Below are 127,718 nucleotides of genomic sequence, written 5' to 3'. Positions count from 1 at the left end.
CTTGCACATTTCACGCAAAGAATTTATTTGGCTCTTTACTTCATCTACAATGGCTTTAGTTTTCTTGGAAGTCTCTTTGCAGAATTCTATGCATATAGGTCGACAAAAACGAACATATGAAGGTGCCGTATTTTGCCAAACAACTGCGCCAGTTACTATATCAATTAGTTTGATAGACACCAAAGAACTAGTAAACAAATTTGCATCAGAAATAAGTTCAGATTCCTCTGGAAGTTTCTACTTGTATTGGATTTGGCCAGAGGAACTATCACAGCCCCATTTACTATATGAAAGTAAATGCTTGAATTCAATACTGTACACGGAATCTATGGTCAAATTTCTAGCTACAGTGTGATCCAATAAATCTTGCAGTTCCAGAATTTTCGGATGTGTGTTCGTAATTTCTATTGCAGAAGATGGTGGATAGCAGGTCTGTTTAATTTCTTGAATTTTACAATATGGTGGAAATATGGAACAGTTTTGTTCATTTGTCACCTTCCTCATGTACAAATATTGTGCTTTTGTTAAATCTAAATCAATAAACAGGCTGAGTGCTTCTTCATATTTTTCTGGCTTGCGTTTTCCATAAAACTCGATATTAAGTTATTTTGTCTTTATCAGCAATCCTTAATGATTCCACAAGTTTTGCTTCTGCTTCTTCTCCTATTGAACACAACGCCTGAAGATATGTATTAAAGATGTGATCAAATCCATATTGCTTAAGTAACATGGTATTTTTTCTTTTTTTGCTGGATTCTAATGAATCTCCATAAGACAAGCACGGTCTTCCGCGTTTTTCAAAAGAAGTAGATGGTGTGGAGTCGGTAATTGCCTCTTCTGAGTTAGGTAAAGATAGCTTTCTTTTTCTGTGACGCCAGTATCCATCGTTTATTAAAAGACGGAATAATGTGCCTTTAAATATCACTAATGATGAAACACAAGTTGTCCTCAGAAAGGTGATAATTTTCCTTTAAAATTGTTGACAGTGCCTCGACTGTCTTTCCTCCATCAATATAGGAAAGCAATAATTTACATTTCAAACACTTAAAAGTTGTCATTTTAACAAGTCACAAAAGTAACTTAAGTAATATTCAATACTCAAACGAGTCGATTTAATTTCCACTGTGAATTTGTTATACTGATATAAATGTTTCAACTCTTTATATATTGGCAGTGTACATTCACCACAAAAGGAGTGCAAAAATAAAAGAATGCCATGGTATCAATAAAAAATTGATAATAAGTTAAAAAACATATACCAAGCTATTGTTATAAATGAACAAAATTTGAAACCACGATAAAAAGCGGTTTTCTGTTTTTTTACTTTTATCACTCTTTTCTCGATAATTTCGGAAACCGCACGTTTCTGCAACTCATTCTTATACATGTTTTTACTAAACACCTAGGCTACAATACTACATTAAATGTAAAGCGTCTGGAAGCGTGGGTAACTACCAAAAGTCTCAGTGAACTTGAAGAATATTATTTTTTTTCATTTATTTTATTGTTCAAATAATTAATCCTAAACTGAACCATATAAGTAAAAATGTATAATTTTCTTAAAATCTCCATAACATGAGCTTTTCAAAAATGTATAATACTTTATATTTATTCCTAGAAAGTTTTATAGAAAATTAACTTTTAAAGTGATGAAGCGAACAGGTTTGAAATGAACATCCGCAAAAGTAATAAACAATAGGGCTTCATATCTTTTATTTTTACATAAAATTATCTGAAATTCCTGCATTAAAGTGATGATTGACTATTAAACTATTAAATAAAATTGAAATATAATGACAGTAACGACATTAGTAAAAAAAAATTATGATATGCTGTTGCTCTGCAATTTTCCACTGTGCACTGGTCTAAAACATAACTGAATAGCGTTTACGGCAATTTTTTTGAAGCAAGTTTTGGACTCTCAAGATGGCGACGGAATCAGCGAACGCTTATGTGAAAATTATAAAACTAATAATAATAAAGTTTTACATCTTGAGTTCAAATATTGATAAATATATAAGTTTCAAATAAATAATTCAACTACAAAGGATGATGTATATTCACAGGAGCATTAAGAAAAAATGGTCCAACCAAAGATACATCCAAAAGTGACATCCAAAAAGCCGTTATTCACTCTTTGGCAGGATCATAACAATGGCAGAAAACAAAGAACCATAAAAAAGTCTGCTGAGATAAATAGCTTTAAACATTGTTAAATACCAATGGTTGGTAGTATGGTTGCTATAATTGCAAACTGGCATAAATTATATACACAAATTGATTTTACATTTTAGTTCTAAATGTTTCATAAAGGGATTTTGATGATGACACAAATAATTTATCAATGATAATAAAAAAAATTGTAAAATAGGTAACCCCTTATAAAACATTTCTAAAGAAACTTAAATGTATATAACTCACATCTTTTTGATATTTTTATAATAATTTATATTATATATTATAATGTCATATTTTATATCATATATATTATCAATAATTTACTTTATATATAATGTAATAAATAAGTCAAAAATCGTTTATTTTTGTTAACGAATTCTTCTTTATAAGATTTATAAATAGAATTTTTTTGTTGAATTTGGTTTTATATTGATGAAACAATTTACATTCATTTTGTTTTAAATTTACAAATCGAAAAGAGTGATTTAACTTAATGGTATTTTCTCTATTCCATTACTAAGGAACATTTAAATGGCAGGCTTTAATAATTTAACTAAAATAAATTAGTAATCTAAAACTTTGTTTTCTCATTTGAGGGCCTGTTTATATGGACAAGGGCTAGCCCAATTGCCGAGCTAGCCCGGAAAACGAGCCAGTTTTAAAATTGTGTTTATATGAATTTTTCGCCAAAAAAATAAAAAATGATATCGAGGTCAGCCTGGCTTTTTCTAGCAGGGCTGGCCTCTTTATCGGTAAAATAATAACTTTAAAGATGGCAGCTAGCGACAAAAAAACACATTGCATTTTAACCAGAGTTGATAACGCTTCCCGGCGGCAAAGTAACTTTCTGCCGAAAGGCCGACTTTTTTTGGAGGCGGAAGCCACTGGCGGCGGCCGTCAGAAGATTTTTCGGAGGCAAGTTGGTTTAGAGACCGCCTCCAGTGGCTTCTGCCTCCCGATTGGCGGCAGCAGCCAGAACTTATTTTTGGAGGCAGAATGTTTTGAAGGCCGCCGCCAATCGGGAGGCGAAAGCCACTGGGGGCCGCCGTCAGAAGATATTTTGGAGGCAAGTTGATTTGGAGACCGCCTTCAGTGGCTTTCGCCTCCCGATTGGCAGCAGCAGCGAGAACTTATTTTTGGAGGCAGAATGTTTTGGATGCCGCCGCCAATCGGAAGGCGAAAGCCACTGGGGGCCGCCGTCAGAAGATATTTCGGAAGCAAGTTGGTTTAGAGACCGCCTCCAGTGGCTTCTGCCTCCCAACTAGCGGCGAAAGCCATACTGAAGTTGTTATTTTAGTCTCCCGCCGTCAGAAGAAATGAAAACAAAGGGTGTTGCCATGTTTGTCAATAAAGGAAAAGGAGCAGGAGTTTTTGATTGCTCGTAATTTTGCTCATTATTGATTGCTCTCGATTTTTAAAAGTGATAAAGAATTTGTTAAAACAATCGATAGCAAGGGAAAAAACAGCTTGGTTGTCGTTTGAGGCTGTCGTAAAAAACTCTCTTGGAAATAAAAAAGAAGAAAACTCTGCTGTTTAATTGTTAGAAAGTTGAAAGCCTTTTGTGCTCTTCGATGCGAAATAAGTATAAAACTTCGTTTTATAAATAGGCATCTTAAACAGTTTTTTGGTCAAGATAATTATTTAAAGGAGAGCGGTCCCACCAATATCTTAAGAAAATGGATGATCGTTATCAAGGACGTTTGGAAAAACACATGATGGCAGACCACTGTCCAACAGTACTGTTCAACTTTCTTTTGTCAACTTGCTTGATGCAAGTTGACAAAAGAAAAGAGCTACAAGCAAAAGTTTCTTCCCGATTAAATATTTATGAGAAAACGATTTGTTCGAAATCCTTTTCAAAATTAAAATTTACTTTTTTATAAATTTATAAAAGGTTTGACTTTGATAGGATGATGTTTATGCTATAAATTGTTTATTTTAAACGTGTTATTGACTTTTTTTTCATCTTTTAATTTTATAAAAAATAAAATCTTTCAAAATATACCCTGGAATTTCCAAATAAGTTTCAATTCAGAAATACTTCGGAAAAAAATGTGCTTACTACCTAAAATTTGCAAAAATTAAAAAATTCTATGCAAAAAATCTGATGTGACATTAAATGGAATCCTTTTTTTTATTGCTTGTATTATAATATAATTCAAGCTTATTGGAAGACTAATATTATTTTGTCAATTGAAAACTTAAGATAGTAAATAAAAACTTTTTTTCGATACTCTCCAGTTAGATACTTTAGACTTGATAAGTTTTTCCACCATCCTGACGATATTATACAATATTTAAAAACGATAAAAAATGACGTTCTTCAAGAAAAAAAAAAGTATAAAAGTATTTTTTAATGACGTCAAACACCACAACACTGTGATTGTTTTCATTGTGGTTTTTTTAATCATAACTTGTTAAGGACTAAATGTTTTTTTTTATTAATCAAGGACTTGCCTTGTCATTATTTTCTAATGTTTCAGTTAGCAATGTTAATGCAAGTTGAATATAGTTATTTAGCTATCAGCAGAGTTTATAAAAGACGGAAAAATTCTCAACTACACTTTTCTTTCGCAGCCATTGGCGTCCGCCTCCCCAAAATACGGAAATCTTGAAAATCGTTTTATAACATTGCCAAATTTTGAGTATTTTAACAAAATTATGACTTTGTCAGAGATTGGCTTTTATTAAAAGTTATCGAATAAAATATTTTGGTACTTTTTTCTATTACATAAACTTAAATAAAAACTGATTTAATCATCGAAACAAAAGTCAATTTTACTGAGTGTTCAAAGACAAGAATTAAAGTTTGGGTTATGTTTTATATTCCATTTTAAAACAAGTAACATAAAATAGAATCTTTTTATATATATGATTAACGTAATAAAGAGAATTTAACTTTGTCAAGCAAATCCAAATTTTGTCTAACTACTAAAATCGCGTTTAATGTTTCATCCGAAAGCCGAGTTCTCAAATGGGTGTAGACCATTGCAAAGCTACTAAAATCTCGTTCAACTTTGACCTGAGAAAATGCAGCACCAAAAACAACTTGAGAAATATTGTAAAGTTCCTTCCATTTAGGATCATCACGTTTTAAGTGCCAATATTCAAGAATATTAAAATTCTCATTCACATCAATACGTGGCTCACTATATACAATATTTGTTATTTGCTGATGAATTCTTGTGTTTTGTATAAAATCTATGCTTTGACGTTGACCTCCTCCTGAAAGAAGAGATACCAATTATTTGTTTATCAAACAACAAGTATTGTCTAATCGAACTGATTATCGAATCATTAAAAGTTTCAAAGTTTTTCAAACACTTAAAAGATAAAAACTTTTATTTAAAATTTGACTTTTTGACCTTAAATCAATAAAAGGTTAAACTACTTTTGTTTGGTTTGTGAAGAAAAAAAAAAAAAAAAAAAAAATGGAGGAAACGAATAATACTCTACGATGACGAAAATCATTAATATCAAGTTATTGAGTAGTATTGAACTTTTATTGACACACAGTGTGGAAATTCTTGATTTTTTAATGTAATTGAATAAAATTTGTTTAATGAACCGCTTGATATCAAATACTGGTTAAATATCAATTACTAAATGATAGTAAAATCTCTACCTGAAAGTTGAGTCAAACGTTCTTCATCTTCATCTCGTAAGTTTTCAGGCTGTCGAGCAATTTCAGCAAGTTGTCTTTGTGAGTTTGCAAAGTGATGAATCTTCAGTAAATGATCTACTCCACGGCTTCTCAATAAGTCGTTGAAAACTTCATGACTAGCACTATTCCATGCAAAACGAGGATCCAGTAAGAGAGCAGCGATGAAAGCATCACATTCAAAAAACCTTTGTGAACGTAAATTTAAAGCTTCTAGAAGTTTAGATGTTAAATTATTTTGTCCATCGGCAATCTTTTCTAAATTCATCACCATTCTCATCCATCGTAAAAAGAAGTCCGACATGGTATAGTCTGATCTTTGAAAATCCTTCATTGCATAAAATATCGGCTCGAATGTTCTTGCTTATTCCTCAATAAATTTCCAGGTTTCATCATTTAATCTCAGCTCGCGGTTATTTCGATTAGTCCCGATTTGTTCATATATCGCGAGTTTTTCAAACATGTCTGATACCATGATGTAAGTACTACTCCATCTCGGAGCATTATCTTTGCGTGGTCTCTTGAGATCAGCAAAAATTGCATCATATTTAGGCGCTTGTGTATTTCTTATAAATTTTCTTATTTCAGCAAGAGTGGCTTCAAACGGCTCTGTTACGTCTTTTGCAGCTAATTGGCAAACATGCGCTCCACAAAACATTTTGGTACAGATTGCACCAATATTATTTTCTAACACATTTACTTTTCTCTCTTGTTCTTGAGTATGTGATAGCCTTTCGATCCCATCGTCTGTATCTTCAGAATTTCCTACAAGTTCTTCTTCAAAATTGACTCGGTCAAGCAGATCGAAATCTTCAAAATCAAACTGTTGTGCTTCCTCAACAAATTCATTACAAACGATCATTTGATTTTGCATTTCTCTGATAGCATCAGAAGCTTTGATCATGTTTTTACCTTGATCCGAACAAGTTGAGTAAATATCATCTGCCCCTTTCCCTACTTTCGCAATCAGAGTAATTAGCTGATCAGCTAAAACCGCTCCAAGTTGCCGTCCGTGCTGAGTGAGCAGTCCGTGCCAAAATTCGATCGTGCAATTTTCCATCTTTTGTATACCGAATACTTGCAGAAAAAACGTTTGTATTGAAACGAGACGCTGAGTCAAACATTAATGACGGATATACATTTTCTATATCCTTTGCAATAATTTCATAAATTTGGTCAGCAGCTTTAAGAATAAATTCTTTTGCTTTTTGACGATTCCATCTCACACCAAAAGCTTGAAGAGCCTTTCTAATCATCTCATTCTTCCCCATGTCATCAGCGACTGTCATAGGCAAATTTCTCATCAGAATCGATTTTATAAAGTCTCTTACTGTATCGTTGATATCGAAGTCAAATTTAACTTTTTTACGCGAAACGAAAATAGCATTTTCTTCACCGCTACCCTCATAATGATTACTATTTCGAACTCTCCTCCTTTCCGAAATTCCTAATTCTATAGCAATATCCTTGTGTTTTGAATGCAAATGGTTTTTGAGATGAGAAACATTTCCGGCAAGAATTGCTGGCTTTTGTTCTGCGCACACTTTGCATTTCCATCTGTTATTTTCAGTCAAAAAATATTCTTTTACTCGTGTGTTTTGCATTCTTATCTTAATCAATCTCTCAGAAAAAAAGGTTAACTAAAAAAAAATAATAAATACTATTGCTTACTACTCGAACCTTAATGAATAAGAAATTCGAACAATTAAAATTCCATCGTTTAGAGACGCTTTTCAAAAAAACTTTATCGTACCGGTAAAGTGCGAGATTTTGACTCCCACTTTTTTTTTACTTAGTAAAAATCTCATACTAAATTTTTACTGTATTTTTATGTACAAATTTATTTTGCAACCACGTATTTTGCCAATACTTTTAAACGTTGCAACGTGTGGGGAAACCTACAGGGTAAATAATTAGTAAGAAAGCGACAAGGTAAACAGTTTATATATTTATAGTTGTTTAAAATAATTGCATTGAGTTTTCAATTGTGTTTTGTAGTGGTGCGATACTAGCTTAGTTTGGATGTACTTTTGTATGGTGCAGTTTTCAACTAAAAAAAAATTCAAAATTTTTAAAGAATCTTTTTTTAAATTTTTGTTTAGAGGAAAGTTATTTGGTGTAAAGAAGAGCAACACCACATAATTAAGTTTTTGAATGATGCATATGATATTTCCAACGAGGCAAATGCATTATCTGGCCGCATAGGCATTAATTCAACCACAGAAAATATTCAAAAATTTTTTGGTAAAGAATGGTAAAGTACAATGCCACTTTTGTTTCAAGATGTAATAACTTTCAAAAAGCTGAAAAAAAGAACCTTCAAGTGAAACCATTGTTACAAATCGTTTCAGTTTAAAAAGTTAACATAAAAAAAGTTATGATTGATTTGACTCGATTGCCATAAGTAATATGTATTTTCAAAAATTTTGAATTTTTTTAAGTTAAAAACTGCACCACACAACAAAAGTGCAAGCCAAATTAAGCTAGTATCACACAATTGGTAACATAAAATGAATATAAGTAGTATAAACAACTGTAAATATATAAACTGTTTACCTTATCGCCAGATTTACCTAGATGACACAACTCATTATTATCAACTATGAATAACTTTGTTTTTCTTCGAAAATTCTATTTATCAACACCATTTACTAATAGCTTTCTTTGGATTATTTTGTCTTTTAAAAAAATACAAACGTCAACTAATTCAGTATGCGGCGTTTAATTTTTAATAATAAAATGCATTTAAAAATCTAAAAGAGAAAATTTTAATTTTATTCGTACGAAATGGAATCGCTTCTTTATTGCTTTTCAAGAAACCACAATCTTTAAAGCGATTAAAAGTAATGACAAAATACAACGCGGTCGCAAATTACATGTTGCCGCAAAATACATGTTGCCGCTAAATGCACGTTAGCCACAAAATACGTGTTTGCCGCAAAATATTCTAACTAGGGGATAAATACCTGATGATGACCGTAAGTTTTATGAGATTTTTACTACTTACTATTTTACTAAAACGTAGTAGTAAAAGTTTTATTGCAAACTGGAAATTTCAACAAGTAAAAAAAATCTCCTTAATATAATATTTGATTCGACGATTGCGCATTTTCCATTTTCAAAAAAAAAAAAAAAAAAAAAATCAATCTTCATAAAAATTTTGATTATTGGAAAAAATTCAATTAAAACCGATATTAATTTCTAAAATTTTTAATGACCATTTAAGAATATTGGGTTTGTCAAGAATTTTTAACAATATCTAATGAGTAAAATTAAGAATTTAATGTTATGGTTGAAAAATGACAGTTTTAATTCAACCGATGAACGACTTGTTCGAAAGTTCAAACTTTGATCCCATCAAAAAACTAACAATTTACTTTCTATTAAGTTTCGTCGAAAAGATTTTTTAGCCTATGGCATGGATTTAATATTTCCAACTTTAAACTCTTGTTTTAAATATAAAACTTCAAATTTTGTTAATAGCTATAAAAAAACAAAAAACCACTCTGACAAAATCATAATTTTTTAATAGTCAAAGTTTGGCAATAAATTTCATATAAAACACAATTTTGATGTCAATTTTACAATATTTGAATCCAATTAATCTTTAAATTGGTTGTTAATTTAAAAACAAACGTTTTTAAATTAACAAGCAAAAGATTTAACTTTTTAGAGATTTAATTTTTTTTAATGAAAATTTTGTCCCTTTGTTTTCAACTTCAGGCGGCGGGAGGCAAAAATTTCGCTTCCAGTTTAGCGGCTGCAGCCAACTGGGAGGTCGAAGCCACTGGAGGCGGTCTCCAAATCATCTTACTTTCAAAAAATCTTCTTACGGCTGCCGCCAGTGGCATCCGCCTCCCGATTGGCGGCGGCCTCCAAAACATTCTGCCTCTATAAAAAAATTCTAGCGGCAGCAGTTAATTGGGAGGCCGAAGCCACAGGAGGCGGCCACCAAATCAACTTACTTCCGAAATATCTTCTGACGGCGGCCGCCAGTGGCTTCCGTCTCCCGATTGGCGGCGGCCTTCAAAACATTCTGTCTCCAAAAATAAGTTTTGGCTGCTGCTGCCAATCGGGAGGCGAAAGCCACTGAAGGCGATCTCCAAATCAACTTGCCTCCAAAATATCTTTTGACGGCGGACCCCAGTGGCTTTCGCCTCCCGATTGGCGGCGGCATCCAAAACATTCTGCCTCCAAAAATATGTTCTGGCTGCTGCCGCCAATTGGGAGGCAAAAGCCACTGAAGGCGGTCTCCAAATCAACTTGCCTCCAAAATATCTTCTGACGGCGGTCCCCAGTGGCTTTCGCCTCCCGATTGGCGGTGGCATCCAAAAAATTCTGCCTCCAAAACAAAGTTCTAACGGCGGCCTCCATTGGGAGGCGGAAGCATCTGGAGGTGGAAGCCAGAACATTCTGCAGGCAAAAAAAGCTTTGGGAAGCGGCCGCCAATAGCTGCGGAAGAAACGCGGAGGCGAGAAGATTTTTGCCGTTTATCATCTCTGATTTTAACAATATGTTTAACTGGTATTATAACACAAATAATGCTTCTTAAAAGCCTAATTGTATTATATAAGCTTCACAAATTTAAATTTTTTAAATGTTATTCTTTTACGAAAACGGTCACAATCACTTCAAAAGTTGAAACAAGCAAGAGAGGCGCCTTAAAAGAAAAAATTGTAGTTGCTGGTTTAAAACTGGCAGAACTGATTTATGGTGGCATAATATTATAACTGGTGTAGCTCCCATTGATGTATGGAAAACAAATTTTTGGCCTTCACGGTTTCTTTTCATGAATCTGGTTTCAGAGTTAAGCCCTTATTTATCTCCTGACCCTTTTTCGCCTAACTCTAGAGCTCTATCAGCAGATAAAAAAGTAGCTATTACTTCATATTACTTAAAAGATACTGGATCTTTGGTAAATTATAAAAGAAAAACAACTAAAACTTTAAGTACACGGAAGTTGCCAGTTTTATTATTAAATTTATTATTTTACGCGGAAGCTTTCAAATTTAAAAAATGTAAGAGTTTGTACGCATGCGTACAAATTTATATAAGAAATTAACCAGCCCGTTTGCCGAGATCTCGGCAAAAAAACATTGAGATCTCGTTATCGGGCTAGCTCGTTTATTCATATAAACCATGGCCTACTATAGTGACAGGCCGAGTAAACGTACGGCTTTTAAAAAAACTGTAGGCGAGTTTTTCTTTTAATAATTTGTAATATGGCGCGATCAAGGAAAAAGACGTGTTCTTTCAATTTGATATTCAATTAATTTCAATTATATTGTATGTGTATTAAATTTGCATTCTTTTTAGATCTAAATAACTAGATTCATAAAATATGGTTTTTAAGTGTTGTGTCTCAGGATGCAGAGGTAACTACGATGTTACAAAGTCTGTGAAAGTTTTTCGCCTTCCAAATAAAAAAAATCTGGATGAACGAAAAAGATGGATAAGTGCTATACCTCGAGATAACATTCCAGATGGCCCAAATACTTTTATTTGTGAAGATCATTGGCCTAAAAACTATGAAAAAGTTTTAGTTTACGGAAAGTTAAGACCAAAATATCCACCATCTGTATTTTCTTCTGTAAACTCAAGTCAAATTCCAACTCCACAGGCACCACCAAGACCAACAAGTAAAGCATTACCATCTTTTAGAAGTATTGTGCCTGATGAAATTGAGGATTTTGTAAAAGCTGACAATATTTCATCCTTTGATGATTTGTGTGAAAAAATAATGTCTAAATCTATATCTTTTTCTTTTTCAATAATATCAAATATCTATGAAAACTGTTTACATCTTCAATCTGCTGATATATTAGACAACTTGGGTGTTCCAAAGTTTATTTTAAAGATAAAAAATGATTTATCCTTTGATAGCTACCACTGTGGTATTAAGTGACCATAAAACCTCTTTCTTACAACCATATAAATACTATTAACTGTATTAGTTGTCTCCATGCTGCAATACACTATCTGAATTCATTACCAATTGATCACAAAAAAAGTATTATTATTGAACAGATGTTAAGTATGAACTCCTTAGTGTTTATTGGTGAAAAAAAATATTCTCCTGATATGGTTGCCAGGGCATTTGAGTATTTTTCACTGTCAAGAACACTTTATTCTCGATTACGTGATGACTATGAACTACCAAGTATATCACTGATGACAAAATTGACATCAAAAGTTAGAAATGTTGGAGATGATGATTTTTTAAAGTTGTATTTTGACAAATGGTCTATTTCTCAAAGACTGGTCATTCTACTAATTGATGAAATTTATGTTAAACTACAGTTAACATATCAAGGAGGGAACATTTTTGGTAAATCTGTTAACTCCCCAAATGAATTGGCAAAAACAGTTTTGGGTTTAATGATTTGTTCTTTGTTTGGTGGAAAACAGTTTTTGTATAAAGCATTACCAGTAACAGGTTTAGATGCTAAATTTCAGTATGATCAAACAATGCAAACGATTGAAACAATAAAAAATTGTGGTGGCTCTGTTGTTGCTATTCTTTGCGACAATAATAAAGTAAATAAAAAGTTTTTTGGAATGTTTAATCTCCGTAATACTTGGTGTACTAATGATAATATTTTTCTTCTTTATGATTTCGTTCATTTAATAAAATCTATTCGTAATAATTGGCTCACAGAAAAATGCCAAGAACTATGTTTTACTTATGAAGGTTTTTCAAGAACTGCAAAATGGTCAGATCTTAAAAAACTTTTTTCAACATGAAAAAGATGCTATTGTAAAACTGTCTAAACTAAATGAAACTGCAATTTTTCCTAAACCAATCGAATGTCAAAATGTGTCAACTTGTTTAAGAGTATTTTGTGATGAGACTGTAGCTGCTTTAAAAACTCATTCATCCATAAAAAATGTTGATGACACTACAGTTTTTTTATCTATTTTTATTAAATTTTTTAAAATTGTTAACGTTAAAGGACTTTATGAAAACATTTGTACTAGAGATGAAAATTGTGCTGTTTTTTCATCAAACAATGATGAACGATTGAACTTTCTTTTAAATTTGGCTGATATGGTCGAAAAAATGGCACCTGAAATACACGGTCAAAGAATAAAAACTTTAACCAAAGATACTTCTCGTGCTTTTTCCCATACGTGTTGTGGAATGGTTGAACTAGTGAAACATTTACTAATTACAAGTCATAAGTATGTTTGTCTTGGACATTTTACTAGTGACCCTATTGAGAAAGCATTTGGAAAACTTCGACAAGGATCATGTGGTACCTATTTTATAAATGTTCAGCAAATATTGCAAAAAGTTGACATAAAAAAAACAAAACTTTGCTTAAATATTGGTATCATAGCTAATGATTTAGAAGTTTCATCAAGTCATTTGTGTGACAAATGTAATTATGTAATGCAAGATGATACTTTGTTGAATGTTTTTCATAATCTTCCTGTTATTGAAAGCAATTTGTCTAAAGAAATTAAAATGTCTTTGGTTTATATTGCCGGCTATGTCAGTAGAGAAGATCCTCCAGTTGAAGATACATTATTTTGTTTTGACCAATTTGGAGAATATATCAGAGAGATTAATCATGGTGGGTTAACTTTGCCTGGTGATAACATCTGCCATTGGATATTTTATTCGTACATTTTATTTCACCATCTTTACAAATGTGTCTGTCGTGTTAGCTTATCTAACAGCTTTTTGATAGTATCTGACTTTTATGGATTTACCAATGTTTCAAAAAAACATTGTAGAATCCTTGCCAATATATTTTTTAACAATTATTGCCACCTTTACTCCCCGCGATCTTCAAAGGAACCCAAAATGAAAATATTGAAACTATCTTAAACGTGATATATATAATATTGTTTTTTTTAACTAATTGTAGTTTTATTTTGAAAAGTTATGTTGTTTTTTTTCATAAAGATGTTTGAGGTTTTAGTACTATAAAAAGTGAGTCTTTACTATGTTATAATGAAATGCGGTTTGCATTTAATAAACGATTTTTTTCATTTAAGAGGTTTTATTTGTTACAAAAACCTTTATTTATGATAAATTAATTACTATCTAATGAACTAATGAATCTATTTATTAAATAACCTAAAAAACGAATGCTTCCGTAAAAAAAACAAACTCGCCTACAGTTTTTTTAAAAGCCGTACGTTTACTCGGCCTGTCACTATAGTAGGCCATGATATAAACGCAAAAAAAAATTAAGTTAAAATATTGATGATGTCGATATCTCGGCGAACGGGCTGGCTCGTTTGCCGAGACAGCCCGCTTTCCATATAAACAGGCCCTGAGTGATATGTACATATCACTCAAATGAGAAAAAAAATGTATAAAACTGATGAAAAGGAACGTTATAATAATAGAGATTTACTCTTTTTAGCCCGTCACTGATTCGGCTCCGGTGAATCTATGGGCTTGCATAGGACCTTTAAGCATTTGCCAGTGGTGGCCCGTTGAAACGCCAGAGCCTGCAATGGCTAGCCAGCCCTGGGCAATAATTAAGCCAATGTGCATGGCGGCACTGCGCCAGGTCTGACAAGACAGGACCGACCCTGTTCCGCTGCCAGGACTGGATCATTGTCGGGCCATGCATACGTTGCTACTTGGGAATGGCTCGTATCGGCTCCGGCATGCTATTCATAGAGCTTTAATCACTGATCTCTATAATAACTGGATAGCGCATCTCTAATATCAAAATTGACACCAAAATCGCCATATTGGAAAGCCCCAGAACGCTGAACGGAATTTGAAAATACAGAGATTGAAGATTTGTTTATGTTGTGTTTTCTATTTCGTTTATATCAACTCAACCAAAATACATATTTCAATGATATTATCATATTTTAAATGTTTTAAAGTTTAAAAAGCGGAGAACACACGAAAAACATTTGCGTTACAAAAAATTGCTTTGTAAAAGAAGTTAAATAGTAACTTTACAAGTGACTTTACACGAAAAAATGTTAAATCATTTATATATACAACCGAGAGTCATGTTCAAAATATATTGTTATCCAAAAATAATAGAAACTCTCAAATAACAATAATACAAAAAGTATAACAAAACATCATACAAAGATAATCGTCAAAACTATGATATATAAATTCAAATTGGTTGTTACTTTCATTGATTTTTGAACAAAACTAGTTTACTGAGAGTCTTTCTGACATTTATTCCTAAAACTTTTGCAGATTCTAATTTTCCGAGCTGATGCAATCTTATTTTGCAGTAGCACTTAGCAAGTAACTTAACAAGAGTAAAGATATGATTTTCATAAATTGGGGTATCAAACATATGGTTATCTAAATCTCGAAACACTGAAGATAAATTTATTGCTTCCAAAACAGAAATTGCAATAGCATCAACTATACTGCATTTTATTCTTGGCAAATTTCCAGAAAGTGTTGATAACATTCTAACAATATTTTGTTCAGTCATTTCACACACTTTGATTACACTTATTGAAGGTTTGAAAAGACCACCTCTATCTTTAAAAGAAAGAAAGGTAGATTCATGACAATACTCAATTGAACCAATAGCTTTACAGCATTGTATGCATACCAATTGCTTTTCAACCATTTTGGCAACATAACCAGCAATATATGATATAGCAGATTTTTTATACTCTGATAATATATTTACATTTGGTGCTTTTAAGTAATCGTGATCAGTAGTTTGTGGTGTTATAATATCTAAAAGATTATACTTCCTGATAATAGTTGCAATACTTAAAGTGCTTCTACTGTCTGCATTATCTAATACATGAAGTATACTAACTGGGTCTCTAGTTTCACAGTTGCCAGTGCCACCTGTGATGCTACTTCTGAGAAGTAGTCTTTTGTATGCTGCTGTAAATTGCTGACAAGTTGGATTGTTATTAAACCCACCAGATGAGCGGATTGCCCCAAAAAAAAGCTCTAAATGATCCTGACTAAGTTTGTATGTTAAAAGATATTTAAGAGGTGCTTGTTTTTTTTCAACCAAAGTATGAAAGATCTAAAGACATGTGTAGTTTAAAAAACGAACAGAAACTAGAAGTTATTATTAATTTAACTTACATTTATCAGTTTAATGCTGATATATAAAGTTCTTAATAATAAACATGGCAAATTATTGAAAACAAATGAGAAAATAACAGAAACACAGGTATATTTATTAATGCTTGTTATAAATTTCAATTTTTTAAAGAGCATATGGTTATGTAAAAGTATATTAGTAAATGAGAAAGATATATATATATATATATATATATATATATATATATATATATATATATATATATATATATATATATATATATATATATATATATATATATATATATTGCATGCATACCTGCTTTGTGCTTTCTATTGCTGCAAGAAATCCAATAAAAGCAGTCTTTCTTTTTGTTGTGTGCATTTCTGTACCCATTTCATTTTGAAGACCAGTTATGTACCTGGCAATTTTACAGAATATAAAGATAAGATATAAGGTAAGAATATAAAGAGAGAGAGAGAGAGAAATATAAAAGCATTTAAACAATTTAATTTGAATATTTATAAAATATACCTGTAAGCTTCATCAAAAAATGGATTCCAGATGTGTTTATTACTGATGCGAAGTGCTGCTTTATAACCCTTAGCAAATGGATTTCTTGAATTAAGATGGTCGAAAAGCTGATCAATCAATCGTATAAATTTTACTGTAGCTTCGCAACCCTTAAATTGTGGTAACTTAAGTTCTGTCCAACAGTATTCGATAGCATCAGCAACACTAGAACTGAACACTTGAGCTGCAAGGTTAACTTTCATTTTCTGTTGCCTCCAATCTATATGTTGAGATTTAAGTTTATTACCAAGTCTCAGACCCTCTGCATCTTGAAGGTTGTGTAAATCTTTAATGTATTTCCAGCATATTTGTTTTTTTTCTGAATCAAACAAAATGCCTTTTTCTGCTAATGTATTTCTCATCAGTTTTAGCATATGACATACATCAAGAAGAACAAAAATTTTTTCATTTGTTATGAGTGGATGTGAAAATGAAGGTACCATATTAGTAACTTTCAATGAAGCCCCAAGTTCTGCCAGCATACTAAAATGGCAAGATGGACCATCACAAGTAATTGATACAACTTTGACACCAACATCAGACAAACGCTGAATACAGACTCTAATGAGATTAGCTCTTTCACTTGCAGTGAGACCGTTAATAAAAAAATATCCACATGGAACTTTCCATGAGCTGTTAATACTTACAACCATAAAAACTAATGCATCCTTTGCTACAGGTGTTGAGTCATCATCTATATCACAGCCAAGATCAACGTAACCACTGTATTTTTCACCGTCCCATGATATATGTTTTTTAATGCTCATTTCATCTAACATAAGAGAGCAAACTACTGTTTTATCTTTACATTTTGCTTCTTTAACTTTTATCTTTATAGCTTCAAATGCAGGATTTGTAAAACCAGGATTCGCATCAATTTTTGCATACCATTTTCGAATGTGTGATTGGCAAGGCAAGGCAAAATCAAATGTTTTTCGCACAAACTCATATGCTTTTGTAGAATAAAATTGCAACATCAATGCAAATGCCTTAACTTCAGGAGGATATTTTTTCCCCTTTTTGGAATCCTTACCATTAACTATTTTTTGCATAAGTGCTCTTGGTACTCCAGAAAATGTCTTTAAAAGCATTTCTTGACAGTTTTGGGAAATCATTTTGTTTTTATTCAAGTTTTTAACCACAGACTTTATGGAAATTACTGTTTTTTTCATTCTGCTACACTTTTCCTGAACAATTTTTAGCTTCTTTTTTAAAATGCAAATTTTTTGTTGGCTTGTTTCAAGTTTTTTATTTAATTCCATACAGCTAGAGCTGCAATCATCCACTATAGTTGATTCTTTGCTTTCACTATCTACTTCAGTTTGCAATTTTATTGCCTAATATATATATAGGCGCTACTCGACTTTCTCCCCCCCCCCCCCCTAATTTTATGATTGATTCTGATAGAGAATTTTATGCTGATTAAGAATCGTATAAAAACATGGGTCTCAAAATCAATGGAAAGTGCTCTAATTCGAAGTCAAAGTTGTAAAAAATCCCACTAAAAACCCTAATATTCGCCATTTTTTTTCAAAACGCTTTCATTTTTAACGAAAATTAATTACCGTTACATTGCGCAATAAACAGACCTGGTTTCCATAAGCCTTAGCATTATTATTTTAAAGTATTGTAACGAAAGTGTTATAACGAAATGAAATTAATGGAAGATTTCAAATAAAGGTTGAACGTAGAATGTGAGAATGTAGAAAAATTGATGAATAATTATTATTGTATCCTACGCTGGTTTTTTTTATTAAAAAAACGGTTTGAAGGTTACATTTTCTAAATTTTACATGTGATAGAACAACTATGTACTAAGTTTCATAAGTTCTTCTTTTAGGAAACAAAACTGTTGAATTTTTTTTTTTAATTTATTACAAAAGTACATTACTTGCAATATAGTTTATTCTCTAATAAATCAAAAAACGGCTATTTTCATTGCCACAAAAAATTGCGCAAGATAAACATACTTTAACGAATTTTTTAACGTAAAAACCATGCTATTAATGTTTTGCTTTTGTCAGCTAAAAGATCATTAACTTAGTATTTTCAAAATGGCGAATATTAGGGTTTTTAGTGGGATTTTTTACAACTTTGACTTCGAATTAGAGCACTTTCCATTAATTTTGAGACCCATGTTTTTATACGATTCTTAATCAGCATAAAATTCTCTATCAGAATCAATCATAAAATTAAGGGGGGGGAGAAAGTCGAGTAGCGCCATATATATATATATATATATATATATATATATATATATATATATATATATATATATATATATATATATATATATATATATATATATATATTATTGTCATAGAATCTATGATAAAGATATATTGTAATATTAATCTAATTATAATACTATTGTTTTTATAATATCATTAAAGAAAGCAGTGGTCATTATATACAAATGAAAAGTTCTTTTTAATTTTCTTTTAACAGTAGATTCCTCATCGGAACTTCCTGAACTATCACTTCTTAAGCCCCCAGTTCTTTTCCTCTTTTTGCACCCATAAGCAGAACACTCTGAACCTCGAAGATCTTTTTTTAATCCGCTCATAATTGTATTTTCTTCTTAGCTGAAATCTGATACTGTGTATTTAAAGCGATTAGTCGAAAAACAAAACTTTAAGCTTACGGGATTTAAATTTTTGGGGCTTTCCAATATGGCGATTTTGGCGTCAAAAAATAAGAAGTTTTGCTCGGAGTTGCGCTATCCAGTTATTATAGAGATCAGTGGCTTTAATGGCCTGTAAATGGATCGCCAGAACTGGCGTTGCCGGTACTGACCCATACGAGCGCTGCTACTTGGGTAAGCTTTAAATAATTAGTTCTTTATTGGAAGCTGATGGCATATATCAAAAACTATTACGTTTTATTATGGCAAATATTAAGGAAAATTCTGGAAACATAACCAGTATATTTATCCAATAATGTCAAGGCTGGCCAGAGAAAACTTATGTACAGTGGCGAGCAAAATAATAGGTGTGAATAATAAATTTCACTTAAATTGACATTTTACAGTATATTTTATAAAGTGATATCTAGGAACTGATTGCTACACAAACTATGCTTATTTTATTATAACAGAGAGCAGTATATTTCCAATTTCTTACAAATTTATTAAGGGAATACCCTATTTATATATTTAACCTACAAATTTGGTGGAGCAAAATAATAGGTGTGTGTTTATTTTAACCTGTTTGCTGTAGGATTAAAAACATTTTATTATTTTTATTTGTTGTTGATATAAAGGTAAGTTCAATATTTATGCAACTTATATAAAATAATAACATATCATATTTGTATTGAATTAGAATTAGATATAAAATGGGATGAGGAAAACATTGCACAGCGATAGAAAGAAAACTTATTAGAAATTTAAGAAAACAAGGAAAAACTTACAAGGAAAATTTAGTTACGATGGGATGTTCTCAAAATAAAGTTACAAATGCCTTAAAACCAGAAAAATCACGTGAGAATAGAGGAAGAACACGCAAAACGTGTCAGCGTACGGATGATCACATAACAATTATTTCAAAAAAAGACCCATTCAAGCCAGCAACAAAAAATTTTAATGAAATTAATGAAAATATTAGTGTTTGGACAGTTAGAAGAAGGCTTTTAGAAAGTAAGTTGCCAGCTCGAACTCCGAGGAAAGTACCATTACTTGGTAGAAAGAACATTATGAAAAGAAAAATTTTTGCAAAGAATCATATTGCTTGGCGGGGACCAGGTATGACCAAAAAATGGCGTAATATTTTGTGGAGTGATGAAACTAAGATTAATTAATTTAATTCTGATGGAAAACAGTATGTAAGAGGTCCATCAAAGCGAGAATTTTCACCTCGCTTCACTGCGAAAAAAGTGAAACACGGCGGAGGAAATATAATGGTGTGGGGTTGCTTTTCCTGGTACGGTGTGGGGCCACTTTTTTGGATCAAAGTTATTATGACCCAATATACATACGAAGATTTACTAAATAATGTCATGTTGCCATTTGCCGAAGAAAATATGCCGATAATTTGGCATTTCCAACAGGACTGCGACCCAAAACATACATCCAAAGCTGCGAAAGAGTGGTTTACGACCAATAATGTAAAAGTTTTAGAATGGCCACCTCAGTCACCGGATCTAAATCCTATTGAAAATATATGGAAGCAGTTAAAACTTAAAATTTCTGGACAAAATCCAAAAAATAGAAATAAACTGTGGATGATGCTCCAGGAGGCTTGGTACAGCATTCCTGTAGAAGTTTGCAGAAAACTAGTGGATTCAATGCCGTCAAGATGCACGGAAGTATTAAAAAATAAAGGGTATGCAACAAAATGTTAATAGTTTGCAACCCTATTGACTTCCATCTTCATTTTTTATTTTACACCTATTATTTTGCTCGGTGTGGAATCTATTTTTTTAAAATTAAAATATCATATATATTTAATAATTTAATTTTTATTAATTTCTGTTTATTTATGTAATAAAATAAAAGTTCTAATAAAAATTCAAATTTTTATTTTATTTGTTTCAAAGATATCCTCGTATTTGTTAATTTTTTGGTTCGCACCTATTATTTTGCTCGCCACTGTATATCTGCTGCTTCATCAACATCTAAAAGAGTTTTCTCAACAATACAATATTTCCTGATCAAATTAAGTCAGTAAATAATTTGAACCGATCTGCAAAGATAGTTCTGTGCACATTCCGGCAATCCGATAAATATTGACGAATCGGCGGTCTCTAATTTTGCCACTACATATTTTGATTCAGCTTGTAATTTGGCATCATCTTAAGTATATATATTGATGAAGCACAGACTTTGACTTCAGAAGTTGTTATTGGATCATTAAATGTTTTAGTAACTTAATCTAGAACTATTTTGAAAACAAGTTTATCCATTATTTTGATTTAAAGTATTTGACTTTTATTTAATTATATTTGCACAACGGTCTTGAAAATGGAATTTCCAGGCTACAATGCTGTCTGCTTTATTTACCAAATAATCATTATTAGATATTGTTTGGTTACCTACAATTTGTTTATCTCTGTTATCTGGCATCATTTTTATGTGACAAATATATATTTTTTAAATGTAAAATATAATATATTTACACTTTTATTTTTAAAAAGCAAAATCTGATCATCCATAATTATAAATATATACCCAATAATCCTACCCACTCCACTCCTTTTCCTCCTGTAACCAAAATTCTTCACAATTTTATGTTATTAACATCTACTTGCATATTGAATTTTAGATTGACAGAACTCCCTGTGATGGTGAAGTTAAGCTAAATTTTTTTGATAACTTTCCTCCTCACATAAAACTATTTGTTAATAATTATTTTCCGCATAAAAATATAAATTTTTATTCGGAAAATAATCTTTTCAAAGTTGAAGTCTAATTGCCTCAGCTTATATCCCTCTTGTGGTCATAGATGGGTAAGTCAAGTGTAACATCGGGTTTAATATTGACCCAATTTATACTAAAAGTGACGAAAAATGTGACTGAAAGAAAGAATAAACTATTTATAGATTAAAGCAACATTTATATTCCTGAGATATACATGTTTGACATTTTCTTAGGATATCATTCCATCTATGTAGCTTTAACTTCTAAAAAAGACAATAATACAATCCATCAACCATAAAATACTTGATGTGAATTATGTCTGTAAAGGCTATGAAAATTAATGATTTATGGAGATTTAACAAAAAAAAAACCCTCTAAGACCATTTCAAAATTCATATAACACATGACTTAAAAGTAAGTACTTTTAGTTCGCGTTAAAATGTTTCCTCGCTTTATTTGTAATGGAGAACATTGAAAGGGAAATTGTTCTCGTCCTATGTCCAATTTCATCCCAATCTCAAATTTCAAAACAAGTTTATCACTTTCCTCACTGTACCATGGATATAAAAAAAAAATGGAGAAGCTATAAAAAATGCGAGAGTCAATAACCTTTTGTTTGTTTATTTTCAATAATTTTTTCTTTTACTTTGTTTTTTACATTATTTTGTTGGATGTTATATCCAACTTAGCCGCATATGTTTGTGAAGTTATTTTCTGAAAGTGCTTTTAAACCTTTTTATTGTTTTAACAGAAGACATTAAAAAATCGAATAATAGAAACCCTTAAAAAGTTGCATATAATTTTCAATGGCTGTTAAATTTATGGATACTTTTCGCCGAAATGTCGATAAAATTAGGACTAAATGTCAAGAAGCGGAAAATCTAGTTGAATAAAACCATCGGAAGTACATTCGAAAATGTAATGTGTAGTGCAAACAAAAAGAAATAGAGAAAATGAATAAGCGTTGTGAAAAACTTAAAGAGCAAATTTTTGAGAAAAAAAAAGGAAGTAAAAAAACTGAATATCAGATTTCAACCTTACGAAAGCAAGTAACAGAAAACGAAAGAACAGATAAAAGAATAAAATCTGATACAGATATCAAGAACCAACTACTTTCTAAAGCCATAGAAAACCTTGCTATTCAGAAAAGTAAATCTTTGCAAATGACCTCAGATTATGAGCCGATTAGATCGCGTAAACTTCTATTAGAGACTCAGATAGGGCGACAATCAAGTTTAGCTGATGATAAGGAAGTGTTATTTGAAAAGCTTTTGGAAGAACTGTCTCTACAAAGCGTTAGATTAAAACCTGTAAATATAGCTAAAGAAGAAAGCGATACAGAAAATAGTTTGAAAAAAACTATTCACAAAGAAAACAGTTTTAAAATTGCTCAAACACGATTACGTGAAACAAAACAACGGATTTATTATTTAGGGAATGAATGTGAAGCAAAAAGAGATACAATCAAGCAAATTTAAAGCCAAAGAAACAAAGCTCAAGAAGAAATGGAAGAAATATTTTTAAAAAATTTTTAATACTTAACTTTATTAATTATCTTTATTTTAAATATAAAATAGAAATTATCGTGTTATGAAACGATAGGCCAAAAAACAAAAAACAAACCAATATTCATACTCTAAAGATACTAGAAGGCCAAAGACACATTTAATATAGCAAAAGGTGAAATAATGGTTTCTTCTATTCAAATAAATGGCAGAAAAGAAATACCAGAACCTATATTTTTAATGTTCTTCTAAAAGTAACTTTAAATGATGGCAAAAGACAAACCAAGGTCAACTACAATATTTATTAAGTCCTTTAAAATACACCTTCTACTACTTCTCAAGAACAAGCTTTTCAGACTTAAGCCTTGACCTGCAGTGGGTCTTAGAAATGTTACGGTACTTCTGATTTGATTTAACTATCATCATCTTTCTCATTAAGACAAATGGTCCGGCTATAGACAAATCTATTCCCCATAGCCAAATATTCTAACATTTCGGTTTTACTAGTGTCCAGATTGTTTCTTTTTTCTGAAAAGATTAAAAAGTTCTATCACTATAAATTAAAAATTCAATTTTTTTTTAAACATCAACATTTTTGGTTATCTTGCCTGCACGAATCAATATCATCATTTTTTCCCATTGACAACCAATTTTTTTTAATAGTAGTAATAGAAAGAGGAGAGAGCCACTTGGTCCAGCTTTTGCATTAGCTAAATATTTTTTAGAAAATGCTGTTTGTTTAATTTCTCTAACAAAATATTTATTTATATTCTTAATCATCATAAAAGGTATTTCAAACATCATTAAAGTGGGTATTGATGTGAGAGGTAAATTTCTAAAAATATATTTGAATGAGGTACATCCCTTAAATTATTTATTCTAACAATAGTTACACAATAAATTTAAATTCAAATTGTTTAAATCTAACTCTGAATAATTCAGGCAGAAATAAACAAAAAGCTATATAGCTGTAAATTGTTCAACAAGTTTTATCAAAGAAGTAATGATAGGCATAGGCTTATAAGAAGCCACACAGTAAAATTTGGTAAAAGCATCATAAGTTTCACATACAAATATATGTGCAATTTATATTATATTATGTCTAGAAAAAGATACAGTTGCTTGTAATGTCTACATATGATAATTTTGGCATATTATATAATTTGTATCCAAATATTCATAAAAGAACATTAATGCGCAAAAATCCACGAGGTAAATTAGAACCAGCATCAACTGTAGACATAGCTTCAAACAGCAGTGATGTTTTAATCCATGCTGGGGTTGTGAATGGTGAAACAATCATAACTAGAAACATGTCTTCAATTTCGTGGTATGCAGCTATTGGACTAAAATGACCAATCTCACCTGTATACCCAAGTTTATTCATATCAAAATTTACAATTATTCCAGTTACTGGTCTTTTAATATAATCTCTTACAAGTTCACGAAATTTCAGTTCAGTTCCCACCAATGAAGTCTCCCATTGCTTTTCCTTTAAGAGAGATTTTAATTTGTAGTCATCATAATCACTCTCTTTTATTCTTGTTTCATTAAGTGCATAGAAGGAGTGAACACCAAATCCTAGTAACATTGCAACATGAGAAATGTTTGAAATGGTCATTTCAGTCTCATTGATTTCATTGGACATTAGTTGAAAAATATGTTTTACATTATTTTTTTCAGCATAAATAATATCATTTTCATTTAACATTTCTTCTGTAAACTTTACATGATGAATAGCATGTAATGCATTAATTACAAAAGCAAGCGAAGCTGGTCCAGAGTTTTTTAAACGAAATTGCTTCATTTCTTTTTGAATGATATTTTGATTGACAGTGGAAGATTCGTTTAGCATTTTCTGTCCATTTGGTGTGTGAAGACCAATCAAACCACGGGGAAGATTATCAGATAAATTCGTCATCTAATTTAAAAAGCAAAAGAAAGTAAAAAGACCTTAGTCATTTGATAAGTAGGCTATTAAAAATAGAAAATCACAAGTATACGTTAGCCATATATTTCAAAAGAAAGTACAGACATATATAAAGTATAATAAAAAATTCTATAATAAAGTATATAAGTAAAGACAAATAACTTAAAACTTGTGAAAAATATCCTATTTTAAAAAACAAGTTTATAACTAAAATATAGAATTCGTTAAAAAATTTGTCCAAATGGGAGTGTACCCAAGGTCTAAAACTCTCTCATTGAAGATGTTAAAAATCTTCAATGAGAAAGTTTTAGACCTTGGGTACACTCCCATCTGGACAAATCACTTACCGTTAGCGTTCTATCGGATGATTCAAAATAACATTTTGAATTTTTAAAAAAACGCAGACCTAGAATGTTTTTATATGCTCGTACGCATGCGTTTAAAATGAAAAACTACCACGCTGGATGAAACGAGTTTCGTTGACATAAATAATATATCTATATAGTATATATATATATATATATATATATATATATATATATATATATATATATATATATATATATATATATATATATATATATATATATATATATATATATATATATATATATATATATATATATATATATATATATATATATATATATATATTAGGGTGTCCCGTTTTTAGGGACACATTTTATTTTGACTGCTCCTATCATTTTTCTGCTGCATATATGTGAGAAAATGAGATCTGTAAAGTTTTAGAGCTCAAACTTTATTTTTGTGACTACACAAGCCAATTAAGTTTCAAAAATCATGATTTTTTGGGTGAAAAAAGCCTATTTTTACAGTGCTTGTGTAGTCACAGTTTGAAAGATACAGGCTAATCTTATGTTGAACCATGTACTATTAACTCTCATTAGTTAGAAAAATATTGGGAGCAGTTTGAATAAAACAGTTAGTTAGGTTTGAAGTGAGTTCAAAGATACACAGTTGACACAATTTACCCATTTTTATGTGGTTTGATGCGGTTGACAAAATCAAACAAAATACTGATCTAAAATCCTAAGATCAAAAATAACGCCCTTCTCTGCTGTGGATTCTCTCATGATTTCAAGTTCATTTGTGAGGAAAATTGTCAGTATTTGGTTAAAAAGGTCACTGCTATTTATGAAAAAGCTGGAATTCCAACATCCAGAGTGGACAAAGTACAGAAGAAAATGAGTGAATTACTGATTTCTCTTCAAAAAAGGCATAACACTAAAGAAGTAGAAAAGAGAATAATTTTCAAAGACAATATTTCGACTGCTCTTTTTCATGTTATGCCCAGTGATGTGATACAGATATTAGAGAAAGATAAGAAAAGATCTCAGGTAGACAAGGCAGAAGATATCATTTTCATAAATGATCAAAGAAGTTGCAGGAAAATGTACATTAGGAAGAAAGATAAAAGGTACATTTATTCTGCTCAAAGATCTCAACAGGCAAGAGTAAGAATGTCTGGAGCAGATCATGACCAGAGTTATCAGTCTGAGCTGCAGGTTTCATCTTCAAGTGAAACAGAAATATCTTCAGAGGAAACAGACACCTCTAATTCTACAGACTTGAGTAAAGATGAAATAGATCCACAACCATCTACATCTGCTGGCATAGTAGGAGATACTGTCCTTATTTAGAAGATTAAACATGTAAGCATCAGAGCTCAATCCGATATTTTAAAGCAGGTGGCTGATACAAGTGGACTTTCCAGTAAAGGTATGTCAAAATCCAATATAAACAGAATTGGTAGGAAGGTCATACAGGAAACAGCGGAGGAAGCCAGGGAAGCTTTAAAAGCAAAGGCTGGATCAAACATGATTCTTCATTATGATGGAAAGCTAGTCAAAGAGTATACTGATGGAAAGAAACACAAAAGAGAGCGCTTAGCATTGAGTGATGGAGAACATTTTTTGCTTGGAGTACCTCCTGTCACTGATTCTACTGGAGCTTGTCATACTGAGAAGATTATTGAGATTTTAGAAGAAAACTCACTAAGCTTTATTATCATAAAATTTAGAGGTTTAAATGAGTTTTATTTTTAAAATTTTTGATCTTTCTTTCACATTTAGCTTTAAAAGAAATGCAAATCAAGCAAGGTAATATTGTTAATCTGTTATTTATTTACCCTTTAAAATCTACTTCATTTTTTTTTTTTTTTGGTGGGGTGTGAGGCTCCTTGACTACAGTGAAGGCAGAAAAAAAACTATGATATAAAACCTTAATTTCAATTTTATTTAAGGTTAGGAGGAGTTTCACGTTAACCTTGGACAGTAATCTTTTTAGTGGTAGGATAACGTGATAAAATACTCCTTCTTTATCTGCAAAACAGGTAAATATCAAGAAGGGCTATCTGGTTGTAAATAAATGCTTTTACTCTTCTGTAAAATAATGCCATATCAATTATGATATGGCATTATGTAAGGCCATGCAAACCACACAAGTGGGAATACATGAATCTTTAAAAATTGGTTGGTTTCGAATTAATCAAGTATATTTTGGACCCACTTTTTTACTTCTATTTAAGCATATTCACAATAAGTTTTTGCAATTAGCTTGAATATTGCCAGTTGTTAAAATTATCTAGTTTAATATGTATTTTTTGTTTTTTGTTAAAATAACTTATTTAGTTTAAAATGTACTTTGTTTATAGTTCGAAAAAAAGGTGAGTTGGGTATGTAGTATGTATTGCAATTTTAGCTAATTTACTAATTTTGCTAAAAATATTGTACAAAATTGCATAAAAGCAATTTGTACAATATTTTTCTTTTCTTTTCAGCTAAAAGAAAAGCAATGCTGGGTAAAAATAATGTTTATCTGTTTATTTTATTAAATATCCTGAACGTTATTATGTTAATATTGAATGAGTTAGAGTTTGTTGACCTTATTATCCTCAAGAGCCCATCATTACCCTAAAAAAAAAAATAATAAGTTTGTTTGGTTTGCTAAATTTATTTTCTCGTTTTACTTTTTAAGTTATGAATCATTAGTTTAGTTATTCTAATGTATTTGAAATGTGTTTGCATTACTGGTATCTACAAATTAAAAACCTTTAGAAATCTGTATAAGCTAGATTAAAATAAGTAGTTTAAGTATAAAGAAAATTATAATATTCATAATAAAATTTGAATAGTTAGCAAATGTTTAAACAAAAAGTTTATTTAAGGACCACAAGAAAATATTTACACACCACAAGAGAAACGTGTGTCATTTTTTAACACATTTTACTTTTAGTTTTGTCATGTGATTAATTTCTTACTCTTTCGCATTTTTTACATTTTATAGGACTTACACGGGCTGATTTTCAAAGTTGGCAACAAGAGCACCACGGGCCGATTCTCGCTGTGCCTTCAAGGTTTGGAGGCGAAATGGCAGGGCAGATTTTCCAAATTTCCGCAACATGTCACGTCTTGGAGGTGGTCGAGGTGGGCGGGAAAGAGGTGTCGTGGTGAACCACTACTGCTAGGTTTAATATAGTAAAATAATGTTGATACTGAAAAAATTAGCAATTACATGTGAAAAAATTCTGTTTTAATATTGTTAACCTACTTTTGTGCTTTTATCTTAACTTTGAAAAATAGATCTGAGTCAGCAAAAAATAAGAATAATATACAGACACTTTAAAAACGTTGCAACTCTTCAAGGATACAGCCTCTAAACTTTAAAAATGCAGAATATCTTTGTTGCCAACACTGCAGCAGAATTTATATATATATAATGATCGTTATTAAATAATAAAAGAACGCGGGAACTCGTAGAAGACCATACGGCCTTGTCGTCAAGTACCGCTAAGAAATGATTGTGGTAAAATTTATACGATATTTGAGTTCTTTAAAGTTATTTAATTTAAATTTAAAATTAAAAAATGAATTCTTTAAGCTTTCGTTTAAAAGAAAAGTAATTACTTTGATGAACAAAATCCTCAGTAAAATTTTTCAAAACTATTTTATTCTATAAGAATGGTCCGCGATAATCAATACAAAATTTAAAAAGACTTGTTAGAAAAATGGGCTGCTTAATAAAGTTATCATTGCGTAAAATGTATTTATTTTTATCTTTTGATGAATACAAATATATATAGAATATATAGAAATATATAAAATATATAGAAAGAAAATGGGGATGAATTCGTTTTACATTTAAATCTACAAAAACTATAAAAAGTTTTTTTAACATAGTAAAAAGAAGCAAATATAAGGTATTTTTCTAATCAGCTTGATAAGCATAAACTCGACACAAAGAGGACTTGGGCTGTTAAAAATGGACTAACAGAAAAAGAAAAAAAGAAGCACACTTGCTTACCAGAAAAACTAATTTCCGATAAAAAAAAAAATTATAACAAGCGAACCAAATATATGTCAAGAATATAACGAATATTTTGTTAATGTTGGCCCCTCCCTTGCTTTTAACATTGTGCAACCAAATCAAACATTTGATAATTTTATTGGGAGAAAAACTAAAAACTCGTTTAATAAAAATCCAGCGTGGTAGTTTTTCATTTTAAACGCATGCGCACGAGCATATAAAAACATTCTAGGTCTGCGTTTTTTTAAAAGTTCAAAATGTTATTTTGAATCATCCGATAGAACACTAACCCTTTAGTTTAGTGGAAAAGTAAACATGGTTTCGGCATGGTTTTCTTACCCTAAAAGAAGTAATTATTCTGTTCAAGATCTAATTGAATACATGGGAGAAAGCGATAAATTATCTGATATTAGTTCTAATGATGTTTCTTCTAATGAAGGTTCAGTTAAATCTGTTACAGAAGAAGAAATAATTTGCTCATCATCAGCAGACGATGATAGTGAAACTGGCCTTGTTGACACTGATGTAATGCAATTGGAACAAGATAATACAAACGATGAACCGAATTGGGTTAAAATAGACGGTTATAAAGCAAATTTTTCTAAATTTGAGGGTAATCAAGGACCTCATCCAAGTTTTATAGTTAGTAGTAGTCCTCTTACTATATTTGAAGCATTTGTAACAGACGACCTCGTTGATCTTATTGTCGAGCAAAGTAACCTTTTCGCAGTACAATATCGTAAAAATAATATAATTAAAGATAGATCTCGAGTTCAAAAATGGATACCTTTAGTCAGAAACGACATCAGGCTCTATATAGCATTCATTTTATATCGTGGAATCTTATGGAAACCAACAAATGCTATGTATTTTTCAACAAACCCTCTGTTTGACACACCACTTATAAGAAAAGTATTGTCTTTTGATAGGTTTTGTCTTATTGAGAAGTTTCTTCATTTTGTTGATAACAGTAGTTTGCCAATAAATTTCTGTAAAGTAGCAAAAATTAAACCGATCTATGACTATCTAGTAAATAAATTCAAGACTCTGTATATACCAAATAAAAATATATCAATAGACGAATCACTGCTGCTTTGGAAAGGTCATTTAAGCTGGAAGCAATACATTCCAAGCAAGCGTTCCAGATTTGGAATGAAGTCCTTTGCATTATGTGAATCAGCTACTGGCTATATTTGGAATTGTTTTTTGTACACTGGTAAGGAAATGACTGACAGTTTTGCTCCAGACTTGAAAAAATACAAATATCAAGCTACTAAAATTGTTATTACTCTAATGGATAATTTAATTGGTAATGGCTATTGTTTACACATTGATAATTGGTATACATCTTATGAAGTTTGCAAAGTATTGCTGGATCATAATACTGATTGCATTGGTACTTTACGTAATAATCGCAAACAGTTATCGCAGGATACAAAGAATGCTAAAATTAAAATTGGTGATATTTTAGTTCGATATGATACTAAAACAAATATAATGTGTACCAAATGGAGAGACAAGAAAGATGTGCACATGCTGAGTACCTGTGTTCAAAATGATACAATCACTGTTAATAAAGCTGGCAGAGAAAAAAATATTCCTCTCGTGATACATGAATATAACAGAAACATGGGTGGTGTTAACCGATCTGATCAAATGTTGACAACATATGAGTCCGAAAGAAAAAGACAAAAAAAACGGTATAAAAAGATTTTTATGCATTTGATTGATTTTGTGCATTCAATGCAAATATTATAAACGATAAGTTATCACCTAATATAACATCCTTACAGTTTAGAGAGTCCATTATCAAAAAGAGCATTGTTAAATCCATGAATCAATCCTCAAAAAAAGAAGTCGAACTCGAGTATTACCTTCTCCTTTAAGATTAATAGAGCGTCATTTTGTTGATGCTATACCAGCAACAGAAAAAAATATGAAACCAAGTAGGTGCGTTGTCTGCTCTGAAAATAAGATAAGATCAGATACCCGATATATGTGTCAAGACTGTAATGTTGGTTTGTGTGTTATGCCTTGTTTTAAAATTTACCATACAAAAGAAAAATTTAAAGGTTTTTGTAAATAATTGAACTTTTGTTATTATATTTTAAATGTCTTACAAATCTTTGTTTTATTTTTTTGTTGCCTATAAAATTTAGTTCCTTGTTGATATTATCAAGAAATGTAAAATGCTATAAGGTTTTTTTTTTTTTTTGTTTTTTTTTTTTTTTTTGCAATTTTCGGCGTACTAAACGAAAATTAAACAGTTTAAAGAAATCGTTAACAAAAATATTTTGCCTTAAATAACAAAGCGATTTTTAAAATTACGCCACAGTTAAGGGGTTAACAATGGTGAAGAAAAAGAATTTGTTTGCTTGTACAGAAATCTCAAACTTCAAATAGTTAGCATTTGTTATATAATTTATGTACCTTTTAGTTCTTAACTACCCAATGCTGTGTGCTAGAAGGTTAGTAACACAACTGCATGGTAGGCAGCTAATTTTATTTTTAAGATAAAATATTTTTAGGCATTAGTTTTTCAGATAGACACTACAAAATTATAAACGCTGCATGAACTATTAGCTGAGCGCTATGATTACAAACAACTCAGAGGTTCCTTCTGGAGTTACTATATATATATATATATATATATATATATATATATATATATATATATATATATATATATATATATATATATATATATATATATATATATACATATATATATATATATATATATATATATATATATATATATATATATATATATATATATATATATATATATGTATGCATGTATAGGGGAGTTGGGGGCTCTTTGATCTGTGGGGCAGCATGATCTTTTAACGCTACATCATTTATTTATAATTATATCTGCGTGACGTCATAAGTTACTATCAGCATATACTTCCGGCTATTTATTTTCGTTTTTTTTTTCGTCAAAAAATCGATTTTACGAATTTTAAAAAATAAAAGATTTTCATGATAAAAAGTAAATTTGATAAACATGAGATGTATTCATATATTTTTATTACTATGTTAAATATTTGTAAAATATCAACTGCAGTCAATAGGTATTTTATCGACGTATATTTTATGGTATGATTTTGCCGTTGAATGCTATTTATTAGCGAGATACAGCCATTATTACATTATTTATACCTATAGGGGTTCCTTAATCTCTCTTACACGGGGCTGGTTGATCTGAGGATCAAGGTGCCCCATACTAAAATTATGATACATGTATAATTTGTTGTATTTAATTACATTAGAATAACTATTGAAATGCATTTATTGTACAAAGAAAAAGTATTTCCTTTTGCTAGATAAAAAAAATTGATGATAAAAAGTAAAAAGGTAAATTATTTTATCAAGATATAGTAATAATACTCGATTTAATTTTGTTGAATTTTTGATAGATATAAATATGTATCAGCTGCCGCTGGACTTGAAACTGTAAATACGAAAGGTCAAACCTTTAAATAAGATGATTGCGAACAAGAGTAATTTTTTGTCTTACGTTTTTCATTCTGTTGTCATTGAAGAAAAAGATCGGGCTATTGAGCAGTGGTGCACGCTTGGTGTCGGGGTTCGATACCCGTGCGTAGCAGACGCTTGGTCGATTTATTCTGAGCGTCTGTATTTGTAAATTGCTGCTAAATTTATGTCACTATTTCTCGTTCATTTAGTTTTACGTTGTTTTTCTTCATGTTTAGTTATTAATGCTGGCATTTGATTTTCGATTTTGATTTTGCAGTTTTTGCAAACATTTCTTAAAATTTCTGATGAAAAAACTTGTTCACTAAACTTTAAATGTCTTAAAGGAAAAAGGTGCCCCATATATGGGGCACCTTGATCCTTTGTAGGTAATGTTATAAAGTTGAGTTCTAGCTTACTAAATATTGTTTGGACCAAAATTAGCTTGTTGATTTGAATAAAGAAATAAATATTCTTTTAAAAATATTGAAACTAGTATTGTTGTCTGCAAGGGTTTTCAAGTAACCAACCATTAACCGTAAAAAGGATCAAGGTGCCCCCATTTCTCCTATGGCGCTACTCGACTTTCGCACCTCCCCTTTTTTTATGATTAATTATGATAGAAAGTTTTATGCAGATTAAGAATCGTATAAAAACATAGGTCTCAAAATCAATGGAAAGTGCTCTAAACTGAATTTGAAAGTGCAAAATCATATGGGAAATCCCTAATATTCGCCATCTTGAATAAACTACTAAGTAAAGATCTGCGTCTCGGAATCGTTTTCTCGAAATGAACCGGAACAAGCATAACGAGACGAGAAATGTCCCGGAAAAAATTGACGAATTAACTGTCCCGGGATAAAAGATATAAACCGGAACAATAAATTTTCTTTCGGAATTTAAAAATTGTGTCCCGGATATCATCGTCTCGTATCGTCTCGAATAAAAATAACGAGACGTAGATGCTTACTACTAAGCATCTGCGTCTCGTTATATTTTGAAACGATACGATACAATACGAGATTTGATTTTTGTATCGTTTGAAACGATACGTTACGACTTTTTTTATTTTTAACGATTTTTGAGATACGAATTTGTATCGTTGTTGGTATATATCTCGGTATATATCGCTAAAATACCGATACGATACGATATTTTACTAAATGTAACGAGATATAATAAGAAACATATATTTTAAGTAAATATTGTGCTTTTATTGACGCTAAATGTAATCAGACCAAATAAAATGTTTTAATAATTCAAATTTGCGAGTAAAAACAAAAGTTTTTGTCCATTTAAAGAACTGTAACCTCGTTATTGCCACGTCCCATCAATAGAAACTTTAATCAAAGCTTCTCCAGTAGTTGTTTTATTTCATATATAAATAAATGAAATAATTTAAAATTGTTCTGAAATAAAAATTTGAAATTGTCACTTTTATTTATATATATATATATATATATATATATATATATATATATATATATCACTTTTATTAGAGCTGTTTCTACTTCAAGATTTAAAAATAAACTGATTTAGTTGTTAAACACATTTAAATTGTTAATTTAAAAAGTTAATACAGCATAATCTCTCTAATTCGAATCTCTTTAAGTTCGAAAACCTCCATAATTCGATTAAATGTAAAGTCACCGTGAAATGAAAAAAGAAAACCGCTAAAGAAAAGTCATTTTTCTATAATTCGAAAATCTCTTTAATTCGAACTTTTATTTTTCCCCACAAAATTCGAATTAGAGAGATTGTACTGTATCGCCATATCTCGTTACGCATCGTTTTGTATCGGAATAATTAAAAAAGTAATATGAACATTTCGATACATCGCTAAAATATCGGTAATAGTTAAAAAGTTATAACGATACTTTTTACCGAGACTCCTTATTATACCGATACGATACGTATAAAATCTCGTCATTTTATTCCGATACAATTTTTGAGCGAGTATCGATACATAACAATACGAGATTTCTCGTATCGTGATGAGAATCTCGTTTGACTCCGATAAAAAAAATTAACGGTACGCAGACCCTTATAAACTACCGTTACGGTAGATTTTGTTCTCAAAAGTAAAACATTGCCGGCCTGGTTTTTATTATAGAAAATTTTTTTTTGGATTTTTTGTAGGCGCGAGAATTCTTTCGAGTGTACAAACGAGATATACAAACGAGCTGTAAAACATTTTAGTCTAGTGAAACATGTGATTCTTTCTTGAGAAATTTAATTTTATTAAAGAATTTGCGACTATTTCTTCAATAAAATTTTTTTTACGAAAAAATCAATTTTTTGAATATTTATAGTTTAACAATTAGTACAAGGAGCTTTTTTTGCATTTATAGCGAATCGGATAACAATTTTTATTTACATTTCAACTAGTATATATATATATATATATATATATATATATATATATATATATATATATATATATATATATATATATATATATATATATATATATATATATATATATATATATATATATATATATATATATATATATATAAGTATCGCACCCCCCTTTTTTTATTGCAGATTATGATAGAAAGTTTCATGCTGATTCAGAAAAGTATAAAAACATAGACTTGAAACTTAACGGAAAGGACTCTAATTCGAAGTCAAAGTTGTAAAAAATCCCACTAAAAATCCAATTGTTCGCCATTTTTTAAAAATCTTTTTCAAAACGCTTTCAGTTTTAACGAAAATTAATTACCGTTACATTACGCAATAAGCAGACCTGGTTTCAATTAGCCTTTGCATTATTATTTTAAAGTATAATAACGAAAGTGTAATAACGAAATGAAATTAATGGAAGATTTCAAATAAAGGTTGAACATAGAATGTAAGAATGTGGACAAATTGATGAATAATTATTATTGTATTGCTTTATCCCTATCCCTATCCCTATCCCTATCCCTATCCCTATCCCTATCCCTATCCCTATCCCTATCCCTATCCCTTTCCCTATCCCTAACCCTAACCCTAACCCTAACCCTAACCGATAGTTAAGGTTGAACTTACGCAAAAACTTACGAAAGTTTTTTTGAAGTGCAACTGCGCAAGTTTGGTGAATAACGACTTTCACAGTTTTGAACTTACGCCTAAGTTACGCCAAAGTTACGCAAAAAAAAAGCTTGGTGAATAAGCTCCCAGAATTGTGATAAAGCCAAAAACCAAACGGGTTCGGGTTTTCGGGTATAAAAAAAATCCAATATCTGAATAGGTACCTATAATTTATCGGTTTCAGTTCCTTAGCTGTCGGTGCTCGATAACTCGTTCGATCATTATTTCGGGTTATAGGGTTATCGGGCTAACGGGTCTATACTAAACGGGTTCGGACCCGAAATTTTTTTTGAAATTACCCGTTAGGCGGCCGAACGGGGCCGATGAAAATCCTTATTCAGAATTTTTTTTCCGACGAATAGACATTTCTCTAATTCGATTGCGCAACTAATTTCTCAGCTTGAAAAAGAGGTCAGTAAGGACAAAAATGTAAACAAATAGCGGCAAACTATTTTTTCTTTTTCAAAATTTTGGTAGCTAAAAATATTATTTTTTAGCTGGTCGTTTATTATTTATAAAGTTTTATATTCTTTAAGCAAGCTTCTGTAACTTTCATGACATACTTCTATTTATTTTTTCTATGATTGTTTTTTCGGATGATAAAAGTTTACAATTTTCACAATCTACGTTTTTGGTAGAATCGATTATTGTATGAGTTTCAGTATCAATATTAGTTGTAAACTCTGGATATTTCAACATTTTGCATGGAGATTTTCTAGGTAACTTATCTTGTGGTGTCTTGAATGAAAAAATGCTGGAACTTCATTCCCTGATTTTAAAGTTTTTTTTACCGCATCCTGAACTAACTTTTATTTCCTCAGGCCTAAAATGAAATTCACACACTTTCGTATGTTTCATTACTTCAAATTTATCAGCATCTCCTTTACGTTTATATTTAAATATTTCGCAACACCAAGCTCTGTAAACATCAAGTTTTTTTTCTTAATTGGGAAAGAAAATAGAGCAATGTTAGTCTTTTATATATTGTTATTATAAAACGAACTTTCGCACAGTGGAATACAGCAATACATCCCTCTTCCACCTTTTTTCAATTTAATGTTAAATAGGGTGAGAAAAAGACTCCGTTCGCTTATAATTATTGCACAGATATTCAGTCTTTAAACGTATTATCATAAGCATAATATGTACATTTAGTACATTTACACGCATACATGTTAAGCAAACACATTTTTAAATTTCCCTCGCATCGTGTCTTTTTTCTTTATTATGGAAAAAAATTTGTAACTTTAAAAATTCTCTCTTTTAAGTTTCTCGCTTACCCGAAATTTCACTTATAACTTTTTCTTTTTTCCGAGCTTCGTTTTAAAAAATTTCGCTCTAAAAAATTCCGCTCTAAAAAATTTCGCTTTAACGACACTGAACCGTTTATTTCGAAGTTTATTCCGTGTTTATTCCGAAGAATTAACGTAGTGAAATGCTTTAAAAACTAGCGCTAACAGTAAAAATCAATTGTTTATGAAGGCAGCGAAAAAAATAGAACGGATGCTATTTTGAATTATTTTTTAGAAATAAAATTTAATTTTTTAAAAATACAAGTTTAGTAAAATTTATTTGGAGATGGATTTTTTATTTAACTATTTTTGTTTTTACGATAAAATAGTTGTATAGGTAAAGAATTTTTTTTTTTGGTAATAGTCTTTTCATAAAGTGTTCATTGAATATAAATACGATTAATGAAAGTATGTGTTCGAAATTTTATTTAGATATTTAAAAATCGAAATTTTAGACGATTTAAAACTAGTTGCTAGTAGCCTTCTCTAAGATTATGCTTTTTCTTTTCATTTATTTCTACCAACCCTGTCGTTCCAGAAGGTATGAAAAAATATAATCAAGTGTCTATTTAATCTTAGTAAATTTATTTACTATAATTCTAAAATAAAGAGCTGCACTAATACATTACATAGATATATTGTACATGATAAATGTATCTCATATTATATATCATAAATGATACTTCTGATTTAAGGTTGTACATTGTATTCAGTGATTTCATTTTATTTTTTATTTTTACTATTGTTCTAGTTATAATAATAGTATTATTATTATTATTATTATTATATTATTATTATTATTATTATTATTATTATTATTATTATTGTTATTATTATTATTATTATTATTATTATTATTATTATTATTATTATTATTATTATTATTATTATTGTTACTATTATTATTATTATTATATTATTATTATTATTATTATTATTATTATTATTATTATTATTATTATTATTATTATTATTATTATTATTGTTATTATTATTATTATTATTATTATTATTATTATTATTATTATTATTATTATTATTATTATTATTATTATTATTATTATTATTGTTATTATTATTGTTATTATTATTGTTATTATTATTACTATTATTATTATTATTATTATTATTATTATATTATTGTTATTATTGTTATTATTATTATTATTATTATTATTATTATTATTATTATTATTATTATTATTATTATTATTATTATTATTATTATTGTTACTATTATTATTATTATTATTATATTATTATTATTATTATTATTATTATTATTATTATTATTGTTATTATTATTATTATTATTATTATTATTATTATTATTATATTATTGTTATTATTGTTATTATTATTATTATTATTATTATTATTATTATTATTATTATTATTATTATTATTATTATTATTATTATTATTATTATTACTATTATTATTATTATTATTATTTATTATTATTATTATTATTATTATTATTATTATTATTATTATTATTATTATTATTATTATTATTATTATTATTATTATTATTATTATTATTATTATTATTATTATTATTATTATTATTATGAACAGTTGATTTCCTAATAAATCTAGAACATTGCTCTCTTAGACATGCTTGTCTATAGTTCATTTTATTCAATTCTCTAAAATAATAAAAGTATGTAATCTAACTTGTTTAAACAAGAGTTGTATATGCTTTAAAAGGACCATGTTGAAGAAATTGATATTATGTATTAACAACAAATAGTGCTTCATCATTTTTTTACACCCTAACAGGGCAGACAGATTGCCTGTTTTGATTTTATCCCTTGATGACACATTCTAACTGTTGAATATTCCTAAGCTGACTCCATTTGGAGAACAGGCTGTTCAATAGCATATATTTTGAATACTAGACTTGGAAGGACTTGCTTTAGGTTGCAACCTACTTTAGATAGCTAGATGATATATGTTTTAGGTATTTTTTATCTAATGTATTTCTTTAATGTTTTATTCTTCATCAATCAAGATCTGATTACATGTATTTATACAATTATGATGATCTTACACAAATATGATAATCTAACACAAATATAGAATAAAAGTTATTATGCATTTGTTTACAGACTGATTATTTATGTTTTGCTTATTCTTATGTTTCAAAAGCATTAACATTACTCATTTGAAGCATAGCTTCTATGGATCCCAGTTTAATTTCAGTTAATTCAAAACATTTTTAATCAGCTGAAATCTTTTATTTTATGAAGCACAAAATTTTTTTAAGTTGATAGAATTTGATATTTGTGTTTTTATTTTAGCAGTACATGAATAAAATTCTTTTCTTTAACAAATTTTTAAAACATATTTGAATACAATTGTATGCATAATAATTTCAAGAAAGAAAAAAAGCGATGTGCTAAGATTTTTTGCTTACAGCTTATTCAAAATGTTATAAAGTAAGAAACAATATATTGTCTTAAATTTTTTATTACTTAAAAGTATGTCAAATTGTCATACATAAAAATATTATCATACTAAATCATTATAGAAAAAAATAGAAAAGTAAAGCAAAATAATTTTTTTTTTTTATAGTAGATACCGTGGTGTGACCTAACAAAGTCCTATGCTTTAAGAAAGTCCTAATTTAAAAAATGACAAATTTCGTACACATAAAATAAACATTTAGAGAAAAAAATTTAGTTGTTTTATTTAACTAGATATCTAGTTAAAACAACAAAGTTATTTTCCACAAATGTTTCTTTTATATATACAAAATTTGTCATTTCTTAAATTAGACCCTATGTGGTTACCTTTTTATGATGCTTTTTAAAATGAAAATTAAGAAAATCTTTAGTCCCATATTTTTTCTTTTTGAAACTGTGTGTATGCAGAAGAAAAAAGGAAATTATAAAACTGCAAATCTAATTTTAGTTCAGAGAACCAATGTCATATACAACAGTTGTAAACCCACTGGTTAGTAAAGAAGAAGTATGGAAAAAAGAACTTGGATTTTCTGGTAATATATTCTTTTTATTTCAGATAGTGTGAATAAAAGTTAAGAATGTAAAAAAATAAAAGTGTGTGTAATAGTTTGCATATATAAAATGGAATGTGTGTTTTAGATGCCAGTCAAGAGAATTTATTTGCAGCTAGTAATGAGGATTCTATTTCTGAATCTAATGAAAATGTTAAAGGTAATTATCTAAATAATTAAGCTCTAGTTAGATTGCCACAATGCATCTTTTCCAGAATAATTATTTTATATTCTTTTTTTCTTGAGTACTTTATTTTGTTATAACCATTTCACAAAATTTTTTTTATGTAAATAACCAAACCTTTTTGCAATATGCTGGACTTGAAAAACAAGCGTTCTTCAAAGGATGATTTTTTTTGGTCTAAATAAAAAATAATCAGTTCTCTTCTACCATTTACACAAGGATTTTACAAATAGTCATATTCTTACTTCTACCTACAGCCAAAACAATTTTTAGACTTATACAACCAACAGCTGCCTTATGCTACCAATAGCCAAACAACTGTTAAAAAACAGATACTATTGGATTGTTATTAAGAGTTACTTTGAAAATTTTAATTGCAAAACTTGTTTATTTTGTTATCTAATTTTAATAAATGTTTATTCAATTTAGTATATCCTCTTGAATATTTATCATGAAGCTAAATATTATTTCATTTTTTTTTTTGTTTTATTTAGAGTTCCATTCAGAAGTGGAGTTTCACATTTTAAAAAAAGAACTTGAAAAAAAAGATGCACAAAAGGAACAATTACTTAAAAAAATGAAGGTTGTCCTTACAGTCTTATAATTTTTACATTGTAAGGGTTTTTAATTTAAAAAAAAAAAAGGGATTCCTTAAAAGATTGTTATTTCTGCTAAGTAATAATCTTTTAAGTAAAACTCAAAAGGTAATGTTTTGTATGTTAAAATTATTACATTTTCTATATAGGTTTTAGAAGACAAAATTTCTTTATATGAAAACAACATAAAGAACATTGAAGAAATTAACAGAAGCAGAATTAAAATAGTTAAAAAAACTTATGAAACTCAGTTGGAAGATAAACAAAGATTAATTAGAGAACTTCAGCATATTATAAATGTTTTAGAAATAGATACAAAAGCAAAGCTCAATGAAAAGGGAGGTAAAGATGCTGAAGTACTCTGTAACTTTTTTGATACTGTACAAAGATTCTCTATGGAAATGAATGAGCTAAGCTTAATCAAAGCAAGACTGGTAACTAATGTATCTACATTAGAAAATAAGGTAGAAATGCAGAAGAAAGAACTTGATGAAATAAACAAGATTACTAAGAACGAGTATGTAGCCAAAGAAGATTATAATTTCCTTTTATCAGAAAAGTCTTTGCTTTTGAAAACATGTGAATCATATAAAGAGGTAAATTTACCATGCTCTATTTAACACAAATCCAATTTTGTCTTTTTTTTACTTTCTTTTTGATTGTTTCTATAAATTTACTACCTTTTTTCCAAAGGTTTTAACTGCTAATCAATTTCAAGTTGACAATTTAAATAAAAACATCAGAGAGTTAGAAGATCAGCTTACTAATAAAGAAAAGAATTATTCAGTTCAGTTGTTATCTTTGAAATCTGAAAACCGTTCAATGAAGAAAAAACTCAGAGAAATTGAAGGAAAGTATACATTAATGGCATTTACACCTCCAAAGGTTGATTTCAGAATATATGCCTCTTTTTTTTAAGTAGCGTTTTAAATTGAAGTTTTATGATAAATATTGAATAAATAATAAAAAAGTTTTATGTTACACTTTTACATGTATTAAGTATAAGGTTATGTACATTTCACCACAAGGTTCGAACAGTTGTTGATGAAGAAACTGAACAAAGGTTGATGAAAGTGAGAGAAGACAACTTAAGATTAAATGAAGAACTGCTTACTTTAAAAAGTTCACATAAAAGAGAAGTTTGTCATATGTTTTTCCAGTCATTTCTTTATTATTTTATTTCATGGTTCGTACAACGTATTCAATATATTTGAGTTTGCATCATGTAAGGGCTTTTTTTAATATATAGTTAATACATTTGGCAACTGAAATGGAAATGTTAAAAGCAAATAATCTTGAACAAAGGAAAAAGGTTTCCTTCAAATTTAGTATTTTTATCTTATTTTTTTAGTTAACTCACTTTACTTCACTATGTTAGACACACTCAGCTTATTAAATTTTTTTTTTTTTTTTTTGTTAGATCAGCAAATTTCAAATTATTTATTGATATATTTATTAAGTAAATATTTTCTTAAAAATCTTATGTTCAATAAATTTGAGTTTAGATAAACACTCAAGATGAAGAAATTGAGATACTATTAAAAGAGATGCAAGAACAAAAGGTCAATTTCAAATCAAATGCAGTTCTACAATTAAAAGAAAATACTATTTTTCAAGAAAACAAATTTAAAGGCTCCATTCAATTTTACAAAACACTTTTTAAAGCAGTGAGAGATGTATCAAAAGAGTTGTATACTGTTAAAAAAGAAAAAGAATCCATCACTTGTCAAATAAAATTCTTTATGACTTTTATACAAAAATCTCTATTGGATGTAAAACTTAAGGTAAAGTTAGGTCTTTGAATTTATATTCTACTATCTATTTTCAATTAAAAAAAAAATTATTATGCTCTAGGCAAAGTGTTTTAATTTCTAAAAGTTTATTTAAAACCATAATTGATATATATGATTTAAAAGGGTTCTTCAGTAATTTTTTCAAATAAATTCATTAAGAGAAATTTTTTAGCTCATAAATGAAGTTGCAGAAACAAATAAATCTTCTCAAATCCTTGCAAAGCGTTATGCTAAAGAGATTGAGCTTCGCAAACAACTTCATAATCAGCTCATTGAACTTAGAGGTAATATTATTGTGCTTTGTCGTGTTCGTCCTGTTATCAAGGAAGATGGAGAGGACTTTAAGAATGTTGTTAGTTTTGATCCTGAAGACAATACAATAATTAAAGTGGATCATAAATCACAGAAACGTTTATTTAAAATGGATAAAGTTTATGATGGATCTACATCTCAAGCTAAGGTATAAATCCTTGCAGCAAACTTAAGTCTCTTGTTATTCTTATGTTTAAACACTGAAATGTGTCATTACTAAAATATTTCAAAAGATGTAGCTTAACTTTTTACACATATTTTTATTGAAAGTAAAACAATTTACTTGCTTTATTGGCTTATATTATACTTGTTGTGTTATATTTTGATTTAAAATTTGATGTATGATATCTCTACTACACCATATATACCAGTGTAGTAAAAATATTGTGTATCAAACACAAAATCAAAACAGCAACAAGTTTTTTACTGGTAATTTAGGGAACCTTGGCTTTACACAGAATTGGCTTATTTAGTAAAGGCCTTTTTTTAAATAAACATTTTAAAATCAAGTTTAGTCATATAGGGTTACTTATAAACTTATTGACTTAAACACTGTAATATACAGTGTTAAAGTATGTTTAAAGTTAATTAAAAATAAATGCTTTTGAAATATTTGTACTTTATTCATATTTATTAACTTACTACTTATTGTTTGAATATAGATCAGTTTAATTGAAAAATATATGCATAGTGTTTTTGTGCTTGCATTTGTTGATTTACCTAGATTTTTAGTGATATTGAGAACCTAGTCATTTCATGTTTGGATGGGTACAATGTATGCATTTTTGCTTATGGCCAAACTGGCAGTGGAAAAACATATACAATGGAGGTAATGTTTTTGCTGTTTTTTTGTAAGTTGTTAATAAGCATGTTTTTTGTATAGTTGCACAATGCTCCTGGACAGGGCCGCCGAGAGCCTTCAAGCCGCCCGGGACAAAACCTTTTTTGGCGCCCTTATAGATTTCGCTTCATATATATACTTAGCATAGAAGCAAAAAAGTACATTATGCCTTTATAGCTACTTTAACTTTATTTCATTTTTTGCTAACTAACCGCAGCATAAACAATTCCTAACTTAAATAAAATTTTTGAGCTTTTTTCGAGGCAAAATTATAAATTACTTCATCATATCACAATGATTTCGCGAGATCATTTTCAATAGACAAGATCATAAGATTTGAAAGTCGCTCTTGTCCCATGGTGGCTCTGAAATAGTTTTTTATAATCTTAAGTTTACTAAAACATCTTTCACCCTCTGCAATGGATATTGGTATTGTGTGAAAAATGATTAATTTCGAAAATATTTGTAAATTGCTTTGAAAATAATATATATATATATATATATATATATATATATATATATATATATATATATATATATATATATATATATATATATATATATATATATAGACCTATATATTTCTACTAAATCACCTTCAAATCAGTATTTTGATTAGTAGCTTTGTAAAACCAACGTTATTCTTGGAGCATTTGTTTATTTTTTTCACATTCTTTTACCCTTTTGGAAGCCAATGCCCTATTTTGGGCACCAGAAAGTTTTTTACGATTCATTATTAACAGTTACTGTAAATAGCCATACGCATCAATAAAATAATAGCATTGTCAACTACACAAACTCATCAAAAAATTGTAAACTCAATCTCAAAAAGCTAATGTCATATATCAATATTTCAATAGTTAAATATAAATCTTAAACATGAATTACCATAAATAAGTTGATCGTAAAGAGTTGAAAAATATTTACTACTACTTTCTAAATTCTGGTTAGAATTATTTCTAAATTGTATTCACAGTTTGTTATTTTTTCGAGGCATTAAAAATAATGATATAACACAAGTAATATATACATTTCAATTATGGCATTTTAAGATTAAAAAAACTATTTTTATTTTACTTTGGCATCTGTCGCCCCATCGACATCTGCCGCCCGGGACAAACTGTCTCTTTGGCCCCCTTCCCCCCTCTCGGCGGCCCTGCTCCTGGAACTGAGAAAAACTTGTAATTCTGACTCTCAAAGAATTTTAAAAAATGCAAAGAATTATTTGTGTCTGTACATACAAACTATACACCAAAGTTTTGAGTTTCCAAATTTATTTGATTTTTTAATCAATTTGTTTTTTAAATTATGTTTATAATTTCAAATTAAAAGTTTGGTTGAGACAGTAGAGTGTGCCAATTTTTTTTTATTTCTCTTAATTATGTATGGCTAGCAAAAAAAACTACTTTTTTTAACATACACAACTTTAAATTGTGTTAATTTTCACATAATTGCTAAATAAGCTTACTCAAATAGATTCGATTTCAAATAGCTTACAAAAAAGTAATAACTTAATTTACAATATACATTTGTCAAAAATTCCTCAAATTTCAAGCATGTCCTCTGTAATCCAGGAGCCCTTTTTGTCCTAAACTGAGAGTTTGGGGGGCCCTAAAATGGCTATAAAGTCTCTGCTAGCTAACTAACCTTGAAAGTATGTTTCTCTTCTGACAGGTCAAAAGACATGACAAGCACTTTCAGATGGCATTTTCAAACATTTTTCAACAGATTGTGATGATAGGGCCATTTTGGTACTTTGGTACATAGGAGTGTTAATAAACTCTTTAACTGCATTAGTAGATAGATGACATGTTAGAGGGGGTTTAGAAATATTACTCCAGTCTATAAGTTTTGACAAACAGGTTACTTCCATGATGATGTTAGGAGTCTTTTAAATCCTAAAAGTATATCATTTCTGGCTCTTAATTTAACTATTTTATTAACAGCTTCTCTTTGTTGTTCTATCTGATTGCAAAGCATAGCTTGCAGAACAGACTCAGGGTGAGCATACCTTGCTGATCTTTTAAAAGTGGGTAAAACAGTATCAATTACCTCCTTAGGCTGAAGTTTTAGTAATTGCATCTGATTAAGTAAGTTGATTGGTCCCTCCACCCAATTAGACTTTACTGTAATGTTAAACCAGTTAGGAATAAACACACCTACTATGTACTCAACAATGAATCTCAGATAACCAGATTCTGCAAAACTTTAAGGCAGTAGTTAGCCATCTACTGTGGCTAACAGGACCAATTTCTAGTAGTACTAGTCTCTTAGACAGAACTCCAGTTTTAATAGGTGTTACTATCTGATATGTATAGCTCAGATCAGTACTCAGATCTTTAACAATATCAGGATTGAGATAGATAAGAGAAGGAGTGGCTTCACAAACCTTTACAAAGTCTGGATTAATTTCAAGATTCATTTTAGCATCAATAAGAGCAGCAGTTGGTATTTTTGCAGTCTATCTTAAAACTGTATAATGCATTAAGCTTGCTAAAGCTTTTCTTTTACTTCTTCTTTTTCTTCTTTTCTTTTACTTCTTCGCTTGTTTGATTAATACTCATTTTTCTTTCATCATTGAGATCTGAAGAGATCTCATTTGAGTTGCCTTGGCACAACATAAAATCTTTTTCTTGATTTATCATTTCCTTATTTTTGATTTCTTTATTTGGGTGGCCTGTTTTCTTATTATGTACCACTTTAATGCTGTTATTTTTTGTCTCTTAATTTCAATAATATCAGTGGCTGCTATTTGAAAAACACATTTGGTTCCCACTTTTTCCCTTTGATATCTGACAAATTTTAACTCATGACAAGGAATTTTCTTTTCTTTTTTACAGATTCATGTGATGTGAGCTTCTCTTTCATAATTTTGTTCACAAATATTCTCAGAACAAAACAGTATTTTACAACTGCATGTAAACAAGTCAAACAGTTTATCTAGTTTTTCCATAAATCTATTTCTCACTGATATGGTTACATTGGTATTGCTAACTTTTACAGCCAATGACCACAAGTCTTTGACTTTCCATTTAATTCCTCTTCCGGAAATAATAACTGGACTCAAAAATTTAGCATTGGCTTTTTTCCACTGTAACATAATTCCTGGATAATATTGTGAACTAGCTGATCAACAGTGTAGTTTCTGTGGTCTTTCTCGCTAGTCTCCCTTAAATATAAGCCATACTTGAGGATATCTCTAGAAGTTGGGAGTTCTAATGGAAGAAACTCTAGACCTTTTCAAATCAAGTTACTGATTTGACAAACTGATTTGCTTCATGTTTTTGGGGTATTTGACATCTTGACTATGTTGTCAGTCTTATTTACTTGAAAAAAAATTAAACAGACAAATAAAAAATAATAATAAAGCAGACATAACAAATAATCTTTATGAATAAGAGTGTTAATGTTTAAATCATGCTATTTTGCTACATGTTGTCTGCTATACTAAATTCTTAAATAAAACATTCTTATTAGAAATTTAATTTTAGTTTTACTTGACTGTATGATACTTAATCATGCTTTTCCATGAAGATTGCAGAATATTAACGTTTCAAGCACAAAAACTCTTAAGTCTAAAAAAAAAGTTTTAAGGGTAAAATAAAGTAGCTAAAATTTTTTTTTTTTTTTCAAATTTAAATTTATTTTCATGTTTTAGATACTAACTCACACCAAAAAAAAAAACAAGCCATTGTACAATTTCAAAAAAAGTTGAATTTTCACATAAAATTGACACACCCTATTGACACAGTGTAATTCAAGTAATATTTTCTGTATTATTTAAATATAATTTAAAAAGTTGGAAGCAGTGCATATAAGTAGCCAGACCTGTCAATTCTTTGGGAGCCACACCCAAGCTGTGAAAAATAATCTTAGCAACAAGCTTGCTGCAAACATTTTAGGAAAAAGTATTATTTGTTTATTTTTAAATTTTGATTTATTCTTTGCAGAACTATTTAAATCAGAAAGTTTAAACAAACCATATTCTTTGTAAAAATGTTTTTGTAAAAATATTTTTAAAGAAATTGGAATTTTTTCAGGGCACAAAGTCAGATCCAGGTATTAACCAGCAGGCATTGTGTTTGTTGTTTAAAGAGTGCAACGAAAGACTTGATTGGAAATACTCCATTTCTGTAAGCTATATGGAAATATACAATGAAATTTTAAGGGACTTGCTAAGTTCTGATCCTACCATTAAGTTAAACATCAAGCAAAATAAAGATGGTGTACATGTACCAGGTTTAACAAGCATACAGGTGAAAAATGTACACAATGTTAATGAGGTAAACATTTAGATCATGATAAAATTTTTAATGATTTTTAATCTGAAAGACTTAAATCAAAGTGTTTTCTTTTCTGTTAGCTGTATGAAAGTTTATAGTAGAATGTAATTATAAATTCTGTTATTCTTTTATTATATATGACATTTTTGTAAATTACTAGCCCTTGCACATTTCTCATAAATTGCATCAAAACATTTTAAGCTTTTTCAGCACATAAAACAAAACTACATTAAAAGACAAGCTGTAAACTAACCAATTCTTAACAGTGATAACAGTGGATTGAGACAAAAGTTATGTTTTTTTTTGCCACGCTTTAAAATCACATGAAGTTGTTTGTAATTATCTTAATTATGCATTAATGACTAAGGAATGTTATCTAAAACAAAGCCTGAAAATGTTCAAGTCACACAATCACACATTGTCACCTTGCTCAATCAGATGTTCATTATAAAACATTTGAAAAAACCTAAATACGTTGAAAGCTGGTTAATTATCTCTATGGGTTAGATAATATGATTGTTATGGATGATCAAAAGTATTTCACATTATTGTGATAGAATACCCATTAATGATGGAATTTATACAGATAATATAGATACATTTCCAGTTGAAGTAAGATACAAAGATTTAGAGAAATATCCGAAGCACGTGCTTGTATATCGATATCTGAAAGGGGGTCCAGCAATAAATCAGGACATATATCTTGAGTAATGATTGGTAAAAAGACTTACGCCTTCTATTGATGAGTATCACAGTGATGAAAAATATCTATTTAGGCCAGATTTGGCAAGCACACATTATTCTATGAAGTTTTTATGCTAGTTTGATGATAATGTCAGTTATGTACCCCATGAGATAAACCTACCAAATCTTTCTCAAGCAAGACCAATTGAAATCTTTTTAGGATGTATGGTTCAGAAAGTGCATGAGGGAGGATGGACAGCTCAGGCAGTTGATGTTGCACATTAAAACAAATGTAAAAGAACTTGATGGAAGTTTTTTACAAGGCATTATGAAAGAGATCAAGGTCTAGACAAATTAGAAACATTGAAAATTAAATAGCAGTTAATAAGTAATGATCATCTAAAATTTCAAATAAAGAGCTTTGATTGTTTAAAACTAAAATGGCTTTAAAGTTTATCTCAATCCACCTGTTATCATCCAAATAGTATTTTTTAAACTAAAATTATTGTAAAGTGATTATTTTGTATTAAAATACCATTTAGCAATAACATCTTGAATATAAACTATACACTAAAAACCTTTATACTAAGCCTATGCTATAACTAAGCTGCAAATTTTAGTTTTTATAATTAAGAGTTTGTCTATCTCTCTGTATAAAAAATCGGCCCCTAATTTCCTCCTCAAAAGTTGATACACAGCCATAACTTTAGTAGGCCATGGTAGAGCCTATGTAAGGTTGGCTAATTTCTATAATTCCCTGTTGATATTAGGTTGGTGACATGTTGGTTAAATCTGTGTCACATTTCAGTGCCAAATTTGCTGTGGGTAAAGTGGTAGGTCTGGAGAATCACTATTTTATGTTATTAAAGATGAAATAGATGGAGGTGTTCCCGATGCAGTTGAATCTCAAATATAAGTTTATAAATACAATTCTCAAAATTTACCCCTGATTCTGATATAGGACAAAAAACCTTTACTCAAGATGAGCTCAATAATTTGGCTAGAGACATCTTTGTCAAAAGAAAAAGCTAAACTTTTACCATCTAGACTTAAGTAGAAACACCTACTTGGAACAGGCATAAAGGTGTGGCATTATCAATAGTGTAATCTTGACTTAACTAAGTTTTTTGTTGTTGATGGCCCTTGGTGTTATTGCAATGACATCAATGCACATTCCATTCATTTAAGTAAAACACATAAAAACATGAGGATATTACTTGAAGCCAAAAAACCAATTGTTTTCTGTACCTGTAGGACAGCTGTGCTACTGCAGAACATTATGTGAAATGTGACTGGCATCAAAGGGATGAGTATAATCCAAGATGAAGTTGTGTCCAATATATTCCTTTGATCGAACCTCAGAAAATTCTCTAACCATCTCTTCATATTAAGTTCAGCTTAATGAAGAACTTTGTGAAAGCAATGGAAAAGACTAATTCTTTAGGATTTCAATACTTGGTAAATAAATTTCCAAAATCAGTGCAGCAAAACTGAAAAAAGGAATCTTTATCGGGCTGCAAATTTGTTAAGTATTTCAGGATGCAAACTTCATAGATTCTCTCAATATTGAAGAAAAAGATGATTGGAAGACTTTCACATGGATTTGTCAGAACTTTCTGGGCAATCGTAAATTTCCCACCTATAAAGCTGTCATTCAGAATTTGCTCAATGCCTTTCAGAAAATGGGTTGTTGCATGTCTTTGAAATTACATTTTTTATATTGCAGCTGTAAGTGATGAGTAAGGCGAATGATTTCACCAAGACATTCAACTAATTGAAAAGCACTACCGTGGATTTTGGAATGAAAGCATGATGTCTGACTACTGTTGGATGTTACATCACAATGAACCAGATAAATTGCCCAAAAGAAAATTGTATTCACAGCAATGTTAATGTTTCATTTTTGTTTATTTTTGTTCAATATATCTGTGCTAATTAAACTGATGTCAAATATTAATGGTCTATAAGCTAAACAACAATTAGATTAACTTTTGTACAGTTCTGTTTCCTAAAATATACATAAAAGCTATGAAATCAATACAATGTTAATATCTCATGAACAAAATGTGCAAAAAGAAAACTTGTAACATTTGGAATCAGCATAAAAAACTGATTTAGAAAAATGTGTTTTAGTTTATGATGAGATGAAAAAGTTCTTTTTTGTTGACCAGTGTTAGTAGTGCAAATTTTTTTTGTTATTTTTATTTTGTCCTTATAATAGTTGTGACAATTACAAAGTAAAAGTAAACTCTATCATAATCCATCAAAAATATATATTAGTCTGATACCTTTAAGCAGCTGTGTCCTTCATTTAAATTACTTTCAAACATAAGTCTTTATTTTTAAATAACCTTTTTTAAATAAATGTCATAAGAAAAGTGCTATTTCAATCATGTTAAAATATTTTAAATAACCTTTACTTTGCAGTGAGGATCACATACTAAATGCTAGAAGCTTAATTATGTTTATTAAATATTGACTGGTAATTATAATGGCTGAATTTCTCTGAAGTTACAGGTCAAAGTTATAAGAAATTTTGAACATAAATGCTTTAATATATTTATTTTTCAAAAATAACAATAGTTTTGTGCAAGTATAGAGCAAAAATTCAGCCACCCTTTATAGAACCATCCCACTGTGCTTTGGGATTAGTTGAAATTTTCTTACTCTAAAATTAATTTCCTACAACCTGTGAGTTAGATTTAATAATAAACATTTATTCTGTGTGAAGTTTGAGTTTTAACCTCTTCTTTAACTTTTTTTTTAAAACAAATGCTTTGTTATATTATTATTTTTTCTTAAAAAAAAAAAAAAAATCAGAAAAAAAGTCTGTTTTTAATATTTTTAAAATTTGTGGAATTTATTGCAACCCACAGATCCCGACTGACTGCATGTTTTTACTTTAAAGCCTATAGATCCTGACTGACTGCATGTGTTTACTTTAAGACCTATAGATTCTGACTGACTGCATCTGATTTCTTTAATGAAAATAAAGGAAAATTAGTTTGCTAAGTTAAAATCGAATGTAAACTCTTAAATGTAATGTGAATGTAAACTCTTAAACTCATTAAGTTCAAATTAAGTCTTCAGTAATCTTTCAAGAATTTAAACTAACTTGTATTTGCTTCTGATAACATTGGTAAAAGAAATAAAAACTGGATTTTATAATGTTAAACTATATTTGTTGCATATATAGTGTATATTATATTTGCTACATGTATATTTGTTACATATATAGTGTAAAAGGTGACGGAGAGTCACCTTTTACACTATATATGTAACAAATAAGAATCTTTTTTTTTAGATTTTTGGATTAGGCCAGAGAAATCGAATTACTGCAGCTACAGATATGAATGCACATTCAAGTCGAGCACACTCTGTTTTTGTAATTAGTGTTAATGGCACAAATATGAATACAAATACAAAGTTTTCAGGTTATTTGTAAAATTAATCTTTTAATAAATTTTAAAAAATAAAGCTTGCTTAAAAGTATTAAATATTTATTTTGTTTACAAAAGTTGCATATGAGGCAAATGGTTTTTCATTAGGTAAGCTTAACCTAGTTGATCTAGCTGGAAGTGAAAGATTATCCAAATCTGGTTCTGAAGGCATTAGAAAGAAAGAAACACAAAGTATAAATGCCTCTCTGTCTTCTCTAAGCAATGTCATGCACTCCCTAAAAAATAAAAGTTCTCATATTCCCTATAGAAATAGCAAGCTAACATATCTTCTTCAAGACTCATTAGGTAATTATGATTTTTTTTAAAATTTAAAATTCCCTTATTGATAACTTTTGTTGTTTGAAGTGTTATTTATTTGGTGCAAGTAATAGCAAATCACACTTAGCCTTAACTCAGTTTTTGTTAATGAAAAAAATTACTTATTAACATTATAGAATATAGGATATACTATAATTATTGCTTGTACTATTCTTTTTAAAAGACATGTGGCTTTTAAAATAGCCATTTTATTTATCAGATACAGAAGAAACTGACAAAACACTGAAGATAGAAACAAAAAATATTGGCAACCCTTTACATTTTTGATGCCAGATAAATTTGTGAAAATGCAATGATGATGTATGTTTAAACCATCTAAAAACATCTTGATATACATTTAAACCAAACTGAACCTGACATATATCATAAAACATACTATTTTTTTATCAGCCTGCACTATGCTAGTCACTGTAAAACAGATAATGGCTGTCTTGTACTGTAGCAAAGCTCCATTAAGCACCAACCTTCTTTCAACACATGGTTCAGTTAGAATTTCAGCTGCAGCAACAATAGTTGTTGGAGCATTTGGCCTCCTACAACCAATATGTTGCACTACCATCTCAGCTAGAATTTACCTACATTCCATGCTAATTTAGAGAAATTATATATAAATTATATATAATCACCCTAATATATATATATATATATATATATATATATATATATATATATGTATATATGTATATATATATATATATGTATATATATATATATATGTATATATATATATATATATGTATATATATATATATATATATATATATATATATATATATATATATATATATATATATATATATATATATATATATATATATATATATATATATATATATATATATATATAGGGTGATGACTTTTTGATTTTTTTTCTCAAATATTATTTCCTGTAGCATGAATGAATGAACTTTTGCCTATCAATGACTAAAATAACGTTTATTCCATTAGAATATTGAAACAGGTCACACACAAACCAAACTTTAAAATGTTATTTATGTAGGCGTTTTAGCATTTTATGTAATTGTATTTACTATATATATATATATATATATATACTGTATATAACATAAGTCATGAAATCGACCTGTGCATTAATTTATGTAGAAGAGAAATGTATAGAATTTTCCAGAACATCGTATAACGCTGTGTGCCGTCAGCCAGGACAGTGACGTCACGGTGACGTAATTGTTCGGGAAGCTTCTGTAGTTCTAAAATTTTCTTCAGCTGTTTTGCAGTCTGCTATAAACTGGTATATAAGCGAGATGTTCAAAGCGGGTAGTTGAGTTTTAATTATGTTTATTTGGTGTTAACATATTATTGCCTAATTTTAATTATTGCGTATTCTCTATAGTTTAAGTATAAAGAGATCCTTGTATTATTTGGTAAGTTACATTTAACTCTTTCGCAAATTATAATTGAGCATATAATATTTTATTAGTGTCTGCCTTTTTCATTTTCTATAATCGTTATTTGCTTCTTTTGAAATAAAATATATTAACATAACAGTTCAATTGAAAACTTAATAACAGTTTCTTTAATTTGTTACGTAATTAATATTGACACTAAGGTCTTTCCTATTTCAGTTCCTGAGTAAAAGAAGAGCTCTTCTAACACTTTCAAGAAGATTTCTTCTAACACTTTCAAGAAGAGTTCTTCTAACACGGAGAAGAACAAGGAAACCTGGACAAAAAACTTAGTCCACTTTCAAGCCCCATCAAGAAGAGGCAATGTGGCAATTTGTGCGAAACTAGCAAAACTTCTGAAAGACTAAGAGTGCTGCAGAAAAAAACAAAACTTTGATTGATTGAATGAACTGTTTGACATGACCAAGATGAAAGGAGAATGGTCGTGCAAAGAAGATAAGAACCTCTACAAACTGCAAATTGAGAGCAAAGGTCACATTGGTTATTCAACTGGCAAACCTGCTAGTGCCAATACCATCCACACATCCAAGCGAAAAAGGGCAATGGAAGTGACTGTGTCCACACTTACCAGCTTAGCGCTACCTGATTGTTCTGAAAGTAGCACAGACTCATCCAAGAACAGTACAGACAGTCCTTGGGAAGATGACAATGCAGCATCAATGAGCAAAAGGAAGCATAACCCAACAGGTATTGCAAGATGTCTTGATACATACTCAAAGCTGTTGTCCCACGGAGCAGCAGTGGTGTGCCGCCAGCTTTCTGGTGAGGGCATTGATATCCCAACCACATGTCAATCAGCAATCTGCAAGGCTATCTACAGGAGAGCTGCTCAGGTGAAGAAACACTTGGTGAGCACACTTCATCTGGAGAAGTGGAGCATACACTTTGACAGCAAACACATTGAGGGCTTTGAATATCAGGTCGTGATCCTCAAGAATAAATCTAAAGAAGTTAAGTTGACTGCGCTAAATTTGAAAGATTGGAAAACTCAAACAATCGCAGAAGGACTCCAGGATATGTTAGAGGAGTTCAACTTGTGGGGATCAGTTATGATGATTGTTGGTGGCACAACAAACATGAATGCCCGCAAGAAGACAGGCATTGTTGTTCGGCTGCAGCAAATGTTCAAAGAGAAAGGTTACCCCAAACCCAAGTTCATCAGTTGCCAGCACCTTGTGCTAGACCGCGTTCTTCACGTTGTCATGGATGATGAGCTCCATGGGTCAACTAAATCACCAAACATTGAGTATTTCTTTGTGCAGGATTTGATGAGCAATTACGATAAATTGAAAGCAGCCTTCAGCAACGGTAAAACTGAGATTAAAGAAACAGGTGGCTGGAGAGATGACATAAAGTTTCTCTACCACCTCACTTGTGTCTTCTGTCACTTAACTGAGAGGAATGAGATCCCCTTCGTGAAATTCAAACAGATCCCTAACATCAGCAATGCATGTTGGAATTCTTGTGGCATTCTAGCCCTACTTGTGTTTATTCTGATGCCAGAAACCTGGATCAGGCTGACCATTGGTTCAGCAGTCAATTGCTCTGCGTTAAAGATTTTGAAGAACTATCTGAAGCTCTGAATGACTACCCAAAAGCTCTCAATTGCTTGAAAACCTACTGGAAAATAGAGGACTCTCCAATCAACATTGCCCTAAGCAACCAGTGCTGTGAGCGTGTCATCAAAGTTATGCAAGAATTGCACAACTCCTGCCGCAAGAAGGACAACCTCTCACTGATTCATCCTCTCTAATGACATTATCATGAATATTTGACTTCCTTGTGCGTTTGTTGATCCTATATAATGTTGTATGCATGTGACTCTACAGCTTATGTTCAATTTTGTATCTGCCTACAGTGACTTCAAAAATTAGGCCAAAAAGCTAATAAATAAAATTCTTAAAATCATTTTGTGTGTGAGGTTTTTTTATCAAATTGCCTAGAATGTAATATTTTATTTAATCTTAAATGGACGTTCATCAAATTATGATACAGGGAAATGAGGTTGTATAAAAGTCATCACCCTTATATATATATATATATATATATATATATATATATATATATATATATATATATATATATATATATATATATATACACACACACACACACATGGGGTAGTTAAATTGATTAAAAGTTTAGAAATTTTTATAATATTTGATCAGTTGTGAATAAAAGAACAATTTTTATTTCTCAATAATTATAAAATTTTATGATTTCTAGAACTGATTAAACATAAATAAAGTTAACAAGTTCATTAGTTTAACAAACTATATTTTCTGGCATAATAAACATAAGTACATGTAATGTCATATACAATACTAAGTTTTGGTACAAAATTTGAACTGCAAGGTTAGTTACCAAAAGCTCTTTAGTCTAAATGTTTTTCTCTGCTTACTTTTTTTGCCAATGTTTTCTTTCCATTGTTTGGGTAGACTTGAAAATATTCTACCACAACTTGTAGCAGATATTGAATTTAAACAAACCTGATTTAAAATCAGGTTTGTTTAAGTTCAGGATTACCTTTCAGAAATCCATCTGGTAATTCTATCTTTGGAAATAGTATCATAGATTTGGCTGTTACAAAAGGTTCCAAGTCATTATTCATTAATACATCCATTGATTGCTATTACCTATTGGTGTGATCTTGTTTAACATCTTCATTCTGTAAGGCACATGTTATAAGTCCCCTGATGGTTGAAATGACCTGATCATCAAAAAATGCTAAACCAACAAGTTTACTGGAAAGATATCATAAATTTCTGGATGGATGATCAAGTATGTCAGCAAAAAGTGCATCAATATTTAATCACTGTATGTAGCACTTTTAGCTAGTAGGTCTGTCATTCCCATTTTTGTGTAGACATGAACTGCAAATTTACAAATGTCATGTAACCTTAGTGTTAATCTAAATTGGTCTCTGAAGATCCAGATTTTCAAACTGTAAATCATCTTAGAAATCCAACTCACATGAATTGCTCCAAAGCTCATTAATTGAACTGGAATGGCACCAAGAAAGGCAACGACAAGTTCCAAGAACTATAATCACTTCTAGATTTTTTTTGTTGAAAATTCTTTTAACAAAGTGTGATTGTACTTTCTCTGACACATGCAACTAAATCAATCACATCACCTTCCATTCTAGTTTCATATCTCTGGATGTCAATGAAACACCTTTTTTTTAAATCTTCTAAAGAGCAGAATATCTTGCACAAATGTTAATCCCATGCATATTTGGAATACAGCACCAATAATAATTCCATAATAAAGCATGATCCAGAAAAAATCCTGCCACTTTTGAAAGCAAAATTAAATATGAAAACTAAAGCTTTTTTACTTTACAGTATTACTTTATTATAGTACATTATTTCAAGATATACATAGACATTTAAATGCTAAGTTATTCTTGCTCTCGAAGAAATAGTCTATTTTTTTGTTTAATACCCGCCATTAATTTTTGCAAAACTTCTTTTTTGACTTGCCTTCCTACTCTATTCCAATTATCACGCATATCTGTGTCATTATTAAGAACTTTACCTTTCTTCTTTAAATATCTTTTGATTGTGGCCCAGTATTTCCCGATTGGATGAAATTGTTGACAATTTGGTGGGTTCATGTGTTTGGGAACGAATACGATGGGATTTTTATTATACCACTCAATTGTCTTTGTAGAGTAATATGAACTAGCTAAATCAGGCCATAATATAGTAGGATGTTTATTTTGTTTAATGAAAGGCAGCAAACGCTTCTTAAGACACTCTTCGATATATAACTTAATGTCTATTGTTAACTTTGTAACGAAAACTTTACTCTTTTGTCTGCAACTACAAATAAATTGCCATATCATCATCTTTTTACTAAATTTATCCACTGGAATATAGTTGTACTTTGGAGCAACCCTTCCACAATTAATTGCCGAGTAAAATTTTTGACTGGGTAATTGATTCAAATCACATTTTACGTAGGTTTCATCATCCATAATTATGCAGTCGCCATGTTTTGTAAGAATATTGTCAAACAATAATCTTGTATGTTTTCTCAATTAAACACTTTGTTTTTCTGACCGGTTAGGGATACTTAATGGGGCGATATGGAATGTGTAATGTGCATGATTTGGCTGTTATTTAAATATTAAAAAGCAGTTAAATAGTTAATTTTTTCATATTTATTTTTGCTATCAAAAGTGGCCGGATTTTTTCTGGACCATGCTTTATGATGTCAGCATGCAAAATGCAGAAGCTCCTTGTTAAGCTTTTGCTCCAGAAGAACACATGCATCAGAAATTGTTTCTGGAACTTATTGTATCAAAACACATCACTCGGATGCTATTAGTTATACTTTAATCTTTAATTGCCATAAAGACAACAAAAGCATGAGCTTCCCCAGTTCCAGATGGCAACTTGGCAGCAGTTAAAAGTTGAGAAATCCCTTTGCCAGAAACCAATGCTTGTAGACAGTCGGCTTTTTCTTTGTTAATCAAATCAGGAATTAACTTGTCACTCCAATAAACAGCCAGAGGAATTGTAACATAAGGCAGTACTTTTAAAGTTGCTGATTTGTTTCTTTAATGCTCTTATCTTTTTAACATTGAATTTCGGTTTAAGGTCAAGGTTGTTAATATTTTCACCCAAACATTTTGCTGTTTCAGCAAAAACAAACATGCAACTTTGCAGCCAGATAATTTTGTCTAGGGCAGCTGCCAGACCTGGTGTAACAACAGCTTTTATACCTCATCTTTCTTTTTCTTCAGGTACAAAATGTGAGGTCCCTTACTGCTCCAGTGGCACTCTCATCTTCAGTTTCTACATTTGAACTCACTTTCAGATGATGAGCTCTGTTCTGGTGCTGTCTATTATGCTGTATATCTTGATTTTCCATTTGTTGACGTCTGGAATCAATTTTCTTTTTTCTTTCCACTGCCCTTTTCTCTTTCCTTGTTAATGTCAGATCTAATACAGCTATTGATACTTGCTTTTTTTTCTCTGGCTGTGCAAACAAGAGATCTTTATCCTCTTGAATAGTAAACATGCTCGTAGCATTAACATGAGCTACATTAAATAAATCATTTAATCTGGAGGTAAATGCATCATCTTTTGCTTGCTGAGTTGCAGATTTTCTTCCTTTGTTTTTCTTTAGCAAACTTCACTCTAAAAATGATTGTTTCAATTTTTCTAACAGAACATCTCATACTAGTGTTGATAATCTCAAGCAAGTATTGAAACTAGAATGGGACAAAATATCCAGAGAATTCATTTTGAACTTTGACCTTGGACGTTGTGTGCAGGCTGTAATAGACAACAAAGGCGCCCGTATTGAATAAAATGTTTCTCAGTGGTATATATATATATATATATATATATATATATATATATATATATATATATATATATATATATATATACACACACAGTGGTGAAAAAAATAATGAATACACTATCTAAACATTTAGAAAAATGCTTTTTATTCACAGCAATTGATGTTAACTGATATTAATTTTTATGTTTTTATAAACTTTATTAAAAACAATATTTTTAAAAAAATTATGAACTGTTTTTCAATTTTTCTCATGTTACCAACAATTTTGTTTAAAGTAGGCGGAAATTTACTGGAAAAAATAATAAATACAGAAATGTTTAATTTGATCGTATATTTGAAAAAATCAAGAAAATTCTATGTTTATAAAACAAATATTTAACAAAAGTAATTAAAAACAATTAGGAACAAAAACAAACTTTTCTTTTTTTCTGAAAAAGGTTTATCAAACACTTAACATAATATTTACCAAAATTGTCTAATATTTTGTTGCATGTCCTTCATTTTTTTTAACTTCGATTAGACTTTTGGACATGCTGTTGACCAATTTATGGCATATTGATAGTGGAATAGCGTACCATGATGTTTTCACAGCTTCCCACAGATCCCTTTTGTTCCAAGGCTTTTGTTTTGCAACCTTATCCTTTACAATTTTCCATAAATTTTCTATTGGATTTAAATCTGGTGATTGTACTGGTCAATCCAATTGTCTTATACCATTATTTTGGAACAATCTCTTTGTGTATGTTTTGGATCATTAACTTGTTGAAATATCCAGAGCAGCGGCAGGTTATCCTCAGCATAAAGAAGCATTATTTCTTCAAGGATATTAGTATAAACATCAGCTGTCATAGTGTCTGTTATTAAATAGATAGGACCAATACCAGACGACGAGAAACATCCCCACACCATAATGCTTCCACCACCAAATTTAAGTGTTTTTTTAGTGTAATGTGGGTCAAACTCTTTATTTTGTGTTCTGCGGACAAGCTGGTTACCATCTGATCCAAAGATATTAAATTTAGATTTATCTGTCTAAAAAACTGTGCCCCAATTCTCCATGCAGAATATTTATGACATAACACTTTTCTAGCTTTTATATGTCGTTTTTTCAATAAAGGTACACTTCTACTAAACTAAACGTGCTCTAATTGTTTGTGCTGTTAAATTTAACTCTAAGTTTTTTTAAATGGTGTTGCTGGAGATAAATGGATCTTTTTTATCTTCACAAAAAATTAATTTATCTTCTCCCTAATTTGTTATTATTATAATAAAATAATTTATCATTATTCAGTAGCGTAGGAAGGTCATATCAGTTTGAGGGGAGTGACTAAAACAGCCAGGTTTGGCAATTTAAAGGGGAAGGGAAAGGGAAGTGACCCTCTTCTTAAATAAATACCTTCCTACGAGGTATTAATAATAACCGGAGTCAAACACATATTTGAAAAGTAGTAACAGTTGAAAATTAAAGAAAACAAAAAGATTAATCATTACTGTATTTAGTATTTTTTCCAGTAAATTTCCGCCTACTTTAAACAAAATTGTTAGTAACATGAGAAAAATTGAAAAACAATTTATAATTTTTCTAAAAATATCGTTTTTAACAATAAAGTTTATAAAAACATAAAAATTAATATCAGTTAACATCAATTGCTGTGAATAAAAAGCATTTTTCTAAATGTTTAGATAGTGTATTTAATATTTTTTCCACCACTGTATATATATATATATATATATATATATATATATATATATATATATATATATATATATATATATATATATATATATATATATATATATATATATATATATATATATATATATAAACACACCCACATACACAGAGTAGTAAATGGATATGCCACCAAATACTGTCTTATTGAAGCTGTGTTATTGAGAAAATGACAAGTTAATAATTTTTGAAATAAATTTTTATTAAAATTCAGTTGTTTCTAAACTTTTGCATGGAAGCCTTTTAATAAAAGTTAAGTTTCAATTAACCATTATAATTTATAACTTTCGTGGTTTGTATTTTTTTGTTTGAATTTTATAAATTTATATATATAAAAAAATACAAGAGCAAGATATAACTGTTAAATTGGTTTTACAAAAACTTACAATTAAATGTAAACGAATTGAGTTTCTCAAAAAAACTTTATAAAAAAGTGATAAATTAATAGTTAAAGTGGTCTCCTTTTACTTTTATACACAATTGGATGCGATGCGGCACGGACTCAATTTCATGCAATAATTCTTTGGCGATTTCACCAAATTCTTTGATAATTGAGACCCAGACCTTTGTGAGAAATACATCCCCATATTCCAGCCGAGCCTCCACCTCTTGTAACCTTGATATAACATATTAAGATGAATACTTCTTATGCTTGTATCTTTTAACATTCAGCTTTCCTTTGCAATTTAGTACCTCAAAATTAGCCTCATCACTAAAAATTACTGAGACCATTCAGAACAGTTGATTCTTTCTCTGCACCATCTCAATTATTTCAGGCGGTCAAAAGGAGTTTTTAATTGGCAATATATGATCCTATGCCTTTGTTGAGTGACACCTTTTTCACTGTTTCTTTACCAATTGTAACATTCTTTAAGGAAACATTGAACTCTCTGGTTATATTAAAAATGGTTACCCTAGGATTTGATCAAATCCTGCAAAAAGTAACATATTTGTCTCTTTTAGTTAAATTTGAAGGCCTACCAGACCTTGGAGAATCTTTGAAAGTCTCAGTTTCTTTAAACTTTTTTATTGTATTTCGAACGCAGCCCTCTGAATCACCGACTATTTTTGCTATGCCAAAATTAGATTGGTTTCCTTGTATATTTAAACCAACAATTTGTCTTTCTTGCCCATTTGGTAAAAATTTTACCAGATCAGATTTAGCATTGGTTATTTAAGAAATTATTTTATACTTCATGATGATGATGATGATGATGATGATGATGATGATGATGATGATGATGATGATGATGATGATGATGATGATGATGATGATGATGATGATGATGATGATGATGATGATGATGATGATGATGATGATGATGATGATGATGATGATGATGATGATGATGATGATGATGATGATGATGATGATGATGATGATGATGATGATGATGATGATGATGATGATGATGATGATGATGATGATGATGATGATGATGATGATGATGATGATGATGATGATGATGATGATGATGATGATGATGATGATGATGATGATGATGATGATGATGATGATGATGATGATGATGATGATGATGATGATGATGATGATGATGATGATGATGATGATGATGATGATGATGATGATGATGATGATGATGATGATGATGATGATGATGATGATGATGATGATGATGATGATGATGATGATGATGATGATGATGATGATGATGATGATGATGATGATGATGATGATGATGATGATGATGATGATGATGATGATGATGATGATGATGATGATGATGATGATGATGATGATGATGATGATGATGATGATGATGATGATGATGATGATGATGATGATGATGATGATGATGATGATGATGATGATGATGATGATGATGATGATGATGATGATGATGATGATGATAACTATTAACATTAGATTTATTTTAGGCGGGGATTCTAAAACACTTATGGTGGTACAAGTTTCTCCCGTGGAGAAAAATTCTGGGGAAACTGTATGCAGCTTGAGTTTTGCGGAAAGAATTCGTGAGGTCGAACTTGGACAAGCCAGTAGAAAGATTGAAAAAGTCGTGAATGACGAATTTTAAATTATGCTACAATTTAAGTTCAGTTTGTTTTATGTAAAGTTTTATGCTATTTTTATTAAGAAATTTAATAAGTTTTATTTAAGCAATGTAGATGAATTTTCTGTTATTTTTATGTCTTTTTTTATTTTTATTAGACTACTTTTCGCCAAAAAAAATTATCCTGGTCTGATTTTTTTTAGCAAAAAATAATACTATAATGTAATAATACTGATATTATTTTTTTAGCAAAAAAAATACCAGGATTATTTGTTAGTTTTGCTGCTTAACAGATATAATTCAAATTTTAGAATTATGTCTAATGCTACGTTTGGGTTTAATGTAAAATATTTTCATTAAAGAATGACTTTCTTATTAGTAATATTTATTGTTACAGATATATGATAACAGATCTCATATAAATACACTTATTTCGTTTAGATTTTTGTATTGATTAACTAAATGCTTTTTCGCTTTCAGTTTTTATTTAATACAAGATTAATGTAGTTTTTAATGAGCAGCAAGAATTTCTAGATCATTGACATTTTATAAAAATTCCCAGACGGAGATTTTCAGATGCGTAACTGAAATTTAGTTTCATAAATCTAAAAAAAGTTCACCGGAGTACTCTCCTTACCGATTTTCCTGAATGTGGTGTCTGATCTGCATGTACAAAAAAGGGCCTTTAAAGTGTTATTTCTGGCAATTGGTAGGGTCATTAGACGGTATTTATCGGCGTGTTCAAGGTGGGGTCCATTCGCATAACCCGCCATCCACAATATACTTGAACCTTGGATAAATTTATCGTGGCACGTTTTTCGAATCGCTACTCTGTTACTTTTGTTTCGAAGTTTTAGATTTAAACCAATTTCTGCGGTTCTCAATCATACTCTTGATGTTTACTTTAGTTTTAGTAACTTAGTAAGATTTTCTGATTTTTAGCACATCAATCTGCAGAGTTTTATGAAAAGTTGTTTTGTGGTTTTTCATCTATATAATTTTAAATTCTACCTTGCTATGTATACGAAGGTTGTGTAGTAGATTAGAAATATCTTAGTTTTTGTGGTTGTACGTGAAGACTTTAATAGTTATGTTTTAGTATTATAGTTGATAAATTCGTATAGAAAAGTTATTTTATATTTTATTGTATTTTGTTTGGTTTTATATACAACTAGCTGGAATACCAGGTGCAATGCGCCGGGTTTTTCAGCTGTTAATGGCTGGATGCGTTCTAAAAGTAGCAACTGTTTCTTCACAGAAAACATACAAGTACTATTTTACTCACTATTAATTTTGGATAAACTGATTTAACTGTAAGTTTAGAAAGTTAAAAAAGATTATTGCACTCAGTTTTACATAACATTTCCAAATCACTCCACTTAGCCAAAAAAAAGTGCTCTGCTGTGCATAAATTGTAGCTGACCAGTCTTTTCTGTTAAAGAACTGTTTTGTATAGATTTTAAAAGATGTACACTTCTCTGATAAAGAAGTGAAGCTTTTTTATACACTTCATCAATTAAAAGAATACAGGTTCTTTTGATTGGATCTGAATTCACAAGAATACTGTTTATGAAGTTTAAGTAAACAATTTAGGCTGTTTTTTGAGGTCAGTTCATAGATTTTGGATACTTGGCAACTTGTAGTCAATCTACAAACGCTCACTAAAAATTTTTTTCATACCAAAATCTTCATAAGGCCTTTATATTATATCTAGGGTATGTTAATATCAATATATTTTCGTGTTAATAAGGATGTCACAAAAAACACAGGTCATTCCAAATGGTAATTCACTAATGAAATGCAATGGATAAGATAAAGAAAAGACAAATGAAAAACATTAAAAATAAACTAAGCACACAATAAAAAGAGAACTTGACAAAATTTTGTAAGTAACACCCATAAAACGGACTTTTAAAAGAAATAAAGTATAAGTCAAATAACTAATATACACGTACATATTGTGAGGAGGGAAGATGAAGAAAATTGTAAACATTATCTTAAAGTTTTACCCGACTCAAACACGCTACATTCGAACGAGGAAAATAGTGAGTCAACCAAAAACACACTAGGTGGACACACATGTCTTATAACATGAAAAATGAAGTCACACCATGGCCTACTGTAATTACACGGCCTGATTTGTTGCATTTTCCGGAAAAAATTAAGAGGCCAGTTTTTTTACGGCTTATTTTAAATTTTAAACTATGTATGAAAGGTTTTATTAACAACAACAACAATAACAATATATTTACCAGTGAATATTATACAAAGGTGTTGAATAAAATATTGAATTATAATATTTTAACAATTACTATATAAATATTTGTTTGCATGCATCGGTTTATGCTTTTATAGTCATTTAATATGTAATGTATTCTGAACTGATTAATATGTGAATGTATTCTGACTGATTGCCTGTTTCATTATATTTCATTAGAGAGTGGAATAATGAAATAGACACACAGACAGTCTATTATTATTACTGTATATAGTCGAACTGCTTTTTTATGCGATGTTGTTTAAGTGGAAATAATTCCAATAATAAATGTAAGTGAACTTTATATTTAAAAATAACTGTTACGCTTTTTTGATTCGTTTTAGTAATAAAATGGTTAATAAATGTGTTGTTACAAACTGTAAAACTGGTTACTCTAATGGTCCAAAAAAGTCAACATTTCATTTTCCTGAAGAATCTGATTTGCGAAAACGATGGATATACTTTGTTAATAGAAAAGATTGGGTTCCATCAAAATATTCAGCTATTTGTGTTAATCATTTTGATGACAAATTTATTAATTATGGAAAAAGATGCACCTTAAAATGGAATCTTCTTCGAGTTCCAACTATTCAAACTGATGAAATAAGTGGATCATCAGCTCTAAGGGTTCCAAAGTTGCCCCGAAAAAAACCAACTTTGAGATATTTAGGAAAAGATGAGTTTGAAGATTTTCAAAGTGTTGATAAAATAATTAATCTTGATTCTTTGACAGAACAACATTCTCCACCAGGCTTTACATTTAAAAAAATGCATGATAGTGTTGTTTATTATAAACTATGTTTTGATGAAAAATCAGGCATACCAATTGTTTTTGAGTCAATAACTGTAAATAAAGATCTTTATGTTTCATTGTCATATAAAGGCTATCATATTTCTTTACCTGAATGGTTTCGTAGTGGTCATAATTGCAAATTAACAAACTGTAGTATGTTAGAAAATTTTCCTGTCTATATTAGAAATAAAGCCAATGATATGAATTCAATTTTGACAGAGTTAAATGAAATTAGATACTATTCTCCTCAAGGCAGACCTCCATATTCTGCATCCATTATACGCTATGCACTAATTTTACGTCACACTTCAGCACAGTCTTATAAGTTATTGTTAGAACAACTACCTTTACCATCTTTTAGTTTACTTAGAAAAATCCAAAGTGGTGATATAAATGTGTATAAAGCTATAACAGTTTTGTTACAAAAAGATTGTGTATCAAGTGATTGTGTGCTTCTTGTGGATGAAATGTATCTGCAGAAAGCAGCCCAATATCAAAGTGGGAAATATATTGGTGAAGATTCAGAAAGTAATCTTTATAAAGGTGTTGTTGTTTTTATGATTGTAGGGCTTTAAAAAGCTATTCCTTATGTTGTGAGATCATCACCTGAAGTTTGCACAACAGGACCATGGTTGAAATAAGAAATTGATGAGTGCATTACCTCATTGCACCAATCAGGTTTTAAAGTAAGAGCTATTGTTACAGATAATCATTCTACCAACGTTAATGCATTTTCAGAGTTACATAAATCTTATACTGGAGATGGAAAACTATTTATTTATCATCCAGCTTATAATGGAGTTTTAAAAACATATCTATTATATGATATAATCTATTTAATAAAAAATGTTAGGAATAACTTGTTGAATGGAAAAAAATTTGTTTTTCCTTCTTTTTCGTTTGATTTCTTCAGAGACAAAGTTGAAGTTCCAGCTGGTTTTATTACTTGGGATTTATTTCATAAAGTTTATGAAAAAGACCAATTATTAAATGGAAACTTGAAAAAAGCGAGGAAAATCAATTATCAGGTCACTCATCGTGGAAACAATAAACAAGATGTTAACCTTGCATTAGCGATTCTTGATGAAACAACTACAACTGCGATACTAAGTTATTTTCCTGAAAGAAATGATGCAGCACAATTTTTGTCATTGTTTCATAAGTTATTTATCACACTTAATTCAAAGCAGATGTTTAATACATCCAATCAGCTCGGCAATGCTGCTGTAAAAGGAGATAAAAAACCCACATTTTATAGAGAAATTGCAAATTGGATTGAAATTTGGTCAACATGTGAATATTTTACTTTAACCAAACAAACCTCTCATGCTCTTATCACAACATTACGTACATTACGTCGAATATCTGAAAATATTATCCAGAGGTGGACTTATATGTCCAAGTCAATCCTTGTCTGATTTTATTTGTCATCTTTTTAGTATTCTAGATATTATTTCTCCTATTCTAATCAAACATTGCAGTTATTCTTTATCAATTAAAAGTTTTGCAGAACAAATTTTTAAGATTTATTATAGCAGTGTTGATTTTACATGCGAGAAACACACAGAATGGGGAATTATTCTCGAATTGTCATTAATATTTTTTATAATAATTTACAAAAAGAAACTACAGATTCTGTAAGAAAAGATCAAGTAAAAGAGTTTAAAAAAAGACAAAGAACTGATAGCTAGTGCTAATAAGATTTTTTCTCAAATCCTTAATACATATAAAATTACAAACCTTTGTTTTTATTTCCTCATAAGAGTTGTAAGAAGTCTTTGCAAAATGTAAATTTAATTTAGTAGCATTTTGATACATAGCTATTTGAAAGCCTATTTCAGTATTTCATATGTTATCGGAATATACTGAAACAGGGAATCAGTTAGCGAAAAATATTGTATAGCATAATGTAATTACATGATGATAATCTTAAGTTTTCCTCGACCATTTTAATAAAATAAACATTAGCCGTAAAAAAACTGGCCTCTTAATTTTTTCCGGAAAATGCAACAAATCAGGCCGTATAATTACAGTAGGCCATGGTCACACCATAAATGATTAAAACTGTTTCGCAAACACGATTTGAAACACAATGATATGATTTTAATTAGTAAAGTTCTAGAAAGTTCTGTAGCCACTCTGATGTAAAGATTAATAAAAAGAAAACTAGTAAAACTTGTTTTAAAGAATACCATGACTCAGCAGTTGAAACTAAAGTACTGAACGAACTTGAAGAAAAAGAAATCTATTGTCTGGACGAGAATTCAAAATAACACCTGTGGACAGATAGAAAAGGAACGGTTGAGAAAATTTTTGAGATTTTTTTTACATTTTCTTTTGGGGGAGATTTTTTAGTAGATTTCTTTGGGCTCTCTCTTTAGAGAGATGTTTTCGGGAAAATTTTGATGAAGTGTTTTAAAAAGAGTTTTTGAAGATGTATTAAGAAAGAGTTATGAAAGATTATTAAAAAAAAGGATTTTAAAAGAGAAAGAAAAAGTTTTAAGAGATTATATGAGAAAAGAATTTAAAAGAATTTTAAGAGATTTTGAAAGAGGATTTTATGAGAAAAAGATTTTTGAAAATTTAAAGAGAATTTAATGAAAAGAATTTATGAACAATTTAAAGAGGAACTTATGAGAAGGATTTGGTAAGGAACCCAGTTAACCATCCCAACTGGGTCCCAGCTGGGATTGACTGGGATTGAGCCGGGATTACTGGGATTGGGTACCGGCTGGGATTTGTTCTGGGTGCCAGATGGGTCCCATACGGTGTGAAAATAACGCCGTAAATAAAATCTGGGTTTTTACTGGGACTGGCATGGGAGCTCGTAAATGATTTACGGCTGGTTTGAAGATAGGACGCGTGGTTTAATGGTAGCGTGTATTTTCTAATCAAAGCATATTTGTTGGCATCGTTTTTATTAAAAAGTTTTATTGAAATAAAACTGCAAAATTCTTTTAAAATGTAACGCGGCTTGATTTAGATTGAATATACACTTGCATTTGGAGTAAATATACACAGGAACTTCTTTTGGTTTTTTTATTGTATTTTTGTAAAAAATATTTACATATCAGTTTTAATTCTATATTAAAAGTGTGAATATGTTAAAATCAATATTTAGTCATCCATTTAAAAAATGATTTCACAAAAAAAAAAAAAAAAAAAAAAATGTGACATGCTCTCAAATTTCTTAGATGCCCTGCATATAAGAAATTTTAGATAAATTTTAGACTGAAATTCAGACTGAATTTCATAGCCATTAATAAGTTTGAGAGTATGTCAACGTTTACTTTTTTACAGACTTGTAAAATGTTTTATCAAACTGAGCTCATGTTTTTTATTTTTAATGCTATAGACAAATGTGGAAATTTTTTCAAATTAGTTTATATGGTTTGGTGTGCTTAGCTATGGCTTAGTCACTAAGTCATTACACATTAATTCACTAAGTTAGTGTGTTTTGTTTTAAGTTATCTTTTTCAAGCAAATCTCAATGTTACTGTACAAAATATCGTAAGGCTTTAAGTAAACTGCCATATCTAAACTTTAAATATTATCTATAAATACATAAATGTTTTACATTTTCTATAAGTTATATAATTGATAATATATTACTTATATTATAAATACTGTAACTGATATTATAAGTTATAATACAATACCATACAACCATATCTTTATATATACAGACTATGTTTTATATATACAATATATTTATATATACTATTTTTTATACTTTATATATATATATGACTATATGTTTATATATGCAGACGTGTCTATGTACACTTTGCATTTCTACTCAAAGAATTTATTAATTTCTTTAAATACTTTATAAAATATTTAGAATAAATATTATACAAGCTGATAAAAGCGATACAAGCGAAGTTGATTGCAGTGAAGAGTTTATTGAATAGTAATCGTTTGTATTAGTGATGTTATTGTTAATATTAATATATATATATATATATATCTTTTTTTTTTTTTATTAGGAACAAGAAAGTTATTCCAGTGCACAAAAAATTTAAACATGTAGAAAAATCTACTTTTTTACCTAAACTAGAATGTTCATCTCCAATTCATATTATACCAAAGCCAGCTCCTCCTTCATTATTATCAGTAAAACATTCTGATATTTTCAAGCAATCTGATTGGAATGAGTGTGATATTGAAATTACTCTTCATAATAGTGAGTTAATAAGTTTTACCATTTTTGCTTGTTTTTTAATTTATGTTTTGATTATGCTAGTTGCGCTTGATTTAGCAGCTGTTGTTGAAAATAAAACATATATGTCGACATCCAGTTCCTCTGCTAACAGTAAACTTTTATGTTTTTTTCTATATTTATTGTTAAGCCAATTTTTTAACGTAGCTAAAAAACATTTTTTTCCATGACTTGTATAATAATGGGAAAAAATTACCAGGAAAAAATTTATCTTTTATATCTTCCTTTTTATTTTAGTACAGGAAAAAAATTTAATAAGTTATTGAATTTGTTTGTTATTGATAAGTTATTAATAAGTTTCATAATTATCAAAATTATCTAAAAATTTATTTTTCAAAAATAATGTTTATTTGTTATTTTATAGCTGCAAGCACTAGTCAGACTAACACAATATTAACTGCACTTTTGACACAAATTGAAGACATAAAACAAACCCTAAAAGTCCATTCTGCTATTTTGCAAAGCCTAGGGCAACGAGAACAAGGCATAAATGCAAGTTTATGTCAGCTTCCAGAGGATATTAGATTACCTATTTTGATGCATGAATTTTTACTGATAATGGATCAGAAGTTCGTAGATCCTCTAGTGAAGAAATGTATGGTTAGTAAGATAAATTTTTTCAAATAATATTTTTTTTTTCATTAAGTATTTTTTTAACTAATTTTAGACTTTGTGTAGATTAAAGTGATAGCTGAAATTGGTGGAGTTGATCTTTGCAATTTTATAAAACGATCAATGAAATTTCTTCTTGGCAATGATCTCTCTAGAAAGTTAAATTTTACTGGACAAAATCAAAAGCAACCATTTAAAACATTGAATTTGTTTGAAGTTCTGTTTAGTGAGTCTATACTTATACATCTACATATACATATATATATACATATACATATACATATATATACATATACATATACATATATATACATACATACATACATACATACATACATACATACATACATACATACATACATACATACATACATACATACATACATACATACATACACTGAAATACATTGCCCACTTTTGTTTTGATTTTGACCCTGAAAAGGTCAAAATCAAAATAATTCCAATTTGTGAGCAAAAATCTTTAACTTTTTGGTGGGTTAGCATTGGTTTTTTTAAACAAACAGGTCATGACTTAATTATTTTTTTGTTATCTAAATTTATTTAATAATTAAACTTATATCTATTAAGTGTACTTCAAGCTATTATTGTCTAAAATTTAAAAAAAAAATTTTTTCTAGTGTGAAAGTCAATGTAACTACTCAAGATGCAAATAAAAAGCAAGTTGAGGCAGAACTTTCAAAGTGGTTTTCTAATTCACGGGACCGTGGCAGTGATTGTCGAAAAAAGGGAAATAATAGATTAAAAGATGTCACCGGATAGTTCTTTGCCGAATATTTTGGAAAATAAAATTTTTATTTAAAATTATTTTGATTTTTAAATTTGTTGTTTATTTTTAATTTATAAAATTAGTGTAAAAGTGGATGAAAGCACTAAAAAAGCGAAACGATAAACTTTATAGCAGAATTTTTGTCATGCGATTATGGTGGCGGTATGAGAGAACTACTGTGGCAGAATATTACTATAGTAGAACAGTTTTGCTTCAAATCATTGTATAATAACAGTTTTTTGTTGCATAAAAGTATCATGAAATTCAAATCTGTTTTTTCAATTGATTCGTAAAAATTAAGTTAGACCTAATACATTTTATTGCCCTGACAGCGAATTTAATATAAATAACCTTTATTTTTTAATTTTATATAAAAAATGCGTCGCTTTTTAATCAAAATATTGTCACATTTCGCAGATTCGAGATACAAAAAATCTGCGAAAAACAAACTATAAAAAAATGAGAAAACCCGCGGTAAATGAAAAAATGTCTGGGTTCAATATGGGATTTCCCGTCAAAAACCCAGACTAATCCCAGATGGGACCCAATTGGATCCCACTGACAGAATCAAGATGGGACCCATGTGGGATACCCAGATGGGTCCCAGCATTTTCCCCAGTTGGTTCCCATCTGGGACCTAGTTGGAATGGTTAACTGGGAAATGTATTTGAGTAACTTTCAATTTGCGTTGTTATAAGTATTAATATATTGTTATTTTTATGAGTTAATATTAAGAGAATATATACATATTGATGAGGAATAATTGAGAATAATTATTAAGAAAAATAAGTAAGAGAAGAAAAATCAATCGTAAGTATTTTTACTTTTGCTTTCATTTTAAGTGAGGCAATATTATTATTATTATTATAGATATTTTTATTATTGCTTTATTTGAGTAAACAATTTTTATTAAAAAGTTTGATGCTCCTACCGCGCGTCTAAATTATTCTGCTTCACTCCATCCGCATCACCATGGTCACATTAATCACATTTAACATAAAAACAAATATAAAAAAAAATTTAATAAAATCCGCCGTCCTCACAATATACACAAATAAAAATGTATAAGATGTACAATAAACACAAAGAAAAAAGTTACGGAGGCTAATAAAATTAAGCGTAATTATTTAGGTAGAAATGATGAAGAGGGTAAAATCTGCTTTTAGGGTGTTCCAAGAAAGGATATACTGGTATGTAGTGGAACTTATTCCATGTTTAGTTGTTTATTTTACTTGAATAGTTAAGTTGTTATAAGTGAATGATCTTAGGTTATACTTACACTTTGTTCTAGTATATAAAGTTGTTATGAAATATGGTAGGAAGGAGGCTGTATTGTTGATCCCAGACAAATGAACAATTTAGGAAAACTCACCTACATTAACCTTTTTCATGGTATCTAGATTAGTGATAATTTTCTTTAGCCTTTAAAAATCTAAATGCTTCAAATAAAGCAGATTTTATTTTTATTCAAGTTTCTCTCTTTGTAGTTATCATAAGTGGTGTCATAACTTTGTAGTTATCATAAGTGTGTGGTAAGCATCAAAAGAAAAATCATCAAAAACATCCAAAAGAAATAAAGAACGCCAAGTTTGGAAATATTTGACTCTGTAAGTAAACTTTTTAGCTAAAAAAGCAATACAGCAATCGCTATTAATTAACATAGATTGTCACCGAATACAAGTGTATCATCTTTAAGTTACATATTTTGAATGTCATCATGTGTATCATCTTTAAGTAAGATATTTACTCATCTGTTAAAATATTTCAAAATCCGCTTGCTGCCTTGTTTTTTCGAACTTCCTTTGGTGATGTTGGTAGATAATTTGGTGGTGTATTTTTAAAAGTAGTTAGCAAGTTTAATATTTGTTGTTTTCCATATTGAGTAACAAAAGATGCATCATCTGGGTAATACCCTAACAATGGCCAGGTCTTGTTAAGAGCCAAATTTAGGTCACTCGTCTGAATATGAACTAGCATATAATATTGATTTGGTAAACCTTGACAATAATATTGTTTCTTTATTTAACACATGCAGTTTACTACTTTCAACTTTTGTATCCAGAATAGTTATGGCATCTTAGATCGTTTGTATAAAGTATGTAAAGAATTCCAACTGAAAAAGAGTGATTTTCCTATTCCAATTCTAAACAAAACCATTGTTCAGTCAAATCCTATGCCAAATGAAATCACTGGCCAGCCTAGTTATTTGACCAATGAAACCTCCTCTCATTATAATCAGATGCCAAATGAAGCTATTGTTCAGCCAATTGTACAAAGGATTCGGCTAATTATAGTGACAATGATATTATCTAACGATGATATCATTGTCACTATAATTATTTGTCGTCATATTCTATCAAGTCAAAAAGAAAAATCGAAAAAAGATTCAAAAGTATTTTGTATTAACTGAACAAGAAGCGATGCAATCTAAATTGATGAGGAAAAGAAAAATAATAAATCACAGCAACTGAAAAAAAAAGATTAAAAAATAAAAAAAATCACAATAATAACAGAAGAAAGAGATACAAAAGTTATCTAAAAAAGCTAATTTAGTTCAAAAGAGAAGAGTCAATTCAATTCTAATGTTAAAAGTCAATATCTCTTCAGATAATAAAAAAATGTGTATTGCAATATCAGAAAATGCAATTCTTTCGTTTGATAATACTGTGAGGGCGGCGGATTTTATTTAAAAATTTTATTTTTATATTATATTAATTTATGTTAAGGATGATGATTATTAAATGTGACTGTGGTGGTTCTATGTAAGTGTAATGGTAGCGCAAATATAGAGAGTGATAGAATGTGAGGTAGGACTGTCAGTGTGTAACGCAGATGTGGTAAAAGCGCGATAGGAGCATCAGACTTTTTAAATAAAAATTGTTTACTTAAATAAAGCAACAATAAAAATATTTATAATGATAATATTGCCTTACTTAAAATGAAAGCAAAAGTAAAAATACTTACGACTGATTTTTCTTCTCTTACTTATTTTTCTTAATCAATATTCTCAATTATTTCTCATCAATATGTATATTCTCTTAATATTAATTCATACAAATAACAATACGTTAATACTTATAACAACGCAAATTGAAAGTTACTCAAATACATTTCCTTACCAAATCCTTCTCATAAGTTCCTCTTTAAATTGTTCATAAATTCTTTTCATTAAATTCTCTTTAAATCTTCAAAAATCCTTTTCTCATAAAATCCTCTTTCAAAATCTCCTAAAACTTTTTCTTTCTCTTAAAATTCTTTTTTTATAATCTTTCATAACTCTTTCTTAATACTTCTTCAAAAACTCTCATCAAAAACATTTCATCAAAATTTTCCGAAAACATCTCTCTAAAGAGAGGTCTCAAGAAAATCTCCTAAAAAATTCTCCCCCAAAAGAAAATGTAAAAATCTAAAAGATTTTCTCAACCGTTCCTTTTTCTATCTGTCCGCAGGTGTTATTTTGAATTCTCGTCCAGACAATAGATTTCTTTTTCTTCAAGTTCGTTCAGTACTTTAGTTTCAACTTCTGAGTCATGGTATTCTTTAAAACAAGTTTTACTAGTTTTCTTTTTATTAGTCTTTATATCAGAGTGGCTACAGAACTTTCTAGAACTTTACTAATTAAAATCATATCATTGTGTTTCAAGTCGTGTTTGCGAAACAGTTTTAATCATTTATGGTGTGACTTATTCATTTTTCATGTTATTAGACATGTGTGTCCACCTGGTGTTTTTTGGTTGACTTACTCTTTTCCTCGTTCGAATGTAGCGTGTTTGAGTCGGGTAAAACTTAAAGATAATGTTTACAATTTTCTTCATCTTCCCTCCTCACAATACTACTAGTGAACTCATATAAATAGATGTTCATTATCAATATATTGACAAAAATTCTAAATATATTATAACAATATTTATTAGCCGTATTTTGACAAATATATTATTTTATGAAAGTTCCAACCCTATAACAGCTATGTTAAAGCCAAAGCTACTTTTTGATTAAAAACTTGTTTTAGGCTCAAGACTATATAGTAGCAATTAAAAAATTTCTCAACTAATCATTTTGTTTTGATACACCAGCTAGATTTGAATAACAAATAGACACTCTGTTAAAGTACTACAATAAACCTAGAAAAAATTATTTTTTAGCAAAATTGAGTATATTTTAATATTTTCTTTTTGCTAAAAAAATATATTTTTCTTAGTATATAGTTCCTAGTTCATTATAAGGCTGTAATCGTGTGATAAAGTAATACTTTTTAACATATAAGCATTCTTATATATGACAGTTTTAGGTTATGTAAACGGCTCATAATAGGTACCGTTTCTCAATTTGTTGGCTACTATTGGTCTATCAGGCCATTAATTGGTACGAAATTGAAATCTCTGTTTAAATACTTATTTAAGCATATTTTAGTACTAACTTCGACCTTTTTTTAAGTGAAGCCGTTTGTCACTAATGTAACAGTGAAAAATTAATTGGGCACTCTGTCCTAAAGAAACTTAATATTAATTTGACAATCTTTATAAAGCGTCATCAACTATTAGTTATTACCAATGATATATATTAACTCGATGTCTAACTTCGCAAAAATTCTGTAAGAAAAAGTGAAGCAAGTTTTTAAAGTTTTTAAAGCCGGTAAACGCTTTTTTTTTAACTGACAATAATTTATTTTTGTTTAGCTTTGTTTCTTTCATTGCGTCATTTCTGGCTGGCAAAACAAATTTGGTTGGCAAAAAATTTTCTTCACTACGAAAGCGCGAGTTAGATATCCAATTAATTTATATTGAGTTAGATATCTAGTTAATAATAGGGATCGCCGGTTACAGTATACGGTATTTTAACTTTACAGTATACTTTACGGTTTACTTGGTATACTAAACGTTAGTATACAGATTAATATACCTGTTTACTTTTATTTGTGAAATATTTTTGGACTGGCTTGATAATTTAATGATTATATTTTCTTAATGAATTAAATTACTGGACCATGTCTGTTATTTGACTAATCGTGATTAAATTTTTGTTTCTTAGATTTACTTAATAAAAACTTTAATTTGTTAAGTTGTTATATTTTTATACCAGGCTGTTTGTGCTGCTCTTCACCGTTTTAAGATTTAAGATTGTTTATTCTACAGATTTCTCTGATCTGAAATAAATAGTAATAATAACAATCAAAAAAATCAATAAGTAAAAAATTTTAGTTTACGTTACACTTTAAAGTATGCTTTACGGTATACTATACGGTAAACTGTACAGTAAATTTTTAGTCTACCGTACACTGGCAATTCCTAGTTAATATATAATGATATATCTCGAGGTTAAAATTATTTTGTTCTATCTCCGCAAATCAAAAAATTTGAGTTAGATAAATTTTTTTTCTTTTTATAGTCAAAATATTTATTTTTTACTACCAAATCAGTAAAAAATAAATTATTTCTTAATATGCCTGACATTGGATTATGTTCTACCTCCTTAAATGCAGTTTATAAATTAAAATTATAATGTGCTATCTCCGTTTTATCTGTTTTATATTTGAAAGTCTTTAAAATCAAAATGGCAGCCGCGATAGATTTTTTTATTGAAAAATTGCAATAAAACGTTGAAGGTAAAATATGTAAATATATATATATATACATAGGCGCCAAGTTCACGGGGGCAACAGGGGCAGTGCCCCCCCCCCCCAGGAAGTTTATACTAATAATATATTATCACGGATTATCTCGAGGGCGAATAGAAACTCTCGCCCTTATGGTAATCCGTGATAATATATTATTAGTATAAATTTCCTGGGGGAACACTGCCCCTGTTGCCTCTGTGAACTCGGCGCCTATGTATATATATATATATATATATATATATATATATATATATATATATATATATATATATATATATATATATATATATATATATATATATATACATATATATACATATATAATGTTTTTTTTTTCATAGATCATAGTTATTACATTTGAACTTTCTTATATATATTGTTCATGGTTTGCGTATTATTGTTATTTGTCAGTTTCTAAATATATATATGTATATATTTAGAAACTGATCTGACTGTTCTTGGATATCCTAATGGTACACTTGTAATAGCATCAGCTAGTCGTCTGCCCCCACATGGAGGCCAAACTAGGAAACGAAAGTCAGCACCTAAAACTTGGATACAGAATGTGAGAAAGCAGTTGAGACAATCTGGTCAAGCTTACAAAAATAGAAAAGGAGAAAATGTTCTATGCAGGTATTTAACCACAAGGAAAGACTGTTTAAATTCTTGTAAATTTAAATGTAGACAACATATCAGTGATGAAGAACAAACACATATATTTTCTGATTTTTGGTCTATGGATGACACCCAAAAAAAGCATTTCTACAGTAGAACTATTGAATGACTCCAGAAGAAACGTCATTGAACGATCAATGAAAATTCGCAAAAAATATATTCATTTTATTATAGCTTTTTTGTTGGTGATTCGCAAACTCAATTTTGTAAAGAATTTTACCTCACTACTTTAAATATAAGTAGTAGAAGAGTTTATTATCATCATGAAAACAAGAATGATGCTACTGGAAGCCCAGCCTTTTCAAAATGGGGGAAACACACCAAAAAGGTTGTTGATCAAAGATCAAAACAAAGTGTTAAAGATCATATCAATGAATTTCCACGTGTACCATCACACTACCATTGTAAAAGAACAAAAAAAGAATACTTTAAAGCTTTTTTAAATCTTAATAAAATGTATGAACTTTACTCTACCTCTTGCGAAGAAAAGAATATTGCCCCTGTTAAGAAGCATATGTATAGATTCATATTTGAGTGTGACTTTAACATCGAATTTCCAAAGCCAAAAACTGATTTATGTGATACATGTTATGAATACCATAATGTAGTATATCCTACTGAGGAGCAAACTCAAAAATTTTCCAAACATGTAATGTTGAAGAATGAAAATCGAGCAGAAGGTGAAAAAGATCGCAAACTTAAGGATAAAAATGTAGCTGTAGTATACATTAGGGCAGGTTGATTTTGGAATCAGGGGTTTGGTAATAAAGAGATTTGATTAATAGGTGAAAAAAATGTGCTTGGTAAAATTTTTTTTGTTTTAATTAAGTTTAAGTTGAGCTAAAATGATTTTAAATATTGATATATTTAATTAAAAAATTTTTTGCAACGCCATCTTTATCACTAACATTTTTATACAAATTAAAGATTGCCGCACTTACGCAAAATAAACAAATGTTATAATTGTGTGGGAAAAAGAAAGTTTTGTGGACGAAAAATAATGTTTTCAAACAAGCGTAAAACACGAAATTGCACAAAAAGCAAGTTTGGTGGAAGTCCTAACCCTCTTGCAAATACAGAACCACCCACAAACAGACAGATTATTCAAGATTTTTATTTTCTTAACAATACTTATCCAAGTTATTGCTTTAGCGTAATTGTAAAACTGATAGCTGAAAAAGTAATCATGATTTGGAAAAAAGTTAACCCTCGGCTACCATTAATGTCCACATATTGTGTCGAAAAAAAAGTTGGAGTACTTCTAAACATATCCAGGTTAATTAACCGAAGAAAATGCAAAGTATTAACAGAAAAAAACACTTCTAAAAAATTGGATAGGCTTTTTGATATCAGTTCCTGTACATGTGATCTTAAAGTTGTACTTTGTAATGATAAAAATATCAAATGTAGTCAAGATAATTGTCCTAATACTCATATTTTATGCACATGTAGTCCAGATAAAAAAGTACTATGCTATTTTTTAATAATAGATAAATAAAATAAAAATTTTTTTTTAAATAAAATGAACACAAGTATATTACTAGTGTGATAAAGTTTAATACTATGAAATTCATATGCAATTTCTCAATATTATCAAATAATATTTAGGTTCCTGTAGAAGAAAGGTTATATTTAAAAGACCAGAGAGATAAGTCAGGTCCAAAAGGATCATTTCAACTTGTCTCAGTTGATTGTGAAAGGTCTAGAAAAGGATCTTTAAAGAAACATAAAACTGAACATAAAAATATGGAATAGTCATTACAACAAGAAACATTTAATTTACTTCCAGAAATAGTATTATCAGAATCTGTTATTTCTAGCTCAAGTGAGGTAATTAACTAATAAATTGAAATTTAGTTCATTATTACATTTTTTAAATTTACTTTCTTTTTTTTAACATATCACTTTTTTATATAAATTTTTTTTGTTAATTAACTTTATAACTTTTCTTTTAGATATGGGAGCCTGCAAGAAATTCATCAGGAATTTACAATCTTTGGAAGTTTCCAAAGTTTGCTATTGAGTTGATCAGAAACGATATAGGAAGTTCGATTGGAGCTGCATTAGGGAATGCTCTTTTGCTCGATCTATCAGGACTGTTTAATGATCCAACAATTATATCAAGTTTAGTTTTAGACAAATCCAAAATAGACAGACAAAAAAAGTCAGTTAAAGTATTGTCAGACTTAAAATCCTTTGAAAATAACAGAGAGTTTGTTTGCCTTGGTGTTGATGGTAAAATTGATAATGAAACTTTAGTTATAAGAGAAATAAAAAAAGAAGATGGTGAGGTTGTGTTAAAGAGATTAACAGAGAAAGAACATCACATGCCTGTGACTAAAGAATTTCTCCCTAACCTTTACAGTGGGGAGTATCTTACTCACAAAGTTTTACCTCTTGTTGGAGCAACAGGAAAAAAGCAAGCTCAGTGCCTATACGAAGTTCTTGAAGAGTATGATTCTTTAAACACTCTAAAAGCAGTTTTGGTAGACAATACTTCCACAAACACAGGCCATAAAGCAGGAATGGTTGTGGAGTTAGAGAAAAAACTAGGACGAAAACTTCAGACTATAGGCTGCAAACTTCATCAGAATGAGCTTCCCTTTAGATCTTTGTTTAAAAAAATTGATGGAGTAACTAATTCACCAAACCATTTTGCTGGACCTTTAGGTAAAATGGCAAATATCAATAATAGCTTAATTTAGTTGTTAATTTTGGTGTTATTAAGTCTCCAATTATTGTTTTAGAAAAAGAAATTTTAGATGATTTAAGTAGTGACCAGAGGCTTTTACATGAATATTGCATTGCAATTGCCACTGGAAATATGAGTGTTAAATATTCAAGTTGGAAAATTGGTCCCCTTAATCATTCTCGTTGGTTAACATTGGCAATACAGTTGATGTCTTTATATGTCCGAGTACTAGTTCCTGATTCTAAATTAATTATTTTGGTAACCTATATTGTCCAAGTCTATGTTCCTACATTGTTCCTACATAAAAAGAGCAATAAGTTACACGAAGCTCCGTCAAACTTAAGGTTCAATACTTTTTGCCTACTTCCTGAGAATATTTTGTACTCAATGTTAAATTCAGAGGAAATATATATAAGATCAATAGCAATGCAGAGGTTACTTGATATTAGAAATCGTAAAAAAGATGGCCAAGTTATAAACAGAATTAATAAAATTCCAGAAATTAACATTGATGCTCATATATGGTATGAGCTCATAAACATTTTTGATGAAGACATAGATGAACCAGCAACAACTCAAGATATTACTGATGAAGAGATAGTAGAAAAGTTATTATCTGGAGAAAAAATTGACCTCCCAGGTCTTCCTTCACATTCACAGAGTGTTGAGAGATCTGTACAACTTGTTTCCATGGCTTCTCATACTGTTTTTGGAAAGGAAGCACGTCATAAGCATATTTTAGCAAAAATTCTAAGCAAAAAGCATAGAAAGAGTTTTATGTCTAAACGTTATTACGGTGAGACATGATATTTTTTGTTAATTTAAAAACTAATTTATTGCTACTTGTACATGTAAAATTAAACTTTAATAAAAATGTATAATAATTTTTGAGTTAGTCATTACCTCGCGTGGTTGAACATTGTTAAAATAATTTCTTAATAAATAAAAAGATCTGAATGCAATTTTTTTTATGGAATCTTTTATATAATTTAAAATTTTGACAGTTATTTCAAAGGTTTTTAATAATCGTTATTAAAATTTAACTTATTGGATAAATTTAACTTATCTGAAATAATTAAGATACTTTTCTATTTTACAAATATTCTATTATATAACCCAGGCGTCGGCAACCTTTTTTAAGTAGAGAGGTTTTTCATTAAATAGTTAAAATAAATATTCATTAAATAATTTTAAAAAAAGACCCGCAGGATTACAGTTTTAGACCCCTGATATAACCATTAAACAAATTTTCAACATTTTAAATTTGCGTTTTTTTTATAAAATCCGGACCAGAATTTACAAAAGAATTTTGTTAAAGTATGAATATCTAACTTAGAAAAAATATATATTTTTTTAATTTAGAGTACTTTATTTTGTTTTTCTTTATTTCTAAGTAACTGTCAGTCCTTTTGCTTTTTATTTATTTTATTTTATATATAAATTAGTTGGGTCCTGAATTTACAATACAATGCCGCAGTAAATGTTGCGCGGAAAGCCTTAGGACCCAACTTCAAAGCTAAAATCGCTCATGAAGAAACTATTTTAATTTCATAAAATTTTCCAGGATGTGTTTTTGGACTGTTTAGAAATTATTTCCATAATGCCAAACACTGAAATCCAAAAAAAGTTGTAATTTGACCTGCCCTAGTATACATTGACCTTGAAAATGTAACAAGTTTACCAAAATCAAACATAAGAGCATTTTTTTTACAAACATTAACTCTCAGCTTATAATTTAACTGGGCATTGTATTTACAGTATTTACTTTTAAACTGTGGTAGCAAGTGTGGGAAATTAATATGAATCTAATTTGTTTACGTCTTTTATGTTTAAGTGGTCTACAGGTCCTTTTAAAACTTTGAATTTGATTTTCTCAGTTCGGAAAAACATGGAATTAGAACAAAATAATTCTAACCTCGCGATATATTAAGCTTCGGCGTCCCGGTTCAAAAAAATAACGTTACGTGACGTTACGTGACAGTAACTTTTGTCCTGATTGAACCAAGACGTTACCGCACTTTTAAAAAAATTGTCCCGATTGAATATTCTTTCAAATGATTGACTAATGTTACTAAACTTGTAACATGTTAGTACTTTAACATCACATAAAAATGAGTCAAATGACAATTTTATTCTTTACTTTTAATTTTAAATCTGACACTTTTTCATTTCTGTAACTTGACAAAACTATTCACCAACATCAGTATGGACGAGAGTCCCGGCACCAGCTCCAGTTCCAGAAGGTCCAGGCTGAGGTGATGCTGACCTACTTGGTTACCTTGTTACTGTCCGGCTTCTAGCCGGGGTCCTACTTTTTTGGAAAAGTGCGGTAACGGAACGTCACGTTATGCCACAGTATTAAACAAAAAAACTGGTGCGGTTTCCCAATCGGGAAATTAACCGGGACGAGCGGTTTCAACCGTTACCGCACCAACCTCGTCCCGGTTGAACCAAGACGTTACCACACTTTAAAAATTTTTGTCCCGATTCATTTTTACCGTTACATTCCTACCGGGAAACGTGATTCCCTGTTCATTTCGGAAATAACGTTCCGGGATGCCGAATAAGGGTCTGCGTATCGTTATCGGTATATCGGTATGAACCGATATTTTGAACCGATAACGATATAAAATGATAACGATATCAAACGATATGAATTTTTCTATGAAACGATAACTTATCGTTTGAAACGATATTATCGGCTTTTTTATCGGTTTATCGGAATACATAAAAATAACGAGAATACCGATATTTATTTGTATAATAACGATAATTTTTACAATATTCCAATTTATTTTTTTTTTTAAATGCCAAATTTTAGTTCAAATATATGATAAATCTTCAAGTCGAGTCAAGTCGCCTTTTGCCTATCTTTACCGGTTTTAAAAGTTAATCCTTCCCAATTGTATATATTATCTAGATGTCTAACTTCACAAAAATTCTGTAAAGAAAAAGTGAAGCAACACTGTTCTCCTCCAGGTTGAAACTCTCCCCACTCCTGATTTTTTTACATTTAATCAATCATATGCATTAGTAAACACAATATATGTTGTCAAAAAAATCTGAACTAAGTGCTAAATATTTATACTTCCAAAATTAAAACGCATAATTTTTGGCTTTTTTTTTCCCAAAGTTTTAATAAAGTCAGCCATTATGGTAGTCAAAATGACCCATTAATATATATATATAGATTAAAGTACCTTTGATATACTCTCTAGCCAGTGTGTGTGTGTGTTTATATATATATATATATATATATATATATATATATATATATATATATATATATATATATATATATATATATATATATATACTAACACACACATACATGTTGATATTATATAATATACTTCAGGTAGAATAATGTATTTGATAGAAAGTAATGTATTTCAGGTAAATAGGAGTACTTCAGGCAAACCTCTGATATGTATCCAGACAAATAAACAGCCAGGGTCAAATACTTTAAATGTAGCTGAAAAAATCTGTGGACTCTGCTATTAAAATCTTAGTATACATTATTTATATTTATGATTTTATAATTTAAAAATAAGGTTAAAATAAGATCAGTTAAAACATTTTTTCTCTTTATGTTATTTTATAGTTTGATTCAATATATTTTTTATTGTTTTTATTTCAAAAACTGTTATAAAATTCTTACTATTAATTTTAGAGGAGTTTCTCATGATTGTTGCAAAAGTAAAGCTGTAACCAATATCGTAGATATTAGTGAATCACTTGGAGATAAATATGCGGAACAAGTAGCATCTGGATTGTTAAAGCATAAAATGGAGTGAAAGCATTGTAAGTGTAGAGCAGTTCAAGATGTCTACAGGTGGAAATCTTCTCTCTGTTACAGTTGGAGTAAATGAAATTAAGTCAAAAAGAAAGAAAGTAAATCATATCTTGTTCCAAAATATTATGGAGCTATCAAATACATTAGAACTCTCTAAAAATAAAACCAAAAAATCATGTTCTACTTTACACAGGAATCTAACAAGTGCTGTAGAATCGATTATTAATGTTAAAATGACTGAATTGCAGGAAACTCTAAATATCTTTAAATGGTGGTCAAAACTTCTTAAAAGTTATTATTAATGTTTTCGATCCAAAAAATCATTATTCTTCCTTTGAAATATATGAAGATTCTGGTGTCAAGCAATGCTATATTCTTGCCATTGTGGAGATGGTCTTAGAGAATAATCTCCAAAAATTATTGGCACTTCTTCAACTTGAAGAAGTAAACTTCAGTATGGCATTTGACCTAAAGTGTGCAAATAGTGTTTTTAGAACTTTCAAGTCACTCTGGTAACTATGCCTGTCTGTATTGTGAAGGAGAATGCTCCCTTGAAGCAGAGAAACTAAGAACGTTGGGCTCCATAGACTTATTTTATGATCAATATATATATGGTGGAAAAAAAAGATTGAAAATGCAGGAATACAAAAATGTAATAAATCCTCGTTTCATTTACTTAAAAAAAGATCAAGAAACTTTTCTAGAATTCATTGTTTCTCCACCTGAGCTTCACATTATGATGGGAGTTGTGGATAAACTTTGTACTTTGCTTTAATATGTTTAGCCAGCTTTTCAAAGCTGGTTGAAAACACATTACATATTATTGAGAGGGTATCATGGTGTAGGTGTAGATGGAAACAATGATAATTTATTTATGCCCCAGTTAGATATTTTGGAGAGGGATGTTACCTTAACTGCAGCAATCAATTTTTTACCAATAATGAATTGCTTGAGTAAGTTTTCATTAGTGAAATCAGCTGTGTTTGGTTTGGAAATGGGTACAGATATTTCTGTTAAAATTGAAGATTTCAAAAGTTCATTTTCTAGTCTTTAACTATATACAAAAGATGTATTTGGCTATGACAGTTTCATGGAAAATACATATTTTAGTGTGTTACATTTTCACCTTTGTAGATTGCAATAATATTAGCTTAGGTAGCTATGCAGAACAATGTGGTGAATCAGTTCATCACAAATTTAAAAAAACCTTGGATGAACTATAAAAGAAACATAGGACAAAAAAGTTATGGAGAGCTAAACGCTTCTGTGGTAAATTTTAGTTTAAACAAGCATTAACTTAAATATCATTTGTGATACAAATGTATTTATATTATGTTTTTTTTGTAAATGAAATAAATAAATATTAATGGGTTATTTTGACAACCATAATGGCTGACTTTATAAAAACTTTGGAAGAAAAAAAGCCAAAAATTATGCAATTTAATTTTGGAAATATACATATTTAGCATTTAGTTCAGATTTTTTTGACAACATATATTGTGTTTACTAATGTTTATGATTGATTAAATGTAAAAAAATCAGGAGTGGGGAGAGTTTCAACCTGGGGGTCAATTTGGAGAACAATGTTGCTTCATTTTTTCTTCACTTTTTCTTTACGAATTTTTGTGAAGTTAGACATCTAGATAATATATACAATTGGGAAGGATTAACTTTCAAAACCGGTAATGATAGGCAAAAGGACATCTTGACTCGACTTGAAGATTTATCATATATTTGAACTAAAATTTGGCATTTTAAAAAAAAAATAAATACACCGATTGAGCTTTGTAACGCGCCATTATGATTTGGGAGTTCGAGACCCCGTTGGAGGGGTAGAAGTAGAGACAACGTATCAAATCTCCCATTAAGACTTGAGAAAACGAAGTATAAACATCTATCAAAAGCATTCAAATAAAATTTATTTAATTATAAAGTATAATCTAAAAACAAAATTTGTATTTGAATATGCCGAAAGTTAATTGTGCCGTAATTGGTTGTACAAATAGTACATATAGATTGAAAAAATGGAAAAAAGAACTATGCAATGAACACCAACAAAATATAAGAAGAGAGGAATGCCAATTATGCGAAAAGCCATTTTTATTATATAAGTTTCCATCAGAAAATCAAAAAAATAAAGAAAGACAATTATGGGTCAAAGCTTTAAGAAGAGAATTTATAAATAAGACATTATGGCAGCCAACAGGTAGTGATAGGTAGTGATAGATTCACTATCTTTACATATAGTTTACTTAGGTTAAACAAATGGAAAAGAAATGAAAAAGTTTGTGAAGATTTCTATTTAAATTTCATTCACCAACATTAAAATATAAATATATCCTCAAATCACAGTATTATCACAGTATATATTTTACTGACAAACATTAAAAAATAAATTTTATCAAGAAACATTTTAAAAACAAAAATAATAGAATTAGAGAAAGATAATAATTAAGAGACAAGGCAAAAGTGGAAAAAAAAACAACTTAGTTTTTAAAAATATGATAAAAACCTAAATGTAAAAAAATGTTTTTTGAAAAGAGTTAGATTATGTGCTAAAAATAGATTTCAAATAATAATCTTTATAATAATTAATATATTTTTCCTTTAACAAATTCCACAAAGACACATCAAAATTAATTTTATCAACAACTGCACCTTGTAACAGCCATTTGTAACATACATTGGGTGTAATAAGTATGGTTAGTTTTAAGTTTTACATTGACACCCTCTTTTATAAAATATGGTAAATTTAATTCTGTTGGTGTTGTAAAATTAATCTTGTAAGGGCATTTCACCTCAATACATGCTTTAGGACAGCAATCACATGACATTATTCGGTCTGGACTTGCTCCAATGTAAGGATGTTCATAATCCAGGTAAAGTCCACATTCATTCAAAGTAAGATTTTTATGATGACCTTTCATTTTTTCATAAAATGCATTCACTGCTTCAACTTCCATTGTACGACCATATTTTAAGGCTGGGATATTGGGGTTAGTAAATGTCAGTCCTGATATTTTTTGGTTTAGTGACCAAAAGTTATGATACCCACCGACAGTTTTTTTAACTTTATCCATATTCGTTGCTACCTCATGAGCTTTAGAGGCAGTTATAACACTTTTTTGATAGTGATACCAATTTTCATTTTCATTTTGACCTCGTGTTACTAACTCTATTCGTTTTATATTTTCAGCTGACATGTTTACTTTTAAACTTGTAAAAAATTCAGAACAACACGAAGAGGTAGAAATTAAACTGTCAATGCTTGGCAAATCAACTGGTGGCATATCAACGTTTGTCAAAACTTCACGAATAAAGTCTATTTTTGGCTTTGGAACAGCAGTAAACAAAATGCTTGTCGGCACAATATTCTCAAGAGCAGAAGCTACATCATTGATATTTAATAACTGCACTGTATTATTTGATAGAGGATTATATTTTTCTTTTTGTATATCTACTAACTTTCTCTTTTTTTTACCTCTTTCGCCAAAATCTTCACGACTAAAGTCAAGATCTTTGATTTTAGAAGGTGCTACTTCTTTTTGAGATGGCAGCCATTCATTTGAAGTGCTTGTACATGCAGGGTTTGTTAATCCGTTTCTTACAGCAGCTTCAACTCTATACATTGCTGCAGCAACATGATTACAAGTTTGACCCATGCCAGCCATGCATGTGCAATGACAGGCTTTTATTTTTGCACTTTTTTCTAATACTAACCACAGTTTATGATATGTTTCATTAATAGATTGTGATCTTCGACATTCTGATTTAAATATACAATAATTACTTCCTGTTAAATTATGATACATAAGAGGCTAAATCCAGGAAGATTTATAGTAGCTGTATGCTTTTGAGTTTTTATAGTCACTTAAGTCTTTACTTCCTAGTTCTGATGGATTAAACATTAAATAGGTAAATATATCTGGATATAACAACATTGGCCAGAATGGCATACCCTCTTGTTCGTCCATCCAGCCATCAAGAATTTTAAATGGATCAGGTATTTACATATTGTCTAATTCAAGTTTCAAATTATATTCTTTTTTTAAATCTGCCTCAACTTCTACTGCTGTTTTTATTGGTAGAACATTGTTTTCTATTGCAGCAAATACACGAGCGACTAACTCTTCCTTTTTACCATTTAACTTTAATCCTCTTAACTTTAGATAGTTTTTTAACTCTTCAACTTTCATCTTTGAAATCATATTGTACTCCATGATTGATTTTATAGTAAATATTTGTTTTAGCAGTATTAGTTAGATGTTTATACTTAGTTTTCTCAAGTAAATATTGTAACGGAAGTATCTTTTTACCCCTCCTATTGGAGTTCAGACCTCTTAAAAATGACGTGTTTTAAATTCGCTCAATCGGTGTATTGGAATATTGTAAAAATTATCGTTATTTATACAGATAAATATCGGTATTCTCGTTATTTTTATGTATTCCGATAAACCAATAAAAAAGCCGATAATATCTTTTCAAACGATAAGTTATCGTTTGGTTATCGTTTCAAACGATAACCAAACCGATATTATCGTTTCATAGACAAACTCATATCGTTTGATATCGTTATCGTTTCATATCGTTTTCGGTTCAAAATAATAACGATACGCAGACCCTTAATGCCGAAGCTTAATATATCAATGACATATTATATATACTAGATGTCTAACTGGCGGGATTTTATTGGACGAAAAGTGAAGCCGCTTTTTTTGTTTACAAATTGAATCCGCCATTCGTAATAAGGGCAAAAGCTATATCCAACGTGCGAAATAAAAGTAAAAATGAATGTTGAGAGCATCTAAATTTCTCAATAATTTAAAGATACTTCGAAAACTCGTTTTAATAGCGACTTAAATAAGTAAAAAATAATTGCTGCAAAGAACCGAATGCTTTAACGTAGTAAACTTCTCACGTTTTAATGCGATTGTCCACTTTTTGCAAAATTCTTAATTAAGAACTGGTAATCTGTGAAAAAATGTCACTTCCTTTCATTTACCTTTTAGAACAACCATACGCAGCTCATGAATTCACTATTTTAATGTTAACTTTTAAAATGTCATATAGGTAGATAGGTTTTTTGCCCAAATTAGAAATGCATTCCACGGCTTCACTTTTCGGATCGAAGTTAGACATCCAGTATATATAATATATCATTGTATTATATATACTACATGTCTAACTTCGATCCGAAAAGTGAAGCCGTGGAAGCCATTTCTAATTCGGGCAAAAACATGCATTTTTAACTTTTATTTCGCACGTCGGATATAGCTTTTGCCCTTATTACAAATGGCGGATTCAATTTCTAAACAAAAAAGCGACTTCACTTTTCGTCTAATAAAATCCCGCAAGTTAGGCATCTAGTATATATAATATATCATTGATAAAATATATATAGTATCCAGTTAGCTGTTACGTCCCAAAGTTGCGTTATGTAATTTATCAACCAATAGATTTTCATAAATTACTTAAAAAATATTTAAAAAATTTAAAAAAAGACGTAATTGCAAATTTTCGCATTAAGTAAATATTCAATAGTAAACAAATATATCAACGGTCAAACAACTCTGTGTGATGTCAAGGCATGACATTATAGAAACTTATTAATTGTAAGCAGAGTAGCTCACAATTTGATAAAAATCATCGTCAGGTTTATTTTCAACAACAGTTTTGACCGTTTTGGTTTTTTAATTCATGGATAATAATTCATTTTATATAATTTATATAAATATATTAATTATATAATTTTATGTAATTAGATATAAATCAATAATTGAATTTAACCTATATTTTAACTCTTTTAAAAGTCTGTTTTATAAGTGTTACTTATAAATTTTTGTAAAGTTCTACTTTTACTATGTGGCTAGTTTATTTCTTATGTTTTTCTCTTGTCTTTTCTTTATCTTATTTAGGTCATTGCGTTTTATTAGTGAATTACTATTTGCAATGACCTGTGTTTTTTGTAACATCCTTAACACGAAATATATTGATATTGATAAGGAGGTTTTGATTTCAGCGTTTATACTCATGTACAAAAATTTTAATTTATAAAGTTCATATTTAAAAAATGAACTTAAATCAACTACTTATAAAAATAGGTATTGTATTTAACTAAAACTTATATATTTTTGCATAAAGTTAAAAATATTTGTTTGAAAATTACAGTTCATTAAAAATTATTGCATACACACACACACACACACACACACACACACACACACACACACACACACACACACACACACACACACACACACACACACACACACACACACACACACACACACACACACACACACACACACAAGAAAGCTTCATAAAATAAAAAAAAAGATTCAATATTTTCCTTTAGTGATAAATGGAATGGTGCATTCACTAAATCAATATAATATTCCCCAAGGTTTAATTGGACTTCACACACCAAATGGACAGAAAATGTTAGATGAAACGACAATTATCAATAGAAATTTTGTATTAAGAGAAATGAAGCAGATTCATTTGACATACTGTGGGCCAGCTTCTCTTGCTTTTCTTATTAATACAATTCATGCAATGAATCATGTAAAGTTAACAGAAAAAATGATAAATGAAAATGATATTGTTTCTGCAGAAAGAAATGGTGTAAAAGACTATTTTCAACTATCTAGTGTCAATGAAACTGGGATGACCATTGCTAATCTTTCACATGTTGCAATGTTACTTGGATTTGGTGTTCATTCATATTATGCTCTTGATGAAAAAATGACAGAAAAAAATAATTATGATAAATTGAAAATAAATACCATGCTAAAAGAAAAAGAATGGGAGGTATCACTGGTGAAAAATGAGCATGAATTAAGAGAACTTATTAAGGATTATATTAAAAGGCCAGTAACTGGAATAATTGCAAATTTCAATATGAGTCAGCTTGGTTATAATGTGAATTTTGGTCACTTTAGTCCAATTGCTGCTTACCATAAAAATGAAGACATGTTTTTAGTTATGGATGTTTGGCCATTCACGCCTTATGCATGGATTAAGACTTCATTACTGTTTAAAGCTATGGCAACAATTGATTCTGATTCTAATTTACCGCGTGGCTTTGTGCGTGTTAATGTTCTTTTATAGCAGTTTTTTATATTTATGTATGTATGTTAAATTTTTACTTGGGACACCAGTCAGTTTGGTTCTTATACATAATGAGAAATATTAAAAAGTAGCTATTACATTTTATTTGTCAGATTTGTTCAGGAAATGTCTACAAATGCCTAATTTAAATGACAATAAAGATAATTTTACTAAATGAGTTTTTTTAATGAGTAAAATAAATGCTGACTTCTTTCTGTTAGGATATCAATGTGGTATTGTTGGGACTGTTGATAACAGAAACTGTTTCTTCGTTGTTGTGTGAATCTAAACTCATCCATTAGAGCTATCACGCTCAACTATGTCATTGACTACTATATACGTTAAACTTTTTTTCATGAACTTGTATAGTTCATATTTGTCCCATCTTTTGATGTTTTTGTTTAAAATTGCTAACAAAAATCCAATAATTTCAAAAAATCTGTCATATTTTGTGAAACGAAATTCTCAAGTTTACTCAAGTTGTTTGCCTTAAATCAGTTTTGTATTAAAAATTTTAAAATAAAAATGTTACAAATATCTCGAAGATCCTTTTCTTTTCACTTTTATAGTTTGAATTGACTTAACATCCTGATTTTCATGGTACAGATCTTTGCCATCCATCTAGCTCTGTGAAGCCCAGCAGGTGTCCTGGAGTGAACTCCTCTTATAGGAACTCCTCGTTAGAATAGTAGTCAGCTTTAAGAATTCTTTGTAGTCATTTTGATTAAAACTGTTCAATTTGACTAGTAGGGAAACAAATCATTTTGTCTGTTACATCAGCATTAGTGTTAGCAATTTGATCATCTGACGATGCAGTTTGATAGTTTGCAATCTATCGAAGTCCATGCCTTCTGAAATCTCTGAAATATGATAATCTCAGACTCTTTTGAAACCTCAAGCTAAAAAAGTAAAACAATTTCCGATAAAATCTCAAGCATTTGGTGTTGAAAAGCAAACCACAGTAAAATTTTCTCCATCTTTTGTTCCATCAATATGCACACACCGTTTTATGGCTAGTATTTGATTTTGTGTAACTTAGGTGTTTTATTTTGTCACAGATCCTCTATTATAACGAAGAATTGAGCACAGCCGTAGCAGTTGTTTCTCCTGTGCCTGACAGCAGCTTGAGAACTCTGGATAAAAAATTGGCAAAAGGGTCAACAGTTACCCTTCCATCAATGTCCTCAAGCGACTTTCCATTCTAATAAATGGTTAAAGGAACGTTAGCTTCAAACTCCTGCGTTTTACCCTTTGTAATTTTTCTCGGTTTTTTATTTGCTCCCGATAAATTGAAAAAGTTATAATCTGAAGAATAATAACCAGCCACTGAATGGCTGGTATCAAAACCAGTGCTGCATTACTGTCACTAAGTTCGGCCATATTAAGACTCACAGACAATTTTTCATTTGTTCTGTTTGCTTTGGATTTGAAGGCCTTAAGTTGATTTTTCACCAACCACATCATTAACTTCATTGTCACTTGTGGAATTCTGCGCTTCACTTTCTGATAAGGATGTGAACATGATTTAGTAATATTTTTGTCTTATTCTCTTTTATTACGTATATTTTGTTTTTTGTAATAACTCTTTTCTTTTTAATAACTCTTTCTCTTGTATAGTTAGCTTTTTCAATATTTCCCATTTTGCCTCGTTGACCACACGCTCTCTCTGAGCCATTAAAAATTCCTTATCCTCCTGTGTATACGAGTAAGATTTAATGGGGAAAGTCCCTCAAAATTTAGGAATTTTATGGTTTTTTTTTTTTTTTTTGCTAATATGAAAGTAAAATTATTAAGAAATTGAATGGTGAAAACAGTTTTTAAAAAGCAAAACTTTTTGTTAAATAAATTACATTTTTGTATGGTCATCTATGTGTCATCTATGTGTCATTTTTCCCTAGCAACGTTCCTGGTTACAGGAAAAATATCAATAAAAGTTCTATTGATATTTTTCCTGTAAAAAAAAAGGGGTTTTATTATAAAACCCTTTTTTTGCATTATTTTTTTTCAGTTTTGTTAGAAACGCAAGCTAGAAGTCATATTTCAAAACCTCATATTTGAAAATTCCTCATTTTAAGTCATCTTTTCAAGCTACAAATCTGTAAATGTCCAAATATGTTTCCCTTGCACAATTAAAATTTGGACTTTACGATGCTATTGGAGTCTTTAATATAGGATTAAAGTCTAGTATCCTTATATTTGAAAAACTTTGTATGATACCAGGACAGTATACCATTTCTGGATGCAATTACTTGAACCAGAGAAGAGTCAACATGTCAGTATATAAAAACAAAGACACGATCAAGAAACGAAGAATGATTTTAAGAGGCCGCAAACATAAAAAATCTGAAAAATTTGAACAGAAAGAAGGAAGTTTGTATGGGGCTGGTGTTTGTGATTAAAAACTAACAATAGTATGCTTTTTTATATTATATTTCTTTTATTACTGTTATTTTATAATATTTTTCATTTTAATTTTCTCTTATTTGTCATTTTTCTTAGAACACAGGTTTTTAACCTCCCGGCAGAAGTATCTTGAAAACCGTTTGACCGATTTATATAAAATTTTCAGAAAGTGTTCCTCTCATAAAGATGTATACAATAAGCAGACAACTTTTTTAAAATGTTTTTTAAACAGAAAAAAATTTAGAAAACGTTTATAATTTTCGTGCTTAAAATGATAGCAAAAACTGAACATGCCTACCACCTGACAGAAAAGTTGTTAACAAAAACGGTCTGTTTATTGCATAGATCTATCTTTCATCAATAAACTGGGGAAAAAATAGCTATTAATGACTTTCTGATCGACTGCAATCTTTGCCAGGGTGAAGGAACTAATTTCCCTTTTTTCCTTAGTTACCAGGTTACCATGGCAACATGGTGCTATATTTAATGATAGAACTTTTTGATTTTTAATATAGTTTTATTTAAAACATATAACAACTTTGTAAATGCTTTGCTTTAAAAAGTAACTTTATGAGGGACTTTCCCCCTTAATGAGCAATATCCTAGAGATCTTCTAATTGATTCTACTCTATATTTTCTTCTAATCCCATTTAAATACTTTTCTTTGTTCTTTTTATACTTTATTTAATTTTTCCCATTCTCTAAAAGCGTTTTCTATTTTGCTTATCACATGCGTATTTTTTATCATACAAATTTTCTACAATTTTCCTTCTGGGGAGTCACTAGTTCACTTGCTATGATAATTACTCGAAAAGAATTAGAAATTTAAGATGTGCAATTGAATATGTAATATGTCAATCTTGTAAATAAGTTGTTCTCTTTATCATTTACTTTTATTACAAAATAATCTTTTAAAAATCAAACACAGATGAATTAATATCCTTGATCAGCCAAATTTTTAAAAATATATATTTTTAAAGGCAAATAGAAATTAGTGTTACAACAAAAGAAAAAAAAACTAGTTATGAAACTGCAGAAGATAATAGCTTTGAATAATTTATATGTTTATATTCAGGGAGCGACCTCTAAATGTTGCCAAATATATGCGGCTGTTGCTGCTTTAGGTGGCTCATGTTATAAGTTAAGCTAATTTTTTCCATGAAACCTAATAGTAATAATTTCAAGTGATTTTCTTCTTTAGTTTTAGTCTCATTTGTAAGTAAAATATTGAAAAAATTTGGACGGCAGAGTTTATATGTATTTTTAATATACGGCAAAATTAAATCACGTTTTTAATACAAAAAATGCCAAATTTACACTTCTATAACAGTATCATCTGTTTTTACTGGTTTCCATGGTATAAATGTTAATATCTTAATATATTGATATTTAGTATCTTTATATTTAACATCTTGGTATTAATTGTCTTGATACTTAATATCTTGATATTAAATCTTAATATCAATGTGTTCCATAACGGAATACTAAGAGAAATAAATGGCGTAAAACTTAACGTTATAAGTTGTTGTAAGCTGATAGTTTTACTGCAAACAAAACAAAGTAAATACTAATCACAAGTGCTCTGTGTTTATTTTTTCAATCCACTAGTGCCTCCGATTGTACCCCATTTTTTTCAAATGTTGGTTTGCACAATAAAAATGTTTTTGAAAACTTCTCGTATAATAAGGTTCTAAAAAGAATACCAGATAATTGTTACATGATGGTGGGAACAGTATATTGTAATTTTGCCTAAGCAGCATTTTTCACATAGTTTCTCTCAAATTAGGGCTCATTTAAAAAATATAGCATAAAATTTAAATAAACTACATAAGTTTAGAAGTTAATTGATGATAGCTATAATCCTCTAAAGAAAAATGTCGCAGAAATTAGACGATTCACAATTCCCAGAACTTTAACCTTTTATATCGAGTATTATCTTGAATTCTAAAATTATACAAAAAAGAAAGCTATTGATGTAACAATCAGAAACCTACTGAGCGAATTAGGAACAGTTAAATAAAAGATTTAAAGCTTAGTTACTAATTAATGATATAAATTGTAATAATGAAATAAACTGTAAACTAAGGGTATAAATCAATGGTGTCTTGCTGTCACACATAAGGCGGTCCAGCAGCAAACTTTCCTATCGAGGACAATCTTCCTTTAGGACCTCGAAAATATTTATCTTAATTCACTCTCAAGTCCTTAGGAAGAAGTAGAGTGACATGACGTCATCCTCTGTGGAGATACTTCAAAGGCCATGAAAGTTGCTGGAAACTTTGTATGCATGACCTTAGATTCATCCTTGGGGCACAATGCAAACCAGGGTCAATGTTTATCATTTCTAAAGATTTTTGCTACGAACTCAGGAATTCTGATACAATCAGACCGTTGCTTGTGAGTTGATCTCTCAGCTATAACTTCATAGCTACCTTCAGGCTATGGAATTTGCAATGTCTGACAAAAATTGCTATGTTCTTCAAAAATAGCAACTATCACCTTTTTTTTTTCCACGATTGTGGTATTGAAAATTCATTTTTTGAAGCCTTTTTTTTTAAAAAAAAATTATTTTACGAACAAATAACTTCTAAAACTACCGCCAAAAAAGTAATAAACAATTTTTGTCATGCAGGCTGGAAACGTGTTGTGGATACAGTTTGAATTTGATTGTTAAATAACCGCGCGCACCCTGTATAAAAACTGATTATACAAATTTTTAAAAAATCTAATTTATATCATTAGTTTATACAAGGTGCAATTTTTTAAAAAATTGCACCTTGTATAAACTAATATTTATTTACTTTCAGATATATGTGTTTCACATGAATCAAAACTCTTAAACTCATAGTCTTCATTTCCAACTATACAAATTGTAAAAATGATTACTATCTGGATTACTATCTGAACTATACAACACATCTTTTTACATACTTTTAGATACTTCATTATTCCTTTTGTTATTGGAATAGCGTGAAGCAAGCAATCAGCCAGCAACCGCTCCTGCTTAGCTATAACATAAACGAGCTTGCTTAAGCTAACAAAAAAAAAAAATTACTTTTGTCTTTGATGGAATGGATTGTCAAATGGTTTGAAAAACATTAATTAAGTGTTAATGTATAACAATCAGTAAACGTAATGCACATTTTTGTCATAAATCATGCTGATATTGGACTTTTATATATTCCATTCCAAAGAATACATATATTGTGTAACTTTTAATACCTTTTTTTATGAATTGTTCTACTCTATCAATAAAGTTAAAAGAATTACATTAGGAGAAAAATTATTGCTAATAATTTTAATAGTGAAGTAATCTTAAGTTTTTTAAATACAATTTTCTTCGTATTGAAAAAAGTGAACTCAACCGCATCAACTGTTCACATGTCAAAATGATATTACTTTATGTAGATATGATAGCATGTAGATGCGTTATGTAGATATAATTAGCTTTAATCTAGTAGGCGTAAATTTCCTTAACAAAGCAAAATGTTATATTGCTTGTAAGTTAGAAGAAAAATACAACTTTACAATAGCAAATTAAAGCATTATGTCTACCTGAAAATGAATCGATGTATACAAAAACGTTCTAAGTCATTAAATAGTTTTTATGACTTAGAACGTTTTTGTATACATCGATTCAAATACAGTCACGAGCTATACATAATTTAAATATTGTTAGAAAATTCTGGTTTCTAAAAACCAAGGTAAAAAAGCTCTCAAAGTCTGACGTCATTGAAACCGTCAACGAATTTAGGTATACCACGAAGTTAAATGAAATCAGGAGAGAAGAATTTACTTTTAATAATTATTTGCTTTAGAGATTTTCTTTAGAGAATTTTATTACTTTACACTTTTTTATCACATAAGTCATCCGTATCTCATCAATTTCCATTTTATAATAGCTGGATATCATTTGCTGTTTAAAGTTTCTACAATAAGATTTTACGTGGCAAACGCTTTGCATATCGAATTCAAACTACTTTGTTTTTTTCTGTTTAATTTTTATGAAAAAAACAAGTCATACGTTTTTTCGTTAACGTTATTAATCCTAACCTTCGGGCCCCGGATCATTTCCACTGCGGTAAAGATAAAAGTAAAGTGTTTTTGTTTTCTTTAATTTTTATTCAGTTTCGATTAAGTGATAATGATCCAAGATTTTTTGATTTTAGCTATTATTCAACCTACATCTAACTAAAGGACTAATTTTAAAATCAAGTTAAAAAAAATAGCCTCTACAAACTCTACGCAGAACCCCAAATATATTTAATGTTAAGGTGAGAGTGAACCAGTTATATGGTTGAGTGAACCAGTTACATAGTGCGCATGCTCCTGAAAACTCACGGGAGTTGTTAAACCCAAAAGTTGAAAAGCTAATTAAATTGAATAAAAAAATTTAAGAAACTAGTTTTTTTTAACAACGCACAAAATTTCTATGTGAGAAACAGATTTTTGTTTTCAAGAATAGTTTTTACAGAATCAAAAGAGTGAACAAAAGAATATTATCTTATTTTAAGAAAGTATTAAGTAACAAATGGGTATTTTTAGGATCTTTTTAGAATATTATTTAAAAATTGAATGAGATTTGATGTCTTTTTTTAATGTCTTTCACTACAACTATCTTTTCAAGTTTTTCAATTTCATTTTAGCAACTTTCTGTGCTTTTACCAGAAGTTTCAAAGAACAAAAACTAAATGCTTGTAAAAAGAGAAAAATCATTTTAGTGCAGAGTGTACTCTTCAGTACATTTTTTCTTCTTCATCTTCTTAACCTTCGTCTCCTTCGAATATGACCTCTTTTATTTGCGTTACAGTTACTGGTCAGCAAAATAATATCTCATACTTCTCTACTGCTACGTAAACAGACGTGGTTTGCTCATTTAGTCAAATATATCTCTAAACCTTTCCATTCATCATAGAGCTTGAATAACTTATCAACGTAGTGTTCAGTTCTTCTGTTAGCAAATCATGGTATTTGCCAAAAAAAAAGGAAACTTGTTAAATAATTAAAAATTCTCACTATAAAAAAAAGCTTAAAACTCAGTTGTTAAAGATATTCGGCAAAACATTTGAGCGCTTTTATCGTAGCATTAAACATTTAAATTGTGAGTAGTAAAACGCAGTATTAGAACACAAATCTTTGAGTTTTAATCTATGCCTAATGCAATAAGGCATTATAGTAAATAACAAATTAAATTATTTGTTAAAATTTAGTGAGCGAAAAAGACTTGATCATCTGCCGTAATTGGCTTTCACAAGATAATACGGAATGCGTTTTTCTTATTATTTTAATTAAGTTGTTAATATCTCTTTAAAGAGATCTGGACCATAAGTTTCTTCAGTGTTGTTTTTCATACTTTCATTTAAAACCACCAACCAAATTTGCCACTTGAACTCTTTTTAATACCAGAAAGCCAATGCTTAGAAAAAGAAATTACATTTAAATAATCCAGAGTAAAAGAAATTGTGTTTACACAGCTCTGAACAAATTTTAAGAGATAACGCATAAAAATAAACTTCAAGTATGCGAAAAAGGGTAATTACAACATTTTGAGATTTTCACCACTTTTTTGTTATCAATAATTTATTACTACAATTATATTTTCATAAATATTTTTTAGCTAGCATAACTTAAATAATATTAAACAATTAAAAGATTGTAGTTGACGCAAAATCAATATTCCGACGACCTTCCAATTCCGTTTTATTTCTATAGTGCAAACATTCCGTCTGTAAAAGTAGAGTTTTAAAATATATAATATGCTTACTGACATTTTCTATACAAAATATAATTCTTATTTCTTAAATAGTTAATAGACTTACTGTCATGCATAAGTCACATAAGTAATGTGATTTACACATTCACAAACGGTGTTTCTGATCTCTTGTTAAATATTGTCATTGAGCAAAACGTTATTCTTTTAATCAGCTCTGCGGCATCTTTTTGTTTCCTTTAACTACGATACTTCTACTTAACGATAAACGTCTTTTACCTTAAAAACGAATCCAACACTTAAGTGTTAGATATAAAACAATCTTTCGAAATTTACTTCAATTGAGTTGTTACTTGTTCTCCATAAAAAGAACATTTGAAATCCATTTGAAAACTAAAAAATCTTTTTTAGTAAGACATTAAAAAGTCGAAAAACTTTTTTTCCGACTAATAGTCTATTATATTCATAAAGTTTTAAAGAATACAAATATTTTTTAATGGTGAATTGAATATAACTTTTTAAAAAAACTTTTCTTTGACTTAAAAGTATAAGGCTCTTTGGTTTATTTTCAAAATGTAAAGATGAACACATCGACGTCATTCATTAAACTAATGCACACGCTGTTGGAGTTTTTACTTTGAAATTGCATCTAAATATTTTGTAAACGTAGTGACATCAATAAAAAGAAAATTTTTTGGTCTATTGAACGAATAACTTTTAAAAGTTATTTAAATTTAAATCAAAAGACTCTATTGATTATTTACTGAAAACTATTGCTTGTTAAATAATTTTTAAAGCTATTTTTATAAATATGAATACTTGGTGTGTTTTAAGCGTTGATTTTTATTTTATTTTTTAAAACTGTTTATGGATAAATCACTTCCCAAAAACTACCTTAAACTCCATTAAATAGTCTTCTAAAATCGTTAAGACCATTGATGCGTTAAATTGTTATGACACTTGTACTTTCTGACATCTTATTAACATTTCTATGTCTATAAGCCGATCATATTTCTGTTTTAAAACGCAAAAGTCTGCGTTGGGTTTTAATTTTGAAATAAAAGATTGGACGATTATTTGACATAATCAATAATTTTTGACAAATCTCTTTCTTGATACCAGCTATTTAATAGGTAAGAAATGTATGTATGTATGTATGTATGTATGTATGTATGTATGTATGTATGTATGTATGTATGTATGTATGTATGTATGTATGTATGTATGTATGTATGTATGTATGTATGTATGTATGTATGTATGTATGTATGTATGTATGTATGTATGTATGTATGTATGTATGTATGTATGTATGTATGTATGTATGTATGTATGTATGTATGTATGTATGTATGTATGTATGTATGTATGTATGTATGTATGTATGTATGTATGTATGTATGTATGTATGTATGTATGTATGTATGTATGTATGTATGTATGTATGTATGTATGTATGTATGTATGTATGTATGTATGTATGTATGTATGTATGTATGTATGTATGTATGTATGTATGTATGTATGTATGTATGTATGTATGTATGTATGTATGTATGTATGTATGTATGTATGTATGTATGTATGTATGTATGTATGTATGTATGTATGTATGTATGTATGTATGTATGTATGTATGTATGTATGTATGTATGTATGTATATAGTTACAAACATACACAAAGGGAGTTTAACTATCAATTTAAAACTGTCAAATGCAACTTTGGCCATCCGTTTACATTTTAAAAAGCCTTTTTTTGTTTTATTTCGGAAATCATTGAACGTTAACACAAACAAAAAAGTTTAAATCTTTTCTAAGTATTGATTTTTTATGTAAATTGGAAAGTATGTAAAAATACTGAACGTTTATTTCTACTTTTATGTACAAAACCATTTTTCATGACTACTTCTTCGGTGTAATAACATCTTCTTAATGAACACGAAACTATTAACTTGGAATTTATAGATAGCATTGAGATAGGAAAAGACAAATGGAGAGGTTAGAGGTTCGAGAAAAAGATATCAAGTCTAAAGTATGAACTGTTTCTTTTATTCTTACCAAAGTATCATCTGTTTTCTTTATTCTTGCATCGTCGTTCAACAAGAACAGCTCTTTAATTCAATTGCGGCAATAACTTCATATCAACTTGTTATATTTTACTTATGTAAAACTAACTTCATTAGTAAGCTGTTGAGGTACCGTTTGAGGCATGGGCACAGTGAGCAGTCAGAAATATATTATTGACACAAAGTCTTTATCATATATATTAATCATATTATTTGAACTAGTGCGTATGGACATCAGTGTATGACTGAGCCTTGAAATCAAATGCTGTTAAGACGGCCAAACGCTTTTTAAGTTTTTGTTCGTTTTAAAACTTTGAACGTCAGAAAAAGTTAATGAATCTACAACTTATGTTAATAAAAAATTTATTAATTACAACGTAAATACGCAAACTTGAAATCCTCTGTTATGTAATGTTATTGATGTGGTAAAATAAGATTAAATTTGGATTTAAGCAAAGTTTTTAAGCAATGAAATGTTTTATCAAATGTTTTATCAACAGATTAACTTATAAGACTTATTTTCGAATTCATACAATCGAAGTACTTGTTTTCATTTAACTGCATTTGTTTTTGCACTTGATTTGAATAACTTTAACATTTTTTTATTTTTAATTTTTGCATAGTTGGATTTAACAGGGAATTTAGAAGAAAAAAGAGTTCTTCGAACAGAGCTTCGCGAGCTACGAAAGAGTATGTTTGAAACTTCAGTTTCTTCAATAAATATCGAGAAGGACATGCAAAAACAAAACAATGCCATCAATTACACTTTTAAAAAAACCTCGCAAATGAGAGCGGCAGACACAAACAATAACAGTTGCGTTGTAAAAACTCCAGAAAACTCGAATGAAATTCCATCACCATCTACGAGGAGACGCGTTCTGGATGATGAAACTACTTTAAGAACGGCAGCTGATCGTGCAGCAAGAAGAGCAAAAAGAGCTCAGCAGTTAAACTCTACAATTGATTCTCCAGTAAATATAAAGTTATCTGAAGAGAGTAAAGAAAGAGCTCCTGAAGCTGCATCAAGAAATACTGAGTTACTCTCGAAGCCTAACTCATTAAGTACCTCTCCTTCTCCGAGTGGTCTTCGAAGGACTGCAACATGGTCTCCAAGCAATCGACAAAGTGCTGTTGTAGGAATAAAAAGTGCACTCAATAAGTTTACTTCTCAGGTAATATTCAGCTATGTAAACAATATCTCTGTAAAAAAAATTTTTTTTCAATTTTTTTGTTATCACATAGGCTGGAGGTTACCTATTAATGTTTTCACTGTATTAGCTTTCGCTTTATAAATTTAACTGTATCATCCAGTTGAGATTGTTCAGTGCATTTTATAGTAAATATTTGTTTAAATATTTATATTCCCTTAGGTGATTTAGAAAAATCTATCATAATATCAGATGTTTACTACATAAAATGGTATTTACCTATCATAAAATATTATTATATTTGTGTATTAAACCTATAATAGGAGTCTGGAGCCCTTCCAGAATTTGGTACCTCATACATAAAAAATAAAAATGATGTTGAAGAGAAAGAACAAAAGTTATTTGTTACTAATAAGTATACACCCACTGTTCCTGGTATTTCAATTGATAAGATTGGTACAAATTTGTCAAGCAAAAACATGCCTTCATCTTCGGTCAACTACTCTGACAATGCTTTTTTAAATCCTGCAAAAGATTGCGAATTTAGAAGTGTGAATGCCATGTCAGCAAGTAATTTGTTAGAGACCAAGTCAATGTCCTCGACCAATAACTCCAATAAAACACAAACATACCAAGTGGTCAATAGTAACAATCAAAGTGTTAATATCGTAACTCCAACAAATACACTTCAAAGTTCTATGTTAAACAGATCTATAAGTACAAGTCAAAACAATCTACAAACTGCAACAAGCTTACAAACAAAAAGTTTGAGTAATGACAAACCATCTTCTTTAAATGCAAGTGTTAATAACAGATTTAGTCTTAATGTGAAAGAGGAAAATGGCATTCAGGTAATTTTTTTCAATTTTTAGTTTTCTTTTTCATAATTACATATTACATTCTTTAAATTTAAACATTATAGTACATAATCCTACTTTGATTATAGGATTTTGTGCTGTAAATTTAAGTATGCCTTTTTTTACATTTAAAGTCAAGATCATTTGTCCTGTGTATCTCAAATAAAATGTTGTTCATAGTTTTTATTGTGTTATAAGGAATATTTCCTTGTTTCTGAATTGCTTATCTTATTTTGAAGAAAATAGTTAGGTTTTTGCTTAGCATAAAATATACTTATATGTATTATTATGCTTCATTGTCTTAAAAAAACTATTTAAAAATTTATAACCCTATTTAATATTCAGTTAAAACAGAGATTTATTAAACAGTGCAGTTTTTGAGTTAACTAATCTTTTTGCATTGTAGCAAATGTTAGCTTATTTAATTTTCTTTCCAGTTTTTCCAGTAAGAACTCAATAATATGTAAATGAAACTATTACTCATCATTAAATAAAATGCCATATAATACCAAATAAAATGTAAACCAATACGATCAAAAAAGTAATAAAGATTAGTAGTGAAAAGCACTTTTTCAAGATTCAAAAATAGAATAAAAAATTTCACAATAAAATAAAAGCTTTCTTATGTAAGAGATAAAAACAAATGTAAAAGTTGTTAAAAAAAAAAGAGGAACATTCATCTTCATTTGCTAAATAAATTAGTATGTGATCACTATTTAACAAAAATGCTGATAAATTACAAATATAAAGTATAAACTGTTCCATTGTAAAGGTAGCTGATATTATTAGCTGTGAGCAAATCAAAGTAATACTCATAGAATATACATCTATAAGTTCATCAATATTTGTTGACATTTTTTTGTTGCATTCATTTTGGTTAAAAGTTCATAAAAATTTAAACACTTCTTGAAATCAGCTGTAGAACTTTGCTTGTAATTCATCTTTTCTTCTCAGCTAAATCATTAGTTTCTTTTTTAATTTCTCTTAATGAAAAAGTTATATAGCTAATAAGAAACCTAAGTAATAGTCATTACCTTTAGTGTTTTGCTTCACAAACTAACAGTTGCAAAGTGTAATACACTTAATTGATGTAATTGGGCACTAAAACAGATTATCATAAATATGACATCTTTATTTGAGTGATAGGATTGTTATCTATACTTCTATATTCAATATTTAAAATTTGTAGTAATTAACTAATTTAAATATTAGAATTTATCAATTAAAGCAAAATTACAAAGGCTTATTTATTTTTATTTAATTTTATGATAATAGTTTATTAAACTGTATCAGTTTAATTTTAGATATAGCTTTGTAAGACATGAAACTTTTAAGTAAAAATTCTGAAAAAACATAATTACAAAAAGTCTGGTGTAAAAGGTCATTTACCGACAAATTTGGCCAAATCAAGCTCATTTTTTGATTTGACTCTGATGCTAAATTTGATTTTAAAAATCCCAATACAGGAGTTTTCTTCAATGTTTTGGCTCTTGATTTTTTGAACATGCCCAACTTCTTCAGCAATGCACCCTTGCAGAATAGATGAAGAAGATATCCAACAGCACAGTTGAAGTTGGTGCTTCCACAATCAGGAAGCCTTTTCTCAATTTTGGCTTCAAGGGTTGTGAAGAATTTGTCAACTCCTTTTCAGAGTTAAATTTTCAGAGTTACAAACAGTTTGTACAACTGAGAAATCACATTTGGAACAGTCAGAAGGTTGGATGAGAGACTTTCTGAGGTATTCTTGATTTCTCCCAGTGCTGGCAACATAAGAGCCATTGTATCAAAGTCATCTAATGCAGGAATTCTGCAGCCAAGTGAAGAGGCTAGATATGCTTCTTTAATGGCTTCCAGAGCAACTCATATACAAAGTATGGGCTTCACCATCAAGGCATTTGAGTTCCATCTTTTTACATCAGGGGTGATTGGTTTCACATACAACCCCTATTTCTTTGCAGCTGCAAATAAATGTTTCCAATGCTAGTGGACTGTGATTGACATATGTCAACAAGATTTTAAATGACTCAAGGGCTTATGCAATTGTGGATACTTTTTTAGACTCCATCTCTTTGGACACAATCAGATTGAGTTGATGATTAATGTAGATTTGACTGTTAGTGATCTGAATAGATTTTAGCATTTCTGAAGCCCTTGACAAAATCATAGAAGGAATTTCTTCAATGATTTTGTCAAGTTCTTTTGAGATTGCAGCACTTGTGTGGCTTCCTTTAAAAGGAGCACAACAACATTCTTCTAATTGGAATACTTGTCAAGATTGTTGAGATGTACAAGTTGTTACAGCTGGTCTACGTGTCTCTTGTGAATGCTACACTCTTAAAGATCAGCCTCCAGCCTGGAATCCACAGCTTTTTTCATCTCATTGTAGAGGAAGTTTATTCCTGTAAATAATTGTGAATTTCAGCAGATATATTTTGAACCTCATTTTTGGAATAATTCATTCTCCACAATACTGAAGGATAAGTTAGCACAAATGAGGATTTCCATTAGTTCTTGATCTATCTCAAACTGGAAGTAATCAAAAATGGCAGATCTATCTCCATAAATGAAGAAATAGGCTTAATTGATGAATCTTCAATAATCAATTTTCCTTTCTTGGTGTATGGCTGCAGTGAAGTGTACTGATGTACACATCTTCTTATTTTTCATTTTCTACTTGACTGCTGATGCAAATTCAGCATCCAAAATGTTTTTTCTTTTCTTTGCAGTCTCTTTTTTGGTATCTTTGGTTCCTCATCCTGACAGTAGTAACCTCTCTCTATTGACTTTAGGGGAATGTTGGCATTTGATTGGCCTGTAATCAACTCCAGGGATAGACTCTTGCTTTTCAAAGTGTTCCCAAAGTTTAACAGCATAAACATGATTTACTTGTCTTCCTTGATCAATCAGGTTTTCCATCTTGATTCATTTTAAAAAGCATATTTTTATCACAAATGTGATAAAAATTTCAATTAAATGATAGTTTAGTATTTAACAAAAATTAATTACATTTTGTCACAAAAAAATATTTTTATATATAAACAAGTAACATTAAATCTAGTAGGTTTTGCTGCAAATATTATGTTCATATATTTCTTATGCTGAAAAAAGTAACTTAATTTTTGGTGTTTATTTTCATTTTGCATTGTCTTTATTGTTTTAAAAAGATAATAAAGTTATTTTGACAAATCTCTTTATAATCCTGTCCATATTTAAATTATTTTTAATTTTTAAAAAGAGCAGGCTTTAGCTCTATTATCACCTATACATTGATAAAATAGTCTAAAAGTAATTTTAAGAAGATATTTTGATTAATTCGCACTGAGCTAACCTCACTCACAACTTTTTGTGTTAAGTGCTTGTGTGTTTAAGAGTGAAATATTGAAGTTGAAAAATTAAGATATATTGTTTAAATTTGGAAAAGTGTTTTTTACTTAATGGTTTTCAGTGGTTTGAAAATTTCAGTTTATTTCATATTCAAATATTGAATGAAACCTTAAATATTTCTTTTAGATGTAGCTGGTCTGCATTAAAGTTTTTATAAGATTGTTTTTGTAGCTTATGTACTTTTGCTATTGTTAGAGGGAAAATTCTGGTACTTTCTCATCAGTTAACTCTGCATTGAACCAAGCAAGGCTTGGCAGTCGTTCTCCAGTTCCTTCGAGAGCAAGTAACCTGTACAATGCTTCTTCATTGAAATCTGGAGATCAATCATCAATGCCATCAAAATCTTTTGTGTGAGCTAAAAATGACTTTTAAATTTGTTTATTAAGTGTTATTGCTAAGTGAATTAAAGGAGAAATAAATGACTTTGAAAATTTATTCTAGTATTTAAAAAAAACATATTCCAGTATTGAAAGAATTGTCAATCTTATTTCAGTACTTGTTTTTTTAAACTTATTCCAGTATTTATTTTTTGAAGTAACATCCTGTTAGTAAAAAAAAGTATGGTTTTTTTTTTTTTTTACATAAGTGATTCTCAAATATATTCTAATAATTATTTTTTCAAAGTTGTTTCAGTAATGGAAACAGCATTGATCTTATTCCAGTATTTTATATTTCAAAGATATTCTAGTAGTTTTCAAAGCTTTTATTGGGCAGTGATCTATAGTCCATATATTTGATTGTTTCTTCAGCTGTTGATATCACAAAAGAAGTTTCTGAACTTCCTTTGTGACAAAGTCTAGCATCAACAAGCATTTCTCCATTAATAAAATTATGTCATTTGGTTATCAAAATCTTGTATAAGCCAACTTTGCAATCTGCTGTAGTGTGTATGCAAAGCTAGTCAAATAAGAGGTGCTTTACTTAATCGTGCTCTGATCAATCTAAATGTCAAGATCACTTCAAAATATGTTATCTTCTAGATTTTATTTTTTTTACAAAATCTAAGCAACCTGGAAGTATCTACAGTTTTTTTCATTTGAGAAGTAGTATGAGTAACAATATGTATAATTTTTCCATTCAGTTAACTTTGAGTTAGAATTCAATTTCAAAATCAAAAGCTGTAAGATCAATATAAAAATGAGTAATATCTGTCCATATACTAACTGTCATCACCACCAACTTGTTTATCCATTTTGGATGGCTGCTATTTTCAGAGTTAATTTATCAGGAAGTTACTTGTGAGTAAGTAATGGTTATTGATATGGTAAAGCATATCAATGTAGGATCATGTAAAACTTGAAAAAAAGAACAGAAATAAATTTAATCATATTCAAAAAATTATCTGACACCAAACCTACAGACATGGATGATTCATTTGATTGTATCTTTAGCGAGCTTTTAGACAACCTTTTCATATTGATATTTCAGATACATTTAGATTTTTTTTCAGCTCATCTAAATTTTTTGCTTTCCAAGCATCCTTGTTTAAGAAATCAATATTTTGTGTAAGAAATCTTTAAAAACCTTTAATTAAATATTTCTGGCATAATTGTCAAGTTCATGGTTTTTGGTATGTACAGGATCTTGTTGTTCTGAAGCCAAGTTTGAACTGAATTTGCATAATGTGAAATCAAAATATATACCAATCTTTAGAATGATGTTTGTTAACAAAAGGGAGTAACAATTTTATCAAACATACTTCAAAGTACACCTTTTGATTAACAGCCGTTTTGCTTAATACAATATAATAATTGGAGATTCCAAAAGGCAAAATGGCAACCTAATAATTTATCTACCATATAATTATGTGAAGTACAACTCATAATTAATTATAAAGTTGTAATTTCTATATTTGAAATATAGATTGTAGTATTTCAGGCAAGCCACCAAACAATGTACAGGTGATCTATTTGGTCTTTTCAATCTATTAAGGAGTTCCCTTTTTTTGCTCTAAAATATTCATTTGAGTTGAGCACAATTACTAGAAAAAGAAAAAAATTACTATTGTAGTTTAATTAAATTTTATTCATTTAACTTAAAAATTTATTCTAACTTATTGTTAATATATCATGTGTGATTATCAAAGAATTTTAGGAAAAACAGAGGGGGTTATAAATTTCAGGTTTTTTTTTTGCTTTTTTTTTTACACAGTGTGAAACTTAAACATTAAAAAGGTTCTGTAGTTTCATTATGTGTTTCTTTTTTAGTTAAAGATTTTAAAGTTTTTTGTTTTATTAAAGAAAAGTTTATATCAAAGAATGTATTGATAAGTTAATGTTTTTTATTTGATGGTTAAATTTTTTTTGTTTTATAGAAATGCAGAAAAAGATCAACTACCTGCACCTAATTTTAGTGAAAACAAGATACCTCAATCAGCAAGTGAGCGAATGGCATTTTTTAGGCAAGCTGCAGAAGAAGAGAAGTTTAAAGAAGAAAAGCAAAAGGAGAGAGAGCAAAGAGAGAGAGAGCAAAAAGAGAGAGAACAAAAAGCGTGTAATGTAGCACCACCACTTGTTGTTGAAAAGAAGGAAGATGAAGAAAATGAAACGAATGATATGAAAGACAGTGAAAAAATGAAATACGCTGCGTAAGTGAATTGAATCAGATAATAGTAGTTAGAATCTGTCTATGTGTGTGACCCCTGTTAACGCCTAGGAGTTACCACTCTCTGGAGTTTGAAACATTGAGAACTGAGCAATAAAACATTTAGGTAGAATACCTATAAAATCTTAGAAACACAGAATATCTTTTGGTTGGTGAAAACAGATTACATACATACATACATACATACATACATACATACATACATACATACATACATACATACATACATACATACATACATACATACATACATACATACATACATACATACATACATACATACATACATACATACATACATACATACATACATACATACATACATATGTATGTACATACTATATACGTACTTATGTATGTACATACTATTGTACATACAGTTACATACGTATGTACAATAGTATGTACATGCATAAGTATGTATGTATGTATGTATGTATGTATGTATGTATGTATGTATGTATGTATGTATGTATGTATGTATGTATGTATGTATGTATGTATGTATGTATGTATGTATGTATGTATGTATGTATGTATCACATATATGTGTATATCACACTCACACATACATGTCTGTGTATGTGTTGTATGTGATATATGTGATATCACATCTATATCTCCGAGGATGTAATTGAATACATATACATATACACTCACACAGAGTATGTATTGAATCATTTTGCTCTCCTTTAAAATTATAGGCCATGCATGAAGAAACGTGAGAAAAAGAAAGTGGTAAGGAGAACAATGTCTATTGGATCTATTGTTTTAGATTGGGTGCAAGAAATGGTAAAAGACTATCCTGTAGAGGTAAAGAATTTTAGCTCGAGTTGGAATGATGGAATGGTTTTCTGTGCGCTTATCCATAGATTCAATCCAACAGAGTTTGATTTTAATCTTCTTAAACCAGAAAATAAAAGAGAAAATTTCAATACTGCTTTTGAGACTGGAAAGTAAGATAATTTTTTACTTTAAAAAGATATTTACTTAGTTTTGATTACTTTAAGTTTTAATTCTACTATATTATAACTTTTTTCAAATTTTAGAAGAGTGAAAAATATTCCTATATTGTTGGATACTGAAGATATGGTTCGAATGGATAAACCTGAACCAAGAAGTGTCCAATGTTATGTGCAATGGATATGGAGTGTCTATGGACCTACCTCTGGTTATGGACCAACACCTGCAGAAGTTCAAACTTAAAATTATTTATACTTTGCATTAGCACTTAGAACAGTTTTATAGTCGTATTTTTATTAATATTTTATTTTTTTCTCGATTATATATGTATTCATTTTCTATTTTTTAGACTGTAATTATATACTTCTGAGTGTTATTTTTACATGTACTTTTAAGAAAAAAAATGCTCTTAAATAAATTGATAAAATTTCTGTCAGCTAATTATTGCTATTTTTATGTATTAAGACGGTAAATGTATGAACTCAGTTTATAACTTTATTATCATCGTTGTAGTTACTCTATGATATTCTTCGATCTTGCATTAGATAATTCTGTAAAATTGGAATTTCAGATAAGTTTTCTTAAAGTTTCTTTTCACTTTGAATATTTAATTCAGGTTTTAATTTTACATAGTATATGTATATATTAATTATGCATATGTATATATATGTATTATATATATATATATATATATATATATATATATATATATATATATATATATATATATATATATATATATATATATATATATATAGTATACATAGATATGTATATATATACATATACATATGTACATACATACATACATACATACATACATACATACATACATACATACATACATACATACATACATACATACATACATACATACATACATACATACATACATCCATACATACATACATACATACATACATACATACATACATACATGAAACTGTTTTTAACAATCAAAAGATGTTCTGTGCTTCGTTATTAAATTCAAAGGATGTAATTTAACTTTTAGTTATACTTTTTTTGAAAATAAACTCTAACTAAATGCCATTGTTCTAATGTACCAAGAAATTATTGAACGAACCCTATAACCATGGACGTATAAGAAATGGACGTGCAACTTATTGTTTTACATCAAAGAGGCTACAGAAATCAGCGAGCCATGCGAGTTTCCGACAAACTTTAAATTTTCACCCGTGAACAAAAAAATCTATTAAAATGGCTGCCCACAATTTTAAAACAGAAACAAGGTTCACGTGCAATTAGTTTAACTTTTGTAGCATTTTTTTAATTAGACTTTTCAGGATAAAGTAACTACTTCACGCGTTGACAAATTACTAATCAAATTACACCAAGGTAAAGGAAATTAGTTGTCGGCACGAACAGACTTTATCATTTTTTCAAAATGAACATTTCTAAATTTTGGGAACTTTTTTCGTGTTAACAAAGTCTGCACAGTTAATGTTTTTGGGAATAGTGCCCTTCTAGCTAACCCGAAAAAGCCACCTATATGGGGTGATAGTGGACACATGTAGGTGTCCAGAAATGGGAGTTTTGAAATCCATCTATTACGTCCGAGAAAAAAAAATCAATTTTAAGTTGAAAATTTTCCAATTTTTTTTACTGCTTCGATTATTTACTAAACAAGCCATAAAATTGAAATGGGTCATTGGAACTTGATGAAATTTTATGGTGTTGTACCTATATAGTATGGCTATCAATGTATAAAATTTCATGCAGATATCTTGCTTGGTTATAAAGTTATAGGCCAAAACGTTTTGCAAAATCATACATTTTGGCAGTGTTGGTACCAAAAGTTTTTAGTTTTGGTAAAAAATTTTTGTCTGATTGCCCTGAACTTTTGTGTGCATACTCTACAGGTTATAAGCAACAATTTTTATTAACACTGTTTTGGAATTAGGACCATTGCTGAAAACTGTGGCCACAAAATCATTTAAAACCACAAATTCTCTTCATAATATGGATTATTCAATTTTTGAGTCAAATGCCTGACTCTGGAGAAAATTTTTGAAGTACTTGCTACCCTGAGCAGTTATCTATGTAAAATATAATGAAATACATGTACACATAACACAATTTGGGGGGTTTAGCAAAATAAGTAGATTTTAAAATAGTAGGTTTTTTAAGTTATTCGCTCTTTTCGTTATGTCCGTATGAATTTCATTCAGAAAAAGTATTACAGAGGTCGTAAAAATTGAGCTATCAAGTAAAAAATTGAACCCAATGTGAGCAATAGACTGAGGAACATTCACGTAAATTTTGGTTGAAATCTGACGGGTAGTTTTTGAGAGAGATAACTTTTACCGAAAGAAGAAATGTACGGCATTCCCTATTTTTTTGTTTAAGCGGATTTTACAGGTTAATCCATAAAAAAATCACTTGTTATTGCTTTCAAAACTTGCATTTTATTGCATTTGGAATTAATTTCTTTCTTCAACAAAGCTACAATTATCAAGGTAAGATTCTTTTTTTACATTTTCAACTTCTGAGAAAAGTTTTTGGTCTATGTTGAGCGGAAAAAGAAAGTGGTAAAAAGTATTGTATTTTATTGAGTTTAGTGCGCTCTTTTATTACAAAAAAATGATATGAAAGAAAAAGGTGCACACTTTAAAAATGATATTTATTTGATAGATGTATTCCATATTTATTGTTAAAAAAGTTGAGTGTGCGCTATACTCATATGCAAACTATACTATATAAAATACTGTAAGATAACAAGTGGGTAAATGAACTAATGGGAGAGTAGATATGAAAATAGTTTGCTTTTATATCAAAACTATTTTAATCCTAATAAATATATTTTAAAGCTCTGAAATTAAATTATTTTAAACTTTGTGACAAAGCATGGCTTAAATTTTAGACCAATCTCCAAATAAAAGGTTCACCCTCACTTTTGTGACCGTCCGTATTTCTACATCCAGGTAAAGTTTCGATTCGTTTCAATTGCATACATTTTCAATAACATCAATTATATTTTGGCTTAGAAGTCTACAAACTTTTGCCTGTTTTTTTTTTAATTCTTTACATTTGCACAACTAAGAGATTTAAATTTCAAGACTGATAAAACTATTTGAATACTGTTGCATTTACAGGAGACTAAGCAATTTCTCACAATACCAAATCATGCAAGAGGTCACGAGGAGAACAGAAAATCTGTCTAACTTTCCTTAAAAAGTGCACCAGGTAAATAACTTCATTCCAAGCGGAGCGTTTGTCAAATCTACAGCATCAACTTTGACTTGGGTGATGCAAGAGTACCTCAAGGAATATGTGATACTTGCCGGACAATCATGAAGAAGCGAGATGAAGGCAACGAAGTTGTTCTACCATTGCTGTATGACTTCAAGTCAATTCGTGTCAGATTGGAAACTCGTGGTGAAAACTGTGATTGTCTCATCTGCAGGATTGGGCGTCGAAAGCTGAATGAGAAACATCCGCTGTTTCTCGAGCTGATGAGAAAGGGCCCACTGTGCGCTGCAACGATTGTCTGAGTCCTTCAGGCAAAAAGCTTGTTGAGCCGAATTTCAACAAACATTTTCTGGCTGCTGGTCGAAAACTGAGTGATTTTTTTACCCACTCAAATATAAAGGCTTCTAATGCAAAAGGTGAAACTGGTTCAGATCACACTGTTGCCCACTGTAAAAATACCACTAACCTTATCGGCACAATCAGCTTATCTCTAAATGTTTCAACTGAGCGAATTATAAAAATGGGAATCGAAGGTCGCTCATTCAAGTCGATAGAGTGAAGGCTATTGTTGCTTGTGACTTGAAACTGGCCAACACTCTCTGTGGGGTTCAAGCTCACTCAAGAATTCACCCTTGCTCTTGGTGTAGCATTGATTTCACAAATCTAGAGAAGGCTGGAGCCTTGAGAACACTTGGGTCACTCAGAGAGAGCTATAAAAGCTTCTTGAGTGCAGGAAGCATTCTTGCCAAGGCAAAACACACCGGCAATGTTGTAAATCCACCTATCCTAATTGGAGCCAATGGTACTCTCATTCTGGACATTTTACCTCGACCGGAGTTGCATCATTTGCTTGGAGTTGTTAACCACATTTTTCAGAAGATGAAAAGTGTATGGCCCGATGCCGAAAAATGGCCAACTTCTCTTAACATGAAACTGAGCCCCTATCATGGAGGCATGTTTAAAGGAAACGATTGTCGCAAACTTCTTCGGAATGTGGATAGGCTTCAACAGTTGGCAGAAGCTGAATCGGCTTTCCAAGTTTTTGGATTCATCAAAGCGCTCAAGAAGTTTGATGCTGTAGTGAAAAACTGCTTTGAATCAGACCTTGAGGATGACTTTTTGGACAAAATCCAACAATTTCAAGACTCTTACCTTGCCGTCCCGAATGCTAGTGTTACACCCAAGATCCATATGGTATTTCACCACATCAAAGACTTTGTGAACCGCCACATGTCACCACTTGGAATTTACAGCGAACAGGTAGTTGAAGCAGCTCATCAAGACTTTTCTCATCATTGGTAATGATAAAAACAACTTCCATCTCATCCAGAATACGCTCTTAGACTTAAAAACTGCCTTGTGGACTACAACAGCAAGCACCTTTAATAGTCTTACTCTGCCAAAAATGCCACATTTTACATTTCTAAAATTTTACAGCTTATTTTAGAACTGTTTAATCAAATTATGAAGTAGGTGTTTCTTGAATTAAGAAAAAAAACCTAAGTTGTGATTGAGAGTAAATTGTTAAGTTATCAATTTAAGAATAAAATAAAATTTTTGAGTTAAAAGCTTTCACCTCTAATATTTGAGTTTTCTTCAACTCTTCATTTCAACTATTTCAGGTGACTTACCTGATTAAAATTCAAGTTTTATCGCATCTAAAAGTTTTTTTCAGCTTTGAACCTTTACTAAAGCCCCAAGGTGCATGAGAGGAACCCTTAAAATTAACTTGTTGGGCAAAACCCCTCAATTTGTGTTATGTGTGCATGCATTCCATTATATTTTACAATCTAATTTTATTTTTTAGTTTTTCATGCAAAAAAAGCCATGGTTAATTATTGCCTTTCCATTTTGAACCTATACTAATGCATAGAAAATGTAGACGAAAAAGGCCTATTTTATGAAAATCTAAAAACTGACCTAAAAGTTGCAATTTTTTGATATTTTTCAATAGGCTCTAAAATTTTTTATATTGATTGGTACTCAGGGTAGCAAAAAATGCAAAATGGACCTCTTAGTTGGTCATTTTCATTGAAAATTGATTTGCCAATTTTATAAGGAAATTTTGGGGCTCGAAATGATTTCGTGGCCACAGTTTTTTAGCAAATGGTTTAATTCCAAAACTCTAATAACAAAAGTTGTTGCTTATTTTCTATAGAGTATACATACAAAAATTCAGGGCAATTAGACAAAAATTTTTTACCAAAACTAAAAACTTTTGGTACCAACACTGCCAAAATGTATGATTTTGCAAAACGTTTTGGCCTATAACTTTGTAACCAAGCAAGATATCTGCATGAAATTTTATACATTGATAGCCATACTATATAGGTACAACACCATAAAATTTCATCAAGTTCCAATGACCCATTTCAATTTTATGGCTTGTTTAGTAAATAATCGAAGCAGTAAAAAAATTGGAAAATTTTCAACTTAAAATTGATTTTTTTTTCTCGGACGTAATAGATGGATTTCAAAACTCCCATTTCTGGACACCTACATGTGTCCACTATCACCCCATATAGGTGGCTTTTTCGGGTTAGCTAGAAGGGCACTATCCCCAAAAATATCAACTGTGTCTGTCAATGATAAAATATACCTGTAAGGATAATCTTTAAATGACTAAAAAAAAGTATAGCGAAATATAAAAATGTTTAAATAAAATTTTTTGTTAAGATCTGGTTTCATTCAATTCCTTGGTCCTTCAATCACCAACCTTAATTTTGTGTATATTTTTAGTATTTTTTCCAATGTCGCCATTTTTTGCCTCGACTACTCTATAAGCTCCATAATATATATTCCACCATGGCCTACTTTATCTATACGGCCGGATATTTTGCATTTTGAAAAAAAATATAGAAGGCCAGTTTTTTCGTGAGGCGTTTTTAAAGGAGTAACTGGAGTTGCAAAGAATATGGTTAACAAATGTTGTATTGTGAATTGTCGTTCAAATTATGATGGTGAAGTATCTACAGTAGTATTTTCGTTTCCAAAAATGAAGAGTTGAAAAAGAAATTGGATTTATTTTGTAAATAGAAAAGATTGGACACCTACTAATTCTTCCGTAATATGCATAAAACATTTTGAAAAAAAATATTATAAGAAAGGTAATACGAATCAACATTTTCGATTAATAAAAAACTATTCCAACTATTTTGGATTGCACAAATTTCCCTGAAGAAGGTCCATCACAACTTATAAAATCTTCTAATTCGTTAAGAAAATCACCAACTAAAAGAATATTTCAGCCAGATCAATATGGACAGTTTTTATTGAGTGATTTGATTAATAACTGATGATATTACTGAAAGTTTTGCTCCAGATGGTTTTTCATTCTTGAAGTATGATGATCATGTAATTTTTTATAAATTGAGTCATAGTACTTTATCTATTCCTGAAGTTACAGAGTGCATTTGCATAAACAATGAGATGCATGTTAAATTATTTTACAACGGTTCACCCCTGCCATTGCCTCAGTGGTTTCGTCATGGAAGAGATTTTTGTTTATCTCGTAAAAGTATGCTTTATAATTTTTCCTACCTACATTAAATCACCAGCTGAACAATTTTCATCTATAATGACTGAATTACAGCAAATTAAGTATATGAAGAAACCTATTTTTTCAGCTAAAATTATAAAGTGATGTTACGATATACTTACACTCAGTCATACTAACTTTTGCGTGAAGAATTGCCTTTACCATCAATATCTTTACTTAAAAAAATAACTAGTGGAAATATTGATGCCCTAAGTTGTGCAAAACATTTAAAATTAGAAGGGAAGATATCTCAAGACATTTGCTTGATTTTTGATGAAATGTACTTGCAAAAATGTGAAGAGTATTTTGGTGGAGAGATGATTGGTAGTGATGAGTCTGGAGAATTGTATAATGGAATAGTTTGTTTTATGATAGTTGGCCTGAAACAAAACATATGTGATTAAATCATCACCTAAAAAAACAATCAATGCTGAATGGTTGAAAGAAGAAATTTTTGAATGTCTTCATATTCTTACTGAATGTGAATTTAATGTTAGAGTTATTGTGTGGGACAACCATTCCTCTAATGTTTCTTGTTTCAAAAAAATCCTTTGTGCATCAAATCAACAAGCTGAAGATTTGTTTTTTATTTGTAATCTAAAAAAGATTTACCTTTGTTTCGATGTTGTACATCTTATTAAAAGTATCAGAAATAATTTGTTAAATTGTAAAAGATTTTTCTTTCCAGATTTTAAGTTTGATGGATTTAAAGATCCTATAATTGTATGTGTTGGAGAAATAAAATGGAGCACCTTCCACAATATTTATGAAAAAAGACCTCGCTCTTGATGCTGGATTGCATAAAGCACCAAAAATAACAATGAAAGTATTACATCCAGGCAATTTTAAACAAAATGTTTCTTTAGCGCTTGCAATTTTTAATGTAACTACTTCTGCAGCAATTCACTCATATTCCCTGATCTTAAAAGTAGTGCAGATTTTTTGACATTATTTTACAAGTGTTGGGTTTTATCAAATTCAAAAAGTCAGTATTCAACGTGTAATATTTTAGGTAATGCAGTTGTTTCTGGAGATAAAAAACCTGAATTTCTTTGGGAAATGGCACACTGGATTGAAGCTTGGCAATTGCAAAAGGTACCAAACTGTGAGAAGTTCACTTTAAGTGCTCAAACAGCTGCAGCATTGATAAGAACACTTAATTGTCATGCCTCATTGATTGAGGACTCACTTAATGACAGATATAACTTTGTTTTAACTGGGAGGTTTCAAAGTGATTAATTAAAAAGGAGATTTGGACAATATAGACAAATGAGTGGTGGAAGATTTTTGGTTGGTTTAAAAGATGTCACTATTTCTGAAAAAATATTAAAAATTATAAGTATAGTTAGAGAAAGTATTAACTTTGATAATAGTTTGAAAGTACCACTCGAGTCAGAAAATAATTTAACAGATTTGAAAAACTTTCTTCTTGATATTGAAACAACTCAGTGTACTCCAGAAATCATGAATCTAGCACCAGAAAGTAGAGAAGTAGGTGCTCATATTGCTGGATATATAACAAAGAAACTAAAAAAATGCTTTGGTACATGTTGCCAAGAATTTTTATGTTGTGCTAATATTGATGAAAGCAATCCTGATCATACTTATTTAACAATTATTTCTAGGGGTGGTCTCACTATTCCTTCAACAAAACTTTTGGATTATGTTTGCACATCGTTTGCTATGATTGACTACTCTTATAACAAATAAAGAAATTTAATTTACATGCTTGACAAGCTTTAGAATATTTGTTAAATCACTTTTGTGACTCTTTTCAGACTTTTTCTTGTCCTATGCATGAGAAAACTGGGATAAAACTTGCTGGAAGAATTGTTATCAACATTTTTCTTAATAATAAAAAAATTATCTCTACCAGCGAAGTAGCTGTTGATCATGTAAAATCTTTTAAAAAGAGAAAATTTGTAAAAACTCAATAAATTATATATAATACAATTTTTTATTTTGATGAAAAAATAAAAAGATTTAAAGATTTTATATAAATATTCTTGTTTTTTAAATTGTGTCTGTTTACTTAAATTCTAAGTTTTAAAATAAAGGCTTGTTTTGATATCTTTTTATTTCTTTCTTATATAATATTCGTTTAGTATCTAAATTTATGAATATAAACTACTTTTGTCGACTTTTTAAATTTAGAAAGTAAAATACATTTGCAAATATTCAAAAAGTCTTAAGTTTTCGAAACATTACGATTTTGAAAACTGGCCTTCTATTTTTTTTTTCAAATTGCAAAATATCCGGCCGTATAAATAAAGTAGGCCATGGTTTAACTAATCATTATATTTCAAATAACATACAGTTGAATCCCATTAACTCTGGCCCTGGATATATATATATATATATATATATATATATATATATATATATATATATATATATATATATATATATATATATATATATATATATACAGTTGTGGACAAAATAATAGTAGTGGCTAGTAAAACAATGATTTGTGGTAATAATTTTATGTAAATTTAAATATGAATTAATAAATTTAGGCATAACAGTAATACAAACACTGAATAATGAAATGGGAGTAAAAAATGTTGGTGACAGTGTTCAAATTACTTTAGGGAAGTCCCGAATTTTATATACGAACATATCTAGATTTGTAGGTTAAAATAACATATCTGTTGTTTCCCATCTATTTATATTAGCTTTTTGTTTATTTGGTTTTAATAAGACTAATTAAAGGTAAGATTAATTTTAGTATTAATTTAATGAAGTATATAAAATAATTGTATAAATTTATTTTATAAATAGAAATTATAGGTCGTGCAAAGCATTGTAGTGCAGAAAAGAGACAACTAATTATTAAATTAAAACAAGAAGGGAAAACATACAAATTTATTCAAGAGACATTAAGTTGTTCTCCTATGATGATTAGAAATGCTCTAAAATGGAAAAATGTAGGCGAAACAAGGGGCCGAAAACAAAAAACGACTGAACATGAAGACAGATTGATAAAACGTGCTGCTGTTGCCGATCCTTTTGTAACTTCCCGCCGTATTAAAGAAGATTTAAATTTAAGCGTTTCTTCGAGAACAGTACGTAGGCGGTTAGTACAAAGTAAGTTAGTCGCCAGAAGCCCAAGAAAAGTTCCCCTTTTGAAAAAAAGGCATGTGGTAGCAAGATTACATTTTGCAAAAACGCATGCAGATTGGCCTGTTTCAAAATAGCGTAATATTTTGTGGTCTGATGAAAGCAAAATTGTTTTATTTGGGTCAAGTGGACGCAGGATGTATGTAAGGAGGCCACCTAACTCTGCATACAAACCGCAATACACCATAAAAACTGTAAAACATGGCGGAGCAAAAATGAATATTTGGGGTTGCAGTTATGGATTGGCCTGCACAGTCACCGGATCTCAATCCGATCGAAAACCTTTGGACGGATGTAAAAGAGGCAGTTTATTGTCAAAAACCAAAAAATCAGCAGGAGTTATGGCAAGTTGTCCAGAATGCTTGGAACAACATTCCTTAAGAACGTTGTCAAAATTTGATTAACTCAATGCCAAATAGATGCAAAGCTGTGATAAAAACCGGGGGCATGCGATTAAATATTAATTTTTTACCATTGTTTAATTAAATTTATATCATTTTTTTGTTAATAAAATAAATTATTTGCAATATAACATTAAATAAATTAATACTACTATTATTATGTCCAACCTGTTTTTTATACTTATATAAATATTATAAATAAAAGCAAAAATTTAAAATTTTCTACTAATTAGTTTATCATCTCACACCTATTTAATTAATAATCCAGTATTACAATTTCATTTTCAGTAACTGTTGAAAGATAATAATATTAATTCCTTAATTTTAATCACACTACTATTATTTTGTCCACAACTGTATATGTTATATATATATATATATATATATATATATATATATATATATATATATATATATATATATATATAAAACGAAGAAACAACAACTATGTATGATACTTAAAGTTTCATGCCTAGCGGCAATCATCAGCCATGAAATACCAATGATGATTGCCGCTAGGTATGAAACTTTAAGTACCATACATAGTTGTTGTTTCTTCGTTTTATATATATATATATATATTGCTCTATTTATACAAAATATTGAGCACTTTTATACGAACAAGAGATATTGTATTTGAAAATAATACAACTTGAAATAGCTATATATATATATATATATATATATATATATATATATATATATATATATATATATATATATATATATATATATATATATCGTTTGATGTAGTGTTGTATTAAAATAATACAAAGCTCTTGTTCGTTGAAAAGTGCTCGATGTTTAGGAAATTTATTTTGATTATATATAAATTTCAAAACAGAGCGATTTTTAAAGAAAGTATTCCTCCTTATCAAGAAGCCTTGAAAAAATCGGGTTACAATTGCGAACTTGCGTACCATCCAAGTATAAAATCAACAAACGGCAACCATAAACGTAAGATAATTTGGTATAATCCTCCTTTCAGTGCAAATATTGTTACAAAAATAGGTAAATGTTTTTTGAACCTCATCGACCTCCACTTCCCAGTTAACCACAGGCTTCGTAAAATATTTAATAGAAACACAATCAAAATTAGTTATTCTTGCATGCCAAATATAAAATCCATTATTAACTCTCACAACAAAAACATTTTGCAAAATGAGGCAAAAACTAATTAAATGAAATGCAACTGCACTGACAAATCGAAATGTCCAATGAACAACCGTTGTCTTTCCAACAACATCGTTTATCAGGCCACCGTATATTCGAACAATCCGGAATATAAAGAAAAAGTGTATATAGGACTTAGCGAAACATCTTTCAAAGCTCGGTATGCTAACCACTTAAAATCCTTTAATGCAGTTAGGTACAAGAACGATACAGAGCTATCAAAGGAGGTATGGAAATTAAAAGAAAAAAACTTCACACCTTTTATCAGATGGAAAATTATTAAAAAATGCAAACCATACAACCCAGCATCAAGAGTTTGTAACCTTTGTTTGAACGAGAAGTTTCAAATTTTGATGTACAAAGAAGATAACCTACTTAATACAAGGAGTGAAATGGTCTCGAAGTGCAGGCACAAGAATAAGTTCCTTATTTCCTCATTTGATACCGAAGATTGATCCTGGTTCACTTTACGTTTACGTCACATTATACTTTTAAGATTTTGTTTCCATGGAGTCATTAGAACGCCACCGTAATTATAAATGTAATTTTAACGTTTAATTTTGTAACATATGGCTGATGATTGCCGTTAGGCATGAAACTTAAAGTTCAATAATAAAAGTTTTTTTTCTTTATCGTTTTTAATTATATATATATATATATATATATATATATATATATATATATATATATATATATATATATATATATATATATATATATATATATATATATATATATATATCATTGCCTTAATATATAGTATATATTGTTTCGCAGTGGTCCTCATGTCATAGACGGTTAACTTCGAATTGGCTCACACAGATTTTGTGCAACATATGTTGTCTAGCATGAATTACATTTTGAATTTAAGATATATTTGTTTCTTTAAATCAGAGAAAAATATCAAGATTAAAATTCAATAACTCAAATTTATTTTGAATTTACGTTTACCTTGTGGTCTGTTTCAAAAGTTCACATGGACCCCCAGGGGTCTATTGACCACCGGTTGGGAACCACTGTGGTAGAGAATGTTCGAGGGGAATTGAAATTTTGTCCGACTAAGTAAAAGTCCGACTTATCCAGGGTCAGAGTTAATGGGATTCAACTGTATGTTATTTGAAATATAATGATTAGTTAAACTTAGTAAAAAAATTTGATGAAAGGTGGAGCCAGTACCAATTAAAAAGTGGGCTTGTGCTGTATGGTAAGAGAAGAGCAAAACAGAGGTAGGAGTAATTTTAAAAAAATGGATTGGAACTGAAAAAAAGGTTGTGTATTGAGCAAGTGGTATAGATATGTTATGAGCAGAGAGATACAATCTTTCACCAAGTTTACACTGGAAATAGGGCGCTACTCGACTTTCTCCCCCCCCCCCCCTTTTTTTTTTTTTTTTATGATTGATTATGATAGAGAATTTTATGCTGATTCAGAAAAGTATAAAAACATGGACCTGAAAATTAACGGAAAGTGCTCAAATTCGAAGTCAAAGTTGTAAAAAATCCCACTAAAAACCCTAATATTCGGCATTTTAATGTAAATCTTGCAACAAAGCGAAAAAATTTTGTTCCCTCTTCAGCAAGTTATATTTGCTCAGATCATTTTTTTAAAGATTGCTTTGATGAAAACAAAACATCTGATTTCTGTTTGAGAAAATATTTAAAATCTAATACAATACCAACAACTTTTTATTTTCCAGAACATTTTAAGCCAGCTACACATAATATTTGGAAAGCACCCAGTGAAAGAATTCTAAAAAAAAACTGATTTAAGAAGAAGAAATTGAGACAATTATGGAGAAAACTTTTGAAGAAAAGATGATTAGTACTGATATAATATTGAATTTAGGAGATTGCATTAAAGCTGATTCAGACAATCTGCAAACTGTCAACAAGAAATTGTCTTATATTAGATTCATGTAAGTAACAGAAAAAGTATATCAAATGTGTAATGCAACAAAAGTGCAGACTCAACAAAAAAATTGCAAAAATTTAAAATGTGATCAGTGAATTACAAAAGAAACATTTGATTAGTGATGAACCCACAGCAACTTTAAGTCTTAATCCTGATATTAAAGAAATCCAAGAACAAATTAAAATATTCTCCATCATTTTAAACTTTTGTAATAAGATTGCATTTTTATTCAGTAAAAGCATATGATAATGTCAGACCGTCTTTTGACAATTTTCTTCCTCATCCAGATACTTTGAGAAGTGGTATAGTAGTGTTAATGAACAGCCAGGCTTTACTCATGAAGCATTCCAAATTTTAGATTTAAAAAATAATAAACCTAACAAAAAAATTATAGATTGTTTGATGATGGACGAAATGTCAATTTAAAAGCAAATTGATTAGGATGGACATAAACTAGACTATGAAACAAATTTATAATTAATTGAAAGAAATGGAATGATTTTAAAAAAATTAGACAAGGAAAGAAATAATTTGAAACATTAAAGTTCAAAATATTCAATATACTTTTAAGTGCAATTTATAATTAAAAAGTAATATTTATACATAATTTATGTAACTTTTACTTTTTAGTTATCCAATTCAGTGTGCTAGGAGGTTGATGACATAACTGCATGGTAAGCAACAATGGTGTCTACCAGCAATTTTGATAAATGTTACATTTACTATTTTTGTAGCAAGATACCAGATATAAACATGCTGCATGAACTATTAGCTGAGTGCTGTGAGTACAAACAACTCAGGGGTTCCTTTTAGGATTATTTAATAGATGAATGTAATTAATGAATATTTATTTAATAAGAATATTAAATACAAAATTTTTTTATTCTATATGCTATTTTATTTATATATGTTATATATTTATATATATATGTTATTTTATTTATATATTATTTGTAATATTCCAGCTCTCAATAATTGAGTCAATTTTTTATTCAAAACGACTTTAAAATTATTAAGGTAACTTTTTGATAGCATACATTATGTATGTTATACAAAAATGTATAAATATGCAAGTTTATAATCTTTAAATGTTAATAATTATCCCTTAAAGTTTTCATAATGTATTGTGTAATAACTTTTTGAATAAAGAATTTAAATCATCTACTATACTTTTTTATCTATATTATATACCGTTATACTTACTGTTATATATTATGGCTACAGTTACACAGAAATTAAATAATTTTATCACCATGCTAAGTTGCCAAAATGTTTATCTTAAAATGAAACTAAGCCGCCTACCATGCAGTTGTGTTATTAACTTTCTAGCTCACAGTATAGGGTAGTTAAGAACTAAAAGGTACATAAATTATATAACAAATGCTAATTATTTGAAATGTGAGATTTCTGCACAAGCAATTAATAAATTACTATGTTGGCTGCTGCCAAACAGTTGTAAGTTGGTTAGCAATTATCATTTTAAACCTAATAACTATCCTTCTTTGGTCAAAAATGACAACTTATTCAAATACTTTTTCTTCACTACTATTAAACAAACTAAAATTAAAATTGACACTTAGTTTTACTGAGAATCTGTATTTTATTTTATCATATTTATTCTAAAAAACGAAAAAAAGAAAAGTTAATATACAACAAGTTATTATAAAAATATATTTTGTTAAAACAAAAAAATACATTTACATTTGAAATTTATAAAATATAAATAAATATATAAAATTAAATATATAAGTTTATAAGATATATAAAGTTCCGTTATTTTTAAGAAAGAAATGTTTTGTAAAACCAAAAAATAGATTTTTATTTGAAACTTATAGATTTATCAATATTTGAATTTAAGATAAAACTTCTTTATCATTAGAGTACTTTGTCTAAAGGTATTGTAACTAAAACTGTCTTAAAGTTCATAAAAAACAATTAATTTCAGAAGTTGGAAAGAAATGTAAAGTATATATTTTTAATGAGCATTTTTGATAAAACTTTTTTAAACAGTTAGTCATGTAAAGCTACTTTAATTTAAATAATCTTATTACTTTTATTATTGTTGTTGTTACTAATGGTAACAACATGATAATAAAAATAACAAGACCATACCTTTAGTTGCATATTCTTGAGCCTTCTACAAGTGATGTACAATCTTATTTTAACCTTTTCTAGATATATCAAAAGAAGTAATCTTATATTCCTATCTATTGTCACATTACTGGATAAATAATGAGTCTTAATAAGGAATCATTAAAACATTTATGTAGAAAAAGTCTGGCTGCATAATAAAACAGGATAGTCACTATCAAATAAAACCTGTTTTTATTTTTAAACAAGCAACTCTTAGTTTTTACAAGCTGGATATAACCTAAGACAATCAAAAAGCTTATCCTATAAAAGTTAGATTTATAATCAAGAAAAGCCTTTGAAGTTGAGAGGAGTGATAAATTCTTCACTTTTTCTGAACACACAGAAACCTGTTATGTATGTAACACACTCACAAGAGTTGAAACAAAAAAAAAAGTACATGTGATAAGTATTCATCATCAGTTAAAAGTATCAAAACATGGTTTTGACTGTTACAATGAAAATAACCAAAATTATTTGGTAATAGTTAAAATCAATAGTTATCACCAATCAAATGGGATGCGGAGACTAATTATTTTAAATCGTGAAGTGCTATTACCCATTAATATTAACAAATCTCTTCCAGATCAAGTAAATCTTCAATCTGCTAATATTATATTCTCCAACATTCTACGCATAAACATCTGTAAAGATAATAATGACTTCCACTATCTTTTTTTCTAATCAGAAATAAATTTTCTGATTTTAAAAATTTCCGAAGTACATCAAATGAGGATGTTGGAATAATTGAAATAAAAGAAGGCAATACAGTTAGAAACTTTAAAGTTATTAGACATAAAGATTGTTCATTACCATGTTCAGAAGTCTGTTGTGATTTTTGTACCATCTACCATACTAACTTGTGTGTAATGGAATCCAGGTTAAAGAGTGTCGAAAGCCTATCATCTATTACCTTTAACTAGCCATTTTTTAACTGTGCACATTTTCTTACACCAGTATATGTAATAAATGTAATAAAGACAACTTGCGTTCTTCAATATGGAAGTTCAATAGTACATAATATTAATTTATAGTTTTGAATAATTTCTGAAATCAAAATAAAGAACTTTTACAATATTTTCATAATCTGGGAGTATTTGCAAATATAAAATAGCACCAGTTTAGACATTAAGTTCGACAACATGCGA

General features: G+C 29.4%; 10 protein-coding genes, 4 long non-coding RNA genes and 3 pseudogenes across 21 annotated transcripts; 13 read left to right on the top strand and 4 right to left on the bottom strand.

The window, feature by feature from the left end:
- Positions 1-3,652: 3,652 nt before the first annotated feature.
- LOC149890933 (uncharacterized) lies at positions 3,653-6,137 on the bottom strand. Its single transcript, XM_090083357.1, has 2 exons — positions 5,804-6,137; positions 3,653-5,403 (listed from the first exon to the last, which is right to left on the bottom strand). Exons 1-2 carry the CDS (start codon positions 6,117-6,119, stop codon positions 5,054-5,056), a joined length of 666 nt encoding a protein of 221 aa, XP_089939483.1. The 5' UTR covers positions 6,120-6,137; the 3' UTR covers positions 3,653-5,053.
- A 9,649-nt stretch (positions 6,138-15,786) lies between these two features.
- On the top strand, positions 15,787-19,171 carry LOC149890932 (uncharacterized). The gene is made up of 2 exons (XR_016451070.1): positions 15,787-15,981; positions 19,011-19,171. It is a non-coding gene; the product is annotated as an uncharacterized LOC149890932 (long non-coding RNA).
- A 5,191-nt stretch (positions 19,172-24,362) lies between these two features.
- On the bottom strand, positions 24,363-25,593 carry LOC149890931 (uncharacterized). Its single transcript, XM_090083455.1, has 2 exons — positions 25,564-25,593; positions 24,363-25,207 (listed from the first exon to the last, which is right to left on the bottom strand). Exon 2 carries the CDS (start codon positions 25,205-25,207, stop codon positions 24,464-24,466), a length of 744 nt encoding a protein of 247 aa, XP_089939581.1. The 5' UTR covers positions 25,564-25,593; the 3' UTR covers positions 24,363-24,463.
- Positions 25,594-37,688: 12,095 nt separating this feature from the next.
- Positions 37,689-63,831, top strand: LOC145180364 (uncharacterized). 6 transcript variants are annotated; one of them, XM_090081474.1, is made up of 16 exons: positions 39,691-39,833; positions 40,309-40,393; positions 40,500-40,571; positions 41,090-41,178; positions 41,341-41,787; positions 41,885-42,076; positions 42,220-42,330; positions 42,441-42,503; positions 42,697-42,975; positions 43,157-43,444; positions 44,021-44,125; positions 48,178-48,420; positions 52,409-52,538; positions 52,653-52,736; positions 52,813-52,850; positions 63,258-63,413. In XM_090081474.1, exons 2-15 carry the CDS (start codon positions 40,321-40,323, stop codon positions 52,824-52,826), a joined length of 2,190 nt encoding a protein of 729 aa, XP_089937600.1. In that variant the 5' UTR covers positions 39,691-39,833; positions 40,309-40,320; the 3' UTR covers positions 52,827-52,850; positions 63,258-63,413. The 6 variants fall into 6 exon arrangements, with proteins under 6 accessions (XP_089937599.1, XP_089937597.1, XP_089937598.1 ...); XM_090081473.1 differs by lacking the exon at positions 39,691-39,833 and adding an exon at positions 37,689-37,726 and having other exon boundaries at positions 52,653-52,850; positions 63,258-63,831; XM_090081471.1 differs by lacking the exon at positions 39,691-39,833 and adding an exon at positions 37,811-37,930 and having other exon boundaries at positions 52,653-52,850; positions 63,258-63,831.
- LOC145182669 (uncharacterized) lies at positions 53,988-56,025 on the top strand. The gene is made up of 2 exons (XM_090081477.1): positions 53,988-54,265; positions 54,467-56,025. Exon 2 carries the CDS (start codon positions 54,706-54,708, stop codon positions 55,888-55,890), a length of 1,185 nt encoding a protein of 394 aa, XP_089937603.1. The 5' UTR covers positions 53,988-54,265; positions 54,467-54,705; the 3' UTR covers positions 55,891-56,025.
- A 1,997-nt stretch (positions 63,832-65,828) lies between the features above and the next one.
- Positions 65,829-68,087, top strand: LOC149890930 (uncharacterized). The gene is made up of 2 exons (XM_090081848.1): positions 65,829-66,984; positions 67,355-68,087. The coding sequence occupies exons 1-2, from the start codon at positions 66,000-66,002 to the stop codon at positions 67,429-67,431; spliced, it is 1,062 nt and encodes a 353-aa protein (XP_089937974.1). The 5' UTR covers positions 65,829-65,999; the 3' UTR covers positions 67,432-68,087.
- A 371-nt stretch (positions 68,088-68,458) lies between these two features.
- Positions 68,459-72,331, top strand: LOC149890929 (uncharacterized). Its single transcript, XM_090081847.1, has 4 exons — positions 68,459-70,627; positions 71,028-71,263; positions 71,342-71,501; positions 71,914-72,331. Exons 2-4 carry the CDS (start codon positions 71,201-71,203, stop codon positions 71,916-71,918), a joined length of 228 nt encoding a protein of 75 aa, XP_089937973.1. The 5' UTR covers positions 68,459-70,627; positions 71,028-71,200; the 3' UTR covers positions 71,919-72,331.
- A 285-nt stretch (positions 72,332-72,616) lies between these two features.
- On the top strand, positions 72,617-76,820 carry LOC149890928 (uncharacterized). The gene is made up of 4 exons (XR_016450742.1): positions 72,617-73,252; positions 73,354-73,454; positions 73,550-73,669; positions 76,739-76,820. It is a non-coding gene; the product is annotated as an uncharacterized LOC149890928 (long non-coding RNA).
- A 460-nt stretch (positions 76,821-77,280) lies between these two features.
- On the top strand, positions 77,281-79,186 carry LOC149890927 (uncharacterized). Its single transcript, XM_090081996.1, is given in 2 exon segments — positions 77,281-77,302; positions 78,117-79,186. Coding segments are annotated over 2 exon segments (999 nt in total). The 3' UTR covers positions 79,094-79,186.
- Positions 79,187-79,217: 31 nt separating this feature from the next.
- Positions 79,218-81,924, top strand: LOC149890926 (uncharacterized; annotated as a pseudogene). The gene is made up of 3 exons (XR_016450741.1): positions 79,218-79,816; positions 79,960-80,181; positions 80,307-81,924. The product of XR_016450741.1 is annotated as an uncharacterized LOC149890926 (transcript).
- Positions 81,925-84,618: 2,694 nt separating this feature from the next.
- On the top strand, positions 84,619-86,609 carry LOC149890925 (uncharacterized; annotated as a pseudogene).
- Positions 86,610-87,395: 786 nt separating this feature from the next.
- Positions 87,396-88,658, bottom strand: LOC149890924 (uncharacterized). Its single transcript, XM_090081846.1, has one exon. The coding sequence runs from the start codon at positions 88,649-88,651 to the stop codon at positions 87,485-87,487; it is 1,167 nt and encodes a 388-aa protein (XP_089937972.1). The 5' UTR covers positions 88,652-88,658; the 3' UTR covers positions 87,396-87,484.
- A 2,487-nt stretch (positions 88,659-91,145) lies between these two features.
- On the top strand, positions 91,146-92,124 carry LOC145180367 (uncharacterized). The gene has a single exon (XM_090083386.1). The coding sequence runs from the start codon at positions 91,206-91,208 to the stop codon at positions 91,947-91,949; it is 744 nt and encodes a 247-aa protein (XP_089939512.1). The 5' UTR covers positions 91,146-91,205; the 3' UTR covers positions 91,950-92,124.
- Positions 92,125-99,929: 7,805 nt separating this feature from the next.
- On the bottom strand, positions 99,930-102,456 carry LOC149890923 (uncharacterized). The gene is made up of 3 exons (XR_016450727.1): positions 102,121-102,456; positions 100,172-100,341; positions 99,930-100,078 (listed from the first exon to the last, which is right to left on the bottom strand). It is a non-coding gene; the product is annotated as an uncharacterized LOC149890923 (long non-coding RNA).
- Positions 101,039-111,525, top strand: LOC145201894 (uncharacterized). Of its 2 annotated transcripts, XM_090081810.1 has the most exons (8): positions 101,060-101,195; positions 102,028-102,094; positions 102,752-103,300; positions 103,600-104,127; positions 107,713-107,867; positions 109,832-110,104; positions 110,826-111,077; positions 111,171-111,525. In XM_090081810.1, the coding sequence occupies exons 2-8, from the start codon at positions 102,053-102,055 to the stop codon at positions 111,325-111,327; spliced, it is 1,956 nt and encodes a 651-aa protein (XP_089937936.1). In that variant the 5' UTR covers positions 101,060-101,195; positions 102,028-102,052; the 3' UTR covers positions 111,328-111,525. The 2 variants fall into 2 exon arrangements, with proteins under 2 accessions (XP_089937937.1, XP_089937936.1); XM_090081811.1 differs by lacking the exon at positions 102,028-102,094 and having other exon boundaries at positions 101,039-101,195.
- Positions 111,526-113,366: 1,841 nt separating this feature from the next.
- LOC149890922 (uncharacterized) lies at positions 113,367-115,873 on the top strand. The gene is made up of 3 exons (XR_016451350.1): positions 113,367-113,561; positions 113,966-114,026; positions 114,198-115,873. It is a non-coding gene; the product is annotated as an uncharacterized LOC149890922 (long non-coding RNA).
- Positions 115,874-117,588: 1,715 nt separating this feature from the next.
- Positions 117,589-119,833, top strand: LOC149890921 (uncharacterized; annotated as a pseudogene).
- The last annotated feature ends 7,885 nt before the right edge of the window (positions 119,834-127,718 follow it).

The sequence above is a fragment of the Hydra viridissima genome, unplaced genomic scaffold (assembly GCF_058129835.1).
Source record: "Hydra viridissima isolate aposymbiotic clone 2 unplaced genomic scaffold, HvirCarnegie_v1 scaffold_3, whole genome shotgun sequence".
NCBI classification, from domain to species: Eukaryota; Metazoa; Cnidaria; class Hydrozoa; order Anthoathecata; family Hydridae; genus Hydra; species Hydra viridissima.
Note: the sequence above shows the minus strand (reverse complement) of the source record. Positions and strands in the feature narration are given on the sequence as shown.

What these genes read in the sequence shown, in the direction of transcription:
- LOC149890933 (XM_090083357.1), bottom strand. Translation starts at nt 6,119, where the DNA reads ATGAGAATGGTGATGAATTTAGAAAAGATTGCCGATGGACAAAATAAT. An exon ending in ACGTTTGACTCAACTTTCAG is followed by an intron (nt 5,404 to 5,803) that starts GTAGAGATTTTA and finishes CTCTTCTTTCAG; the next exon opens with GAGGAGGTCAACGTCAAAGC.
- LOC149890931 (XM_090083455.1), bottom strand. Translation starts at nt 25,207, where the DNA reads ATGACGAATTTATCTGATAATCTTCCCCGTGGTTTGATTGGTCTTCAC.
- LOC145180364 (XM_090081473.1), top strand. Translation starts at nt 40,321, where the DNA reads ATGTCATATACAACAGTTGTAAACCCACTGGTTAGTAAAGAAGAAGTA. An exon ending in TATTGGATGTAAAACTTAAG is followed by an intron (nt 42,976 to 43,156) that starts GTAAAGTTAGGT and finishes GAAATTTTTTAG; the next exon opens with CTCATAAATGAAGTTGCAGA. An exon ending in GAAAAACATATACAATGGAG is followed by an intron (nt 44,126 to 48,177) that starts GTAATGTTTTTG and finishes GAATTTTTTCAG; the next exon opens with GGCACAAAGTCAGATCCAGG.
- LOC145182669 (XM_090081477.1), top strand. Translation starts at nt 54,706, where the DNA reads ATGACCAAGATGAAAGGAGAATGGTCGTGCAAAGAAGATAAGAACCTC.
- LOC149890930 (XM_090081848.1), top strand. Translation starts at nt 66,000, where the DNA reads ATGGTTAATAAATGTGTTGTTACAAACTGTAAAACTGGTTACTCTAAT. An exon ending in AGAAAGTAATCTTTATAAAG is followed by an intron (nt 66,985 to 67,354) that starts GTGTTGTTGTTT and finishes TGATTTCTTCAG; the next exon opens with AGACAAAGTTGAAGTTCCAG.
- LOC149890929 (XM_090081847.1), top strand. Translation starts at nt 71,201, where the DNA reads ATGCATGAATTTTTACTGATAATGGATCAGAAGTTCGTAGATCCTCTA. An exon ending in CTCTAGTGAAGAAATGTATG is followed by an intron (nt 71,264 to 71,341) that starts GTTAGTAAGATA and finishes GACTTTGTGTAG; the next exon opens with ATTAAAGTGATAGCTGAAAT.
- LOC149890924 (XM_090081846.1), bottom strand. Translation starts at nt 88,651, where the DNA reads ATGTATCATAATTTAACAGGAAGTAATTATTGTATATTTAAATCAGAA.
- LOC145180367 (XM_090083386.1), top strand. Translation starts at nt 91,206, where the DNA reads ATGGTGCATTCACTAAATCAATATAATATTCCCCAAGGTTTAATTGGA.
- LOC145201894 (XM_090081810.1), top strand. Translation starts at nt 102,053, where the DNA reads ATGGAGAGGTTAGAGGTTCGAGAAAAAGATATCAAGTCTAAA. An exon ending in TCAATAAGTTTACTTCTCAG is followed by an intron (nt 103,301 to 103,599) that starts GTAATATTCAGC and finishes AACCTATAATAG; the next exon opens with GAGTCTGGAGCCCTTCCAGA. An exon ending in GAAAAAATGAAATACGCTGC is followed by an intron (nt 110,105 to 110,825) that starts GTAAGTGAATTG and finishes TTAAAATTATAG; the next exon opens with GCCATGCATGAAGAAACGTG.